This window comes from Apostichopus japonicus, chromosome 17, assembly GCF_037975245.1.
Source record: "Apostichopus japonicus isolate 1M-3 chromosome 17, ASM3797524v1, whole genome shotgun sequence".
Taxonomy (NCBI): domain Eukaryota; kingdom Metazoa; phylum Echinodermata; class Holothuroidea; order Aspidochirotida; family Stichopodidae; genus Apostichopus; species Apostichopus japonicus.
The window spans coordinates 12721110-12863998 of NC_092577.1; the positions used below are offsets into that span (position 1 = coordinate 12721110).

At 37.2% G+C, this 142889-nt stretch overlaps 6 protein-coding genes and 1 long non-coding RNA gene across 10 annotated transcripts; 3 read left to right on the plus strand and 4 right to left on the minus strand.

Annotated features, from left to right (window-relative positions):
• Positions 1-4248: 4248 nt before the first annotated feature.
• On the plus strand, positions 4249-8448 carry LOC139954975 (uncharacterized). The gene is made up of 3 exons (XR_011788247.1): positions 4249-4404; positions 6791-7022; positions 7611-8448. It is a non-coding gene; the product is annotated as an uncharacterized lncRNA (long non-coding RNA).
• Positions 8449-11545: 3097 nt separating this feature from the next.
• On the minus strand, positions 11546-16645 carry LOC139954961 (trypsin-like). 3 transcript variants are annotated; one of them, XM_071954993.1, is made up of 8 exons: positions 15755-16645; positions 15643-15709; positions 15307-15426; positions 15058-15174; positions 14564-14744; positions 13609-13877; positions 13119-13267; positions 11546-12524 (listed from the first exon to the last, which is right to left on the minus strand). In XM_071954993.1, the coding sequence occupies exons 1-8, from the start codon at positions 15902-15904 to the stop codon at positions 12366-12368; spliced, it is 1212 nt and encodes a 403-aa protein (XP_071811094.1). In that variant the 5' UTR covers positions 15905-16645; the 3' UTR covers positions 11546-12365. The 3 variants fall into 3 exon arrangements, with proteins under 3 accessions (XP_071811094.1, XP_071811093.1, XP_071811095.1); XM_071954992.1 differs by having other exon boundaries at positions 15643-16643; XM_071954994.1 differs by lacking the exon at positions 15058-15174 and having other exon boundaries at positions 15643-16644.
• A 10855-nt stretch (positions 16646-27500) lies between these two features.
• On the plus strand, positions 27501-64879 carry LOC139954952 (cullin-associated NEDD8-dissociated protein 1-like). 2 transcript variants are annotated; one of them, XM_071954975.1, is made up of 34 exons: positions 27501-27665; positions 31602-31703; positions 32024-32091; positions 33006-33118; positions 33571-33671; positions 34087-34153; positions 34871-34969; positions 36447-36573; positions 37176-37284; positions 38045-38101; positions 39123-39229; positions 39826-39980; positions 40518-40632; positions 41327-41512; positions 43092-43203; positions 43860-43953; positions 44506-44623; positions 45688-45853; positions 46609-46708; positions 47466-47660; positions 48170-48330; positions 48562-48657; positions 49579-49646; positions 53795-53889; positions 55002-55105; positions 55872-55939; positions 56739-56853; positions 57765-57839; positions 59030-59218; positions 59874-59945; positions 60359-60469; positions 61800-61860; positions 62258-62404; positions 63037-64879. In XM_071954975.1, the coding sequence occupies exons 1-34, from the start codon at positions 27624-27626 to the stop codon at positions 63162-63164; spliced, it is 3723 nt and encodes a 1240-aa protein (XP_071811076.1). In that variant the 5' UTR covers positions 27501-27623; the 3' UTR covers positions 63165-64879. The 2 variants fall into 2 exon arrangements, with proteins under 2 accessions (XP_071811076.1, XP_071811077.1); XM_071954976.1 differs by having other exon boundaries at positions 34090-34153.
• Positions 64880-66959: 2080 nt separating this feature from the next.
• Positions 66960-82842, minus strand: LOC139954964 (large ribosomal subunit protein uL10-like). The gene is made up of 10 exons (XM_071955005.1): positions 82810-82842; positions 79420-79527; positions 77724-77823; positions 75990-76065; positions 74194-74281; positions 72870-73016; positions 71583-71691; positions 70590-70666; positions 69704-69844; positions 66960-67457 (listed from the first exon to the last, which is right to left on the minus strand). Exons 2-10 carry the CDS (start codon positions 79471-79473, stop codon positions 67305-67307), a joined length of 945 nt encoding a protein of 314 aa, XP_071811106.1. The 5' UTR covers positions 79474-79527; positions 82810-82842; the 3' UTR covers positions 66960-67304.
• A 7310-nt stretch (positions 82843-90152) lies between these two features.
• Positions 90153-96020, minus strand: LOC139954668 (monocarboxylate transporter 14-like). The gene is made up of 3 exons (XM_071954579.1): positions 95690-96020; positions 91081-91224; positions 90153-90568 (listed from the first exon to the last, which is right to left on the minus strand). Exons 1-3 carry the CDS (start codon positions 95868-95870, stop codon positions 90153-90155), a joined length of 741 nt encoding a protein of 246 aa, XP_071810680.1. The 5' UTR covers positions 95871-96020.
• A 17622-nt stretch (positions 96021-113642) lies between these two features.
• Positions 113643-116049, plus strand: LOC139985030 (uncharacterized). Its single transcript, XM_071999208.1, has 3 exons — positions 113643-113774; positions 114141-114254; positions 115135-116049. Exons 1-3 carry the CDS (start codon positions 113768-113770, stop codon positions 115635-115637), a joined length of 624 nt encoding a protein of 207 aa, XP_071855309.1. The 5' UTR covers positions 113643-113767; the 3' UTR covers positions 115638-116049.
• A 14905-nt stretch (positions 116050-130954) lies between these two features.
• Positions 130955-135855, minus strand: LOC139984690 (uncharacterized). The gene is made up of 4 exons (XM_071998699.1): positions 135458-135855; positions 133480-133585; positions 132835-132948; positions 130955-131946 (listed from the first exon to the last, which is right to left on the minus strand). Exons 1-4 carry the CDS (start codon positions 135659-135661, stop codon positions 131444-131446), a joined length of 927 nt encoding a protein of 308 aa, XP_071854800.1. The 5' UTR covers positions 135662-135855; the 3' UTR covers positions 130955-131443.
• Positions 135856-142889: the final 7034 nt, after the last annotated feature.

Sequence of the window (142889 nt, forward strand, 5' to 3'; positions counted from 1 at the left end):
TATTAATAGATGTGGATAGAGAAGAAAAACTACCGAAATTCAAAATAAGAGTTTACGTATGACGAGCACATTTCTTAGGAAAATACGAAAACGGAGAGAAGAAGAAGCTGTAAGGGGAGAAGGGGTGGAAGGTTGCCTCTGCCCTGGAAATCTTTTGGTCTACAGTGGTGTATCAATACATGTGGATAGAGAAGAAAAACTACCGGAAGGGTAAAAGAGAGTTTAAGTATGACGAGCATTTTTTTTTAGGAAAATACGAAAACGGAGAGAAGAATATGCTGTAAGGGGAGAGGGATGGAAGGTTTCCCCTTCCATGGGGAAGTGGAGAAGGGTGGAAGGTTGCCCCTGCCCCTGGCCGGATAACTTTTAAGGGATACAGGAGCATTCATACCCTCCCGGTGACTGTGCTGTTCAGTTCACAAGCAATCTTGTCACCGGGATCTTAGATTTCTAAGGGGCTTATAGGGACCAACCGCCCCAACCCCCCTCTGCCACAGCCGAGACCCCCTTCCAAGAGTTTTAATCCTATCGATTGGGTATTTAAAGATGATAAATTTACCTTTAACTGGATTAAGTTTGATTCGCCAATGGTAACACAATTCTTCTAAAACAAAAATTGAATTCTGAAGGTATTTTACGGCGTTGTTAATGGTTTTGCAGGTGTTCCACATGGCAATGTCATCGGCAAAATTGGCTAACTTTTGAACTGGAGATACTATTGTTGGGAAAGTCGTTAACATATAAAGAGTATAAAGAGGGTTTAGTAAAAAACATTGGGGGGTTCCAGCTTCCAGTATAAAAGGATTGGAATGCTTAGTACTATATAAAATTTGCATATACCGATCGTTTAAATAGGAAGAGAGGAGACTAATAATGTTAGTTGGGGAGTTGTACTTAAAGGCTTAAATACGTTTCTTTGGGCGACATTATCCCTCTTCAATTTGTGAAATTGTCTTGAAGCTAGGGTATGTGAGAGGTTCAAGCATATTTTGGAGATGGAGTCAAGCTTTCTTTCGAACTCGTTCTTGGGGAGTTTTTTTGTGCAGTTTTCTGGATTTGGAATTAGTTTGTTGGCTAAGTTTGTGAATGGTTTTGCGACAAATACTTATTTGCACAGCCATTAATTCAAGCGAAGCATTCTTAAGGATGCCTTACCAATTGGCGAAGCTGTCGCTATCAGAAAATGGTAAACCAGCATGGACCTTGATTTTAAGTCCCTTTGGTACAGTTTTGTTTTAAGGTATTGTCTGTAGTTGGAAAGGTGATGCCGATACCCGTTTTTCGGAAAGGTGTCGAAGCGTTTACAAAGTGTCAAATGTGCTCTCCACTTTGAAGCATAGTTGGATCAATTAGATACAAACAGTGAAAGATATAGATAGAAATAACGGAAAAACTGTTAAACAACTATAATGCTACATTTAGAGAAAGGCTGGATCTCGAGTGAGATACAATAATTAAATAAGGTAAGTGATTGGAAGTAAAACAGCTAATGTTTGGTTTTTGCAGAGCTTTCGAGCAAAACTAGCTCATCTTCAATGTATGATCACCAAAAGTGACAAGGAGTAGCAGGAATTGAAACTATTTTAAAGAGAAGAGTGTTGGCATGGCAGTGAAGTCAATGCGACTTACTGATTTCAGCTGGATTTAGCCGAAGTTTTTGGTAAGAGAAACAAATACTCTCCAAAAGGTCTAAATTTTTGCCCTAAACCACGGCAAGTTAACGCTCAGAAACTTCTTCTTGACCTACATATGTTCCATCGACGCTTAAGTCTCCGTAAAAACTTTTTGCCGACGAAAATGTCAATAACACCACACAACAAACCAATGACTTGCATACCAATTGTAAGCCAAAAAGCTCGTGGAGTCAGCCCAAGGCCCAATTTGTGCCTCTTGAATCATTTATTTTGGCAATTGAAGAGGGTGTTAAAACACAGACCTTTGCCCAGAGTTCCGCGACAATCTCAGCAAATCTGAGAGACAGGCTATCAATGAACTCCTGAAATGCGCCGATGAGATTGTCATCAAGCCAGCCGACAAGGGTTCTGCAATTGTCGCTATGGGCAAACAATTCTAGAGAGAGGAAGCCAATAGACTACTCGGCAACCCTCAACACTACAAACTTCTGGATTCTGATCCTACTCAAGAAATCACACAAAACATGGAAAGAGTCATCCAAAAGATAGTCTCTAACGGTTCCATTGACCGCAAGTTAGGCCAAAACCTCCTTGAAAACGACACAAAATCTATTCGCTTTTATTTTCTGCCCAAAATTCACAAAGAAGGCAATCCTGGGAGGCCTATAATATTTGGTAATGGAACAGCGACTGAAAAAAATTCCAAATTCGTGGACCTTCTCATCTAACCTCTTGTTTCGGCCCTACCGTCGTATGTGCAGGACACAACGGATTTCATCCGGAAAATTGGAGAAATAAACAATCTTCCCCCATCTACTCTGTTAGTAACCTTGGAAGTGTCTTGAGTCATTATACACAAATATCTCTAACGAAGAGGGCATTTCGGCCTGCCAAAAGCATTCAAACCGAAACGTGGCAAAACCCTCTCGAATGAAGAATTGGCCGAATTGATGCAACTTATTTTGACCAGCAATAATCTGGTATTTGGCTACAAACGCTACCTCCAAATTCACGGCACCGCGATGGGTACCAAAATGGCACCGTCTTTTGCCAACATCTTTATGGGAAACTCCGAGAAAGAATTGTCATCTCTTCTAGTTAGATATTTATTCTTCAGCATAAAACGTCACAGGCTTCCAAGATTGAAACTGGACCAACGTGTTTGTTTTCACTTGCTCACAGTTCAATATTGTCAAAATCTTAGACTTCATTATACCTTTAATCAAAAATCTTCAATTGTTTTTTATTGTTTATCATTAGTGGAAAATATAAATATTAGGGTCTATTATAAATATTACAACATTAGACTTTAATTACATGTCAGTTGATGTTTTTTTGATACTAAGAAAATAATGCTCAACGGTTCGATGAACCACGTAAGTTTCGTTTCAAAGTAACGCAATTAACAATCTGAACTTTAAAGGCGATGAATTTTTTAGTTGCTTTAGGAATTGCTTACAAAAGTACATCATCAACATGTTCCAGAATTGAAAATTGTTTTTCTCTAATACTCAATTATTGCTGGTACTTATTCTAACTGGGGGTGTGTGGGAAGGGGTGGTGCTGTTTATGTTTTTGTTCTTTTCTAATTGTAAAGTTCTGTATTTTTTTCAGGGAGAGTCACTACCCGACAAGCCCTATAGGGTTTTCTAGTCCACTTCCTTTCACACATTTTGTTTCTTATCTCCTTCTATGTTATAAACATCATACTTATGTTGTGATAGAACAAAAATAAATGAAATGAATGAACAGTGGACGTTTTCCAAATATATTTGGCTGTAATGACATGGAAATATTATTAATAGGAAGATTTTCTGGGCGACAAAATAATGATAATGGAAATGTTCATGCAAATGTTAACTAAGGTTAAAATAGAAATGGGGATGGTTTAGCTGTGAATAATTTCAGTGTTGAGTAATGGGTAGGTTATGATGATATTGTTGTTACTATATATTCATTAACAGGCGGTATAACAGTTTCATTATCAGCGAGATTTTGCGGAAATGTTATGGCATGTTGTTGCTGTCCTAAACAAAACATTACCGAACTTACGTATTTACTTGAGTGCCACTCGTGCGAGTGAACTAATTGATATTAATTGATTATGCGTTTAATGATGTCATTACGAAAGTGATTGTTAATTGTTTAAGGTTACTAGCTATATATTCTGATATGAGCGATTGCAGTCAAGGGTGATACAGGCGCGTAGCCAAGTGGGGGGGGGGGGGGGGCGAAGGGGGCGAACGCCCCCTTTTTGTATTGATTTATGATATCGCTAGTGATTTCAAAATAAAAAATGCTTAGGCCTGGGAAGTGCCATTTCCAGCGATCTGGGAGGCATTTTCGGCCAACATTTTCTTGTGCGCTTCCCGCCACCTCATGGTGGCGCTACGCTTAGATAGTTGCCCTTCAAACTTCGCCACTCCCTTGGCAAATTCCTCGCTACGCCCCTGGGGTGATAGCGAAAGTTTAAATATGTATTTGTTTAAAAACAAACGAATGATTAAACTCTAGAGTATTGTACTTAAAATTTAATTAGGCCTATCAACTTAACACTTCTGATTGTACATGGCTCTTTCATGATATGCTGATAATTTGCCACTCATTATGAAACTGTAGCAAACAGCAATTTCCCTATAGCAAAAACACAAAAGGAAATGGGATTACAGAACAATGACATTTAGAAATTATCTCCTAGGCTCCTCGATCATATACACCGAAGTCTTTATTGCTGCATATGTCGCTTCTCTACGCGCAGATTTTCATTTCGGTAATGTATTTGTTTTGTTTATTATATTCAATCTTCAATATATACATATATATATATATATATATATATATATATATATATATATATATATATAGATATAGATATATATATATATATATATATATATATATATAAATATGGTATTAAGCAGACCGACACACACATATATATATATATATAGATATTGATATATATATATATTTATATATATATATATATATATATATATATATATATATATATATAAATAAATATGGTATTAAGCAGACCGACACACATATGTATATGGTCTTCCATTGTTTGTCATGTTTGGCATGTTTGTCCATTATGACACCGATGCTCTTTGCCACATCACTAGGCTCCACCTGATGGTCACCAATAATGATGCTTGGACACTGTATCTTTCTGGCCAGATGCTTTGATGATATTAGAAGCACCCCAGTCTTTGAGTCATTCATTTTCAGGCATTTGTGTGACATCCATTGCCGAACTGAGGTTATGCACTTCTCTAGACGGTGCACAGTGATAGTAATGTCATTGGGGTGGAACATAAGATAGAGACTCGAGTCGTCTGCATAGAAGTGATAGTCCATGTCCTGCGATCGAAGGAGCTGACCCAGTGAAGACGTGTATACCGTGAAGAGCACAGGCCCCAGGACCGAACCCTGGGCACGCCACATTCTAACGTCTGAGGGTCAGAAGAATCCTTTCCCAGGCACACAATCTGTAGGCGATCACTGAGGTATGATGTCATCCACTTTAAGGCGCTACTTTTAATACCAAGGTCACTGAGTATACTAAGAAGCTGGAGGTGGTCGACCGTATCAAAAGCGGCCGAAAGATCTAACAGAACCATCAGGCACGCTTTCTGACCTCCAAGAGCTACCATCACATTATTCTGAATGCGCACGAGGGCAGTCTCCTTGCTGTGGTGTTTCCTGTAGGCAGATTGATGAGTCTCCTGTAGACCATTGTGTTCAAGATAGGATGTGAGACGGGATGACACTTTTTCTAGAATCTTTGATACAAATGGAAAGTTTGACACTGGCCTATAATTTAAGAGAACGGTAGGATCCAGCGAGAGTTTCTTAGTGAGTGGTGTCACATGGGCGAGCTTGAAAGCGGATGGTACATCGCCAGTTATGAGGGAGTTGTTCACAATAGTGCTGATAACTGGCAAGCTAGGTGTCACACACTGCTTAACTCCTTCATTCCCAATTGTGATCATATAATTGTCCCCCTGGGGGAAAATACTTTTCGCTTAGCTTCGATGAACATATCTCTGTGCACAGTAAGCCTGGTCTTTCGCCACAGCCGCTCACATTGCCTCCGCTGCTGCTTGGCCCCTCTTATCAGAGCCGTTTACCAGTCTGGCTGTGAATATATATATATATATATATATATATATATATATATATATATATATATATATATATATATATATATATATAAATATGATTAAAGAAAACCAGAGAAATAAGATATGACTCATAATTGACAAATAAGGAGTAAAGTTTTAGGAAATAAATTTGGACCTTCGTCAGCAACACACACACACTAGCTTTGTTTAAAAGTGCCTTTTCATTATACGAAGTAGTCCTTTGGGCAAACAAGTACATTTTAAACTAGAAATGCCATTGTTAAAAAGTGCCTTTACAGTATTAAAAATTATAATAAGTATTGCCACAAGTGCCTAGTTGTTGGTAAATCCCTCAAATACTCTACTGGATTTGTGGAACAAAAATCTAGCAAAGTCACGTTCCCACTGCTCCTCGAGGTCTGTGGCCCAACTCCAGATTGCAAAATAGCCACCCCCCCCCCCCTCCCCACTCCCTCATTTTAACGGATTCGTCTACTGACGGGTCAAGATCTTTTTCAGGAGCGGTTAACTGTAAGGCAAAAGTTACAAATGTGTTTGTTTTATGATTTCTGAGGAGTAAATAAATACTAATACTTAATCATAAATTATGGTAGTAAAGTTGGATATTGCATAACATGTGGCAGGTGGCATGTTTTCAAACATACAAATTTGTAGAAATCGAAAAAAGGCAGAACAGCATATTTTTGTTTAGAGACGAAAAAAAAAGAAGCAGAATGAATCTTTTTCATGTCAACTGAGTTACCAAAACCTATTTCAGTTAGACTAGTATATTTAGCTCTTAATAATGCCAAATTCCTCTACTCCTTTACTCATGTTCTATGTGATTGGATGATTGATCCGTAGATATATCTATGTTATCTCTGCTAAAAAAGAACTTATTATAACAAATAATCGAATAATAACACGATGTCAAGACTTCTGTTTTCGTATCCATGAACAAATTTACAATAATCCTCAAAAATGATTATCATAAGTATGACGGCTTCACTTTCTGTTTTCTTTCAGAGCTGTTATTGACCTTAAATTAAAGATATATCTTCAAACTGTATCATTAACAAGTCCACAATGGAATCGAAAACGCAACTACTAAGCGACATTCAAAATCAACGCTATGACAATCGACTACATGGCAACCAACGTGATCAACATTTATCTGTGTGTTTGAGTATTGTGATGTGGATCCTGGGCGTGGCTGAATGGAAATCGCCTATAATACCTACGAGAGGACAAAGGCATGGTAAATATCGTCTTATGAGATATTATGTTAGATGATGCTAATTCCTCAATTTATAAAGATATATACATATATATAGATATATAATGAATATATATAATGAATATATATAATGAATATATATATATATATATGAGTAGGTTGGCGTCTATCTTGGCGCAGAGTGCTCTATGCCCATTGGACAGAGCGGAATATATGAGTTTCACGCTTTGTAGCGATCTTCAGACAACTCGGAGTTGTCTGAAGATCGCTACAAAGCGTGAAACTCCGAGTTACAACTACTAGTGTTCCACTAGTCTCATCTAGTATCAACATATATATATATATGTATATATATATATAAATTTATATATATATATGTATATATATATATATATATATATATATATGCCTACTGTGATCCACATCCTAGAGTAAAGATCGTTCAGTCAGTCCGAATTTACCATATCTTAAGTTAGCGACAGAGATTGGGATGCGGGTTTCATCTAACAGAATGTAGTTCTATTTCTCAAAGAGATAACTGGCAATGTCCACCTCAGAAATATCCCATTAATTATCCTTTTCCTTTTTATATTCTCTTTTCGATCATAGGTCTAGCTACCTTCAAACGGAAACTGCAATACATATCCTCGATGGCTTTTCTGCTCCTGGTGATTGTTTCATCTCTGGCTTCCTTTGCGTTTTATCTTTTCTGCTATTTTGGTAAATCCGATCATTTCCTTCGTTTCATATCGAATATGTGCTTTTGGCCATCCTTAATGTCAGTACAGATTATATGCCTAGCAGCCATCATCCACAAACTGATCAGAAATCGCCGAGAATTAACAAGTTTCAATTTATTTGACGAGTCAAGTTGTACCCAAAAATTTTCATGTTTTGAAAGACCACAGATAAATTTGCGACTAGAATGCCAATATGCCCTCGAGAACCTTTCACTGTGTTCTCGAAATCTAAGCGGGTTTTTCTTCGGTGTATTTTGCTACTTTCTGTACCTTCAACGAGTCTTCATGGAACGCCAGGGTGACAGAGCAGCTGAATTTATATCCGAACATACCGACGATTTAGATAAATGCATCGAAAAGACTCGTGCTTTCTTCAAGGAATACTTTGAGCTTCGATCGCTCATCTTACCCTGGTTTAGTTTCATTCTTTTCATGTTCATGTATTCTGCGAAAGAGATAGAGTTTTGGAAAAATCTGATGGCTTTTATCGATCAGTTACACCCAAATTCAAATAGTGATTTAATTGTCACTATCGTCTTCCCATTGGTTGGTTTCGCGACAGGCTTGTAAAGTGGTAAACATTTCTAACCTTGCCCCAAAAATCGCAGAAAAAAATGGCTTGAAAGAAATTATTATTTTTTCCTCAAATCTTTGATATCTATAAGTGTATATATTTGGTGGTTTCTTTCTCTTCTATGCTATAAGTGAAGAGATGTGTATATATATATATATATATATATATATATATATACATATATATATATATATATATATATATATATATATATACATATATATATATATATATATATACATATATATATATATATATATATATATATATATATATATATATATATTTATACATTCAATAATAATAATAATAATAATAATAATAATAAGCAAATATTTATAGAGCGCTTTATGCAAAGGCCTCAAAGCGCTTCAAACAAGTACACAAATATGCAAAACAAATCACTGTAAATTTGGGAATAAATGTGTTTTTAAGAGACGCTTAAAACAGTCAACCGATGGTGCATTGCGAATTGAAGATGGTAGATTGTTCCAGAGATGAGGTGCAGCAGAGATGAAGGCTCTTTCTCCATAAAACTTTGTGTTTGGGGTATGGCTGCATGGTGGTAAGAAGACACTTTGTAGACGAGCGAAGTTGGCGTTGAGGATGATACTGAGGAATTAAATTTGTAATGTAACCAAGGGCAAGGGAGTGTTGTGATTTGTACGTTAAGAGGAGGAGCTTATAAATTGACCGATGTTTTACTGGAAGCCAATGGAGTGATTGAAGCACTGGAGACATGTGATCATGACGCGATGAACATGATATTAACCGGGCAGCAGAATTCTGAACAGTTTGAAGTTTTTTCAGTGTAGAGTCAGGAAGGCCAAATAAAAGGGAGTTACAGTAGACAAGCCTGGGCATTATCAAGGAACATACAAGTTTTGTAGTAATATCTTTGGTTAAAAACTTCCGTATCCGGCTGATCTTCCGTACGGCGTTGTATGATGATTTGCAAACAGCATTGACCTGTTGTTTAATGCTTAGATGGGGATCCAGTACAACTCCTAGACTTTTGACGTGCGTGGACGGAGTGATGGTAGTCTGATCAATTTTGACTGAAATAGATTTGATTGTTGTGGATTTAAATTGCGAGGTAGCATGGAGGATTTCAGTCTTTGAGTCATTGATAAAAAGATTGTTTGATATAGCCCATGATTTTACATCAGCAATACAGTTTTGGATTTTTCGAATAGCATCGGAACAATGATCAGGATGGAAAGATGTGAATAACTGAATGTCATCAGCATAAATAACAGTTTGCATATTAGCTGAAATGATTAAATCATGCAATGGAGCTACATACAAGGTGTAAAGTAACGGCCCCAGAACTGAGCCTTGTGGGACTCCAGTTGCAAGCGTAACATCCTTTGACAGATTTTGATCCACAATAACACATTGGGTACGGTTTGCTAAGTATGATTTCATCCAATACAATGGGACTCCATCAACACCATATCTTTCATGCAAACGTGTTAAAAGTGTTTGGTGATTAATTGTGTCGAAGGCGGATGAGAAATCCAACAGGACTAGTAAAGCATCTTTACGCTCATCAAGGGCACAGAGAAGGCTATTCTGCACATAAAGTTGAGCAGTTTCTGTGCTGTAATTTATTTAATTTATTTAATATATATATATATATATATATAAATATTTATAAAAAAAAAATATATATAAATAAATAAATATATATATATATATACATATACATATTATATATAAATATATTTATATATACACATATATATACATATATATGTATATATTTATATATATTTATACATATATATATACATATTTATATATATATATATTTATAAAAATATATATATAAATAAATAAATATATATAAATAAATAATATATAAATAAATGCATATATATATATATATATATATATGTATAAATAAATAAATATATATATATAGCTCCGAAAACCATTGCGTGAGCTGTAAAAAATATCACGGATTGCGAATACATTGAATCATTGGATTGTGTTGTTATTGCAAAATCTCGACATTTCAGGAAATAAGTTCGCATTTTCCCCTCCTTCAAAAATGTTAATGAAATAGCAGGAAAAAGAGAAGTAAAACTAAGTCGACATACAAAGAATATTGTGTTTTGCACCTACGAAGTATCTTCTACTCTTCGGTCCTCTTGAAGACTTTTCAAACACTTGAACAAAGTTAACTCAAGTGAAAAATTAATATAAGAAATATTTATGTTTTTTCACATGATTTGAATTATGTTTTGTCGTATGATCACATAAGCTACAGTTTATTTCATGCTTTGTTGAAAGATGGCAAGTTACTGGCAGACTGACGATAGGTCAACTAATATTTTGTGTTTTCAGAGCAAGATATCTTCTTCCTATGCCATCCTTACAATTTGTTTTATTTTACATATAAAGTTCTACTTATTTCATTGCAAATTGCATGCCATTGCGCCGTATATTGAATTTAAATTCACCCTTCATGTTGAGTATTGCATCTTTTATGAGACTGATATAGAATACAAAACGGGCGCATCCATTACTTAGATTTGAAAGATGCTTTCTCTGCGTGCGAGAATCTTTCTGATTTCACCTATCATTAACCTAACATGTTGCTTTAAGACACTGTTAATTTTCTCCCTTTATTTGTAAGACAATTTTGCTTGGTATATAGTTATAAGTCATATTTCAATTTATCTTATGTATAAACTTACCTGGATGGTTTGATCAATAAATTAAAAAAAAAATGGTCAACTAATACTCGATTCAGACTGATACTATATGTACCCAAATGTACAAATCAATTGAAAACACAATGGTGTCTCTACTTTGTAGGTATACACTTCACTTGATGCAATGACTGACTTACTAAGTATACTTACTGAAGGTTGAAGTGACGTTCATATTTCCTCCAAATGGTAGTGAATAGTTACACATCTCTCTTTTATGAGATAGTGAACGATATTTTAATCTCTAGAGGTTAATATAGGTAAATGAACGGATCAGCAAACCTAAGAAGAGCATCACAATGCAATAAACCACACCTAGATTTTTCAGTGCAATGCTTATATCAGTTGTTTAGAAATTTCAAGATTTTGACAGCAGCCACATTTGACATTACACATAGTCAGAAATAGACACTGTATTGTTCTAAAGGAATTGTATCTTCTGAAAAAAAAAAATCTTGACTACCACGGAAAACAAATCATTGCCTTCAAATAGAACATTTAACATCGCTGTGCTTTTTCCATCTCATTTATTGGCTCACATACGTATAATTGTCAATACAAATTTTATTTGTGACTTACAGGATTGGCCATTAAAATGAATACTTTATATCAAATATACTTGACTGAAAATGATTGTTCTTGTATTACTTCATTTCGGAACTACGTATGCATTACGTATATTGATAACTGTGGTGGCATTGAAATTATAAATTGAAGTAAAAGTACTACAAAGCTAATGTCGGAGGCATTATCGGTGGCAAAATGACCAGTTGCGAGAGATTACTGTAACAGATAATATTTCACCTGCTGAATTATGCAAACCCTTGTGTAGTAATTAGAAAATGTTTTAAAACACTATAAACGCTAGCATTTCATTAGCAAAACTTTTCTGTTCAGTGTATACAATCTTTAAACGCAAGTGAAGAATTATCAAATAAGGAAGGCCTTTATCGGCCATGGATTTATCAAATATGAAGGAAGGCCTTTATCAGCCATAATATTATCAACTAAGAAGGACGGCCTTTATCAGCGATGATATTATCAAATATGGAGGAAGGCCTTTATCAGCCATGATATTATCAAATATGGAGGAAGGCCTTTATCAGCCATGATATTATCAACTAAGAAGGACGGCCTTTATCAGCCATGGAATTAACAAACATGAAGGAAGGACTTTATCAGCCATGGAATTAACAAACATGAAGGAAGGCCTTTATCAGCCATGGAATTATCAAATATGAAGGAAGACCTTTATCAGCCATGATATTGACAAATATGTCAAATAACTGTTGCTTATTGCAGTCACTCCTTATCTTTTGATACAGAAGCGTTAGTATATGATTTCATTAATCCAACTCAGGTAGGCGAATACCCGCGTGTAGACTCCTGGATGATTTTGTTCCGCACAGCCAATGCCCCAGCTCACTATGCCTATGACTTCAAAGGCACCGAGTTCATTCTCCACCACGACTGGACCACCGCTATCACCCTGACGATAGAAGGAAATGTTAGATTATATGTTGATGGAAGCACTTATATCAAAGTAGGTTCAGACACTTGTCAGGATTTCTCGGGGGCTTGTTTCTTCTCTACTCAACTTGGAAGTATAAGCTATTGCCAACGTTCTGGTCAAGCTGTTTCATATAGGGTCGAAGGAACATAGGAATAGGGGAGTAGAAGAAGCAAACTTATAAGTATGTTGGAAAGGCAAACTGACATACTTAGACTGATTAAATATGCTATTGGTGAATGATGGCATTTGGCTTACAGAAAAGTTTATTGTAATCTTGGACCTCTTCTTTAAACATACCAAACCAAACAAACCTGACCAAGTGCATGGTAACAACGTGAAGTTTTTATTTTATTTAGATCTTGATATGTAGTATATATTGACTCAAGAAAGGTTGTAGCCATAAGATAACACAAATGATAAAATTTGAGTAATCAGCATAGTAGATTGCATGTTGAATTGCTTTGTACAAATCAACGAGTACAACTTCGAGGACAGCTTAGTATCTAAGCTAAGATGCTAGTGTGAGGATAGACTCACCGTATAGTAACGACGATAACATATAAATCTTACCTGACAGGAATCTTTGCCACCTTCTGGTAATCCTGCGCAGAACATACAACATTCTATGACATAGCCTTCATACCATCCAGGTTGATTACAAGTAGCCGTACTGATTATTGGCACACTGATCTCCTGTAATATTTCATCTTTGGTAGATACTGCAAGGAATTGAAAGAAGAAGATCGTCACATCATTTTACAAATATTTTTGTGTTATTGTGCCATCATAATTAAATCCCCAACACGCAAAAAAAAACAAAAACAACAACAAACATGCAGGACGGAAACCTATTAACTAGCATATTGCAGTCTGCGATAAGATATTAAGTTGGTCTATATGACAAGATAGGCCGACAGAGATGGGTCATAAAGCACTATTAAAAGGTTTACCGAAAGCAATTATTATTGTTATTATCCTCTTCTCTCTCACTGTAAATTAGAAGGAGGCTTTTACACAAACAAATCATCATGCCAAAGTTATACGAAAACTATCAAAGTACCTTTTTGTTCTCCCCATCCTGTTATCCAGACAGACGTCCCTGCTGGCCAATCTTGAGAAGGCAGACACGCGGGCCGTATATAATCGTTGAATTCAACATCACTCGATAATCTCAACAAAGCGATATCATTGTTTCTGGTAATTAAGCTGTTATAGTAAGGATGCACTATAACTTCGGAGACGTTGATACTTTGTTGGGTATCATCCAAATCATTTACCCGGTGATTTCCGAGGACTACTTTGTATTCTGCTTCGTTTCGATCATATTTGCTGAGAAACACAGACAAGCAGACATGCTTACATTTTCAAAATATAAACATTGCAAACACAACATGCGTCATTAGAAAATGCAATACCATGAACGTACCACTGCGACAATCAAGTACCAATGGTAAACTAATTAAATAATCCCAAATTGATACTTTCACCAACTACAGCCAAAAGTGAGATATTTCTTTAAGTTTAAGAGTATCATGAAATGTTCAATCTCAGTTATAAGTCTCTATAGGTTTTTTTTCAGTTTGATTATTTCCACGTTTAAATTCTATTTAATGTAAACATACCATGTGATGGCGATTTGGGCCTCTTAAAAAACTAAAACAATTGTTGCATAGGTGTTAGCATTTATCATAGTTTGATATACCTAGTGTCAATTCTATTTAATGTAAACATACCATGTGATGGCGATTTGGGCCTCTTAAAAAACTAAAACAATTGTTGCATAGGTGTTAGCATTTATCATAGTTTGATATACCTAGTGTAAATTCTATTTAATGTAAACATACCATGTGATGGCGATTTGGGCCTCTTCAAAAACTAAAAAAATTGTTGCATAGGTGTTAGCATTTATCATAGTTTCATATACCTAGTTTGATTTTTTCAAGTTACTGCAGTAAGGGGAGGATGCTATCTAAACAATATTCAAAAGTTGCTACTTATTTGAATGATTTACTTACTTAAAGCAATGTGCTGCACTGAGCACCCATCGTTTATTCAGAAGAGTCCCACCGCATAAATGGCCTTCAAAGTTATCGAGAGCACTATTTTGACGAATGCTTACTTGCCAGGGCCATTCACCAGGTTGAGCTGCTACACCACCAACGATACGAGCAAAGGATAGCGGTCTTACACCACATCCTGTGTGCACAAGAAAACAAACGTATTATGAAGATAGGTCCGCGTGATTTTAAGAGTATAAATACAATACATGTTCGGCTGAGAGTCCTGTAATTGTGAACAGGCCGAACTGTTCCTTGGTTTATTATGTCACAATTCCAGTACTACAATAATCCAGTTGCAACCACTTTTGACAATCTTAACCATCCATCATGTGGTACACTGTGAGGTATGGCCACCACCTATAAGTTATGTTTGTGCTGCAAATGCAAATGCAACAGTATTCAGTGTCAGTGTTGGATGTTAGAATATTTATAACAGGAGGAAGTAGTACCCAAACAGCTGTTTTCATCTTCGTTTCCTGGACACTGCTGTAGTCCATCGCAAACTGAACTAGCTGGAATGCAGGTACTGTCTGCGCATTGGAATTGAGAGCTGTAGCAGGAACGTCCTGAATGACAAGACAATAATAGCTCAACTTTACCGGTTATTCATACAAAGCAGAAAACTATACGTGTAGAAAATATTGGATCGTTATGGTTATTCATTATATAGTGCTACTTTTATCTGATAAATCACTTACCTGAACAGGTGAGCGCGTCTTCATCTAAGCCATTTCCGCAGTTCGTTGTCTGATCACAAACAGATGATTCTGGTACACAGGCACCATTTTGACAGTTGAATGATTGGTCGCAATCAAGATCTGTTACAAAATTAAATGTTGCAGGATTACTTGATTGTAAACATTGTTTAATGTAATTTCTTACGTAAAGCGTGTCACAAAAGTTATTTCAGCATAATAAATAAACTATTCATACTTAGTTCGTTACATTGAAGAGTTTGACCACTTCATCCTTGTAATGAGAAGATTTTTCATTTGCAATTTATCTACGATAAATTAAACATGGCAACCACTAACCGGACTGAGAGATGAGGACTGGTGTTACGGAACAATGAAAACCTGCAGAAGCAAACGATTTGTCAGTTTCAAAGAGAAGCCAGACAAAATTCCCCGATGATACCACTTGTACTTCTGCTGTTGGTCCTCCTGACCACGAGAGCAGAACGTGTTCTCCAATTATGTTTCCATCACCTACTTTAATGAAATCAAAACCCTTTTCCGTGTTTATGAATTCAAAGGCAACAAGAAGCTGAAATCCTTGATACGTAACGAAAACCATCTCATCCCGGTGGTCATTTGGGTAATCAAATGGATAAAATAATGACGTCACTGGTGTTTCTGTATCAATAAAGACAATAGTTTCTGCAAAGAAGAAATGAAGACCATTGTGCACTGATTCAAATCAAAATTATGCAAATAAAGTGAACTGAAGAAATATAATGTTCGTTAAACAATATTTTAACATAACTGAAGCCACTAAATAGTTACTTTAGTTTCGGTGTACCGTTCTTTTATATCTTGACCACTTGGCATAATAAAATAGCAAAATAACAAAACAAAATAAATGTCGCAAAGGTTCATCACCATCTCCAACATAGACAAATTCATATTCACGCTCAACTTTTATGAAGTAAAAACTCATCAAGAGTGTTAAGTTTTCAGAAGTTGAGAAAATTATCTTTATTCGATGGTTATTCGGATAGAAGGATGGATAACTGGGGGAGGTAAGATTGTCAGACTTCGTGACAAAGATTTCATCTATGGCACCTGTAAAACAAATAAAAGTTAAATAACGACGAATGGTAGTAAATAATTTGAAATTGAATGTGTCAACCGATCATTATAACTATCTCGAAAAGAACATGCCACAATTGTATCAATATAATGAGGGAAATGTCAATATGAGAAAACATCGAACAATTGATATTGTATAATAATGTAATACAACCATTTAAACAAATTTTATTCTAATTGTTGTTTCAAATAGACATATAAAATGATTTCGACATTATATATATATATATATATATATATATATATATATATATATATATATATATATATATATATATATATATATATATATACATTTCTGAAAGGAAAAGGATTGTAATAAAGAAGAAATATATACGTTAATCATTCTTCAAAGATCAATGGATGATTTACTGTTAAGACCGTGATATATCGATACTGAAAAGATTCAGAATGTTACTCACGACCTCACATTATATACATACATATATGTAAATCTATTATATATATATATATATATATATATATATATATATATATATATATATATATATATATATATGTATATATATATATATATATATATATATATATATATATATATATTATATATATATATATATATTATATATATATATATATATATACATATATATATATATATATATATATAATATATATATATATATATATATATATATATATATATATATATATATATATATATATAAACACACCAAACAAGATCAAAATCAAATATATCTGAAGGTTTTTTCTCTGTATTTTCTGTAAGACAAGACTAACAATTCTTCAAACGTGACTCTTACAACGTACAAGTGCAATAGATACTGGTTTCTCCATATACTCAATACATAAATAAAAGGATATCCTTATGGCGCAAAACTTTTACACCAGAACACTAAGTAATAGTGCTGTAGATCCCAATTCAGTATTCACGTAGACTCAGGCAGGATGATGACCTCGGGTAGTCTGGTCACTGTATGCAGTGTGGATAACACGGGTATCTCCGGTATTCTGGATAACAATGGTTCTGAAGAATGCAGTTTCCAGAAGTCGTCTGGAGATTAAACATGCATAAGGTTAAACAACAACTCAAATGATAGTACAATTCTGTAGCGGTAGTCTGAACGTCACCTTCACAATTTGATATTGCTCGTTACTTTAATCTGTACCCCCTCTTTAATATAAACAATTTAAAACAGTGAAAAGAACCCCCACCGCCCACCCCAGGAAAGAAAAACACAAAAACACGAAAAAAAAAAACGAAAAAAAAATGTGGAACTGAACAGTCATGGCTATAAGACTGGTTACCAAAGCAACCACTTTAATTCTCATTGAGAATATTGACCTTTAACAATACAATGCCACAATACTTTGCTATTGTTTAAGCAGTATAAATACTCTGAATATTCTTTCTGTTTATCAACCGAATCACTAACAACAAACAACATCACTTAAGAATATAACAAGAATCAAATCACAGCTGCTGGCTCACATCCCACCATAGGATATAGTAGCATAATAATGCAGCTATCCTGAGAGCGAGACTGGCTCATTTTAATTCATCACAAATGCACTTAGTATACAGCTTGAACCACATAGGCTTATAACAATATTGGCCAAGCCAGCTAGCTTATAGGCCTACTACATAAGCCTCACTAGGGCAATCTACCAAAATGTACATTCCTAGCCTAGCATGTAAATTAAATGTTTATGTATCATATCGGACCTAACCAACAATGCAACATGAAAACATATCAGGAACTAGTGAACGATCCACATTGTAACACCTAACGCGTACCTCGCACATTGCGGAACCTATTTACACACATTAAATCATACACTAGCTTATGCAGGGAGATACTTCAATGTTCCTGCTGATATTAATTAGTGGCTATAGATTCATTTCATGTCAACATTCAACTCACCTAGAGTCCTTGATTTATCTAGTTTTGAACAATAAAACTGAGAATGCTATGACACGGCCAACAAACTGCATCTTGCCTGCAAATGAACTTAACAAAGGTTTGACTGGTTATCAACACAGTGAATAGCAACCAACATCGTGGCGCACAGTAAAACCAAAGCAATTTCTTAAACAATTATTCTCGATTGGGCGGGTTTCAGAAAAGTCACTGAAGTGGAAAGTGTATGCAAGCAGTTATATTTGAATTTTATAGCTGCTTTGTGCGAAAAATACTGTACCACAGTCCATGATATGCCAGTTTTCGAACTGTACGTTGAAAGAAACGTTGTTCTTTATAGGGCTGCAATATTTGTTCAGTGTGTTGCCTTTGTTGCTTGCTCAGGTACACCCATTGGCGGATCCAAGGGGGGGGGGCCAATGGGGGGCCATGGCCCCCCAAAGGTGAGCCAAAAAGTGTTTCCGAACATTCGCTAAATCATATGATTGGAAATTAAAAAAATCGAGAGGAATAGCAGTGGTAGACTAGTCTAAACCTTTTCGTTTTCTGGTTTAAAATTAAATGCAGAGCTCCCAACTGACCCTCAATTCGCGGGAATTAGACCCGCATTCTAACACCCAAACCCGCTGACCCGCACAAGCGTCCGAAAAAAAACGCATTGTAATTGTCAAGTATACATAAAAAAATTGCATCAAATTTTGACTTACCAACCATCATTTCTTTAGCATTTAGCATAATAGAGTGTAAAACTTCCTTTACAGCATCATTTGAACCTCAAATTAGCCTATATTTCTTTTCATTGCGGCGAGCAGCGAACATTTTCATGCCACGGGAAAAAATGAATTATCACCTACTATTCAATTTATTGATGTTACACACTCAAAAACATGCATATTTCTCAGGAAATTTTGGGTGACAAAAGCCTTTCTAAGTGCCACCATTTTACATGTAGCAATCACCAGGATTCCAAAAAAATCAAAAGGGGATGGGGACACCCCCTCCCCTTATACCCCTCCCCCAGGACGGAGATTCGTGGCATGGACCAGCATTTGCCTTCTCAAGAGTTTGGAGCTATGTAAATGTATGAGCATGAGGATTTACAGTTTAACACCATTTTGCAGTTACAGGCTGGTTGTAAGAAATTTATAACCTATGAGAAATAAAAAATTTTGAGAAAGATGATCCCAACTTTGTTTTATAATTATTTTAGAAAATTACACCTGGGAAACATTTTTTTAGAAGTAAATTAACATCACCATTGTACACTTTTGTCGCACCAAATTGCATCTGAGGGCATTCAGCAATAACAATTTTCCAAAGGGGAGGGGGGCACCCCCTCCCCTTTGACCCCTCCCCATATCACTCTAATGACACTTTGGCCCCTCCCAAACAAAGGCCCTGGATCCGCCAGTGGGTACACCCTCTTTAGTCAAGCACTCTATATTGAATGGTTCATTTATAATTAAAGGAAAGATGAGCTTATAAATGAACCATTCAGGGCATTTTCATTTTACCATGGGTTAATGCGTGTATACCTTTTTGCGCGGTCCTTTATACTTTGCTCTAGTTTGACCAGGGGAGGCGGAACCGGGAGCACGTGCCCCAGGTTTTTATACATGGTCCCTTTTCAAGTAAAAAGTGCCCGGTTGGTCCAAAGAACCGTTTTGCTATTTGTGTAAGTTAACAGTTCTGCCTATCATTTCTAATCTTTTAATACTACAAAAGCAAGAAAATAATGAGCACGTGGAAATATTTTACTTCATTACTCAAATTTGTTGGCAACTTCTGTTGATATCTCGCATGAGATTTACACTTACGGACTTCAATCAATCGTATAGGACCCGGTGTTGCTCTTTTCTCAACCTTGTGCTGACGGCCCGTCATCATTACATCTGTTCATGTACACCAGACATTACGCTATATTTTTATGTCACCAGCATTGGCCTCAAATTTAAGAATGCTAAAATTTACAAAGCAAGTTCCTGATAATTCTACATCCAGATTACTTACACAATACGAGGAGTGTTATGTTAGACAAATATGTTTCAGTGAGGAATAATACTTTGTGGGTGGTAGTAAAATGTTTGTTTAAGTTGTACCTTGGGTGACCATTATTTACCTTTCTAGCATAGTTGCATTTCAGTGAGGAATAATACTTTGTGGGTGGTATTAAAATCTATGTTTAATTGTAGATATGGATGACTTTCTAGCATATTTCGTGCAAAAACTGATGACTTTTAGGTGCTTCTCTGCATAGTCTTCATAAGCATTACTTATACTATATATATCGTCAAAAAACAATACCATATAACATGCCATAGCACCATTCGTCATCTTCTCCATAATTAAAGTATCCGTAGCCATCACAAACAAAGAAGTCAAGACACAATCATGTTAAAAGAGACATTTATTTAAGTCTGGTTCGTTTGGAACTAATCTCAATTAATATTTATTCCAATAATTTAGAATTTAACATTCCTGTTTGTTTCCCTCAGTATGTTTTGTTCGTTTGTGTATATGTTATTTGATTTAGCAAACAGTTTTAGATACAATTACCTATTTTAGCATCTTGCATTTATATAATTCAATCCATTCAACGTTTAAGGCCCGACAAATACCTATAATTCTATTCATGTTCAACAGGCAATACAGAATACCTTTGTTGTTTTCAATGCTTCTCTACAGCCATGTAAGTCATGTGAACGTGTTACATCAGAGTTGCTTCCGTAAACATATGTGACAGATTACTTTGTTTAGGAATTATCTCATACATAGTTGTGTATTTGTTATCTTAATAATGTTTTATTTCCCTCGAAAGTACAACATTTAGTTTAGATTGTTTTTCTTTAGTTAAAATCTCTCGTTTAATTTGTGCTTGTTGTGCATGCGTGAGAGGCCAACTTTAAATTATGCTATCTGGATCACAATATTGCGCAGGAAGTAGGTAGTCACTTATGCGTGAATGCTCCATTTTATGACAAAGCCATTGCCAAATGAAACTAACCAGTTTGTACTGTTTACAGTACAGACTGGATAAAAATCAATGCAAAACGAAAAGAGCTTAACATATTTGGCAGTTCTCTCCATCCTCGTCTTCATTTTCGCTGCAATCTTGAATATCATCACAAAGCCAGGATTCGGGTATACATGAGCCATCATCACACTCAAACTGTGACGAGGAATACGTACCTCAAATATATATATATATATATTTATATTTGCGAACTTATTTCCTGAAAAGTATATATATATATATATATATATATATATATATATATATATATATATATATATATATATATATATATATATATATATATATATATATATATATATATATATATATATATATATACATATATATATATATATATATATATATATATATATATATATATATATATATATATATATATATATATATATATATATATATATATATATATATATATATACTTTTCAGGAAATAAGTTCGCATTTTCCCCTCCTTCAAGCAGTGTTAATGAAATAGCAGGTAAAAGACAAGTAAACCTAAGTCAACATACAAAGAATATTGTGTTTTGCACTTACGAAGTATCTTGTGCTCTTTGGTCCTCTTGAAGACTCTTAAAACATTTGAACAAAGTTAACTCAAGTGAAATGTCAATATATAAAATATTTATATGTTTTGTCACATGATTTGAATTTTGTTTTGTCGTATGAATACATAAGCTATAGTTTATTTCATGCTTTGTTGAAAGATGGCAAGTGGTACCAAGTTACAGGCAGACTGACGATAAGTCAACTAATATTTTGTATTTTCAGAGTAAGATATTTTCTTCCTATGCCATCCTTACAATTTCTTTTTTTTTTACATATCAAGTTCTACTTATTTCATTGCAAATTGCATTACATTGTGCCTAATATTGAATTTAAATTCATCCTTCATGTTGAGATTTGCATCTTTTATGAGACTGATATAGAATACAAAGCGGGCGCATTAATTACTTAGATTTGAAAGAGGCTTTCTCTGCGTACGAGAATATTTTGGATATCACTATTTAATGTAAACATACCATGTGATGGTGATTTGGGCCTCTTAAAAAACTAATGTCACCCGAATAAAGAAGAGAAAATCAAACCTATTCGTTACCTTTTTTCGTTGTTGAAATTCAGCACCGCGATGAAATAATCTTACCAAAGTTTAGTAGTATAAGAGAACGTCGGATGTTTTTGAGGGGATGGGGGGAATTGGGGGAATTAAAATGACATGACGCGTGGATCTTTAGTGTAGCTTGTACGTTTACACAACAACTGAGCACAATACACGCACAATAATCAAACTCCAAGCACACATAGCGCACTAGGGGAGGCGGGGGCAGGGAAGGAAAGGGGGGGGGAACTCATCATCAGGAAAACTTAAAAGTTCAGGCCGGAGATTTCCCCAAATTTCCAAAGTATTTATTATCAAAACCTTGTCCTTTAGAACTAATTATAGATCTAATTTATGGTCTAAATATACCTCAGAATGCACCATTTGACCACTCTAAATTTTTAAAAGAAATTCTGACGGAGAACCTTCAAATAAACATATTTACTACCTATACGTTTGCATTCAACGACCCCACAGAAACACTGTAAAATGTTTGTTCCGTCCACAGGTCGTCCATGAAGGTTCGTGCCCCTCGCCCCTCTATGTATTCTAAATCAGTCGGATGAATTTAGATAATTACCATCCCGACCCCACCCCAACCCAGTGGCGGAGAAACAGGGGGGGTTGGGGGTTTAAACCCCCCCCCACTTTTTGAAGAGGGGGGTTGGCCCACACAATCAACCCCCCCTAGTTTTTGCCAGTAATGTTCTATTATAGCCTATGTTATGTGCTCCAAATGGCATAATAAATCAAATTATTAATTTGAAATTGTTAAAGTCATTTCAACCTTTTACCTGGTAGGCTACATCAACAATTAACGACCGAAAACCGAGTTAGAATTGACCCACACATTATTTCTAACCCCTTTCCCCCACCTTGCGCATTGGAACTTGTAGCTCATAGCGCTAACTTCACCCCACAACAGACATACACAAAATAACGTTTTGTTGCTGTTGAATAGCTTTGGAACTGTATACACTTGCCAACTTCAACGAGGTGAAGGAAGGAAAAGAAAAAGAAGAAAGAGAGAAAAGGAGAAAAGGATGGAGTAGAAAATACGGCAAGAAAACGGGAAGAGAAAGAGGAACAGTGACAAAATTATTCGAATTTTGTAAAGCAAACAGCAGATATCACATCATATCAGTGAGCATGAAAATGGCGTTCCACGATAAACAGCCTCCAAACCATGGGCGCAGATCCTGGTGAGGACAGCGGGACGCGTCCCCACCAACTTTTTCAGTAGTGGGGACATGATATACCGTGGCCCCACCAATTTGTCTTGACCAATAGCTGCATTTCAAGTTCCCCTGTATTGAACTTTGGCGCAGTTTGATCCAGCATTGTGCAAATGACATGCAGCAGTTCTCATTTTATTGTATTTTATCCACAGTTGTTAAATATAGGACGGAAATCGCATTTGCGGCAGTCTACATTTGTTTTCTGGGAGAGGACCCCAGACCCATCGTATATACATAAGTCTACTTGGATTATTTCTCCCTGATTTTCTTTCTGCAGACGCCCATGTATTTCTCCAAACTAAATTTCTAAGCCATGAGATCTAAAACTTAAGGAGGTTTAGGAGCATCATTAGGTCTGGGAAGTGTTATTTCCGGCGATCTGGGAGGTATATTTGCCCAAAAAAATCCCACGCTACGCGCGAACCCATGGTCGCGCTCCGCTTAGATAGTGTCATAGAACAGACACGCGTCCCCACCATTATCCAAGACTGATCTGCGCCCATGCTCAAAACTGTCGATGTGTGTAGTGTTCGGTTTCGGAAATATCTGGTATATTTTTATTTCCTTCAACGAAATTTTTTAGTCTGAAGCCGTCTGAATTTTCGAAACTTCCCTAACCAACATTCTTCATCATACTTCATCATACTCGTGCAATTTTCACCCATCTGTTAGGGTTTGAAGGAGGTTTTTCTATATCGGTTGTCCATAGATGATATTTTTGTGCAACATTATGGGTATGTTTTGAAGTGAATTTATTCACGAGAATTGTGAATTTTCAAATTCTGAACAGTGGGGCTGACGGATATTGTGGGCCGCGATGAAGAATCACCTACAAAAGCAATGATCCACAGGATATGTGATGAAGTCGAACGTGATGTGTGACTGGTGACAATCTTCAAAAAGGTTAGATGAGAAAAAAGTATTTGGAAAAAACTTGGTTCTCAGGCAAAAGTGTACATATGGTTGGTCAGTTTCAAGCCCGAGAAGTGCCATTTCCGGTGATCTGGGGGTACCAAAACCAGAAATTTGCTTGTACGCTGCGCGTCAACCAATGGTGGCGCTCCGCTTAGATAGTAATCAGAGCCGTATATACGGCTCTGATAGTAATACGCGCCCCCCGGGTAAGAAATTCCTGCATACGCCCCTGGTTAAATGCAGCTTTTCAAGGCCTGGGCAGTGCCATTTACTGCAATCTGGGAGGCAATATTTGCCAAAAAATTCTTGTGCACTTCGCGCCAACTTATGGTGGCGCTCCACTTAGATAGTAAGCCAGCAGTTATGACTTTTTATTTCATCAATGGCCTGCAACCCCCCCCCCCCCTTCTGACAAGAAATCTCCGCCACTGCCCCAACCTCACCTCTGAAATGCACGTCACACTCCCAGCATCAGACATGCTGTTCCTTTGTTTAAATAATACCCGTACGGTAATCGCTTATACTTTGATAAGGGTATTGTGCTCTAACATGTGATGTCATTCACGGACAACACCAAACACTGTTTTTTCTTCCATAATATTAAATATTGAAATGATTATATATACAGCATTGAGAATAATTCAGTTTTGTGACAGGATAATATAATTATATGATGGAATGGAGCGATCACATTATCACAACTGATTAATAATTTCAGCTATAAAGAGGTCCTTCTTGCATCAATGAAGACAATAATAACTTGGTGGTTTGATGTCCATGTATGATATCTGAGAATATTCTGCTAAACTTCTCGGCAACGGAGCGCGCACCGAGTAGAACAGAGCAGCACAGAGTATCACCGAGTAGAACAGCACAGAGTAGAACAGAGCAGCACAGAGTAGCACCGAGTAGAACAGAGCAGCACAGAGTAGCACCGAGTAGAACAGAGCAGCACAGAGTAGAACAGAGCAGCACAGAGTAGCACCGAGTAGAACAGAGCAGCACAGAGTAGCACCGAGTAGAACAGAGCAGCACAGAGTAGCACCGAGTAGAACAGAGCAGCACAGAGTAGCACCGAGTAGAACAGAGCAGCACAGAGTAGCACCGAGTAGAACAGAGCAGCACAGAGTAGAACAGAGCAGCACAGAGTAGCACCGAGTAGAACAGAGCAGCACAGAGTAGCACCGAGTAGAACAGAGCAGCACAGATTAGAAAAGGTTAGCGGCACAGAGCAGAACAGAGCAGAACTGCAGTGCTGCAACTAGATCTATCCTATACTGATAGGGACGGTTTCTATGTTATAGCGCAATCTGTTTTTGAAGTGAAGCCTTCGATGCAAGTATAAAAAAGAGCCAACGCGTTTTCTTTGTTTAATTTTTACTTGCCTCACGTACACTTTTTTCGTTGAAAAGAATGTTGACCTTCCAATGACTCTCGGGTAAACGGTAGCCTGCATGAACTGGATATACTGAGATTACGTTCCTCTAATGTTGCTGGTGATAAGTGAATTAGGCCTATCTCTATACCGAGACCATTCTCAGTTAACAACAACATGACCAGCAACAGAATAAATATTTACATTATGGAGAATAACTTTACTATACATGGAATGATATAGACACACTTATACGTATATATATCAGTATATAGTGATTCGATTAGTATACTGAACATAGTTTTACTTTCATTATTGCTTATATTAGATATTTATTAAATGATATTAATATTTATAATATAATTTAATAATATTAAATAATATATTAATATTTTAAAAAAATATTAAATAATTATTAAATAATAATTTATTCTTATGTAGCGCCTAAAATGAAAATATGATCTCACAGCAATCCACTATAAAGCATAAACTTCATACAGCGAAAAGAATAAAAAATATTAAAACAGCAAAGAAACAAAGAAGGTAGACAACATCAAACTTAAGCGACACAGAAACGAGGGATAAATGAAATGACTATATACAGTAATAAAAAAACAACACGAACATAGCCATATGAAGCACGAAGCCTTATATACCAAAGGAAGACACACACATATTCGAGGTGGGCTATACGCAACACCTTAGCTACTATATTCCATAATATAATAACAAGCCGGATGTTGCTATGAGGTCGTCAAAAGATAGTTAGTACTCATGTACCAGAGGCCTCAGTTTTTCGTCGATCAGAAGCGGCTGTCTCATAAGTATGGAATATATTACAAGAGACGTTCGTTACTCACGGCAGTTTCCGGCGGTATCCGGGCGCATAATGTGAGTATCACATTCACAGCAGGATACTTTAGTGGGCAATATCACTTTGATGTTACTAATAATGCTACGACAAGACTGATATGTTTTACTACAGTTTCTTCAACTATAAACACCAATAGACATAACAAAAATATGATTCTCAATAACCGCCACTGGAGGAGGGGCGGGGGGGGGGGCGGCCGGGGATGGTAGGGATAAACATGATAAAGGTAAATTACGGTCACCAAGGAAAAGGTGTGAGCTGATATATTATGAAATTTGGCTCTGTGTATGGTTAGGAGGAATTGTGTGGGTCCGCAATTCGATGCAATTGGGTCCTGAGTCGGATCGACTGAACATCGAATGGTTGAAATCAACATTCTCTGAGGATTTTTTGTTCAATTTTCAGCTACTACTTAGTCTTAAAATGTTTGGCCATTAAATACGCCAAATAATAATAAACACAGCACCGGATTGCTGTTTAGCCGAACGTTTGGTTTCCCTCCGGCCAATGAATTTCAAAGAAACGCCAATGTTTCATATTTGCAGTTTAAAATGCCAAACTGGCAACGCTGTTGTAGGAGTTGATACAGAAAGTGAACAGCGCATGCGTGTTGCCCTTCGTCAAAGGTCACGCTAGATAGACGGCCTAGCCTATGGGCATGTCAGTGTTGAACGTTCGCTCTCTTATGAAACTTACCCCAGTTGATGACTTTTGAGAAGTCCATCTCTTTCGTTTTCTAGCAGAGGAAGCAATCACGAGCTGCAATATGACTAGTGTATCTTACCACATCTCCAATTTACTGGAGAAGGTATTTTGCATAGATTCGAAATCCTACCACTGTAGCCTAATGTTATATTATTGTGTAACCGAGTATTAGTCATGCACGTATAGGATACAATGACAGGATATGATATAGGATATTATGAATTCAAATAGGCCTAATCGAGTTAAGTAACGAAAATGGATAGGGCTAATGTTACTTATGTTAGCACAAGGGGTAACATAAGCTAAGGTTAAGCTAGTATAACATAAACTAATATTAATAACAAAGTGGCTATTGTTACGACTAGTCGTAACAATAATTCCCGACTACGCATGCGCAGTTGCTATTTTCATGACCAGGAGTATTATTTTTACGACGAGGAGAAACAATAATTTCCGGTTAGGGTAAGGGTTAGGATTGAGGTTTAGGGTTATGTTTAGGGTTAGGGTTACCCCTACTACATGCGCAGTTGCTTTATTTACTTTACTGCGCTTGAATTTGCCTTTGTCGTAAGAATAGTTTATAAATAATTGTTACGACTCGTCGTAAGAATAGCCACGGCCTATTAATAACAGTATGGATATGCATGGATATATTATAGGCCAAGGCTAGCCTAATTTAGTCCTAACAAAAAGTTGTGCATTGTGTTCTTGAAGTCTGATATGAACAAATCTTGCTGTTAAATATGCAACATTTGCAACATCTTCTTGGTAAAAAAAATGATAGTGTAGTTTGGCACAATTGCATGAGGGGAAATTCGTCACTCTAGCCTAGGCCTATCCCCAGTCTGCAGTTTTCAACATTTAAAAAATAATTTATCAAATATATTTTATGGTTACCATATTTATGAAGAAAATGTCATTATGCTAGGGAATCGGATCAAAACATAAAATCTGTTTTGACAACTTGTCGGTGGTCTGTCATCGTATAATGATGTATACAAATTCAGGGTTGTGGAATGGATATGATAATTTTGGAAATGTTTCAACCATTTTGAGATACTGGCCAATGGAAATGGTGAAGTATTGCTTCAAATGTTGTGCACAAATTATTGACTCCATTGTTTTTGATCTCCTGGTCATCAGTAACAAACTTTTTATAAAGTTTGTTGAAAGTACTTGTAGGAGTTTTGAGCAAGGTTTTCCAGAGATAAGGGATCCCCTATAGTTTGAAAAAAGTATTCTTAACCCCTCATATAAGCACTGGACCTAATTTGAGTCAAATGCTACAAATGTTGTTGATGGTCTGAAGGAGAATGTTTCGTCTTTATGATGGTAAGGCTACAGAAATTACTTCAGCAGTGAATGGAGTAGGTATCCGTTTATAAAATAGGCTAGTATACTGTATATAGATTTAAATTTTCATGCTACAAAATGTCAGGTAGCAGTTATTCTTAAAACTTACGTGCTGGAAATCCCAGCAGTGCAGAGCACCCCTTCATTAACCCTAGGCCTACTTCCTAATTTTGCATATAATTTTTTTTTTTTTATCTCAATACATTACATGTATAGAGATATTGTAACAGTAAGTGGGACTCTCTGTTCTCTTAAAAAATTTTCAGCGTCTTCAAACAAAGTTCTTTTTCTCTGGAATTTCCAGAGCAAGAATATATCATATAGACCAACAAAAGTTACTATTTTTTATTCCAGAATTGTATCTCATTCTGTGACTTTTTCACCGATTTATGTCCAAATCGGGCCAATTTGGACTGAAAACACACTTTGGCAGACCTGTTTTGCACACGCTCCAAAACTTATGTTTTATGAAAGAGAATAGAATAGAACTGTCTTTCAACAGTGGTATCGTCTAAGATAGGGTCCTATGTATTATATATTTTATTAACATTTTAAACTTTCATTTGTTGTTTACAGGTAGGTATTAATAAGAATTTTACTACTTGTATATGACATTTTATGGCTTTTATTTGCTTTATTTGATGGTTAAATGATTTTTCTTTCTTAAAACAACACTGAGCTGCCGCCCCTACTATTAGTAAAAAGGTCCGTTTTTGATGATTAAGCCCCGCCCCCAAGTCTGTTTTGTAGCAGATTGGCTATGACTCATAACAGCTACACGAAAATGGCTACGCTCGCGACCAATTTCTGTAGTGTAGTTAGGTACGCGAGGTGTTAGTGTATTGCATGCTAATTACATTCTGTACTGCTGAATTCCATTTAAGGATAGTACTGGTGTTCAGGTAGCTTTTCAGAGCAAGGGCCATGATAAGTTTGTTTGATTGCCCTTCATGTATTTTGTATAATTACGTATACACATTCTTGTATTTCTGAAGGCTACTTACTGTAGGCCTAGTGCATTTAAAAAATATATATATATATATATAAGCCTAGGCCTATTAGGCTTTCAGTGATAGCCACATTAGCATTGTACTGGTGTTCAAACAGCTTTTCCTAGGAAGGACCAGGGTAAGTTTGTTTGATGGGTACGTATAAAAGATGAGCCGGCCATAGCATCACAACTTTTATAAGATTATAAAAATTGTATAAGGTTATGTTTTATTTATAAGGATATAAGATGTATAAGGTTATATGAAGTATGTTTAGCTTTCTTTTGAACCTGTAATGTTTGACATCAAATGTACAAAGAATTAAAATAAAATAACAAAATGGAGAGGAACTGAGGTGGCTATTAGGGGAAGAGGAGGCCACCCATCACTTGCATATAAAAACTTTTAATCTTCTTTTACATTATTTTTTTCCAAGTCATAAATCCATGAAATCTTCATGTCCAAAAATTGAGATGGAAAAACGTGGGTTGTTTTGATATCTAGAAATGGACACAGTTTTGATGGTAGTCACCACTACAGTAACATACATAGGTCAATAGGCCTAGCTCTCAAGGCAGGCATCAAGAATATGGTCGAGTTGTTCGCCTCTTCTAATTTGGCTGTTGTCATTGACGTCAAACTATATGACCAAAAAGTCCAACAGAGACTGACCTAAGATGAAGGATACCACATAAAAAACAAGTTCTTAGGTATTCTATGACATTACTAAACCTTGCAATGTCGTTCTTTCGACTAACAGGCAATGAGCGCTAAAGGCAAGACTAGCAGGATAAAGTGTAACCTGCAGAGACTATTCGTGGCAAAGTAGCAAAAATGCAAGTTATGTATTTGTTGTACCATGATTGATATTGATAATTGTAGAGACAGAGCAAAGATTTGAAATTAGGAATCAAAATTAAAACTTCCAGTATTGAGATACTGCATCATTGATGCTCTTGTTTAAATTTGTCTAGGCTTTAATATAATCAAATTGGTTAACTTTTTCTAAGCTTGGGTAACTTCCTCAGATATTGGAGTCCACCCATTAGGCTATAAAAAAGACAAATTAAAAGTTGTTACTGCTTTTTGCTGAACATTGCTTTTACCTTCACAAGGGAACATTGCGTTGTGTCTATGCTACAGTATTGTTATAAATACCACTTCCTTCATTTTAAAGTGCTTTACAGACTTCGGGTCTTTTTCAATAGGCATGGGACCAGGTTCCCTCCCTCACTCCTTTTGAGGACACCACTAGTCGGTGAAGACATTTAGTGATGCAAGCGTCCAACACACAGCTTCTTGCTTGTGGAACTCACTCCTGATTCATTTAATGTCATCGGTCTTGCTCGAACGATTTAAACATGGCATTAAAACATTTCTCTGATAATCAAAGAATAGTACCTAACTGCCATACCCACTGTACAACAAGCCAGCCATTGAGTCAGTAATGGCAGATTTTATACTGACTTGCACAAAAGAGTCAGATTTTATGATCATATTCCCAATTTTGCCCTTGGTTCATCTATCGTTATTAAAGACTACCTACCATAATCAATCGACAAAGATGTATATGACTCAGAATTAAAAAGGTTAGTTGTAAAGACAATAACAAGATAAGAACAATTTGTTTTCTGCTTTCATGAAGTAAATATTTGTTCTTGCTAATTATAGAAATTAAATTCTGTTTCATCTTTCAGATGACGTCCAGTGACAAAGATTTCCGTTTCATGGCCACAAATGATCTCATGACGGAACTTCAGAAGGACTCCATTAAATTGGACGATGACAGCGAGAGAAAGGTTCGTTCGGTTTTTTGACGTTTGATTAACAAATTTTCTCAAAAACAGCTGGTTTTACACCGTGGACTCGCTGGGTAGTGTTGGTCACTTTACTTTATGTACGTGTTCACGAGATTGCCACACGAACCATCATAGCGATAATTAAAACAGGGCTGTTTTCGTTACCGTCTGATAACATCATGGCCATTTTGTACTATATATATGACTGTTCGTAGAAATTATTTGAACCCCTTTCCGTCTAAAGCTGTATAATATATTGCTTTTATAGCCCTCGATTTGTTTGTGCAGTCACAAGCGACGATTCCTTATTGTTCTTACAGGTGGTCAAAATGTTATTGAAGCTCTTAGAAGATAAAAATGGCGAGGTACAAAACTTGGCTGTTAAATGGTGAGTATTTGGTGTGGTTACCAACAGCCTTTACATGACACAGGTAGCAAGTTAAGACTGGAGACTAACAGGATGACAACTTTAAGAGTGTCTTTGACTATGTCAGTCAATCAGTTTTTACTTGTGTGTGTGTGTTAGGTGGTGGTGATGGAGGGGTGGGTGGGAGGGGGGCTGAGTAGAGGAAGGACATGTACAGCTACAACTTGAAATAGCTCTGTCAATGTGCTTTCTATTACAACAATAATCAGCAGGTTCCCAGAGTGATTCTTGTCTAAAAGTCTTTTATTTGTTTTTAAACATGAATACCTTGGAAGATCCAATGATAAGAAGGTTATTCAATAAGAATTCTTATGCATGAAGCTGTTTAATAGCTGAGATGTATTCATCCAACCAGAAACAATGGTGTAGGCTTTATACTGTCATGGCTGTCTAGTGTGGAACCTGATTGTTAGGCTGTTATGTCAAAGGGATAGTTTTGTGCATCTTTTAGGCATACAGTTGCTTTACTCCAAGAACAAAGAGATACCTACTATTTACATATGTTGACTGGGTTTACAAAACTGAAACTGGGTAGATATCACAAGCAGCCAGGTCTTAAGCTTAAGCTATATACACTTACACATTGAAGACACAAAAAGTCAAAGGAAACTTTTAAATTTTTACTCAGTATTTCCTTAAGTACAAAGAGATACCTACTGTGTGCAAGTGTAGACTGGGTTCACTTCACTCTTGTGTTAATATGTATACCGACTTTGATAATAATTTCTCGGTATTTGGATGTCCGTATACAAAATATGTGGTCTTTGTAAGCAACAAAGGAGGACCAATATAGGCCTACCTTAGTCTGTATTGTGCCATCATAGCATGCACTCTCCATACAATGATGCTCTTTAATATCAATGTTTGTTCCCTAGTCTTGGCCCGCTGGTCTCCAAAGTGAAGGACTATCAGGTTGAGACCATCGTCGAAACACTCTGCAACAATATGTTATCAGACAAGGAACAGTTGAGAGACATCTCCAGCATCGGTGAGTTACAAATGTTATGTACTGTGGTGAAAGGCTCTCTGATGGACAAGCTTCATTATCTAGCATCAGTTTTGCCTCCAAATATGCTAGAAAGTTAAATAATGGTCACAAGTATTCAAACTTAGACACGCATTTTTACTGCCACCAACATTTGTCGCCCTCTTGGACGTTTAATTATCTAAGTGAACTCTCCTATGTACAGCTCTGTCTGGGAATAATCTGGAGAATCAGCCTCAGACCATTCTTGAATATTTCTAGCAAATTTTAGCATGTTAAATTTTGTGAGTTTTTCCCAGATACTCCAGCAACAAGATGTTTTAATGTTTTAATTCATTTACAAAAGTTTGTTCTCTGCCCTTCTTAGTCTTGTTTGTGTGCAAGAGTAAGGGCTCTGTCAGTTTCTTGAACAGCTCTATTGTTTTTTCCCCCCATTTTTCTTGGATTCCGTTCAGGTTTGAAGACAGTGATCAATGAATTACCAACGTCTTCAAACACTCTAGCAACGAGTATTTGTAAAGGAATCACAGGAAGACTAACCAATGCTATTACCAAGGTAGGATATCAACTGAAAAATTAATCCTTAACTTTATGTCAACCGATATGTTTCGATAATACAGAATGAAGTCAATAGTCAATCAGTTTCATTTGAGTTTTACATCAAGTCTAAGTGTTGGCCCCAGACACCCACCTCCCCCTCCCCTCCCATCCCCACCGTACCCCTTCTCTCCCTCTCCTCTCCACTCCCCACCCCTCTCCTCCCTTCCCTTCCCCTCCCCTCCCCCCTATCCCCTCATCCATTAATGAATGAATTAGTTTCTCTAACTGTTTCATTTCTGCAATGCTGATTGACATAAGACAATTAACCTGCCATTTCTTGCCATCCTGTTCAGGTTTTCTACCTTAAAAGAAATGATTTAGGATGTTTCTAAAATGGTTTGATTTTCTTGAATTCTGATTGATGTTGACAGCAGGAGGATGTTTCCGTGAAGTTGGAAGCTCTTGATATTCTCGGTGATCTGCTTAGCAGGTTTGGACGTAAGTTAACTTGTTTTATTCTCTTCATTGTTTGTATTCTTGGTGATCTGCTTAGCAGGTTTGGACGTAAGTTTTATGGCTATGAACTTTATAATACGAAGAAGTTACATATATTAAGAAAACAAGTTTGAAGGATTGAGGATAAGTACTGTATGTTTCAAATGTAGAATAAGAATGGGGGACATTGCTAGTTAAATCCATACACAATTCAGGCTAATTAAAACATTTTAAAAAGTAGGACTTTCAAAATGTTGATTTGGAAAGTAAGCATAAGGGGGGGGGGGGGTGGGGGTGGATACCCCAAAGTGGGTCAGTCTTGGTGTACAGGAATAATGTCAATTTGCAACAGTACGTCATTAGGGACAGACTCTTATGTAAAGTTTGTGCGTTTTATAAATGATCAAACTAGTAAGTTTGAGAGATTATCCAAATTTATCATGTAAGAAGGATTTCATTCTGGTAAACAATTGTATTTACAAAAGGGTAATAAACAAGGCAAATGAAAGAACTAAGACCCCTCTTCCTTCTGTCTGAAGTGCCAAGGTATTAATTCTGACAACACTTGGAGATAATGAGCAAAATAGATAGTTAAGTCCCAAATTTGAGTTAAAACTTATGATTAATTTCCTGAACATTTTGATAATTCTAATGATTTTGATTTTAATTTGATGATTTTGATTAATCTCAAACGGTTGTGTTTTTTTCCGTTCTTTACAGCATTACTTATAAGTTTTCACCCTACCATCCAGTCAGCTTTACTCCCTCAGCTAAGTAGCTCTCGAATGGCAGTCAGGAAGAGGGCCATCATAGCTTTGGGTGAGTTTGATGATAATTTGACCAGTTTTGCCCTTTCCTAAATAAAAACTGCTACTAGGGGAGGATCGGGTTGGGGGGGGGGGACATTCCCTTGGACAATTTAGTTTCAAGATACATTTGGGTGTTTTAGAGCTTTGGGAAATATTGTGTTGTTTGTCTATTCAGTATGTGAAATGATGCCACTGGTACGTTAGCAGTATTTTGAAAATGTCCAGAAAAATAGTGCCGTACATTATTTCTTTCAGATATGAGAATGTATAATGTAGTTAAAGGTTAAAGGATCTGGCACTTAAATGCTAATCATGGCAGGATTTTCTTTAAAGGCCTCTGGAGAAGATCCTGCTAGGATTCAAAGAGTGAGGCCCTCTAACTTTGATGATATTTACCTACACAGGCCTTTTGAAGCAGATAAGCACTTTGTGACTGTTTTGTTCCTTCTATTTTGTCTTGAAAAGAAGTACCTCGAAGATGGTGTAATTTGCAATGTATCATTGAGTTATCCAGGTTTACTATTTGCATGTCGCATCTGGGTTTAAGTACTTTGGGAGAGAGTGTAACATATGCTGTAAGTGTGTGATACGATGAATTCGAGGGATGAATCCGAGCAGCTTTCTTCAATCGTTGACAATGAAGTTTCAAACTTCTTTGCAAATTATCTCTCAACGAAAGGGACTCCTAAAGGTACACTTTTCGATGACACACTCTCAGCTTGGATTTCGTTCTGAACCTTTGAGATCAGAAGTTTACCTTACCACATAAATCACCAAAGAAGGATTATACATGGAGAAAACATTGATTTGCGATAGTAATTGAATGCAAAACTCTTTTCTTGTCTATATTGATATCAAACAGAAAACCAAATTCTACAACGGCATGTACAATGTTTTTAATTGAATCTGAGCAGCTTTCTTTAACCGTTGATAATGCAGTTTTGAACTTCTTTGCAAATAATGTCTCGACAAATGGGACTCCTAAAGGTACACTTTTCGATGACAAACTCTCAGCTTGGATTTCGTTCTGAACCTTTGAGATCAAAAGTATCTCTTACCTCATACATCACCAAAGAAGGATTATACATGGAGAAAACATTGATTTGCGATAGTAATTGACTGAAAAACTCTTTATCTTGTCTATATTGATATCAAACAGAAAACCAAATTCTACTACGGCATGTACATTTTTTTTATTGAATCTGAGCAGCTTTCTTTAATCGTTGATAATGCAGTTTCAAACTTCTTTGCAAATTATCTCTCAAGGAATGGGACTCCTAAAGGTACACTTTTCGATGTCACACTCTCAGCTTGGATTACATACTAATCCTTATAGATCAAAAGTATCTCTTACCCCATAAATCTTGAAGGAGGGCCAGAAGACCAAATTCTACAACGGCACGCTCGTGTTTTTTTTTTTTTTTTGTTTCTCATGGAGATTTAATGCATTGAGGACAACAACAGTTTCATTTTTTTTTCTCTTCCAGGTCATTTAGTGCTCAGTTCGAACAAGAATTTATTCAACGACCTAATTGAATTTCTTCTTAACGAACTGAGTGCCAACACTAATCCCTCAACTACTAGGACATTCATACAGTGCATAGCTTCCATTAGGTTAGTACAATTAATCCACAAAGGAGCAGGGGTAGGAGGGGGTGGGGGAGGGATGGGAGAGTGGGGGCTGTCCAGGAGGTGAGGGGGATGATGTGGGAGGTCCCTTTGTAGATAATATTGATGTCAAGTAATTTGTTTTCTGGTGGTGGTACTGTTGTGATAGCTTGTCTAAGACATGTGTGATGTGAAGCATGTTGAAGCTGTAGAGTCAGGATGGTGGTGGTACAGTACATTACCGGTATGAGGTGGATTGAAGGGTCGGCTGGGGGTTGTCAGGGTATGGTGGAACTCTGTAGGGTGTAAGAGTGAAGGAGATAACGGCTGGGAGATGGGATTCGAGGGTCATGGAACCCTGAGGGTTGTTTCTGAAGATGAAATGAAAACAAATCAATATATTCTAGAATTTTATGTAATGTGGTGTAACAAATACGCATACTGCAACTGCTGTATTATTCCCTAGACCAGGGTCCTCAATTTTCTATGAAAGCCAAAGAAAAAACATTTGTTGGAGCAAGGGGTCACCCAGAATAAAAAATGTAATTATAACTAGATTAAGCAATGTTATCTTTACAACACTCTGGTTTTGGCATTTTGTTTGTCAGTCGTCAAGCGGGACATCGAGTAGGAGAACACATGGAGAAGATCATCCCACTCATTGTGAAATTTTGTCAGGTAGAGGGCGACGATGAACTCCAAGAGTACTGTCTCCAGGTAAGTCTGACTGCATATATCTTTAAAAAAATATCACCCCCTCCCCTCCCCTTCTCAACTCCCTTCTGGTCCCTATAGTGGTATCTTGCAAATATGATCACTTACAGTAAAGTGTGTGTTCTCATAAAAAAGTCAATGTATATATGTTAATTGTCAACACTGATAGGTTACTGTGCCTCAGAAACACTTATGTCATAAGGGTGTTTGTTGCTATGGCACCAGTTCTCAAATTTGTGTCTTATGACTTTTATTGGAAAGGAGATTATTTTGTGTCAATGAGCAGGGGCGTAGCATTGCATGTGAGGGATCAAATGGCTTGTTGCTTACAAGGTTGGACTAAGAGAAAGGCAACCAAACAAAACATTGTTTGAATGTTTTGGTTCTTGGGAATAACCAGTCTAACCAGAGCATTTCCAGCTGAGAGAAGTGAATATTGGTCCTTATGCCTGACCAAGGGTGCATTCCACATGGTGAGCATGGTCTTATTCAGATGCTACCAGTTAACTCTTTGATCTGGAACAAAACATTTCTTAGGAAGCCAGATGGGACAACAACATAATTGTGGTAGAGGTTCCAGTTGTACGGGAAGAATTTTAGTATTCCATTGCCCACTTTTTCATCTCATATGCTGTCTTTTATTGTTTGACCTTTCATTGATAGGCATTTGAATCTTTTGTGAGAAGATGCCCGAAAGAAATATCTCTCTTTTTACACTTTCATCTCATATGCTGTCTTTTATTGTTTTACCCTTCGTTGATAGGCATTTGAATCTTTCGTGAGAAGGTGCCCGAAAGAAATATCTCCATATTTGCACAAGGTAGGACGCACAGTTTTCTCATACACCGGTATAAGTAAACATATTTAATCTCCATATTTTCTCCATATGAGAACTTTTTAAGCTGCTATGTTTGATTCAATTTATCACTTAACTATGGCTGAAAATTCTCAAGCTACCTGAATCATGTAGCAAATTAAATCACATATATTTAATAGTTGTCATTCAAAACTGTCTAAAGTATGTTTCAATACTATTCTTAAAGATTCTATATTTGATTCCATGGATCATTCACCTCAGTAGTGTCTCCATTATTCCTGATCATGTATTGCACATGTATGATCATCTAGTACTCATTCATTAATCTTGTATATTTGATCCCATGGATCCTTCATCATTCATATTCACTGTGTGAAGTACAGTATGTCATAGTACTTACTATTCTATGACATGCTATATCTGATCCCATGGATCAGTGACCTGTACCTGATGTATCTCACATTATCATGGTTGTAGCTATAGAGTATTTGATCCCATGGATCCATCCATCATTCATGTTCTCTGTCTGAAGTACATTACGTCATAGTACTAACTATTCTATGACATGCTATATCTGATCCCATGGATCAGTGACCTCTACCTGAGGTATCTCACGCTATCATGGTTATAGAGTATTTGATCCTATGGATCATTCATCATTCATGTTCACTGTCCGAAGTACAGTATGTCATAGTACTTACTATTCTATGACATGCTATATCTGATCCCATGGATCAGTGACCTCTACCTGAGGTATCTCACGCTATCATGGTTATAGAGTATTTGATCCCATGGATCATTCGTCATTCATGTTCACTGTCCGAAGTACAGTATGTCATAGTACTTACTATTCTGTGACATGCTATATCTGATCCCATGGATCAGTGACCTCTACCTGAGGTATCTCACACAATCATGGTTATAGCTATAGAGTATTTGATCCCATAGATCATCTATCATTCATATTCACTGTCTGAAGAATGTCACAGTACCGTTCTATAAGATGCTCTACTTGATCCCGTAGATTATTGAGCTCTGTCTGAAGTATCTCTGCTATGATCCTAACTACAACTATGACGATGATGAGGAGGAAGAGGAAGATGCCATGGACACAGATGGAGAAGAAGAGGGGTAAGTCACAGGGGTATGGTTTGACCCTGCAAACCTCAGTTCTTTTGTCTTCATCTGTCCTAATTGTCTAAGTGTATATAGGAGAAGCTTATTCACCTTGCTGCTTGTAACTCTCGTCTCCAGTGCATGTCCTCATTTTGATAACTTGACTTGTTGGCACACATATAGATATTTATAAATATATATGAATATGAACAAGTGGTAGGAAACCTTATCTTTTCGCCACAGTGCATGCTGATAGCTATAAGCTGACAATTAGCATAATCAATTGATTACAATACAACTTTGACCTCTGTTGTTATGTATGCAGGTTGATTGTAGGTCAAGCTAAAACTGCTGTGAATGTGCTGTTGTATTCTTAGAACTGTGAATATTAACGAACAGTATTTATGCTATCAGGCAGCCTAGACCACCTCTCGTGGGCAGAAGCGCTGATACAGTCACAAAACTCTATCAGTTCTCCATGTGTGTTTAGGTGTTCAGGTCGGTGTGTATTAGTAACATTTGCAACCATCAGGTGTAGAACTAATATCTCAATGTTCTGTGTTTTACAACAACTTAATGCTTAACTTGATCTTTTGTTGATTTTTGCACAGTGAGAGCGACGACGAATACAGCGATGACGACGACATGAGCTGGAAGGTCCGTCGGGCGTCAGCCAAATGTCTGCAGGCGGTGATTGGATCCAGGCATGACATGCTCCCAGACTTCTATAAGACCGTATCACCTGCTCTCATTGGACGATTCAAAGGTTTGTTAATATTCAAAAGGGATTAGAAAGTGAAACAGAAACGAGCAATGTTTATTGGGTTGTCAGCTTCTGTGCCTCGCTTAGTCTATGTACTCATGCAAACAGGAGTACAATAATAACCACAACTTTAATGTTTTTTTGTAAGATATGTCTTCAGGCCCCTGTAATCACTTTGGCAGATCCAGCAAGTTTTGTGTTAAATCCCTCTTATAGGTAAGAGATTTCCTGAATGTGTAGGAATACGAGTTGCATCGACAGATTACATCTGTGACTACATTACATCTGTGACTTGCATTGTCTTTAGTACACGTCCATCTCACTTGTCTCCACACATTCACTGCACTCTTGCTATCCATGTTTCTAGCCGTCCAGTTCACTTTTTGTCCTCCCTTAAGGCATCTCCCGTTTGAAGGAGAGATCATCAATGATAGGATCTGATCATGGTTGTTGGAAATTAATTTTGTCATTTGAAAGAGATGTTTTGATATTAACCTTTGGTTTCATGCTCACCCTCCCAAGTTTTCTTAATCCTTACAGAAAGAGAAGAAAATGTAAAAGCAGACATCTTTCAAGCGTACATAGCCCTGCTGAGACAGACCAAGCCAATCAATGTTAATATTTATGACCCTGATGCGATGGAACAGGAAGAAGGGTAAGTAACGCTTTACTGCAGGGGAACCCCCAAAAAACAGAACTGCAAAATGTTCACATGTGTTGTCGCCCTTGTTGTTTATTCAAGTGCTAGATTGGCTTTCTCAAGGTGTTCACATCTGTTCTGACATAAATACTTTTGCAGCAGTCCTTAGTTTAAAGTGCCAATGTGTAGTTTACAGACTTATCCTTAGTGTTCACGTCTGTTAACATCAAAGTTAACAATTATTGCATAGGTCCTTGTTTTAAGAGTGGTGAGATCTATTGAAGAGATTGATTTCCAAGAGGTGTTCACATGTGTCGACACAACAATAACACTGTTGCAGCAGCTTTTGTTCAGTGGATGAATAGCTAAATGAATGATAGATATTCATTAGTTTGATTTGATGTGTATTAGTGGGTATATGAGGAGATGTTATGTTGTTAATTCTCCCATTGTTCACATCGGTTGTAACATTGATACATTAGTTTGATTTCACATGTATCAGTGGGTATATGAAGAGATGTTATGTTGTAAATTCCCCCAGTGTTCATATCGGTTGTAACATTGATACATTAGTTTGATTTCAGAGTGTATCAGTGGTACATGAGGGAGATGCTATCATGTTTTAAATCAGCCTGCTTCAAGTTGATGATAGAAAGGTATCTATAAATGATATAATCGAAATTATTGTTCGCCTTGTCTGCTCCCACAGACCGGTAGCGTTGCTAAGACAACAGACGCCAAACATCGTTAAAGCCGTACATAAACAGATGAAGGAAAAGAGTACCAAGACCAGACAGGGCTGTCTGTGTCTCCTGACGGAGCTCATCCACGTATCCCCTGGAGCCCTGGCCAACCACATCCCTGCTCTGGTACCAGGCATCATATATTCCCTGGGGTAAGTTCACATGCTAATCAACCACATACCTGCTCTGGTACCAGGCATAATATATTCCCTGGGGTAAGTTCACATGCTAACCAACCACATACCTGCTCTCCCCAGGCATAATATATTCCCTGGGGTAAATTCACATGCTAACCAACCACAGCCCTGCTCTGGTACCAAGCATAATATATTCCCTGGGGTAAGTTCACATGCTAATCAACCACATACCTGCTCTGGTACCAGGCATAATATATTCCCTGGGGTAAGTTTAAATGCTAATCAACCACATACCTGCTCTGGTACCAGGCATAATATATTCCCTGGGGTAAGTTCACATGCTAATCAACCACATACCTGCTCTGGTACCAGGCATAATATATTCCCTGGGGTAAGTTCACATGCTAACCAACCACATCCCTGCTCTGGTACCAGGCATAATATATTCCCTGGGGTAAGTTCACTTGCTAACCAACCACAGCCCTGCTCTGGTACCAGGCATAATATATCCTCTGGGGTAAGTTCACTTGCTTATCAACCACATCCCTGCTCTGGTACCAGGCATAATATATTCCCTGGGGTAAGTTCACATGCTAATCAACCACATACCTGCTCTGGTACCAGGCATAATATATTCCCTGGGGTAAGTTCACATGCTAACCAACCACATCCCTGCTCTGGTACCAGGCATAATATATTCCCTGGGGTAAGTTCACTTGCTAACCAACCACAGCCCTGCTCTGGTACCAGGCATAATATATCCTCTGCGGTAAGTTCACTTGCTTATCAACCACATCCCTGCTCTGGTACCAGGCATAATATATTCCCTGGGGTAAGTTTAAATGCTAATCAACCACATCCCTGCTCTGGTACCAGGCATAATATATTCCCTGGGGTAAGTTTAAATGCTAATCAACCACATACCTGCTCTGGTACCAGGCATAATATATTCCCTGGGGTAAATTCACATGCTAACCAACCACATACCTGCTCTGGTACCAGGCATAATATATTCCCTGGGGTAAGTTCACTTGCTAACCAACCACATCCTTGCTCCAATACCAGGCAATATGCCTTTAGGAAAGTTTAGGCAATATTGTTGTAAGTTAGCCATAGAATGGAGGCTAGACTTATTAGCGTACAAGGATTTGGGGCGAATGTATTTTGTCAACAGTTGGTAATAGGCACATGACATCCGTTTGGCCAAGTAGTAGTAGTATTAGCCACCAATATTCTTTCTCTGATAACCAGACAAGTTTTTTTGGTTAAATTAAAGTATAAATTTCATAATCACCTGCTTTAGAGTACATCTACAGTGTCCAGAGAACCTCTTAAACATTGGAAACTGGCAGGAAAGCTCCCTCACTCAGAGTGAGGTAGACGAAAAATTGAATTAAATGTTCAAAAAGTCATTTTTTTCCTCTCTTTGCCGGTTTTATGTAGTTCAACTGACATCACAATGATTGCGATTGTGTAAGTCGATTGTGTTGTTAAGTCGTGTGAGAAGGCCTTGGCCCTGAACAAGATTGTAAACCTGAAAATTAAATTAAACTTAAATTAATAACTTTTGAATTTTTCACGTTTGTCTCCGTAGCGATAAAAATGGTAGCTCCAACATGAAGATCGACACCTTGACGTTTTTGAATTGCCTTCTGCTGAATCACAACCCGCAGGTCTTCCACCCGCACCTCACCATTCTTGTTCCGGTAGGTCCACCAGGAAATTCTTAAATAGTTTTAAGTTATAAAGGACAGGTCTGTTTGACAGTGTTTGATTAAGTATTTGATTTATATTATCTGCAGAAATAAAGATATTGTTGATGGTAACTTGAGAAAAGGAGGGTATTAAAAGTACCCCAAAAATGTTGGTTGAAAATGTTTAGCAACATTAAAATGTTTTAATTTGCAAATTTTTTAATGATAAGAAGGGTAGACCTAGTAATCAGGTTTTTAAAAAAAAAGACATATCAAATATTTTCAAAATTTTTAAAATTTATTTTTAATTTGGTTTTTATGTAACACAGACACTAAAACTTTAATAGTTCAGAGGTTGGTTGATTTTTCTCAAGACTCTTTTGTTATGCTTTTCCCTGGAGTGGTAACAATTTTTCTGGATCAAGTTCTGAGAACAAGTTTGGACAATTTTCAAATGACTAATAATGTTTTATCTATGACTAATAAATTAAGAAATAGATTGTTAAAACAAAAGAAAGAATAATACCAGAAGATAAATGTACTTTGCCCAATATTTGATACCAATATAGCTTATTAAAAAGAAATTTTATCATACACGTCAACTTTTGTAAAACAGTAACCATCTTTCTCGACTCATCTGTTTCTTGCGTTTTGTTTCTTCTAAAAAGCCTGTCATCGCTGCAGTCGGAGACTCATTCTACAAGACGACATCTGAAGCATTGTGCGTCACACAGACCCTGGTGAAAGTCATCAGACCGATAGGTAAGACTGTTTGGTGGATTCAAAAAATTACTGCCATTTAATTTATAACTTTATGAAGAAGAAGAAAACAAAGAGAACTGAAAAAAAAATATTCCTTTCATTTTTATTTGTCACTGGCAAAGAGAGGTGTGTCTTCCATCATTGCAGATGGAATGTCAGTTTACTTCTGTTGCTCCCTCCCTCCATCCCACACCCACCTCCAACCCTAATCCACCCCACTGTATAGCTGTAATCAAAATCCAAATTCAGGATGATTGTGTCCGCTGAATTTTTGCTTTATCAGGTAGAATGAACTTGGGGATACGATCAGTTTGTGATAGTTACTGATAATGGAGAGTGCTAGAAGTGTTTCAAGGAACTTGGGTTTACGATCAATTTGTGATAGTTATTGAAATGGAGGTCGCTACAAGTGTTTCAATGAACTCAAGTTAAAACTTCAAAGTATATCCCGAGTAAGCATTCAATTTCAAATATGAATATATAAACATGATCACAAATCATAATCCAAAATATTTATTTTAACCTTCATCTCTCTCATTTTTGATGAAACAGACATTGAGACGTCTTTTGACTTTACTCCCTTTGTCCTGGATTTATTCGAGTGTACCCTGACTAGACTTAAAGCTGCAGACATTGATCAAGAAGTCAAGGAAAGGGCCATCTCATGCATGTAAGTAACCTATTCTTCTGGTAGAGGGTCATGTGAGTGACTCCTCTTCTGGTAGAGGGTTCATGAGTGACTCCTCTTCTGGTAGAGGGTCACATAAGTGACTACTCTTCTGGTAGAGGGTCACTTGAGTGACTCCTCTTCTGGTAGGGGATCACGTGAGTGACTGCTCTTCTGGTAGAGGGTCACGCGAGTGACTCCTCTTCTGGTAGAGGGTCACGTGAGAGACTCCTCTTCTGGTAGAGGGTCATGGGAGTGACTCCTCTTCTGGTAGAGGGTCACGTGAGTGACTCCTCTTCTGGTAGAGGGTTTGTGAGTGACTCCTCTTCTGGTAGTGGGTCACGTGAGTGACTCCTCTTCTGGTAAAGGGTCATGTGAGTGACTCCTCTTCTGGTAGAGGGTTCGTGAGTGACTCCTCTTCTGGTAGAGGGTCATGTGAGAGACTCCTCTTCTGATAGAGGGTTCGTGAGTGACTCCTCTTCTGGTAGAGGGTCACGTGAGTGACTCCTCTTCTGGTAGAGGGTTTGTGAGTGACTCCTCTTCTGGTAGAGGGTCACGTGAGTGACTCCTCTTCTGGTAGAGGGTTTGTGAGTGACTCCTCTTCTGGTAGTGGGTCACGTGAGTGACTCCTCTTCTGGTAGAGGGTCATGTGAGTGACTCCTCTTCTGGTAGAGGGTTCGTGAGTGACTCCTCTTCTGGTAGAGGGTCACGTGAGTGACTCCTCTTCTGGTAGAGGGTCATGTGAGTGACTCCTATTCTGGTAGAGGGTCATGTGAGTGACTCCTCTTCTGGTAGAGGGTCACGTGAAATAGTATTCAAAGAAATAAAAGAGAAAAAACTCAAATTAGCTCAACTCAAATCAGTAAGTTGCTCATGGATCCAGGACAAAAGGTTTGCTTTTTTTCTGTAGTGATTACCATAACTTTAACAATATGCCATAAATCTTATTTTATGTCTGAAACTAAAGACACCTCTCTGGTCCTTGAATGCCATTTTCTCACCCGAAATATTTTGGGAGTTTACCAACAATGCACCCATCATTCTTGTTGCTCTGTTTTTGATTCCAGGGGTCAGATTATTTGTAACCTAGGCGATCACCTGACGTCAGAGCTGGGGACCTGTCTACCGATCTTCCTGGACCGGTTGCGTAACGAGATCACACGACTTAAGACGGTCAAGGCTCTCATGATGATAGCTGGCTCTCCTCTTAAGATTGATATTTCCCCCATTTTGGTGAGTTATGAAAAGTTGCCCTCTTTTTTCTCCCTCATTCCAATCAATTCTTTTGAGAAGAAAAGATGAAAGAAACAAATAATAAAAATAATTATTGTTGGTGTCGATGTCAGGCATGAGCTTTTTCTGCAAATTTGCGGAATATCCGTGATTTCTTTTCTACCTCGGGGACAAAAACTATTATCCTAACAAACGCAAACTGGAGCCTATACCGCAATTTTTGCAAAGTTCTGTGATTTTTTTTTTTACAGCAGGCTCATCCCTGTGATGTGAAGAGAAAAAGTTGTAGTATTTTCTTGGTAAACTCTCTTGTACAACATTGTCCTTGTTTTACCCTCGTTTGGAGAAAATCTGAAAGACGAAAAAATATATGAAAAATAATAATAATTGATCTTAATGTTCAGAGAATAAGTTGTAGAAAATGATGGTTGGGTTAAGAAATGTGTAAGGGTTTAGTAATCAGCCAGGATGGTGGACTGGAATGTTAAAGAATAGACCAAATAATACAAGTTAATTTGCTTTGGTGAGCAAATTGTGCAATGCATAAGTCATGCACCTTCTCATGTAGCTACCACATGGAATCCTGATTCTGACGAGTTGATTTGTCTTGCTAGGTGGCGCAAGAACTCTCTTGCTAGTGTATTTGTACATCTTACTTAATTGATCAGATGTTGTCTCATGTCTCATGTTGTCTCACTGTTGTCTCATGTTGTCTCACTGTTGTCTCATGCATGCTCCAATCTTCTTTTCTCTAGCCCCAAGGCGTACCCATCTTAGCTAGCTTCCTGAGGAAGAATCACAGAGCGCTGAAGTTGTCAACCTTAGGTACCCTAGATATCGTCATCAAAAATTATGGTGAGTATGCCAGAATGCCGGGAGCATGTATTGCAATTACCTATTTACCAGTACTTCATTCTTTGGAATTTTAACATGATTATTTTTACATGATTGATGTCACATGATTATTTATACATATTAGTAACAACAGGTCTTGCGATTCATTTCATTTCACAATGCATGTGTAAAAACTTGCTTGCCTGTAACAACATGTACATTGCAATTAGCTTTATGTGTTTAACAAGAAAATGTTACACAAAAGTGGCTAGATCCATATATGATTCTAATCATTTCTATTGGAGTACTTAAAGTTTGTGTTGAATGCTATGTATGTTAACAAACTCTAGTTTTTTCAAAACAAAACTAGTTTGTATTGTTAATATAGAAGAAGTGAAATCTTGCATTAATATGTATCTAAATATAGACAGAACTATGTTAGCTATGAGATTAACACCATTAGAAAGACACTATGACATTTGGTTCTATATCCTATTCAAATGCTGTCTGTTCTGTCTTCATTTCGAACTATGTTAGCTATGAGATTAACAATCCAATAGAAAGACACTATGACATTTGGTTCTATATCCTATTCAAATGTTGTTTGTTTTGTCCTCATTTCCAACTATGTTAGCTATGAGACTAACAATCCATTAGAGAGACACTATGACATTGAGTTCTATCCTATTCAACTGCCATCTGTAATGTCCTCATCTCGATAGACAGCTATTCGGTTTTTTGATCAAATTAATTTCTCCTTTTTACTTACCTTTCGTAGAAATTTCTGAACCGATGATTGACGGCATCTTGGCGGAGGTCCCACCGTTAATTAACGAGAGCGACCTCCACATCTCCCAGCTGACCCTTAACCTTTTGACCTCGCTGTCGGTCAAACACCCCAAGAGCATGTGGAAGGTCTGTGACAATATCGTGAAAGAAATCTTTGTCCTGGTCCGGTCACCGCTCTTACAAGGTGAGTTTTGTGCTTTTGCTTTTGCTTTCGCTTTCGATGTGTTGTGAGCAGGTAAGCAAACTTAGAAGAAGTATAGCTTAGGTGAAAAAGAATAAAAAAAAGGGGGGGGGGGGGGGAAAAGGGAATTTTGCAACCTGGAGAAGGTTGAGAATACCAAAATTGGAATGAATAACCCCAAAGTGAAGCAATAGGATGAGTTGAAAAGCTACTGGTAAAGTTTGTTTGATCAATAGAACTTGAGTAACAGGGGCGGTTGGCACATTAAGTGCATTTGGTGGATTGATAGTAGTGTAACCTACGTTCGGAGAAAGAGCCCACCAAACAAACCAATCTTATTAGATTTGGGTACATAGTTATATAACTTCTTAATCACATATTTGTAACTGACTAGAACATTGTCTTAAAAAAATCCCATAATAGTTTGATCCATTTTCATGCATTTTTGTATCTGTTCAATTAGTGAATAAAAAGAAGAAAATAAAAGCTAAAAATTGTTGGTTTCTTTGCAGGTGCTGCGTTGACCTCCCTGCTGGCATTCTTTGAGGCTATCGTTGCTACAAAGACACCCAAGATGGAATTCAGAGACCTGTTGGGTCTTTTGACGGCCCCCATCTACAACCCTTCAGAGACCACACAACCAAGTGGAAGTCATTATGCAGTTCACAAACAGGTAACTCATTGCTTTTGAAACTCTGGAAAAGGATGCAAGTTTGACACTTTTCATGTTATTTCTAGGATTGAATTTCATTTTTTATAAAATAGTACTTTTCTTCGGTTTTGTTTGGGCGTACCAAAATATGATATACAGGTATGATACTCTGCCAGCAACTTCTAACAGATGGAAGGGTGACAGAATATGAATTCTGTAATTATTGTGCCTTCATTTCTACCCTTCTTTTAGGCTTTTCATTCGGTTGGTAAATGCGTGGCTGTCTTAACCATTGCATGCCCTGGAGAAGGAGCGTCTGTGATCACGCAGTGTGTGAATGACATCAAGGTAAGTCACCTTGATATCATCTCCATCTGTGATCATGAAGGAATGATGCAGTGTTAGCTGATAATATCTAACGGTATCCAAGATGGTGGGGTTACATAATGTTATGTGGTGAATGGTACCTTAATACACAGAGTGCTTGCTACTGGATAGGCTATGGAACAGCTATCCATGTATGACTGAGAGCAAGATGTTTCTGTTTTTTAACAAAGTATTGCTTAAATGGAAAGACTTCGGTTGGTGCGTCTTGAGAGACAGAGAGAGAGTGTGTGAGAGATGAAAAAAATACAATACCGTGGATAACTGGGTTTATCAAATGGACAAATGTTACCGCTAATGTTGCATAAGAATAGGATCCCCAAATAGTCACCTTGGATGGATATTTTCATTCAACTCACCATGTACTTAGTCTGTTAGTACTAAAACTTCAAAAAGGACAGCTGTTAAACTTCTGGGAGGCAAGCTGTTAAATTCAAGAAGGCAAAGCTGTTAATTTCAAGAAGGACAGCGATTATTGTTTACTATGCAACTGTCAATGAAGTAATGAAGAGGTTTATTGCGTGTCTGAGTTATAATGTTTACTAGCTAGTCAGTATACAGTAGGTAGGGATAGGACTCAAAATGGACTTATTGGACGAAAATTGACTTCCTTTTCATCAAGGCTCGTCATGTATTGTCTGTAGTACAATCTTCTAAGAGTGACAGTTGTTATTGTTTAGTTCTGTACGTTTGAAATTATATTTGTGTGGAGCAGTACAAATTTTGTTATCTCTTGTTGTAAAACCTTAAGGTTGCTAAATAAATTTAAAAAGAATATTTATTTGTAAAATATAGGAAAGAAAGGGGTGTTTGTTTTAGTTGATCACAAGTTCTGTGGTAATGGTTGTAACTTCTTTTAGCATGTGTACTGTTTTTTTGTTTCAGAATCCGAAATCGTCAGACTCTATAACATTGTTTGCCTTGCTGTCACTTGGAGAAATTGGAAAACATGTGTAAGTGCGATAGTAGTGTAGGTAGAACATGTGTAAATGCAATAGTAGTGTAGGTAGAACATGTGTAAGTACAATAGTAGTGTAGGTAGAACATGTGTAAGTACAATAGTAGTGTAGGTAGAACATGTGTAAGTACAACAGTAGTGTAGGTAGAACATGTTAAGTGTGATAGTAGTGTAGGTAGAACATGTGTAAGTACAATAGTAGTGTAGGTAGAACATGTTAAGTGTGATAGTAGTGTAGGTAGAACATGTGTAAGTGCGATAGTAGTGTAGGTAGAACATGTTAAGTGTGATAGTAGTGTAGGTAGAACATGTTAAGTGTGATAGTAGTGTAGGTAGAACATGTGTAAGTACAATAGTAGTGTAGGTAGAACATGTTAAGTGTGATAGTAGTGTAGGTAGAACATGTGTAAGTACAATAGTAGTGTAGGTAGAACATGTGTAAGTACAATAGAAGTGTAGGTAGAACATGTTAAGTGTGATAGTAGTGTAGGTAGAACATGTGTAAGTGCGATAGTAGTGTAGGTAGAACATGTGTAAGTACAATAGTAGTGTAGGTAGAACATGTTAAGTGTGATAGTAGTGTAGGTAGAACATGTTAAGTGTGATAGTAGTGTAGGTAGAACATGTGTAAGTACAATAGTAGTGTAGGTAGAACATGTTAAGTGTGATAGTAGTGTAGGTAGAACATGTGTAAGTACAATAGTAGTGTAGGTAGAACATGTGTAAGTACAATAGTAGTGTAGGTAGAACATGTTAAGTGTGATAGTAGTGTAGGTAGAACATGTGTAAGTGCGATAGTAGTGTAGGTAGAACATGTTAAGTGTGATAGTAGTGTAGGTAGAACATGTTAAGTGTGATAGTAGTGTAGGTAGAACATGTGTAAGTACAATAGTAGTGTAGGTAGAACATGTTAAGTGTGATAGTAGTGTAGGTAGAACATGTGTAAGTACAATAGTAGTGTAGGTAGAACATGTGTAAGTACAATAGTAGTGTAGGTAGAACATGTTAAGTGTGATAGTAGTGTAGGTAGAACATGTGTAAGTACAATAGTAGTGTAGGTAGAACATGTTAAGTGTGATAGTAGTGTAGGTAGAACATGTGTAAGTGCGATAGTAGTGTAGGTAGAACATGTTAAGTGTGATAGTAGTGTAGGTAGAACATGTTAAGTGTGCTAGTAGTGTAGGTAGAACATGTGTAAGTACAATAGTAGTGTAGGTAGAACATGTTAAGTGTGATAGTAGTGTAGGTAGAACATGTGTAAGTACAATAGTAGTGTAGGTAGAACATGTGTAAGTACAATAGAAGTGTAGGTAGAACATGTTAAGTGTGATAGTAGTGTAGGTAGAACATGTGTAAGTGCGATAGTAGTGTAGGTAGAACATGTGTAAGTACAATAGTAGTGTAGGTAGAACATGTTAAGTGTGATAGTAGTGTAGGTAGAACATGTTAAGTGTGATAGTAGTGTAGGTAGAACATGTGTAAGTACAATAGTAGTGTAGGTAGAACATGTTAAGTGTGATAGTAGTGTAGGTAGAACATGTGTAAGTACAATAGTAGTGTAGGTAGAACATGTGTAAGTACAATAGTAGTGTAGGTAGAACATGTTAAGTGTGATAGTAGTGTAGGTAGAACATGTGTAAGTGCGATAGTAGTGTAGGTAGAACATGTGTAAATGCAATAGTAGTGTAGGTAGAACATGTGTAAGCACAATAGTAGTGTAGGTAGAACATGTGTAAGTCCGATAGTATACAAATAATGAATGGTTTCCATTCGTGCAATAGTGCAAATATTTCAAGAGTTGAAAGATGGAATGTTCCATTCAACGAGGCGCAGCCAAGTTGAATGGAACAAATTTCATCTTTCAACGAATGAAATATTTGCACTACTGCACGAATGGAAACCATTCATTATTTGTTTTATACAACATATTATATTAAGATGGGTAAAATGCACTCATGCAACAGATTGCTTTGAACCATTGAAAAAAGTGCTACCAAAAAAGTATAACGCATGGTTCTATCATCATAGCGTGCAATAGAGCCGATTTTGCATGCAATCGACGAGCAATTGACCAATCAAATGGCTGGAATATAATTAGGTGTTGTATAATAGTGTAGGTAGAACATGTGTAAGTACAATAGTAGTGTAGTGCAATAGTAGTGTAGGTAGAACATGTGTAAGTACAACAGTAGTGTAGGTAGAACATGTGTAAGTACAACATTAGTGTAGGTAGAACATGTGTAAGTACAATAGTAGTGTAGGTAGAACATGTGTAAGTGCGATAGTAGTGTAGGTAGAACATGTGTAAGCACAATAGTAGTGTAGGTAGAACATGTGTAAGCACAATAGTAGTGTAGGTAAAGTGCTATATCAAATGAACAGGAAAAAAGAAAAAAATTGGTACTGCAAAGTCTAGTAATGCTCAAAAAGAAGAAAAAAAGAATTGCTCTGAATAACCTGGCATGGGATGGGAGTGAATTGTATAGTGTTCTACACTATCCCAGGCTGTATAACTACACTGGACTGGACTGTATATATGTCTGTAATGCTCTGTCCTTTAATGTTCTTCACTTGACCACTGTATATTGGCAAGAACTCTTACATTACAGTACATCACTATATTGTACTGTACTCTCCTTTACACTACTGCACACCTTATACTGGATTAAACTGCACATGATTATACTATACAATACTCTCCTGTACAGTACAGTACTGTGCGTCCTTGTACTAGACTGTACTGTACACTCCTTTACTGTACTGCATACTACTATGTTTTACTGTACTGTGCAGTATGGCACATTATTATACTGAATTGTACCACATATGAATATACTATACAACACTCTCCTGTACAGTGCAGTACTGTGCGTCATTGTACTAGACTGTACTGTTCACTCCTTTACTGTACTGCATACTACTATGTTTTACTGTACTGTGCAGTACGGCACATCATTATACTGAATTGTACCACATATGACTATACTATACAACACTCTCCTGTACAGTACAGTACTGTCCGTCCTTGTACTAGACTGTACTGCACACTCCTTTACTGTACTGCATACTACTATGTTTTACTGTACTGTGTAGTAAGGCACATCATTATGCTGGATTGTACCACACATGACTGTACTATACAACACTCTCCTTTACATTACTGTGCGTCATTGTACTAGACTGTACTGTACACTCCTTTACTGTACTGCATACTACTATGTTTTACTGTACTGTGCAGTACGGCACATCATTATACTGAATTGTACCACATATGACTATACTATACAACACTCTCCTGTACAGTACAGTACTGTCCGTCCTTGTACTAGACTGTACTGCACACTCCTTTACTGTACTGCATACTACTATGTTTTACTGTACTGTGTAGTACGGCACATCATTATGCTGGATTGTACCACACATGACTGTACTATACAACACTCTCCTTTACATTACTGTGCGTCATTGTACTAGACTGTACTGTACACTCCTTTACTGTACTGCAGACTACTATGTTTTACTGTTCTGTGCATCACTTTACTATATAGCACTGTACTCTTCTTACTGTACTGCTTACTACCATTCTGAACATGACTATACTATACAACACTCTAATGTACATTACTGCAAATTGCTATGTACCAGACTGTAATTCACACTCCTGTACTACATTGCATTGACTGTACTGGACTGTAATATGCCACTCTGTGCATAGTGTAACATATTGGTACTGATATGTTCCCATACTGTTACCATTGGTTATATGATCTTAATATATACATTTGACTATGATATGTTTATACTCCAGCAGTGCCATATTTAGCTCATGTAGTGATATACCAATTGGTATAGTTCTTATAGTAAGGGCCCATGCACTACTATGTACAGCATTTCAAAAATGCACCAATAATAGACCAGTAAGGATAGCTGATGGGATGTAAGGGTTACTGTCTGCCTTGTATCTATGCAGTTGAGTGGCTTGTAACCTGTGGCTTTATCAGGAGGAGGGACAAAAGGTTACAGGAATATGAGAATAACCATTACTTGATATCCCATTTTACTTCACATTCTGTCAAACCAACTTTGTTATGGAGACTAATTCTCATGTTTTATTTATTTGATGACCTCTCTCTTCCTTTTCAGTGATTTAAGCGGAAATAAAGAATTGAGGAATGTCATAATTGATTCGTTTTCATCTTCAAGTGAGGAAGTGAAGTCTGCAGCTTCTTTTGCCCTTGGTAAGTTAATGTCTTTCATGTTTCATATTGATATCTTCATATTCAGTTTTTTGTGATCTGTAATTCTGTATATTTTACGTATGCTAGAATTTCTGTTGGTCTTTATTTTACGTTTTATTTTGTAGATATGCCTCATGACCTTATAGTGGATTTATTAATTTTGTATTACTTTACACCCACTTACAGGTTGAATGTGGTTAATTGCACATTTTGTTTAGTCTAAAGAATAAAAATAAAAGTATAAAAAAAAATACAGAATAAAAGAATAAAACTATAGAGTGGACACCAATTACTCATTCCCCCCTCCCTTAACCTGACCTTGACCTTTACAGGAGAAGGAGAAAAGATTTTTAACTTGCCTTCTCATGGGTGGAGTAAGACTGTAAGAAGAAGTGTATCTCCTAGTATGAACTGTTGCCTTCAATAAATGGTTTCTTGGAAATGACATGGATGTGTTGAAGATGTCATGACACAAAAACAAAACATTATAATGACCATTAACATGGTTAAGCTAGAAGTTGAAAGTGTGATGGGTAAATATGTTATTCAGTGACATATGCAATGGTGGGGGGGGGGGGGGTTCAGGGTTAATGTGGGGAGAAGGGTTGGCGGGAAGCATTGTCAGTCTGTGGAAAGAACTCCAGGGATGTTTCCCATTCAACCAGGAGAGAGTTGGACCACTTCTCTGTGCATTGGATGCCCTCACAAAAAGGACCATGCCCATATGTCAATTTGGGTAAATTTGGAATATGCCCCCCCCCCCTCTCCCTACCCCATCCTCAACCACCTTTGAAATCCTTTGTGTATACATATTACTGGTCATCCATGCCTCAGAAATTGTTACATTGTTACCCCAACAACTACAATGTGGTGAGGGTGTACTATTTAAATGTAGAATACTCATTACATCATCATTACACAACCAAACAAACTCAGGACTGTTATGTTGAATTATCTATCTCTCTTATATCTGTTCTCATGTACCTCTTCTACAGGCAATGTCAGTGTAGGGAACTTGACACAGTATCTACACAACCAAACAAGCTCCTGTAACTGTTTAATTATCTATCTCTCTTATATCTATCTGTTCTCATGTATCTCTACTACTACAGGCAATGTCAGTGTAGGTAACTTGACACAGTATCTGCCGTTCGTGCTGAAAGAGATAGAGACGCAACCCAAGAGACAGTATCTCTTACTCCACTCTCTGAAAGAGGTAACCAGGGCTCTCTCCTCAGTTTGGTCATTTTACCCTGTATTAAGCTGCCAAAATGGCTGTCCAAGATTAGAAGCAATCCCTAGGGTTTCTTATAAAAGATAACTTGAATCACTCAAAACCTAATCGAAAACTTGATTGAAAACCTGATCCAAAACCTGATCCAAAACCTGATCCAAACCTGTCTGTGGTTAAAGTGTTAAAAAAAGCATAGCTTTGGACTTTGAATGTCCATTGAAGTACAGTTTGATTACTATGTCAACTTTTGATGTTGAGGAATTTAATATCAAAACTTTGTTCAGTAAATGCAGAGTTAGGTTGCAAGATCGATTCAAGAATCTTCTTTTTGCAAACTCAAAGGCTCAGTACTTTTAATGTATGTATGTGTGTGTGTATGTATGTATGTATTTTAGATCCTCCTGCAAGCAGGAACTCGCGAAGAAGCCATCATTGGCTTATCAAAGCCGCAAGCTGACCGATGTCAGTCTCTTAGATTCATATTTCAACGTACATGATTATGAATTGTCAATTGTTGACAACTCTGTAACTGGACGACATACATTAATCTGTAGAAAATTGTATGAAAATTGTATACATTAATCTGTAGAAAATTGAATGAAAAAATTGAAAGTAATAAAAAAATTGAATGAAAAAATGTGAGCAACAATTTACTCATATGGATAAAAACAAAGTAAGAAATGTCTGTTGCTCTTACTCCTTGACTATTTGTTATATTGCATTTCTGGTCATCCTGTTTCTCTTTCAGATTATCACTTGTCAGAGCTCCAGTGATGCAACAGTGGAACAGCTAACCCCGTTTGTTTCAAATATTTGGTGAGTTTTTAAGGAGAAACACTTTGTGGATTTGTTGACAAGTCTGGGGCAGGGTTTGCTCGGTTCAAACCATTGTGCTTTTAGAAAGATTAGGCACAATATCTTTTGCTAGATACCAAGGATAATCTTGTATCTGTCCTGTTCCAAACTTGAGGATTTATTGTCCAATCTACTCTGCTCTCCTCCAAAAGATGGTATCCGATGAGTACCTAGTCTGTATTCAAATCGTATAAAAATCACTAAAGAAAGAAAAAAATTAATCAAGCTGCTGGTATATTTGTTACCTTTTAGTATTTTCAAGTTCTATTGTAAAATTTCTGTCTGGCCATCAAAAGAATACAAAACAAAAGAAATAATCCCTTTATTTTTGAAAACAAAATGGGGAAAAAATAGGTGTGAATATAATGTTAGACCCCACTCAGCATTATTTTCTCTTTGAGATGTTCGCAAGAATGTCAACAGAGGTTTGCATCATTTGAAAACTTAAAAACCTATATTCTGTTGTAGAGAGAATGAAGAAAACTTGAGAAGTCTATCATTGTCATCTTTTTAAGTTTTTAGTTATGGGCGGTCCTTCTGTCTGTATAGAGAGACAAAAAAGTGCAGTTTGATTTTACACATCCAATTTCGTTTGTTATCCTAAAGTGGAATCACATCTTTCATTAGTTGTTTGATTTTCTGATTGAAATTGGCTACATTTTTGCAACCTTGAGTAAAAGAAATAGAATCAGGGGACACAGTATTTAAGGATATGATAGTGCGGAGTGGATTAATTCGTGACTGACCTGTTGTCTTTTAGGTCGATGCTCTTCAACCATTGTGAGTGCCCGGAGGAAGGAACCAGGAACGTGGTGGCAGAGTGCCTGGGGAAACTTACTCTGATAGACTCAGCTAACCTGTTGCCCAAGTTGAAGGTATTTAAGGAACGAAATATGATTATGAGATGAGATTATGTTGCTGCTGATGATATTTGCTCCCCCATCTGCCCCCCCCACACCTCCCACCAGAATGGGTTCCCTCTTAGGTCCTCCTGGTGGCCTAGTTGAAGCTATCCAAGAATTGAATGAAGAAAATAGACTGGAATTACTGCTGCTCTTCATGCCTGTAACTCCACTTAGTGTCCCCATGGATTTTACCCTGAGGTCCTCCTGGTGGCCTAGTTGAAGCAATTGAAATGAAGAAAATTTATGGAAACTATTGTTGCCGAACATCCCAGTGAATCCATTACTTGTCACCAATGGTTGACCCATATAGGCCAAACTGATGTATTAGTGAAAAGTATGAATGAACTGAATTAAAACCTGACAAAAGTAGTTTAGTTGTTTGCTGTTCATTGACTCCATTTCTCATCCCCATATGGTCCCCTCCCTCCCCTGCCATATACCCAGAGTTGATCATATCCAAGAATTGAATTATGAAGAGCACAACACAAAGATTTGTAGATTTTATTGTTATTTACACCCTGAACTAAGAATGACTAGTCCCCATAGGGTCTCCCCCTCCCCCTTTAGTCTAATCTTGTAGCCTTAGTAGAGGGTATGCAATGCAATTATGAACATTTTATAGCATTATGACAGCTTTCTCACTTACCAGGTCACTCCTCAACGATTTGTTACCTGTGCCCCTTAATATAGTAGCATTAAAACAACACTTGAGAGCAGTGACTAAAAATTGCAAAACGTTTCGACCTTTGCTTCATTTATTGGAGAAAACGATATCTCACTAGTCGAGCTAACGACCTGTATAGTTACAGGATTTTAGAAATTTTGATCAAATATCGACAAGTCGCTTACATTTTCATATTTCCTGTTTATCTTTCCCCCAGGATTCGTTGAAGACTGAGTCATCTTACGTTAAAAGTACAGTAGTGACGGCTGTAAAATTCACCATCTCAGACCAGGTAGGACAACTTTAATTTTGAGTTGAGAGGAAGAGGTATTACATAGGCGTAGGTGGCTTTAACGAAATTGAATTAGATCTTTGTTACTAATTAAACTAATTAAAAACTTGACTTAAAAATTGGGTTGCTTTATAAATTTGCAATGCTTTGACTGTTACAATACTTGATCTGGAAGGCAGTGATGTTGTAACGTTATAGAGCAAAATGTTCATGCGGTAGAAGTCAAATGTTTTTTAAACACACTAGCTATCCAATTTATAGTTGTTAGCCCATTTTGAACATTTAAAATTTGAAAGACCATTTCTGATGGGAAAACGGTAGATTTCTCCCAGATGAAAAACCCAGGTTACTTTGACCAGGCCAGGGATGCTGGATTTCATTGCCTCTATAAGTGCCACTGCCTTTTAGCACTGTTGGTATACTGGTTGTATCACTGTGTGACCTTGTAAAATTACACCATTACATCAAGGGTATGTGGTCTTAATGCTGAGCAGGCATGTGTTGTTTGTTAATCACTGATTGAAACGGTTACTGAAATATGATTCCTGTATTACAAAAAGGAAGTACCCTCCCCCCTCTCCCCTCACAAAAAAATAGCAAGAAAGAAAAAAAAGAAGAACCTAAAACAGCAAAAATGGACAATTGTTTATATTTTTCTGTAAGACTGTACTCAGTAGATATAACTTTGCAAATTGAACCAACTACAGCAAGGTTTTATTTGTTTTATATCGATATATATATATATATGAAAGAAGGGTATGGTCTCGTCACTCAGTGCACTAATAATACTTTGTTTGCACGCCCCAGTTACAGGAGAAATAAATCTCAGATTCACAAGCTGATATGGTGATGGGATGCCGAACACTAAAACATTAAAACATTTGTAATGTCAGTTTGTACCTCTACCAGGATATTTCTTTGTGTCATTCTTAAGGTGTTTATATTCCATGAATCACAACGTTACAAGCTGCTTCTAATAAATATTTTTTTTTAAAGTTTTGAATTTAGAATACCTTCCTATATTTGTTAGTATTGTCTTACAAGGAATTTTTTTTTTCGTGTCAGCCGTAGCCAATCGAGAAGTCGTTCAGTTAGTAAACCTCGTTAATGAGATTGTTTAATTCCAGCCTTAGCAAACTGCTAAATCAATTGTTAGACCCATTAAACGAGAATTGTTTTGTGTGTTTCAGCCCCAGCCAATCGACAGCTTACTGAAGACTTGCATTGGAGACTTCTTAGACACGATGCAGGACCCGGATATTAATGTGAGGAGGGTGGCGCTCATCACCTTTAACTCTGTGGCCCACAATAAGCCCAGCCTGATCAGGGACCTCCTGGAGAACATCCTGCCTCATCTTTACAACGAAACCAAAGTCAAGGTCAGCCATGTTGAATATTCATGAATATTTCAGGCGTACAGGGTGTTTAATTAAACATGTCGAGCAATTGTGTCCCCCTTATGGGGTAATGTGTGGTGGGTGCTTCTTTAGCACCACAATAACCCCCTTCGTTTTCCTGCAATGCCACAGCACAGATATTATTTTTCATAATTTAGGGGCTTTGTGTCCTCATTAGGATGTGCCTAGGTAAGGTAAATACAGAGTAATGTTGTAGCTATGTCAAAGATAATACTATGTAATACTATGTAAAAATTACAAATATACTTTGTAAAACATAATACATATGTAAAAGCATAACGTCTTTATAAATATAAGTCTCTGTATTTTCATAGCATTTAGCCCTTTTTGCATAGCATACTTGTGAAGCCATACTGGATAAATTTTTTTAAGTTTTTATGTGGAAGGGTGTCTATTTGTGATTGGCATGTTGGGTGGGAGGGGGGGGGGGTGGGGAGGTGTTACACTTGTTTATGAATAAAGTGAAGGGTGTCTGCCTATGTTTTGTAATGGGGGAAGGGGATCCATTTAAAGTATTGCAAAATAAAGCAGGTTTTTTTATTGTGTGATGTGGGTAAGGATAAAATGTATGTAGGTCATGTCAATCATTCCACATGGTTTTGGTTTTCTTTTGCAGAAAGAGCTGATCAGAGAAGTTGAGATGGGTCCGTTCAAGCACACAGTAGATGATGGTTTGGATATCAGGAAGGTAGGACTTGGTTGATTATTGTTTCATTAACCCCCCACCCCACCCCCCTTTCCCCAATTAGTTTAGTAATATGCTGCGGGGATCCACATTTCTCTCTGCTAACTAATTCATCCATTTTCTCATGAATATTATGCTAAGCCTGACGGAACCTCCTCCTGTGATAGTGACAAGCGACCAACGCTTGATTGTTGTAAAGTCATGTGAGAGGTTTTGGCCTTGATACAAGACTATAAACTGAAACAAGCTTATAACCAGTATAAGGTTTTCTGACTGTAAATATAACAGTTATATTTAATTATTTATCTTACAGGCTGCTTTTGAGTGTATGTTCACCCTAAACTGAAACAACCATATAACTAGTTTAATTTGTTTTCTATAAGTATAACCGTTATATTCATTTATTTATCTTACAGGCTGCTTTTGAGTGCATGTACACCCTGCTGGATTCCTGTCTGGATCGTCTAGACATCTTTGAGTTTCTAAATCACGTCGAGGATGGCCTAAAAGACCACTACGATGTTAAGGTAAAATTCAGGTCTCTTCAAAACTCCACTGGGTCTTGAAATTCCAGATGTGAATGGTTTGCCACTAAAGCCATTCAGCTTTAGTCTGTAGTTAAGTTCATCAAAAGATGTAAATTAGCAGTCACTCTCGACGATATTTTGTTTCGGAGACATCTGTCAATACTCCTTTCAAGCTGTAATCCTTGCTGTCATTTTACCATCTGAACCACAAAATACCAGATAATAAAAAAATAATAAAAAAAATAATGTGTCATAACTCACAGTGCATAGGACCTCTTTGTTAACCAGAGAACAATCAACCCTTCATCCAGCTTAGGGATCAATAAACAAAGCCGAGTAGTAGCAAGTATTCACAATCTAATACAACCTACTAATCAGTTGTGTCTTAGGATAAACCCTGTTGGCTGTATAGTACTGCAGAGCCAGACTCGCCCTAGAATCCAACTGAACGTAGATAACAGTCCAGGCTATAATGCTACTAGGGAATGTAGTCCAGAGGCAAACCAAAATATTTAACTAGTGGGGGGAAGAAAAGACAGAGCTTGTTACTAGCTTAGTTGCCATGACAATGATGGTTATGATGATGATGATTTCACTCATGCCACAGCACTGCTGGATACCCTCAGTTATTTTCAGCAAATGTTAGCTAATTCATATTTGTGTGATCAAAGATGCTTTTCAGAGATTTATGAAAATTGTGAGCAGACACTTATGATGAAGTACAGACATTCGTGATGGAGTGCAAACACTTTTGATGAAGTGAGAATCTTGTGATGGAGTGCAGGCACATGTGATGGAGTGCAAACACTTTTGATGAAGTTAGAATCTTGTGATGGAGTGCAGGCACATGTGATGAAGTGCAGGCATGTGTGATGAAGTGAGAATCTTGTGATGGAGTGCAGGCACATGTGATGGAGTGCAAACACTTTTGATGAAGTTAGAATCTTGTGATGGAGTGCAGGCACATGTGATGAAGTGCAGGCATGTGTGATGAAGTGAGAATCTTGTGATGGAGTGCAGGCACATGTGATGAAGTGCAGACACATGTGATGAAGTGCAGGCACATGTGATGAAGTGCAGGTACTTGTGATGGAGTGCAGACACTTGTGATGAAGCACAGCATTCTCATGGAACACTGTCTAGTGGTGTGATTGCAAATTAGGCCAATCTCATTTCTGTTTGTCTTTTGTGGAAGCATATAATACTGCTTAATGGAGTCAGAGATTGTCAAGGGGTGCTTCTCCCTAATTTAATTACATGTGAAATAAAACTTACTGTCAAACCCTATGTCTAGGAACTATGTTAATGTGTTTGTTATTGTTTGCTTTAGATGCTGACTTACCTTATGTTGGTGAGATTGTCTACACTGAGTCCCAATGCCCTACTTCAGAGTAAGTCTATCTATCTGTCTGTCTGTCTAAATGACTGTTTGTCTGTATACGACAATAGTCCAAGTAGCACAATATATATATTCAAAGTCAGATTTGGGATTCATTCTCCCGTACCAATCATATCACACCTTTCTTTCCCTGCTTTCTCCGTAACAAACGACACCGGTCTCTGTCATTTTATGTTGAAGGTTCTCTTTGCAAGAAAACACAATGCAGATCTGACTCACTCTTTGAATCTATGTTAGCATAGTAAAAATTAACATTTTACGGTCACATTCTGTAAAATCTCAACTAATATTCTCCCTTGATTTCACTTCTTTGCAAACAGAAGTTTGAAACTGTCATTATTGTGGGTCGCTCCTTAGCATGATTCTTTAAAACCAAAATTCATTCACAGGGTTTGAAAGACTCATCGAGCCCCTCCGAGCTACCCTAACTACAAAAGTTCGAGCCAATTCTGTCAAACAGGAGTTTGAAAAGCAAGATGAGTTGAAGAGGTCTGCAATGAGGGCCATCAGCGCCCTGAAGACGGTCCCAGATAGCGGTAGGATTTTAGTTTTTCTTTCATACTTTTGTCTCAAATTTTTTGGGACGTTCTTACAAGGTCGTTCAGGAGAGAGTAAAAGCTGTGAGCATCTTCTGCAAAAAGCTTGACTTTAGATGTTAAAATGTGTCTGAACATAACAAAATTAATACAACAGATGGTATGGTATGTTTGCAAATGATAGAAAACAATTCATTGAATTTGTGGGACACAAAAGTTTCTTCTTTGAATTAGACTATTAATATTTTATAAAAAAAAAATATCTTCCGGAGCAATTAAGTGATTTTAACCGTATAGATCGCATAGCAGAATGAAGGTTACCCAAACTATGCATGACTTTTACATTGCTCGGTTAGTGAAACATCTCATAGTTACAAAAGAACAACTAACATACTGCAGTGATCATTGAAATAAAGGCAAATTTTTTTTCCTGTGCCGGAAAGGATTCTGAATTTTTGGAAATGTTTCTTTCTTTGGGAGTTTGGTTTGTTCGTCGTGGATCCCAGGTTGGAATTTTCTCACTTTCTACAGCTACTTAACTTTCTCTCTCTCTTTTCTTTGTTTACAAACACCAAATTGTCTCATCCTTAATCTTTTGGTCTGGATTTTATTTCTGTTTTTTTTTTTTACAGACAAGAGTCCTCAACTAAATGAGTTCATCAACCAGATTCGATCCAGCCCGGAACTGGCCCTGATTTACGAGAGCATACAGAAGGACTCCTCGTCACACGGCGGGGACTCGATAATGGACACCAGCTGAGAGCAGGGGTCAGTGGCTCCGACCATTCAGAGGGCTGAGATCGTGCCACGATGATAGCAGGCGTTAATGTTGTTTATTTCTATCCCACAATGCACTAGGATAATGAAGTCTTAAGGGGAAAAAAACATTCAACAAGTGTTCATTTAAAGAATCATTTGTGAATGAGAAAAAACAACTAAGGGTTTGGTATTATTTCTGATATATGTGACGACTTATAAAGTGGTTTTTCAGAAAGAATTGTTACTAATTTGTCTGTACCCCAACCACCACAAAGTAACCCCCCCTACCCACCCACCCACACACACACTCCATCTTCCCTCTCTCCATAGCGCATGCATAAAATCATCTACAGTCTGTCTAGCCGTTGGAAGTTCAAAATGTTTAAGATCACAAAATAGTTGCAGGTCCATTAGTTTGATGAAGTATCATTTTGAAGGATTACAAGCTGTGCACAGATCTGAGTATACAATCTGTACAGCTTACAGCAAATACCACAGAATTTTGTCAACAGATCGGTAGAGCAAAGAACAGTAGCTGCTTACTAAATACCATGCCCTATTAAACCTACCCCACTCCTCCCCTCACCCCCTCAAATTGTTCCTCTAGTCAAGGTTTAGCCTTTGTTAAGGTTTAGTTTAAAATTACCAATTCCTTTCAAATTTTCAATTTTCAAAAAGATTTCATGGATATATTGATTACATCATGAAATCGGTCATTGTTAGAATTTTCTCTTTGTTTATTAGCATCATTTATGGCTTCCTACAATTTGATGATGTTAATTTGATTTTAATAACTTACTACTATGAGGCAAGCTACCCTAGTCATCTGCTGAAAAGAACATTTCAAATTCCAAAACATCAGCTAAGTAAAATATCAAATCAATTCAGCTTGCTTGCTTATAATTCCTATATCTGACAAGCTGCTTATTTGCTGTAAAATGTAGACAAGTCTTCAGGTTCTGTAAGGTGTTATCTTTTCAGTCCAATGAGTCCATTATCCCTTCAGAAAGTCAATCTTTCTCTTTCAGATTCAAACGCTCCATGTTTTCTTACGTGGATGTCTTCTATGCTAACTATCCTTGGAGTTATCAAAGAATGATGTTAATTATACGTACTGTTGCTTAACTTTGTAGCCCTCTACTTTGTTGGGTCAGTTTATTCATACCATTGATAGATCGGACAGATATCCTATACGGTCGGAAAAAAGTATCCGGTCAGAAAAAAAAATCACCTCTCCTAGCACTGAGAGATCGTTTTTAATGGCATGAAGATTTCTTGTAACACCCAAATTTTTGGAAGAACTGCAGCAAGGTTTGGTCATGACTTTGAATATTAATTTACTGCAGAACCAGAGATGATGTTAGCCACACAAGGTCGGGTATTACAGTGGTATGCATATTAGAATTGATACATGCAGTAACTTGTATGGGTGCCACACCACACATATATGTAAAATGTTATGTACAGGGGGTGCTAAGAGCCCTGCCTGGCTCCCAGAGACAATTATAACACCAGAACTCCCTGTTAAGAGTCATTTGTCTGAAAGTATATCATGATAACGGGGAATATAAATTTAGCCATTTCCAGGCTCTCAATCTGTCTCTTATCAAATAATAAATAAGATTATCTGTAATAAGATTTAGTTGGTTTTCTCTTCCTTTCGATTTTGTGGGGATCTTCAGAAGTTTCTCTGCAATTCTTCACAACAGTGGCTGTTTTAGTTCTAGGTAAAAAATTAAGTAGAAGAATCTTTCTGTATCTTTGAGACTGTTTGTCTGTAAATCAACTGGAGCATTAGACTGTAAAACAAGGTTTTCCTCCAGTATAAAATGTACAGCTAATCAGATACAATTATATGGAAAGTCAACAGAATGCACTGGCGGATGGATGGAGTGAGGGGCAGATAAAAAGGAGGCAGAGGAGGGTAGGGTAGCTAGGAGGGGTTTGAGTATCAGGGAGAGGTGTAAAATGGGGAGAGGGAAAGGTGCAGGATAAATGGGATAAATGGGTGGAATTGCCAGGTAGATGTGAAATTGGCAGAGGTGCTCAACAGAGGCTAAGCATGGGGGGGGGGGGGGTGGAGGTGGGAACTATTGACAAAATAGATTACAAATCAAATGAATATCAATAGAGGATATTTACTATGACAGTTTTAAATTGTACCACTCCACTGGAATTCAATGCTGAAATGACACACGAAAGTATGTTTAAGACATTGGAGAGAAGTCAAACCAACGGAGCAGGCAAAATGGCATAATTTTAGCATAGTAGCAATGAGCTAATGGTCATCACAATCGTCCCTAAATATGCTAGAATATCAAATTGTAATTATGCTTGATTGAATTCCACCAGGTCAGTAGTTTTACTACTTCTGATCATGTGGAAAGTTGCAACTTGCAAAGGCAAGTTTATTTACTCTTATATGGGATGGAGATTATATACCAAGATCTGTTAAATGACTATTGTTCCAGACTTCTTTTGTCAGGAGGGAGTGGGGTGTGAGAGTGGGGCGGGAGAGTCGGGTGGGGGCTGTCCAGATGTTCCATATCTCTGTGAAAGCAGACTTTTATGGAGTGCAAATATAAGCATTATTTTCTACTGTCCATATAAATACAATGAAAAATACTAGCTTACACAGTTTGCTACCAGACGAAAGCAGCTTATCACAAAACAAGGGAAACCATGGAAAATAAAAATTTAAAAATTGTTGACGAAATACTTAGAATTTGAGAGGTTTTCAGATATTGTGTGGTTGTTTTAGCATATCCAGCAAGTATTCTCATTTTGAGCATGCCACAAATAATAACATTACAGCTATGATACACTTTTCTAAAAGCTACTGTTCCATTTTTAAACTTCAGTTTTGCCAAGATTTACAAAGAACAGGTCATATCTTGGTGCATTTTCTTAATTTTAATCTTTTCAGGAAGTCACCTTTTGTATTTTTTTTCTTTTTTTGACCAATCTGATTGATCATTTAAGTGGAAGCCTAAGAGATTTAAGAAGAAGTAGAGGTGACTACCACAATAACCTGAAAAGGTTGTGTCATGTCAAACATATTTTAAAAGCATGTGTGACTTTTTTTCCCTTCAAGTTCTGAATTGTCGTGCAGCTCATTTCTTGCACTTGTAAAGTTGTGAATTAAAATGTCTAGAGATAAAACTGCTCTAGTTAAAAAAAATAATACTTACCCTTTTGTAAATCATTTGTACTAATTTCTTACTAGGGAAGGTGTCTGATCCAACAGATATGTATGAAGGTGGGGAACATTAAATTTCTGTCAATGAAGAATGCCCCTTCCCCAAAGAATGGTTACACCAGAAACCACGGCGTACCTGTAAAATTGCAACTTTGGAATAAGATGGCCAGTTGTCCCGGACGGTGCCCCGTTTTTATGTGCCCTTCCTGGATTAGAGGTTTCCCTTGAAATGCCCATGTATTTTATGAACCATTCCTGTAATATCTCAGAAAATTTGAAGGCCCTGAATAATTTAACATTACATGTGTGGCATTCTATTTGTCGAGAGGCAGCTTGAACGGAGGCTAAAAGCTGTGATTGTTTACGACTAGGCTACAAATAAAAAATATCATTCATGGACCACAGATAAAGGCAATACAGATCACTGAAGAATCTCATAACCTTTGAATTATAGAAAGCATTCATGTTGCACTTCGGGAAGGTTTTTGCACATTCAAATGTCCCCCCCCCATCCCACAAAAGAAAATAAAGGGCACTTATAGCCTTTCATATAAGTTATCTGTTTGACAAAGCCACAAAACACATCCAACTCATCAGTTTTTCTGTTTTTTTCTCTTTTTATTTCTTCACAAGATCATGAAAGCACAGAGATAGACTTAAGGATATTGTCAATTTACAAAATGTAAAATTCTTCTCTTACAGAAATACACACCCTTAACTCTTAGTTCAATTAATTTCAAAAAAATTTAGTTCAAGAACACACAAGGTCTTTTTAAAACCTCTCTTTTTGAGATAATAAATATTGCATAACTATTATCCACAAACAATATCATTAATTAAGGGGTGGTGCATTTTCTTCATATCCTTGTGGTCCCCTGATCTTGTGAAATCATTCAGGATGGTGTAACTGAAGCCATCAATATTCCATGTGAACTGAAGGCATCAGTCAAAGAGTCCGAAGCCCATATCGTCGTCCGACTCGGAATCAGATTCTTCCTTCTTCTCCTCCTTGGCTGCCTCCTTCGGTGCTTCCTCTGCTGCCTGGGCTGGAGCCGCGGCTACAAAGGCCGATGGATCGGCAATGAAGGCCTTGGCCTGCAATCAAGTAAAGTTTCAGACTAATAATAATAATCAGCAGTTATATTTTTACAAATCTTAAGCGACCACAATTGTGGGAAAAACCTGGGACTTATCGATTCAGGGATGAGCCTGAGGTAAATAAACAAGAGCACCAATGGCGCAGAAGCTCATACCATTTCGAGCTTAAAAATGTAGGGCCCACAAAGCTTTATGGCCCACCAAATTTCAGGCCATTTTTCAGATTCCACCAATTTTGGGCCCATGAGGGATAACCCCCACCCCTCCCTCCCTTAGCAGAATCCTGGCCACACCACTGGCTATAATTCCTATTTTCTCCCTTAAATCCTATTTTACCCACTCTCTCAAACAATACCACTGACCTACCCTATTAAACTTTCTCCCCTCTACCTGAGCATACCTGAAGCACTCATTGCCAAAATTTTGGCTGGCTGCCTACAGGCTCAAAGACTTCTAAGAATCGGCAAGTGCTGATTGGCTATAGGGCTCTCACAATTAAAAACAACTCCCAGTCCTGCTTTAATTCCACTAACAGCCTCTGCAGAGCTTAACCACAAATGCAAACAAACACTGCAGAGACTGGGAGACAAGTTAAAGGAGCTTTGGCAAAAGGTGAAGACTCAGATTTTTTTAAACAATGGGGATTAATTGTAATTAATTAACTTTTGACCAAAAATTATTAGGCATCACCTTATTCATACACAATCCAACAATCATCAGTTCAACTTTGAATATGATCCATCAAAATCTTGAGGAGATTGAGATGTTTGAAAATATTACAAAGAATAACCCCCGATGACCCCCTAAATGACATTTGACCTCAATTTTCCGAACACCCGTCGTAACTCTCATCCCGAGGAACGTTGTGACGAAGTTTCATTATAACTGGCTGTACACTGTACGAACAGGAGCAATTTGAAAATATAGGGCCCGGCCCGGGCCACAAAAGACCCCTAGTTGATCTTTGATCTCAAATTCATGAACACCCTGAAGGTAAAACTTCCATAGTACTATCGTGACAAACCCTCAACATTGTACCATGGAATCTGTAGGAGAAGAAGCATTTTGCGTATTTCCACAAAATGGCCCATTATGGCCCACAGGTGACCTTTGACCCCAAATTTCGGACCATCTCTCATGGCCCTATACCCAATGGTCCTTGTGTCCAAGTTTCATGAAATTCCATCAAACATTGTGCGAGTGGGAGCTGTTTTACCACTTGTTGACGGATAGAGTGATAGAATGATAGACACCGCACTGTAACAAAACAATAGCTCACACCAGCATGGTGGTATGAGCTAAAAATCACAGAATTTTGCAAAAATTGCGGTATAGGCTCCAGTTTGGGTATGCTACAGTGTATTAGGATAATAGTCTTTGTCCCCAAGGTAGAAAAGAACTCACAGATATTCCGCGAATTAGCAGAAAAAGCTCATGCCTGAATGTGGGAGAAACCTGGGACTTTGCGATTACAACTTACACGTTGGGTGGCTTCCAATTCAACTCAATTTTCGAATCTCTTAAATTTTAGATGGGAAAACCGTAGATTGCTCTTTGATGAAAAACCCAGCTTACTATGACCCTGCCGGGTATCAAACTCAGAACCTTTCGCTTGCTAAGCCTCATTGCTTCCAATGACACCTCCTTCATTCGGCCACAGCACCGGCTCAGAGCTGATGTCTTGAGAAATGGTCAATATTCTGTGTACATTGTTTGACCTTGGGTTGTCTTTCAGGGTGCAAAAAGTTATAAATATATAATGTACAGCCAATCATACACAATGAGTCTGGTATGAACTTTGTAATTCAACCCAGATCAATGGATGTCGTAGACTGTTCGAAGACCGATGCACAGTTTGTACTTCAAGCCTGGGCAAATATTGCTGTGGGCTTTTGCTTCAAGCACCTTTACATGAACTGACGTCAATGTCGTTTAACTATCTATCTGCAAGAGGTAAACGTGGTTTCATTAGCTCATTTGAGTGCACACCATGTAGCTTATCTGTTTGTCTATTGTTTTGTTGGTAATGCAACAGCAATTGACACAAACTTTGCACATTGTCTGCCAAAGGGAGATAGGACAATTGGAAATTGAAGTTGATCCTGCAAGTTGATCCTGCAGAGACACTGAGGTTGTTGAATTTATTCTTTTGTAAGATATAATAATGCTAGAGAAATCACTCTACCATCACTGAAACGATTTTCACAAGGCATTACAGAATGAAATCTGACAAAACACTTTACCTGTTCAGCTTCTTTGAACTCGATGTCGGTGGCGCAGGCCAGAGCAAGGACGTTCTTAAAACCGTTGACCACAGAATGGGGTACACTGGCCAGGGTAGGATAGCCGATCTGCAAGCTGACTGATGCAACATTACGAACACCCTGAAGGGAAGGAGATAAGCAAAGTACAGAACACACTGATGAACAGGAAAACTAACACAAAAGAGTGAAGGAATCTTGTATACAGCAGTACTGAAAATTTGATTGTGTCACCTCCTAACATAATGGGGTTGGGGGGGGGGGGGGTATAGGAGCAGAAAGCTTTACTGCTTGGTTGCATAAATGTCAGGGGTGTCACTTACTACCTCGCTCAGCACCCTGTTACAGTTTTCAACAACTTCAGATTATCCATAACAAACAACTTGCTCATGTTGTGTCCAAATCAGCAAATCCAAAAAAAGCTGGATGTTCCTGTTTTCTACATTCAAAGTTCAAACTAAACTATTTGCCCTTATCTATTTTTCAACATTTGAAGTCGTCAAACTCGACTATCTGAACCTTATACTCATCCTACAAATTAGCATGTTAAACGTGAGGTAAAGGAATTTGGTCATTTCAAAGGAAAGGAAATCACAACAATATCTTGGCATAAGAGGAATATGATCTTTTATGAAAATGAAAAGTACAGTAGAAACGAATTGTCTCAAATGTGGGAGGGGGGGGGGGGGGTTGGTGCTTGCTATTATGTCATGAATATGCAATGGATTTTGTTTAAAGCTCCCCACCCAAACACAAAATATTAAACTGTGATCTGTGATTCTTTCCTGTAGGCATCCAAAGACAGACTACATGGGGAAAGAGGAGGGGGGAGGGAGGGGGTGGGGTTGCTGGATGCATTACTACTCACCGCGAGGAACCTCTCGTGAAGTTGAGCATCTGTGATGTCCAGAATATTGGGCTGAAACACTGAGCCGTTGTCATACACTGTCCAACAAAGCATACGATTAGTATTAAGGAGAACCCTTCTTAGTTTAAAGAACTTTGTGTATAATTTCACATTTCAAACAAAAGACTTTGACTTGAATGGAGCCCAAAGAGTTTGCTTATCACTTAACTTCTACACTGTAAAGAATAAAACCAACAAAACGAATGAGCTATGTACAACACATATGTTACCCCATCATGAACGCCAATCATGTTTGTTTGTCTGTTTCCATAATAATCTCTGACAATCTAACCCGTTTTTGTGGTAATAAATGGTCTTCCCCAATGAGATACAAATATTTAAAGGTTCAATGGCCACTATTAAAAGCCAACATAAAATGGTATAATTTCTATAACAATCAGGAACGATGGATGACTACTAGTGGACTAGCTCCCCTACTTTCTCCTCTGACAGTTACCACAAAGCTATGAAATCATATTCGCCCACAACCAAGACAACAACTCTGCCAGTCATTAAGGTTGATCATACCTACACAGTCTAACTAACACTTGGGTGTCCAGTCAGTTTCAGACATTATGATGGCCCAGAAGAGTTGATCAACATCTGGCCACCACCCCAGTAGGTTCCGCCATTTCTGGCTCTGGGGTTAAAGGTGACCAGACTAGCAACATGCCATGATGTCATCATTACTGACCTACCACGATTCCTTCAAACTTCAGAGTCGCAGACTCTTTACGATACCAACAACCTAGTGCCTTCCCTAAGAGCAGCCTAACAGTGTTGGTGGGAAGGAAGACAACCTAGGGTACATAGCACACTAGATGTACTGGCAAAACAGATGGAGTACACAAGTTTAGTTCCCCTTTGTAATGACTCAACATGGAATACAAGATTGAGTACCAAGAGGTGAAGGGGGGCAGGTTAAGAGGAATGGAAGAGGGATCATTCGCTTACCATTTTCGATTACCAATCCATAGGAAAATGGAAAGATCTTCAACATGCTCAACAGTGTAGCTTCAGAAGCCCCAACTTTCTCATCCACCTTGATCAGGTGAACAGTGTTCTATGTTACCCAAAAAGAAAACAAAATTTAAAGAAAAAACACAAAATTGTAAATTGAAGTGCTTACTGTGAGAAATGCACAAATTAACACAAGTAAATCCTTCACTTCCATGACAGTGACATGTTCATACTCAAAACTCTCTTTACTCAATTACTTGGAATAGGTCTGAATAATATATGACTCTGCGATGGACTTCTTTTCAACTATTAACTTAATTCGCGGATTAAATTAATCAACGATTTTGTAAGAGAGAGAGAGACTCGTTGTTGTCGAGAGACTTTACGTAATCGTAAAAATCAAAAGTATCAATTTTCTTTTACACATTTTGCTTTTCTTTTTTCCCTACAAGAAGCGTGTGACAGGGAAAGTAAATGAATTACACCGAAAGCGTTATCACATGATCACATGACAGTACAGACAAGTGTGTAATTAGCTCCCTCTATCTACTTCAGAGGCAAATCCTCCTTTGTTTATATCTTCACTAGCTATACTTAACTAGTATGCTAGAGGGTCTGCTGGAACCGTGTAAGGTGGTTATTGCAAGACGGTGAACGATAGTTAGATGCAACCTTAGATGATACGATACGTAACTTTAGATGTTCCGCACACCAAATTATGGCAGAAATGCCTTGTTAATTTGACTTTGAATATTCATGAGGTACACAGTGGGTAATTTTGAAAAAAAAAAGTGAAAAAAAATGGCCAATTGTTCTGGCAGCAGAGGTGAAAAGAAAGAGTTCCCATTATCAGGGGGCTTTACAATATTATTATTTAAACATTTCTAAAGCGCACATATATATGTAAAAACATAAGCTATGGCGCTGTACAAACTTAAAAGAGTAAAGGTAAAAGACTTAAAGAAAATTAAGAAACCAAGTTAATTAAAAGAAAGGTAAAAATCTTAAAAAAATAAAACCCTAAAAGACTAAACAAATCCAATAACGATTGAGAAAATGAAGTCAGTATGAACCATGCCACAAAATCAGAAAATAGGATAAAACAATAGTAAGAGATAAATACAAAAAGAATGAGATAATAAGTAAAACAATATCTCAATAGGCTACTTAGCAGTTAAGACGTATTGAGATAATAATATGCAGAACACTTTGTATTATCACAGGTCTACTTTAATTCATTTGGTATCTAAAAATGACCTGTCAGTAGTTGCCAGAACTTACCAGTATTTCAATACTTCCTCTTGAAATCTTGGTGGCGATGGACAAAGCCTGGAAGAAAGAGGTCTTCTCTGGCCCAAGACCTGTGTTCTGAGCGGGTACCATGACATCCACGGGGGCAATGGCACCGGCTTTAGCAGGAGCTGCGACCTAACAAAGGGAACAAAATTAATTTATCAATTAATTAGTTAATTAGTTATGAGAATCAACTGGTGGTGTTTGCACCGTAGCATCTCATACCCGTGCAAATAAATGTTAAACAAAAAAGAGACATCCTAGTTCGTAAACAGAGGCATCTAAAAACCCTGTTACTATTTAGAAAACAAACAAATTTGTGCTTAGTTGCATTAGACTCAGATTTGAAATATTAACGTGAGAACAAAGCTTTCTTCAGCAAGTCGTCAAAGCGAGCTGGGTGAATCATCACTGTAAAATGCAACATGAAGATTGAACCGGCAGTCGGCAAATGATTCTTAAAATAGTGAAGATCACATTAGTAATTTAAGTATAAAACTGTTAACTTTTCTAAATTCACAGCAGATTTACTTCCATCTTAAGCTTTCTGCAGTAACTGTTAAAGCGAGCTGGCCAGCTGGGTAAATCACCACTTTTGAAGATGCTACATAAAAAATCACCACCAGAAAATATAAAATATCGAGCTGCCCATAACTAGAGTTTGATGCACATGCTTCCTACTGAAGCATTCATGTACATCTTGTCTCGATACTTTCTTTTTCAATTATAACTGTAATAGAATTAAAGGACAACTAACAGCACAAAAACTATGTACACCGAAGACCATTAATAACCACTGATATTACTTTATCCAGATAAAAATCTTGGAAAACACCATTTAAACATATGAGGTTCATCAATTTAAGTGACCATGAGGTCACTTCATGGATAAACAATGTTCAGAAAAACCAATCCAAAAACGAAAAGGCTTTCATGGGCATCAATTCATACCAGGGCACTGTACATGCCCTCACACAGAACTAACTGTACCGTGGATGGATTCAGACTTAAGTGATTTCTCTCGAATTATGTGAAGGCCACAAGGCTACTTATGAAGCACTTCCCCTATCTTGAACTATATAAAGTATTGTTAAAAGTTTCGCATAGCTATTTTTAATTCTCCTAGGCAAACAATTCACAGGGGTTTATTTCTTCTGAATGCACCAGTGTTGCTCCATGTGTCTGATGAAATCAGATGGAAGAGTCTTCTTCTGAACCAACAAAGTCCCTGGATGCAACCATGCTCGGTAAGCCCTTTGGAATATATGTATAATTAACAAACATTTCTCTGACATATTAAAGCTCAACTCACCTTGTTTTGCAACAGAAGAGTTCTGACATCAGCGAGGTCGCCTTTGCAGAATACCAGACCGACATTTCCTTTCAAGTGAGGGAGCAACCTACCAGATAAAAATGACACAAAAATTAAGTGACTCACCTGAAATTCCTGTGTTCAAGTCTTATTGTGCCATCTGCACACCATTGAATCTGATGCCCACGTTTATTATTACGAGTGTGAGATGTTGGTGGAACGGTCCGATTATATTCAACTCAACTAATCTGTCCAGCATGCATGATTTTTAAGAGATGTTCCCCTGATCTCAGACAACAAAAATTCTTGAAAGTATTCCATTTGAGAAACAACATGGTGTAAGACAGATTGTGCCATCTGCACACAATTGAATCTGATGCCCACGTTTATCATTAAGAGTGTGAGATGTTGGTGGAACAGTCCGATTATATTCAACTCAACTAATCTGTCCAGCATGCATGATTTTTAAGAGATGTCCCCTGATCTCAGACAACAAAAGTTCTTGAAAGTATTCCATTTGAGAAACGACATGGTGTTAGACCGGTGAGGCCAGACTTCAGGTAAGTCTAAACATGAAAGCATCATCATCATCATCATCGAGTCTCTTGTGTCTGAACTTTGTTTTCTTCTTTATTTCATTGACCATTACCCTTCAATAGCTACAACCGATACTAAAATATTGGAACTTTTCTAACTCAGCATTGCCCCCCCTTTTTATATTAGTTAGCAACACTGTTCATGTTCATTCACCTTAAAAAATATATATATTAAGAATGACAACGATAGGATGAGAAATTGGTTTCTAATAACTTGCCGACAATACGGCAGAAACCCTTCCACAACTCTGAAACCATGATGATGATGATGATGTTTGCTCTGCTGGAGCAAGTAACTTTTCAGAGTTGTTTATCAAAAGAACCACCATCATTTAAGGTAAGGATGAAGTCTACTAATGGGTTTCATCTACAATTGCACACTTCAATCAGAATTCAGTTGCATTAGACTCAGATTTGAAATATTAACGTGAGAACAAAGCTTTCTTCAGCAAGTCGTCAAAGCGAGCTGGGTGAATCATCACTGTAAAATGCAACATGAAAAATGACAAACTTCGCTTCAACCTAATGATCCCCTACAACCTTTAGCTTCACACCATTCAACAAATTTTTATCTTCAGTAACGTTACAACAAATGAATCGTCAAATATTACCCAATATGAAAATCATTTCACAGAAATTGGCTAGAACATAATCTTGAAGGAGGTATAAAACTCAACGCAAACAACAACTTCAAGCAACTACCAAAACTACGCCCCATGTGGGAGGTTTTCCCATTGAAATGTCATGTGAAGGGGGGGGGGGAAGCTATCATTTTGGAAATTATCATGTCATATTTCTACTAGGACCTGACATGATTCAGTTGTGCTTGTTCTCTTTCATGTTTTCAAGAATGAAATCCTAACAGTGTTGCTACTAAAGCTGACGCCTTCAACAAATCATGATAAGAACTTCAAAATCTTAGATTCAGTATAAAAAAGTCCCAGTTCTATTAACACAAAAGCAATCTAATTGTAATAAATAAATAAAGAAGATGCATTTAATATTGAAGTACAAGTGGGTGGAAGCCTTCAGCATTGTGAGTGAATGAACATAAAATCCACATCTGCCATCAAATGGAAATGAGATCTTTCTTTCACTGTTTTGGGAGAGTCGATTCTTGTCAGTTATAGTTCCCTATCACATACGCAAGTGATGATGGTTGGATATCTATCTCCTTTAAGGAATAGTAGGATAACTTACGATTCCAGGTTTGGATTGTGCTCCAAGTGACCCCTGATGGCCTTTCTCATGATGGTGTTCTTACCCATCAGGACAACTGAGAAGCAGAGAGATAATAGAATATTTATGAAAAAAAAAAAAACTTAACATCATGGTATTAAATTCAAAGAGAGCGGTTGTCAAATGGCTATGTGCATACACAGCTTCAATGTGAATCAAAATAGTGATGTTGTCAAATGAATATGTACATACACAGCATCAATGTCAATTCAAATAGGGAGGTTGTCAAGTGGCTATGTACGTACACAGCACAAACGTCAAGTCCATTTCCAATAAAGGCAATTAGAATTCAGTTGCATTAAACTCAGATTTGAAATATTAACGTGAGAACAAAGCTTTCTTCAGCAAGTCGTCAAAGCGAGCTGGGTGAATCATCACTGTAAAATGCAACATGAAATTGAACCGGCAGTCGGCAAATGATTCCTAAAATAATGAAGGTCACATTTAAAGTAATACCTGCCTGACACAAGGAAGCAGCATACAGTATAAAAGTGTAAAATTTCCTAAATTCGCAGCAGATATACGTCTGTCTACCTCTGGTGAGTTATTTCTGGCATTTTAATTAGCAGAACCTGACCGGGACTGCTCAGACAACGGTTGCAATGAATGAATCAGAGTAAGAAACCCCACTAGTCTCTTTAACAATGCATGTTTTCATCAGCATTCTTTGATCTGATTCCCATCACAGAGGTCTTTGTAGAACCTAGTTCACCAAACAGACACCGACATGCAAAACTAAGTATCTGCACATTCTATGCAGAGACATTTAGCTGGTCCAGCTGCTAAACTCCACTGATATGGTACGGCACCAACTACTTAGATTTCTTCCTGGTTGTCCGCTGGACAACCAGGTCTAATGTTTGGTTGTCTGATAAGAATGTAGCAATGTAAAACAAGAGTGACCAAGATGTAGGAGAAATGCATAGGTTTGGTGAATAGAACAGCAATACATACACTGTAGGAGAGTTGTGTAGGTTTGGTGAATAGAACAGCAATATGTCCAATGTAAGAGAGATGTGTAGGTTGGTTATTAGAACAGCAATACGTACACTGTAGGAGAGTTGTGTAGGTTTGGTGAATAGAATAGCAATATGTCCAATGCAAGAGAGATGTGTAGGTTGGTTATTAGAACAGCAATACGTACACTGTAGGAGAGTTGTGTAGGTTCGGTGAATAGAACAGCAATATGTCCAATGTAAGGGAGATGTGTAGGTTGGTTATTAGAACAGCAATACGTACACTGTAGGAGAGTTGTGTAGGTTTGGTGAATAGAACACCTTTGGGTCAGTAAAACTCCCCTTCTGATGTTTCAAAGGTCTAATATCATTTGTTATTTTATTTCAGCATTTCCAAAAGCTGAATAACCTATAAAAGTTTGCTCTGGTTAATAGAGTCATTGTTTAGGCATCAAATATTTATAAAAAGGTGACTTTAAGACACAAAATTTGATATTTTGCAAACCATTAAAAAAACAGACCATGTTATCCATCCAGGTTGTTTCTTAAACACTGTTATTATTTGTGAAATGACTCTGCCAAACATCCAAGGCTAATCAATCAAAGGGACTGCACTTTTTGGTCTAAAACAAAGACCATCAAAACAGTTCCTCACATGTAACGTTTCCTTCAACCGTGACACATCAAATTACAATTCTGTCCTTAAGTCCCCCTTTCAGTCAAAGATTAAAGTTCTTACTTCCTTGACCCCTGAGAGATATTCTAATCTGCTGCATCTGCTTGGATCCGACATTGTCAGCACGGACGATAAAACACTTGGGATATTCATCCAACAGGTTCTGAAAGAGAAAAAAAGACAATCGTTTGAAGGTTTCACTGGCTCAGGTGACTATTTCTGATCACTAGTACAGTATCTGACCTTTAAAGGGGACTCAAAACCCAATGTCTAATGTGACAAAGATAGATCCGTGAAGAATTAACCACACCACACACGGCTACGAAAGCTCTTCTTCCGTTTGGCCGATCCTAGGATCAAGAGTAGCATCTGGAAGCTGTCATTTTTGTAAGCATGTGATACCATAGTGCGACGAGGATCTGGAATCTTTTATGGTACTTTTCTGTTTTCATATTTTTTTTCAAAGTTCTGTAGAATGTCAATGGTGTAAACACTGAAACCTATGACAGCACTTGGCCATGATGAAAGGTTCAATATTTTTAGATTCAGCATTTGCAAACCCAATCAACATTACTGAAAATAAACATTGTATATGAATATATACAATAGAATATTGATGCACATGGTGCTCTCAATGATGTCATGCTAAGACTTGATCAAGTCTTCAACTTAACTTGTGAGAAGGAAGATTAAATCTGTGATATCCGAGTGATAAACCACTGTAATCCCAGGGCATTTGAACTGGAGTCTCCTGTAGTCAGGCTAGGACTCTAAATATACTAACATATATGTATGTTGTACGTATATATTACTGTACACTAAAGCCAGTACTGTATGCAAAGCAGTACAAGTCTATTCAAGAGGGAGGTTGTCAAATGGCTAAGTAAATACACATATAAATGTCAATTCAAACAGGGAGGTTGTCAAATGGCGATGAACGTACAGGGCATAAAAGTCAATTCAAATAGGGAGGTTGTCCAATGGCTATGTAAGTACACAGTATCAGTGTCAAGTCCATTTCCAATAAAGGCAATCAGAATTCAGTTGCATTAAACTCAGATTTGAAATATTAACGTGAGAACAAAGCTTTCTTCAGCAAGTGGTCAAAGCGAGCTGGGTGAATCATCACTGTAAAATGCAACATTCGTAAAATAATGGAGATCACGTTCAAGTATATTGCCTGCCTGACACAAGGAGCAGCATACAGTATAAAACTGTTAACTTTCCGTTTTCACAGCTGCTTTCTGTTTGTCTACCTCTGGTCAATTAATTCTGGCTTTTTTGATGCACTATGCACATGGTAATGTCTTAGTAAGACTTGATCAAGTCTTCAACTAAAGTTGTGAGAAGGAAGATTAAATCTGTGATATCCCAGTGATAAACCACTGTAATCCCAGGGCATTTGAACTGATGTCTCCTGTAGTCAGGCTAGGACTCTATAACTGTTGTATGTTAGCTAAACATAATGGAGAGAGCCCTTTAGGGAGAGTAACTGCTCATTACAGTTTAACTAGAGAAAATGTAGTTCCAGGACAATTAAACTGGGGTCTACTGTAGTCAGGCTATGACTCTTCTAAATTCACTACCATACTTATGCTGTACATATACACTACTGTTCACTATACTTTACACTACTGTACACTGGAACTGTATAGAGTCAGGCTAAGAACTCTATATCTGCACATTCAAAGATACGGAAGGATCAAGAAAAAAGATAAAAAATATTTAGTGACTCTCTGCCTACATATAATTTACTTACCACCATCCTGATGATATAATCCGCCTTCCATTTTGATCTGTCTTCCTTGGGCATCGTGACTGTGCCTCAGGGATGGAGTTTTAAAGACAGATTTGAGGAAAATTTTACCTGTGAGTTGAAAGGGAATTCAAACATGAAGAGTAACCTTGTTCTGTTCATATCTTAAGAAAACATCCAGGCCTTCCTTCTCAGAGTTTTGTAAGAAGAAGACTAAGAGTAGATGGATTCGGGGGGGGGGGGGGTGGGGGAGTGGGAGGAGTACCTCCTGATCCCCTTACAATATCCCATCCTGGTGTCTGCTAAGTACCTCCAAACTGACAGAATCAGTAGTACTTTAATGTGTCTATCAAGTTCATAACCACAAAGCTTGCCAAGTCACTGGCAGAATATCCCCAATAACTGAACACTGACCATATGAGCAGTAAAACTAAAAAGAGGCCACAAAGAGAGGGCGGTATTACAACATACTTTTTACCACTGCGATAAAGATCATGTTGGTGATTTTATGGGTTCTGTGACCTATCAAATAATTAGGTTCAGAAACGGAGAATTAATCACATACTTTGATGTACCTTGCCTTAATCGTTGCTGAGATCGAGGGGAACAATAACAGCGAACGCTCTGGAAGGATTTTAGTGTAAAAACCACAGTGAGCATTAAAGGGTTATTCTGGTGGCTGGCATCGTTATGTCAAAAACAATATCCAATAACATTTTGTATGGTGAATAAACTATGCCATAGCCTAGTTTGTGAATGCAGGATCAACTGATGTCAACATAAGGAGATCAGGAGCTACTTCCCCCCCCCCCCCATCCATTAACTGAACATGGCAATTAAGCTGTAATTGCACATTTTGTTGTTTTTCTCCATATTTAAGACTAATATTCAAATCATAAATTCAAAGATTGAAAGAAGAAACTTTCCAATCACCTGTCACAGCCCTGTGAATTTTAACACTGCTACTAACAGAATCTGCCATTGTCTACGTTAACTGCACATGCTTCTTGACAATGTGGCAGAATGTCTTTTAAGTATATGGACGAAAAGAAGGCTAATGTGCTGTAATTTCTTCTAAAGTAAGCTTTAGCCTAGCCTGCCTAAGTTAAGATTCTTCAAACTGTCAATGAACTTTCAATTTCATATTTATTTCTCGTATGTTTGTACAAGAATAATACAAAAATAACATTACAGAAGGTTAACATATGAAGGACACCAGAAAAACAGCATGGCTATCGAGCAAGTAGAAATATAAATCAATGAAACACTTGTCACTGTCAACAGTGGTATGTGCCTATGGTGGTAATTGTTCTACTGCGAGGCCTACCCCAGAAAAACAGGCATTTACAACTCATTTACCATTACGTTAAATTTGTACATACAAAAAAATCCGGCCTCTAGTCTTACTCTGTTAACGTTCACCACATGAAAACCAGTGTTGGAAAACCTTGTTCAATTTCCCGCGAACACACTTCCGATTTCCCGCCGGTGTTCGCGCAGCCAACACACCGAGCACGCGTAGCGTGCGAGCATAAAGGCGTGGGGTCCAGGGGGTCAAGGGGTGGAACCCCTTGTGGGGGTCCAGGGGGAAAAGACCCCGGAAACTTTTGGTATTTTTGCGTGTCTGGCGATAAAAAAATCGCAGTTGAGGATGCAAAATACTGACAACATTTTTGAATTTAAATTGTCACGAAGCTGTTGAAAATTGTCAAATGACAAGTTAGAGTAGCTATATTACGTTATAAAATGAAAAGAGATTTAATCTGTCTTACAATCTTTAAAAAGTTTAACTTACACAACTTACGATATTATGAAACAAACAGCGTTCGGCAAAGCCCCGTTTATAGACTGCCTAACAATGAATAGCACACACAATACGTACATCAGTTTACAACTGCAGTACGGTTTACCCCTATATACTACTTAAATACACGGTAGGATACTGTACATGTGCTGCGAATTTTCCCAGGTACAGTACCTTACCAGATAACTGCGCGCTCATTCCCTGTCTAACCTAACACCTGTTTGTTAACATTTTTGGCAAGTTTCCAAGAAACGTTTCATGGAGTATTCCCCATGATACACGAGGTACAGTCAATACCTATACACGCAGCACATCGAGACCCCACTAGCTATGGCCATCTTTATGAAAGTAAACCTTGTAATAAAACATGTTTTAGGCCACTTGGCATTATAAACTAAATGCTTAATATTATTTCCATGTTCTTGTAGAAAACGTCAAGTTCGCAAAATACAATTAGTTGTGTTTTTGTAGTTACGTGAGATCCGTAACCGACGAGGTGGTTAGGCTATTTGCTATGCACTTAACTATGGTAGGATATTATTTTTTTCCGTATTTTTGGAAATTCTAGAAAATACTTTCTTTTCCCCCAGCTTAACACCAGATGTTGTCTTACAGTTTTTTCATAAATGGGTGTACTAGAGCCTTGTTTACATGACATTAGTTGCATTTAGCACGATATGCCAGTTTTGCATTAATTTTTCGAAAGTGTTTTGCTGGATCTTTCAGAGCTTTTTCTCTGTCAAGTGAATACGTTGTGCATTGAGTATAAACTTATCGCGAATTCAAGAAAACGATGCGGGGATTTCTAGCAGACAAATGTTTTCTTTGCGGGATTACTGAGTCAGTTGAAGGGAATCCCGCACCTTAGAGGGAACACTGAATTGAAGTCAAATTCATACGAAAGAAAACGTTTACTAACTAACAAACAATATAAGTATAAACAAATGTGGAATGGCAATATTGTTCAAAACATTTCCCGCGAGGCTGATTTATTACAGCAAGCTTCCCGCGCTGGGCCGTGTGTGTCCGTGTGACATTGCCCTTGTGAGTGGGTTGGGGACACATCATTACTCATTATAGGCTATTGTGACTAAAATTGCGAGCACGCTCTGTGGACATGTTTCTTTTGTTTCTGAAACTTTTCTTCTGAAATTTTCCTTATTGTTTTTACAGATTTACTTTTTTCTCCTTCGTGTTTTTTTTTAAAGTTTCGTCCCGTTTTTTTCCCCCATTTTTTTTTCTCCAGCCATGCTGGATTTCCCGCGAGCATCGCGGATTTCCCGCGAACCTGGTTCGGAAGGTTCGCAAGGTTTTCCAGCCCTGATGAAAACACTACAGTAGGCCTAGAATAGGCCTAACGTGAGTATAGTAGCCTAGCCCTTGAATTAGGAAATCACACATGGGCAAATACAATACGGAAATGGCGAACGACTTGCTTTCAATCCAAATTGAGTTTTGAAGGGCATCCTTTCTCAATTACGAATATTAACAATTACTCTAACCGGAAAATGAATGATGAATGAAAACGATGAGAAATTTTAGGTGAATTTTTACTTAACAGTTTAGGAGGCAACAAACGTGTTACTTACTATGAAAACGTGGGCTTGAGAGGACGATAGAGGGCAGCAAATTGGAGAGTTTGCATTCTGAACATGTGAGAAAGTGCAATGAACGCCGACCATGCAAAAAGAATCAGAAACCAAACGGCTACGCGTGACAATATAATAGCAGTGTCTATTTTTTTTACTAGAACGAACTGTATACTTGTCATTGCAAGCACATGGAAGCCCCTATAATGATCTGAAACATTAAGGACCTTGCTTAGATCATGGAGCTATCTGTATATGCTTGGACACTGTAGCCAATCTGCTAAAAATCGATTTCGCTGTAGTGGATAACACGATAACATATAAGTACAGCCATCTAACTCTTCACTGTGCACTGTAGCTCCTAAGTACAGCACTAGGCCATACTCTGCCAGTCTATATTAAGGTTGAAAGGCTAAATCAGAAATCGTAAAACTGATAGTAATTTCTACGGAAAATTCATTCCACGATAATATTCAAATAAATCGGTCAGTTGAAGGTAATGTTCCTGTAAATAAGTATGACTTACACTTTTTATTAATTGTGTTTTCATATTGCAGACACCCGTTGTGATTATATATTTTTTTTCACATATGAAAATTCCTGTTAATACCTGTTACAATTTCAACTGGTTTTAACCGGAACCAACAGGGACTAACAGGTATCTGTTAACGACAACTGGTTTTATCAGGTATTGTGACCAAAACCAGTTTATACCTGTTAATTACCTGTTGCAACAGGTAAATTACCTGTAAGCTGTAACAGGTACCAATTGGTTTTAACAGGTACCTGTTAAACCAGTTGCTTTCAACAGGTAAAATACCTGTTGAAAACAACTGGTTTAACAGGTACCTGTTGAAAACAACTGGTTTAACAGGTACCTGTTGAAAACAACTGGTTTAACAGGTACCTGTTGAAAACAACTGGTTTAACAGCTACCTGTTGAAAACAACTGGTTAAACAGGTACCTGTTGAAAACAACTGTTTTAACAGGTACCTGTTGAAAACAAATGGTTTAACAGGTACCTGTTGAAAACAACTGGTTTAACAGCTACCTGTTGAAAACAACTAGTTAAACAGGTACCTGTTGAAAACAACTGGTTCCAACAGGTACCTGTTGAAAACAACTGCTTTAACAGGCCCAAAACGTTTTGGGCCTTTTGTCGCATTAAACATTGCACAATACCTACAACACGATTGTACGATACAATCTCACACAATGACATTCCATTCGCGTAAAGGAAGCGGGGGGGGGGGGGGGCGGAGTTATGTTTGCTAATCTCAGTACGATCTTTGCATACCGGTTAGTCAAGCAGGTTTCGGCTATTTTTAATTGTATTCATGACATGGTAAACTTAATTTATATCAAGATTTTGTTCGCACCGATATGTTGACCACTATCCTAGTACTACATTACCGGTACTACTATAAGCCTAACGTTAGGTCTATAGCTACGTATTGTACTAAAATGGGAGGCTACGTAAGTCGTCTAAGATCCTATACGAATCAGATGATACGGAATTCATCGCCTTGAGCAACTGCTACCTTTCTACATATACCTTTTCTAAACAGTATGTCACTTATCGTGTCTCGCAGTGACATCTTTTATATTTTCATTGATTGGAACTATAGTTGAACCCCGTAGCAACCACATTCACCTTCGGCAAACTGGTCTATGCGCAATTAAGTGTACAGTTTGAACGTACTTACGTGCGTGCAAAATATTCACAATGTGTGTCCTGTAGTTCAGTACGGTATTCCCCACAACCGGAGTACCGTCGCCCTTTAACCCTAAAACCATTTTTTCGCAGCATATTGCTTGCCAGTTCATAAGAGATTCATCATTATGACAGATTAGCTTGACTGAAAGCATTTCTAAGACATATTTTAGCATTTCAATACGTAAGTAATTTAACAAGTACGACATTGGTCACGTGATTTTTGTTGACAACTGCTGCATATCAATTACCTAGTACATCGCGTTTTGTCACTTGGTTTTCGTTACAAAAACCAGACGAGTCCGATAAAACTACTGAACCATTCGGTACAGTTATTTTCACGTGGTTGTAAAGTAATCACATTCGTTTTGACCAAGTATAAGAGCCATGTGTTTAACAGAACAACATGAAATTTGTAGGTTTGAGTGTATTCTCCATTGACAAGCGATATTATTTTTCAAACCCTCAATCCATAAAGAAAACTAAAAGAAAGTAGATGTATTTAGTGTTGATATAATGTTTTGAATCGCACCGAAAAATGTCAGTTTTGGCCGGTGACTGCATTACTTTTTCTATTACGTGCAAGCTAGCTGGCTACGTAACTAGTTTATTGTGTTGTATAGTATACTATAGTATGACGTAATAGCCGTGCTAGGCATTCGGTTCAGTATTTAGGGATTCCTGCATGTTTTATGATTAATTTAAGTAGGGCGTTTAGAATGGGTTTGTTAGCGCGTGTTTTATATAGTAAAAGAAGAATAAGCAGAAGCAGATGAAGAAAATTTCATCAAATGTTGCAAGATAATTAATATGCGTTCTGCATGTAACCTCATGGTTAAAAACTGGTTCACTGTATTAATTCAAATTTACAGTTTTTAAATTGGTTTGTGTCTGCATTCGTCTCTAGACCTAGGAACATGTTAACAAATAAGGTCCAAGGTCCATCTGTAAGACTGTAAACGAGACATTTTGTCGGCAATTTAGGCTATATATATCTTTGCAACGCACTGTGTTGCCTTTCCTGGCGGGGGTTTCTATTCAAATGAAACCACAAATCTGAATTCCCCCAATCTCTTGACTATGTGTAAAGTTTTAATCATCGGCGACTTTTATGACTAAATTTGACTTGCCAGTCCCCGACGAACTGACATTTTACGAACATTCTCAATGACTGCATCAATGTCCTCTGCGAAGTCGCGCTCAATGCTAAGAAGTGCCAGTAATGTCAGCCTCTGTTCGGACATAGGCGATCTTAAAGTCGATTTTCACAGCTTCAAGCGACTAAACGACCGCTCACTTGAAGCAGATGAAATCCTATACAAAGTACGTCCTGTCTGTCTCGGTACATCAGACGTTCAAGATTTTTTTGAAAAACAGGAGAATACAGAAATTGGACGATAGTTTAAAAATTCATTTGAATCTCCCTTCTTAAATATCGGTAAAACTTTGGCTTTTTATGATCTGAAAATACTCCATTTAAAAAAAAAAAGTCGAAAATATGAGTGAGAGCCTGGAGGCTTAGTGGGATTACATATCTAACAATCGATGGTTTAATTTCATGGCCGAGTTATATCGAAAGAATTGTGATCTTGTAAGTAAAGATAATCTTTGTTTTGTTCCAATTGCAACTGAGAGTGCGACTGTTCAGATAGAAAAGGTCAAAGGTCGGAGGAGTGCATATTGAATGGGTCGACATATCTGTCCGTTCGTTATAATGTTAATAGAACCAGTAGTTTGTAAGAACTCATCACTGTCAAGTATGTAATGAAACGGTAAAATGTTGAGCAAGCTTAGATTACAATTATGTGATAGGTGCTTGTTACTAGAAATTACATCGCTGTTACAGGTGATACAAAAGGAAAATGTGGAAAGTAGAGTGCAATGAACCCTTCAGAAACAAAAGAGGAGTAATTAGAATTTCAAGGATAAATAATAATTTTCAATTGAGTTGCAGTGAATATGAACAGGATACTTAATGGGTTCATGATGTTTTTCCTGTTTTCTGCGCCATCCTTCTTGATTAAACCTTTAATTCTACCATCAATTGTCCATCCGTTAGTTACGAAAGGATGTCCTGCAGGGGTACCATGTTTCCTTCGGTGATGTCTGCTCGTATTACAATTGGTGTACCTTTAGATCTGCTGTTATGACCAGTGTTCTCATTCTGTGGGATGTAAATTTGAATATTATGGGTCTCGGTTTCTGGGGGTCGGGCCTTCCAATTATGTGACTATGATCTCTGTCGGTGGTATTGAGGTCGACGCCTATCCTTTCCTTTTATTTAATACAATTGTACCTGTGTGTTTTCGTGATCGTTCTCAGTCAGTGGGCATGGCTTGATCAGTTAGTACTGTAAATTAGAGACAACCGTTAATCAGTGTAAAATGAATGTGGTATAACACCGTAACACATGTTAGATCTGTCAGCAGATGCTACTGTGGAAACAAAATTACTAACAGACGAATTCATCACTCAAAGGCTGTTTCAAGTAATGACTGGTTAGGAGTCTAAACAACTGTCCCTATGATTGATTAGCTGATTCATTAGCGATTATACCTTGTAAAGATGGTTCACGTAGCAGAGTTTAAGCTTTTGCAGTAAAGTGCCATCCACTTTCTGTTAAAATGAGGACGAAATTATTGGCGAAACCACTAGAGTAGTCTGGTTAGTCCAGTTAATCAGTATGCATGGGATTGTGTGTTTAGTATTTTCTGTTAGTAAGTCCTTCTCATTAGCAATTGGTCATAAATGTAACACATGTTAAGAGTTATTACACATATCAGTTTTAACTGATAGATAGAGCCATGAGAATCGGGTATCGTTCTTCACATCCGAAGCAATTTCTTATGAATATGGTTTAATGTCTTTTACTTGTTTCCGAAATAATTCACGTTCAGCCTGTAGAGCTACAATTATGCTCAGCACAGATGGAATGTTCTTGCTTAGTTGGTCCAGATTGGTTCAATGTCGTGAATTCTTGCAGAGCTTACCTCAATGCGTCTCAACACACGAATTATTTGAGGTTCTAAAGCTTGCCCAGCACAGCGTTGAATAAAGTCTTGAAAATGAGTCGGATCTTATGTACAATCTCTGAGATGACATTTAACCAGTTTGCGCCCGAGTACCGCTGGTAATTATGTGTAGTTCGTTGAGCTTAATATAATACTACAAATATTGAGGATTTAAAAAGCACACACATGTTTCATCAATTTCAATTTATTTGACCATTTTATCATTTTCTAGAATGCTTGAGATGTGTGAAGACTCATTTTGGCAAAACTGATGTAATTTTACCTATAATGAAATACAAATTTGAAGCATAAATATTAAGAATTTCGCTAATTTAACTTGTATCTTCTAAATTAAGCTCCTTGTGTTTCTAAGAGAAACAATTCTGGAATTCCAAAGAGAGCACTTCGGAGATAATATGGCTTCCAGTTGTAAGTTGTCGCCACTCTCTTTGTAAAGAGATTCAAGTAGCACTTTAAAGTAGCACTTTAATGGATGACTTACAGGTAGTTGAAATGCTTGACGATATTTCTTTTACAATTGAACATGTAATTCCGATATTATGTGAATAGCATGGGATCTTGATTGAGTCGTCGTGGTAAAATAGTACATTCCGTTTCTCTTCTAGCTTCTATTCTCATCGTTTGTTTTCAAACCACAGTCGAGAACCGGTTCTTCATCACATGACCACCAGATAGAAATCGGTACCATAAGAAAGGAGAGCATCGCATTGAAGATATAAACAGAGGCCACAGAACCAGTAATATCCACCAAGAGACCTGAAAAATAAACCCATCGAATATAGAATAAAACATTATTCTAAACCAATTGATAGATGCATGTCTGTGCTTGGCGTTACGCACATACCAAAGTTAATGCTACATTAGGGAGATATATTGCTCAACATCAACTGCAACCAGACCCTTAAGTTTGTTTCTATCGCCTATTTCAACAAAGGAACCATATAAAAAATAGTCTAGAAGCAAAACAGATCTTTTCATTTTGAAATGAGAGAAACTGTCATTCAATCGTGTTGTAACATTTCCTTTCTAATTGTGCGAGAAGTTAACATTGCAAAACATAGACGTCCACTCTCTCCCTCATACAAACAGTTTGATTTATCTCACCATGACCGGTGAAATTAGCATATGATACCGGATGAGTTGGCGTAACGTTCTTAATCACTAAGTTTTCTACCATGGATTTTCTCTGTTTAATTAAAAGATGTATGGGTATTAATACTTGACGAAACGCATTGCGATCATTCACAGACGCATACATATTATTATCAACATCACAATACGGAATAATTGTCGTAGATAATCGGTCATTTAGATAATTGCATAATTTGGTTTGCATCAATTCAGTACTTACTGGTGTTAACGACACCACACTAAGGCAACACTGAAAACAGCTATTCACTAAGTTTCAATTTGGTTACTAATTCAGTTGGTCGGCCAACGGATATTACTTGCTGTACAACGACGGATATTAATGAACTCACAATTTGAGTTAGTAAGCAAGCCCGATTTTCAGTTGTTATCCTAAAATAAGGCTATTTAATATTCACGACTATTATGTCATAAGAAGCAAAGGCCCATCTTTCCATGCTTAGACACACACACCCACCTACCATAATTGGGACTATTTTGAACCTGTAAATTTCATTGATGACATATCCTATGATGTGTTATGCGAATGAAAACAATTAATAGCTGATATGATAGATTGTATGATGATAACGTTCAGTTGAGCATTTTGATATGAGCATGATCAACAAAATGCTGTAAATGTGTTTTCTACATTTGATCTTTAGCTGTTGACTCTTTGATGTAATAATTTACTCACGTAGGTACGGCATCCAATCCCTACACATATAACCACCAAGTTTGAAAAAAAACTTGTTTTACTTATTAATGCCCCTATGAAATGACTGATTAGAAACAGTGGTTCATTGGCAGTGATGACAAAATGGGTGTTGACAGATTATATTAATTGAGTATTGACAGATGAACTGGACAATGGCTGGCTAATGACTGATCAATGACAGATTAAACACATGACTGAGATTGGTAAATTACGGATAAAACGACGAGCTATTGTTCGATGAATGATTGAGTAATTAGTATTAACGGGCTTTTTCAAAAATAACGAGTGATAAATGGGTAATTCAAATGTGTGTTTTTTTTGCTTGTCTCTTGCATTGCAACATCAAAGAATATGGTGTATCGATACAAAACTTACCAGAAATTAATCCTGCAAACTGCATAGCAAAACCATCTAAGGCTAGCTCCGATACTACAACCGTTTCATAATGATCCGTACAGACAGCCGTGGCTATCACACCAAAAATAGCAGAGCTGTTAAACGCCTGGGTGACACCACTCACGAAAGCCAATGCTGCCATGGTAACAAAATCGTGTGCCAGGGAGAATGCGAGAAGAGAAACCCCTGTTACTAAAAAAGGTATAACAGCAGAGGTAATTGCGTTTACTTTCTTGAAACTGAGAACGACAAAGGTTAGTCCTCTACCAGCACACCCTCCTAAGCCCCCACAGGTAGATAGTAGGGCTGCATCATTGGCTGACAGTCCAGAAGATGAACCGAGGGAAACAAAAACTATGCCCAAGATGTGAACATATAGTAGCCGACAATTTCCATCACCAATAAAACTATCAGGTTTTTATGATGAAATAACGTCACTACGTTGGAGTATTTCTCTTTGAAGAATAGCAAGGTCCTCGTGTTACGTGTCGTCTTGTCTTCTTCAACCTTCGGAATATTGTTGTGTTCTCTGGGCTGGTTTTTGATGGCGACTCCAGAGAGAACGACATTCCACACAAACGCACCAAACAAGATCATAGCATTAGCTACACCGTAATGTTCGATGAAATACTGCAAAAGCAGTGGAAGAACTGCTACACCAAGGTAATCAAATAAAAATACAACTGAGATAACTTTTGGTAGAGATTCGTTGTCAAAGTACCTCTTCAGGACAATGTAACATGTCAGTGCAGAAATGCCAAAACCAAATCCTGAATAAAGATAAATAAAATAAAAAGAAAGATTATTTCATAAACTTAAAAACAAGACGATGAAGATCTACTACTTGGAGTGGTAACATATTTCGCTTTCAGAAAATTGTTGATCAGCTTGAGTAAGTAAAAATAATGAAATTAGTTCATGGCAGAAGTTAAGTGTTGATACATCACACGCATATAAAATATTATATGGTTGTCATCTCTGAGTTTACTTGGTAGGGTGATATATTTTGCTACTAAAATCTCTTCATCAGCTTTAATGAGTAATTACCTTCTGTCAACTTTTGGAAACATTTTGCACACCAAATATGTTTGGAGTATTTACACTATCTCGTCATAGTTCCATACCATTTACAGCCTTTTTGTATTTTGTTTACTCTGGTCTATGTAGCATAATGGAAAAAAAGATACCCACTATTAGCTTTGAATCTGCCTTTACTTTTCAAAATCGTGAAATTAAACTAGAATTGTTCCTTTGTCGAAGTTTTTAGTACATGTTTACTTACCAGATATAACAAACGCAAAGAAAACTTGCCAAACGTGGTCCATGAAAAATCCACAGAAGATGTATCCAAAGCCACTCAATACTCCTCCAACTACACAAAGCTCTCTGTGTCCAACTGTGTCCATTATCAAAAGCGTAAGAGGTGCTGCAAAATGATTTTATTCATTATTTAAGTCACAACTTCAAACACAATAGCAGAATCAATACACATTCCTTCATCATTGCCAAATCAATACACAATCTCTAATTATGTCTTTATAGTTGTTTGAAGAAGATATCCTGTAATTCATGCCAAATCAGTTGCAGAAACAGTGGAAGCCAAGTTCACAGATGTAGGACTTTAGGTTGTTGTGTTGAAGATATATTTAAAAATCATATAAAAAACAAACATACAAACATTTGTCTTTACAAGGAAAACATGATAGATGGAACTCCACAATAGCCATAGTTCTTTACTTGCACAGATGGTGTCAGGACCGTTCACAAAAAATAGATAGAGCATCATTGTAAACAGAAGGTAATAGACGTTTTATGTCTCATGGAGTCCGTCCGGAAGCTGTGTTCTCTAGTAGCAGCGCTAATCTCCGTGAAGGTAGGATTGAGAGCGGATAACCCGGGAAACTATACAGCGATGCCAACAATTCTCACAAGGACCATAACTGATGGCATTTCATAAAGTATAAAAAGTGTTTTTGAAAAACCTTCATTTAAATGGCGTCCATCGATTAAACTCATTCATGACACACGTGGTCGAACTTACTTCCTGTTATTGTATAACCCTAGCATGCCAGTGGATTGAAATTCGAATATGTTGACGGTTTTTCGTCTACTCTGGAAACATTTCTAGCATCTTGCTAACCAATATTGAGGTAAATGGTTAAGCTGTATTTGCTAGAGCTACGGAGAGTGAAGGCGTAATTGACGACAGCAACTGATAATGTGGCTATCGGAGATCTATTCATGATCCCAATTTCCCAAATGCTATGATTCAGCAGTATCGTTGGTCATTGACAGTAGTTAGTGCTTTATTGTAGTAGTTATGGCTTGATATATACGACTAATGAAACGTTGGAAATATAATTGGTGTCTTCTACTGCTAAAGATTTGTTTACTTGAGCCCGTTGTCACTTCTTGCTAAATTTTGTACGTGCTACATGAACTTCATTTCGTGGGTTTAATATTCTCTATAATATGAGAGTTTAGCGACTTTGTAACTGCTTGTCGGTGATTGACCCGAAATGTTGTTCTGTGTGTACTTTTAAGAACCGATAAGTATTGGTTATAAGGTGATATGGTCAAATGCAAATCTTATAGTGTTGAGAACATATGATATGGTTTACATGTTAGGACTACAATTATTACAGTATGACCTATACACGATCAGGGATTGATGACGGCGGTGGGGTGGGGGAGGGGGCGTGGGAGGAGGTATCATTTAAGCTCAGTGTACCATTGCTTGACATATAGCTAATAATTTCAGGCTATGTGTTATGATATGCATGCATGGCATCGTGCTTTCGGGCCTCTATAGAACCATGATATAGTACTTAAATTAAAAATAAACTCAGTAGATGGTTGTACGTTAAGCACCGTATTTCATGAGGGCTTTTTCGTAATGCAACTGACAGGGTTCTCCCGTGGTTCTTACTTTAAGTGGTATTGGTGAATAACCATCACAAAGCCAATGGAACCCCATCATTTCCAATTAAACGGTCAATCGTTACTAGCATTTATGATATGATGTAATAGTCGATAGCGGTAATGCTGACCATGATGCTTAGGTATATTATTATTGCTGCTGACGTTAGTTTTATCGCTATAGTCTATCTCTTTACTTTATGGATCGTCAGACCTTCAACTTGTGACTTTAAAACAGAATCGTTGACGAATTATATTTTAATGAACCTATTTCGTACGTACTGTTCTTCTCTTTTCTGGATCAGGGTTTCCCTAACTTTATCCGCCCAGATGTCAGAGTTGTCCACGAACCCCCAACTTTTCGAGACACGAGCGAGCTGAGTCATTACTATACTATAATACGCATACCGGTGCTTCGTAAAAGATCAAGTTCATAGTGTAATATTGCACTGTCATGCGTACACCAAATAGACCAAAGTCTTGCAGCCTGTGTCTTTCATAATTCATTTATTTACAACATGCACGGTACGGTACACCTATAGCAACATATGCGTATGAAACGCGAAAGAATTTGTCTATAGGTACGACTTTTGTACAAATTATATGATATATCAGATTTTAGTTCAACAAAAAGTACTCTAGTTTTGACTTTCAGAAACGTCTCATGAATCCCATGGGATGGACTCACGCACCCCTGGGGGTTCATGTACCCAGTTAGGGAACCCATGGTCTAGATTAACAGTGAATATCGATATAGAGTATTTATAGCATACAAAGGAGAGAAGGACGTACATATGCATATCTGTATATTCTTTATGGAGCTAGGCCTTATTAACACCATAAATACTCGCTGTTACACAAAAAATCAGTGGCGTAGTCTGAAGGGACAAAGGGTGTAAGAAACTATATATGACAACAAACAAAACTGGCAAAAGAAATATAACACAAATATGAAAAACCCCACAACATCTCCATTTGTGTCGATATAGAGATATGATATACCTGTGTATATCTACCCTTATCTACTTTTATGGGAGTAGGGGAAAACGTGCCTCCTCCTTCCCCTAAATTATCTTCCCAAACGTCTGAGTGTGTTACAACACACTCATGCAAATGTGTATACATAGGGACTTACATTGTGTTATGCAAAGTCATATCAATATCAGCGTTAAATTCTCGGACGCTTCAAATAGGGACCCCTTACACGACGAAGGCTGACTAATTTGCGGATACTAGAGATGCCGACAGACTTACTGCAGATGTGCACAACTAAATCAATTTTTTTAACAACCTGAAACATTATACAATAGAAACTGAAATTTTCTGAGAAAACACGGTTGATAATCAACTGTGACGTAGTCCCCAGCTGAAGAAACTCAGAAATAAATATATTTACGCATATCACTATCTATTTCGATCATGTCAACAACGTTTGATGTAACCTCAGTCAATGTATAGCACAATATCAGCTTGACAGTTAGAAACTTGATAAATACTATCGTTAGCACGGTAGACTGATTATAATTTCAAACATTGTATGGAATATTTATATCCACCAGTATGAATTAATGTAGTGAACATGACTAAGTAAACGAAACGGTTCCTGAATTGTCGTTGATCGTATGTTCATGATATGATTTCTCATTAAATTATTCGCTTTGGTTTTTGTTTATCGCTCAATTACAAAGCTTCAGTCGCATGCATAAAACTATATTTCACCAAGCTCGGCATAAAAGCATCAAAGGCACTGTCAACAGTACCAGCAGTTCTACTGTCTCTTGATGACAGGACAATGACGTCTACGATGATGTCACGTATGAAGCTAGAATATGTAGTTGTCGGTGGGAGAGGTACCGTCATGAAAATAATAACACCAACTCACCCAACCGTTAATAATGGAACTAAAATCAGAATTCTGTAGCTACATTGACAAGCTGAAACACATAAAGTACACGTAGTCAGTCATTGCAACGAAAGAATTACAAGATATGTATATAGTTTCTCTACTGCGATATATTCAACTTGTCTGTGAATCGTCAGTGTTTTAGAATTGGCCGAGTTGTCAAGGTCGAGCATTTCTACTGTCTACACAGTTGTAGGACGCTCCGTGCTCTTGAACCAAAATGTTCTCACTTTATGAAAGCCTATAGCTGTGGTTGATGTTATTGCATATAGATCAATGCAAGATATAACACAGGAGTGACCAAGCTACCCACGTTTAAGTCACCCCTCTACCTCCTACATATTTCGTCCTTTTATAAAGACGGGATTAGAAAGAGGATATGAAACATATAATACACGATATATAGGAACCATTATAATGAATACATTGTATAAACTATAACAGCGCTATCATTACACGTAAATCGAACTAAACTTAACTAACAATTATCCGAATCGGTTATGATGAAAGGGCACCCATAAACTGAATTGGCTGTCCTGGTTCAGAAACAAAATCATTAAGTTGTGGAGACAGACGAGGCGGGAGAGGGTTTAGTTTTCAGGGCATGGGAAAGTTGAGTTTGGGCAAACCAAAATCATCCGAAATGTTCAATTGCAATGTCAATTCTTACCTATCCTACAAAGTGCACAAATATCATACACTACATGCACACATATTGACTGCCCGAACAGTTCAGTTTGATTTTGATTTCGTTTTGATTTCTCTTTTACGTTCCTTTTTTGGATACTTTCAGAACTGCATAGTTCTGTTACCAATATTCTTGAATGATGAAGAAAGATCTTCTTTTTGAGAAATTTGAAACATATCGTAATCCTATGTGAGCATTTGCTGTAATACTGCCTTAACTATATATACATGAACTGTGCATAGTAACCTAAGTCCTTGTTCATGACAATATAAGTACAGAATCAGGCTGGGTTTGCAACGTGTTATGATTAAAAGTATCAAGTGGAAAAACACACTACGTTACTATCCAAGTATACATGTTGTATCCATTTTGTATACGTACCTATCATGTAAGCGACGCCATTTTGTAAGGCCATGGCCCATGCAACGACGGATGTAGCAGTGTCCAATTTTCTTGCAATATCCTCAAGTATGACTCCGTTGGCCTTGACGGATCCGTTAAATATAAATACACGAAAAGTAATAGCAAGGAGAAGAATTAGTTTATCAGTAGTGCTAGCCATGGCAGGAATCCTTGCACAGCTACGAGTGGTTTTGAATTTCCTAAGCTTAGATCCACGACAAGTTACTACTAATAGTAGTACAAAACTACTGGCGTTGGCACAGTTTTATTAATGTGCAGTTACGGGTAACTCATTTTATCAGCCATTATTATCCATGTGGTATGTAGTTTCTGAGTTAAGCGGCTTTTGACAATTGCGGTGTGGCCCCAGCGTGACAACCTAACCTCACATGAAGCAAATACTATTTGCCAAATTCTAAAGGTATCACAACAGTAATTTATAAATCTATAGTCAGTTACTGGAATTGTAATCACACTGCCTATTGTGTATTGTCTAATATATATATATATATATATATATATATATATATATATATATATATATATATATATATATATATATATATATATATATATGTTGATACTAGATGAGACTAGTGGAACACTAGTAGTTGTAACTCGGAGTTTCACGCTTTGTAGCGATCTTCAGACAACTGGTAGCTTCAAGTTATGCTCCATGAATATATAGGATCCTCGTCGGGATTACCGGGGATTATGCGGTTGTTGGTGTATTGTTCTGCCTGGGTATTCTCTTTCGCGTCCGTTCTGTTTGTGGGTTTGTAAGACTTTCTTCGGTGTTCGGCTGTTGGTGTATTCTCTTTTGCGTCCGATCTGTTGTTGGGGTTTTTTGCCTTCCTTCGGTGCTCGCTCCTTAGTTGTGTGTGGTTCTCTTGACGGTGTTTGGTGGTTGGACTGGAGTTGTTTATGTAGAACTTGTTTTCGTGGCGACACTTCGATATGAGCTCTGGGCGTTTGTTCAGGAGGGTCCGTTTGTCTGTGTTGATAATGATGAGTTTTTCAGTGAGACAGAGGTTGCACCGCTTCGACTCGTTGCTGTAGGCTTTGGCTCTGCTGGCGATCGACCAATTGATAGTGAATGGCTGGTTGTTCTGTTTCAGCTGCCAGATGTGCTTCGAGAGTTCCGTTGCGTTTTGGTGTTTTCGTGGTTGAGCGACATCTTGTGGTTACCGTATCTGAGCTTGAAGGGGGGTTCTGTTAGGCCGATGTATGTCTTGCAGTTGTCGATGGTTTTCACTTCGGCCTTGTATATGATGTTAGATGCCTGGCAGTTTCCATTTAGTGGGCATGTGTCCTTTTTTCGGCAGTTGCAGGCTTCCTTTTCTTTCGCTGTGTGGGTGGCTGCTATACGTTTGTTGTGTCCTTTGATGATGCTGGCGATGTTGGGCATGCAACTGTAACTGACTTTCACGGTGTTTCTGTTGAAAATCTTGTGTAGTTTCGATGTCTTCGGGAAGTGTTTGTTGATAAGTTTCAGGAATGTGCCTCCTATGTTCGTGGCCACGTTGCTGCTAAAAGGTGGGTTGAACCAGATGATGTTGCGCTTTCTGTGTTTTTTTTTTCATGTGTTTTCTTATCCGGTCTGCTTTACTTCCGTTGGTGTTTTTGAAGGCTGCTAGGCCGTCGTCCCTGTATAGCCCGATGTATTCCTTCCCATATTCTCTTGCTAGTGTGTTTAGGATGTAGAGTCCTACAAGCTCGCATACCTCGGCCCCATCGTAGCTGCCCATTGTGACATCAAAGAGGTCATTGTGTCCTTTCTTCATCCAGGGTGTGCCGTTGTCGAAAAGCACATGATCAGCTTATTCAAAGAACTGGGGCTCAACATCACCATCGATTGCAACCTGAAGATCACCAACTTCCTCGACGTAACATTCAACCTCAACACCGGAAAACACTACCCTTACAGGAAGCCCAACGACCACCCAGTGTACATCCACAGGAATTCCAACCACCCACCAAACATCATCAGGTCCCTGCCAGCCTCAATCAGCAGACGTATCTCCGCCATCTCCCACGACGAGGTGATCTTTAAGAAAGCCGCACCAGCCTACGAGGAAGCACTCAAGTCAAGTAATTACACCGAGGGTCTCTCATACATCGCCCACCAACCTACCAAGAACAACCGAAACAGAAAGCGCAACATCATCTGGTTCAACCCACCTTTTAGCAGCAACGTGGCCACGAACATAGGAGGCACATTCCTGAAACTTATCAACAAACACTTCCCGAAGACATCGAAACTACACAAGATTTTCAACAGAAACACCGTGAAAGTCAGTTACAGTTGCATGCCCAACATCGCCAGCATCATCAAAGGACACAACAAACGTATAGCAGCCACCCACACAGCGAAAGAAAAGGAAGCCTGCAACTGCCGAAAAAAGGACACATGCCCACTAAATGGAAACTGCCAGGCATCTAACATCATATACAAGGCCGAAGTGAAAACCATCGACAACTGCAAGACATACATCGGCCTAACAGAACCCCCCTTCAAGCTCAGATACGGTAACCACAAGATGTCGCTCAACCACGAAAAACACCAAAACGCAACGGAACTCTCGAAGCACATCTGGCAGCTGAAACAGAACAACCAGCCATTCACTATCAATTGGTCGATCGCCAGCAGAGCCAAAGCCTACAGCAACGAGTCGAAGCGGTGCAACCTCTGTCTCACTGAAAAACTCATCATTATCAACACAGACAAACGGACCCTCCTGAACAAACGCCCAGAGCTCATATCGAAGTGTCGCCACGAAAACAAGTTCTACATAAACAACTCCAGTCCAACCACCAAACACCGTCAAGAGAACCACACACAACTAAGGAGCGAGCACAACAACAACAATAAAGGAATTTACCCCTGTTCGACCTCGCAAGAGGTCCTACGGGGGATAATATTTAAGTTTTGTAGAATAGACACTTTTTTTTTTTTTTTTTTTTTTTCTAGGGAAAGTTGTCTATTATTCAAACAGGGAGATGCTGAGAAGTGAAGTATTGTTCGATTAACATTGTTAAGAAGCCATAAGTACACAGGAGGTCGGAGCTGAGGAGCCAATTAGGTATGGATCACTAAAGGGGGAGGAATTTCTATTTAAATGGGATAAAGAAGACAGAGCGGATTCTATTGTTTTGGTCGGAAGTGGTTGCTACTTAGTGGGATTAATGGAGTTGTACTTAGAGTATAAGTACACCTGGAGTTTGTGGTTAGACCCACTTAGGAAATGGACTTTCTAAAGAGGAGAGGCTTTAGGTAAGAAGTTTGAATACAGAGAGGTGGTGGTTTTTACGGAAGTAAGTTAATGCTACATTATGTTTCAATAGAAGTTTATTGATCAATGGATCATTCTCTAGGTTGTTTTTGTATAGTTTGGTATTAAATTCTAAGAGTAGGGTGAATAAGGATTTTGTATTTCCTGCGAGGAGAACGTGAGAGGTAGCTATATAAGAAGGGATTTTTAGGGCAAGTCGGTAAGCTGTAGTGTGGATTCTACTTAGGATTTGTTTATTGGAGTCTGAGATGGTAAGCAGAGAGATGCTTCCGTAACTGAGAATTGGTTTTATTTTGGAGTTGTAGATTTGGATAGTGGTTTTCGCAGGGAAATTATACTTATGTGAGAGGATTTGGATGTATTTAAGGTGGGACCAGCAGCGGCCTGCGGTTCTAGTACAGTGTAGGTTAAAGGATAGTTTATTATCAAAAGTGATACCAAGGAAGGTTGCATTGGGAGAGGCAGTGATTGGGGAGTTGAACAGGTTAATTTTGGAAATATAGTTACGAAGTTTTGAGTTTTTAAAGGAGAAATTGACTAAGTTAGATTTTGAGGGGTTTATTTTTATTCTCCACATTGAGCACCAGTTTTCGAGATGTGTAATTGCTTTTTTGAGATTAAGTTCCGTTATATGAATATTTTTACTGGTGCTCCAGATGGCTATATCGTCAGCGTACTGACTATAGTTGCAGTTTGAGAGAGGGGGGATGTTTAGATCATTTACAAACAGGGTGTAGAGGAGGGGACTGAGAACAGCGCCCTGAGGGGTGCCTGCACGAAGTGGAATGGGGTTAGAATGATGGTTTTTGTAGTAAATTTTTGTGTTGCGATCATTAAGGAAAGAGGAAAGGAGTCTGGTGTAATTGGGGGGAAGATTATAGTTTAGTAGCTTAATTCTTATGCCGTTGTGCCAGGTTTTGTCAAATGCTTTTTCGGCATCAAGGAAGAGGGCAGTGGTATATTGTTTTTTAATGAATCCGATTCGGATTTCTTCGGAAAGACGAAAAGTTTGATTTAAGGTAGATTTGTGTGTACGGAAACCTGATTGAGATGGGGAGAAATAATCATTTAGTTCTAAGTGAGTTCTAGTGCGGTTATCTATTATTCTTTCAAAAATTTTGCCAAGGGCTGGGAGGAGGCTAATTGGGCGATAGTTTTGTATTTTGGTGCGGTCTTTATTTGGTTTAGGTATTAGAATCATTTTTGCGTATTTCCACGGGGTTGGGAAATAGCCCAGTCTAAGTAAATCGTTAAAAAGAGGGATAATATGAGAGTTGATGAAAATTGGTGGGGATTTTTTAAGCATTAAGTAATTAATATTGTCAAGACCAGGGGAGGAGGTATTTTTGCATTTTTTTGTGGCGCTATACCAATCGTTTAAGTCTATTTTTTTTAGTAGAGGGATGTTATCGTTGAGATATCCTGAGGAGTTGGGGGTAAAGCTGATTGCATTTCTGCTAATTGTTTGGTCTATTTCTTGTTTGAAATTGTTATCGTAAGGGGGGCCATCAAAGATATTAAAAATATTTTTAAAGTGTGATTCAATTAGCTTAATTTGATCTTGTGTATTTGTGATCAGGTTACCTGCATCATCTTTAATGCCTTGGTCTGAATTACCAGTGTTTGGGGTTAGAATGGGATTTATGATGTTTTTTAAGTTTTTCCAGAAGTGTTTTGGGTTTTTTTCATTTATGATCGAATCGCATTTGTTTTGGACTCGTTTTTGGTCGTCCGCCAAAATTTGTCTATTTATTTGTTTTTTAAGTTGGTTAATTTGGGTTTTTAGAGTTGGATCTCGAGAGATCATATAGGTTCTGCGAAGACGGCGTCTGAGTTTAATTAGTGTAAGAATATTCCTATTTAGTTTTCGATTTTTGTTTTGTTTTGTTTTTAACGGACAATGTTTTTTGAAGATATTGAAGATATGTTGGGCAATGCTGTCACAGTAGTTGTCAATATAATTTAGATCGTTGTTGTGGTTTTTGTAAATGGGGATAGTGTTATATGTTACAAGTTCCTCATTAAATGTTGTCCAGTTTGTTTTATTGTAGTTATATGTTAAATCGTTATTTTGAATGCGATTTAGGTTTAAGTCTAGCTCAAAGAGGAGTGGAAGATGGTCACTAATTAGGTTATCTTCTAGGATTTGAGTTGAATGAGTTTTAGTTGCGAGGTGGTTTGAGGTTATGGCGTAGTCCAGTAGTTCAGTATTATTGTTTATTGGGTTTATCCTAGTTTTGGTATTTTGGTTTATTATAGTTAAGTTGTGTTTATCACACAATTCTAAGAGGGATATGCCCTTTTCAGTTATTTTGGAGCTGCCAAAAATGATGTGGTGGGCGTTTAGATCTCCTAGTAGAATTGTGTTTTTGTTAGAGCATTTTTTTATTATATCAGTTGATATGGGCTCTCTTGGGGGACTATAGTAGCTAATAATGTGGAGAGGCTTATTATCTCTTTCGAGTACGATTTCAATTATTTGATTATTTGTTTGAGTTGGGTTGGAGAGGAGAGTGGCATTGAGATTAGTTTTTACAGCTATAAGTACTCCTCCTCTAGAGCGGGAGATATCATTTCTAAAAATTTGGTAACCTGGGATGTTCAGGTGGGATTTTGGGTTTAGTTTAGTTTCATTTAGCGAAATGACATCAGGGGAGTGGTTGGTAATTAAACTTAGTAGGAGACTCAGTTTTGGAAGGATACTGTTTATGTTTAGGTGGAGGAACTTAATCGAAGGTGGGAGGTTGTTTGTCATTTTGGTGATTGAGGAGGGCTGAATATTGAAGGTTGATGGAGACGTTCCATAATTAAAGTTTTCGGGATATTTAAGTTGAGGTGTTTTAATGCTAGAACGGTGGAGTAGCTAGCAAGGTCTTCAGGTTTAATGCTGATGTTGGCTTTTTGAAAGGTATATTGAACTAATTCAATTACAAATGTAGTGATATTAAGTTTTTCTTCGGTTGCGATTTTGTTTGTAATTTCGATTTTAGGGGCAGCTTTTGTGACATTTGCGTAAGTTTTCTGTACTTGTTGTTTGTTAATTGCTTCTGTTTTGGCTTCTTTAAATTTGGGGCAGCCTTTGTAAAGGGCGGCATGACTCCCTGAACAGTTTGCGCATTTCGTATTTTCTTTTTGTTCTGGGCATTCTTTGACCCGGTGGTTTTCTCCACATCTTAGGCATCTGGTTTGATTTTTGCAGGTGTGATGAGTGTGCCCAAAGAGCTGGCATTTGAAGCATTGGGTTACTTGGGGGGGTTCGTTATATTCTTCAGTTTTGTGTTTGGAATATCCTAGGTAAAGGCCTTGTTTGATCAGTGTTTGTTGCTGTTCTTTATCTTCGAAAGTTATTTTTACCTTCCAGGTAGGGTTGTTTGTTGCTCGACTGATTAATCTTTTTGTTTGGGTTGGTGAGTATTCTTGTTCTTTTAGTTCCTCTTCGATATCTTTAATTTGGATTTCGGGGTTTATACCGCAGGCAACTACTGAGAAATTTCTTGATCTTGTTTTTTGGGGGATTCTAGGTTTGGGGTTGCCTAATTTAGTATTTTGTGTCCATGGTTGAAGGAGAATATTTGCCGATTTAGGGTCATGGGGGGTAATTAGTATGTCGTTACTGCGGAGACGGTTTATGTTTAGTATCATGGCGTTTGGTTTCTCTTCGTTGATTAGTTTAGCTAGGGTTATAGGGTTATTTGATATTTCTGGGAGGATACCTGAGACGATGATTGATTGGGCGGATTTTTTTGGGGCTGTCTTGGAGTTTGGGGATGGGTTTGCCTCAACGGAATTAGGGCGTTGTCTTTTCCTACTGTTTTGAACTGGGATCCAGTCATTTATATCAAAGTCAAGAAGGTTAAGGTTGTCATCAAGGGGGTCAGTTAAAGTTGGGTTAGGGGTTGCCATAATGGCAAAACAGCCCCTCCCTTTTGGATCTAAATGGCTTCTTGTACAATGAAAAATCGAGCAAAACTTCACTTACCAGAGAAAATTTGTCTCCAGCCTAAGGCGGCGGACGGAAAAAATAAAAAACTCCTTATGATGAGGCACTTATGGATTGAGATTGGCTTCGTAGCACAGTAATGGTAGCAAAGGACGCGTATTGGAGAAAGGAGCGAGCACCGAAGGAAGGCAAAAAACCCCAACAACAGATCGGACGCAAAAGAGAATACACCAACAGCCGAACACCGAAGAAAGTCTTACAAACCCACAAACAGAACGGACGCGAAAGAGAATACCCAGGCAGAACAATACACCAACAACCGCATAATCCCCGGTAATCCCGACGAGGATCCTATATATTCATGGAGCATAACTTGAAGCTACCAGTTGTCTGAAGATCGCTACAAAGCGTGAAACTCCGAGTTACAACTACTAGTGTTCCACTAGTCTCATCTAGTATCAACATATATTCCGCTCTGTCCAATGGACATAGAGCACTCTGCGCCAAGATAGACGCCAACCTACTCTATATATATATATATATATATATATATTTAATATATATATATATATATATATACATATATATATATATATATACATATATATATATATATATTTCACTGCTAAATAAACTTCCAAAACATTTGACAAATCAACTTTAAGCATATTAAACTATAATCCATAGGAAACAACAATTTTTCTGGAGAAAAATACAAATAATATCTTCTTCAGTTTTTGAAAAATTGACAGTGGAAGTTGTCACCTGTCATACCGACATAAATTTGAAACAAACAAGTGTAATGGAATTGTTGGAAACTTTTAAATAATGTTTTGCTTTGTTTTGTTTTTCAAATATGCGTCTCATGTTTTCTACAGAATTGAAGTTCCCAGCCTCCTCTAGATCAACGAATGTCATGTGTACATGCAGGTCACATAACTGACGTCTGGTACCATGTTTGGACAAGAAAGGGAAAATTTCCCAAATGGTACATTGATATGTTTTTATTTCCCTATCTCTAAATTGTTATAGATTTTTGGTTGAGTTGGACAACTCAACGGACAAAACGTAAAAACTTAAGACACTGAAAACATAGCCGGCTACATTAGTCCGCAAATTTTGACGTGAAGCTGATGTATGAACACAATCAATTCAGTTATGCGAAATGTACGTCTTGCATTAGACGTTCGAATCTCGTCACTTTTACACATTGACGAGGTTACATTGCGACAGCACACGCGAAATTAGGATACTCTTTATGACTGTTGGCCAACACAATCGTACCAAATACTGAGTACGATTTAAATTCATATATGTATACGGATATTTTAAACTTTGTTCGTTAACTATATTATGGAAAAAAAAGGTGAAACACAGTGGTTGTGACGTATTATTATTAGTCTGTCTATTCTCACGTTAACTTTGAACAGATAATGAAACTACATATGTCACCGAGACGACGCTCAATGAAGCTGAACAAGGTTGTTGTATGTTTTAGCCCATTTATTCACACGCGTGGTTTGAACAAGACCACGGTGAAAACTAGAAAGTAAAGATATCAATATATCAATGTACAAACATTGGTGAAATAAACACATGAATTGAACAAATCAATAATAACATAATAATAACATAATAGTGCATTATATTTCTTCTTATAAAACAATGCACAAAAAAGGAAGAAGTATAGCAAATAACATTTGGTAACATGAAACAAGACATAGAGAAAGATTGGCGACAATTACATTCTTTATAATTAACTTACAATCGTTACCGGGCAAAACCAACAGCACGACAAACTGCGGTGTACAGGGGTTTACAGGGATTAACGGCGGCTTTCTGGGGTTTACGGCGGCTTTCTGGGGTTAACGGCGGCTTTCTGGAGAATGTACAGAACACCAACAAAGTAATAACCTCTGGCGATATATTCTACTCCAGATACTCTTACAAATAAGCAAACAACAAATACACAGTAAAAAGGCAATAATAAATAACGGGCACGAGCATGCAGCAACATCACATTAAAGGCAAATATCTATAATGCGATATTAAAAGAGATATACAATTACAATATCAAGCCCCTTAATACTTATATAAAACAATTAGAATACTTACATACTAAGGAACAGTTCTACAGGAACACATGCGACGCCTCTCTGAGCCAGGAGAGGAATGAAGCATGTGCACTTCAAAATACGCAAGTATACATCGATTACGTAATTGTACATCGATTACATAAGTATGCGAATCGAGATGGATATGGAAGGCAACTAGTAAATGGGCAGTATTGACCTCTGCCCGACCTCGACCAAGCGGAAATTTCCACTTGTGGCGCTAAGCAAATAGCACACATCGGCAACGATGACAACATACATTTTTAATCAATAATTAATTGTACCATTGTAATAACAATATTATAAATAACATGTGTGGATAATTACCAAAATAATATATACTAACCTTTTATATCACAATTTGTCTTGAAGAGAGAGGAAAACTGAAATAGGAACCACAGGTGCATTTATAATTGAATATAAAGAAACACTACGTTTTTTGTCGCCGTTGTGTTAAGGCAGGAAATACAAGATATTATTCACAATCAACATTGTTGACATAAATGTTGTATAGTTCAAAAAAAAATGTGAGTGTAAGAAAGAATAACCGCGTTGAACTCTTGACTTAAAGCAGTATATTTTAAATTGAATTCTAATGATTTCCTCATGTTGTTATAACATGTTTCGAAACTTCACCGAAATAGGAGCCAATCATATTGCATATTTGGTGATCTAAACGGTTGAAACTTGGTGTTTTTATAAACGGGGGAATCGTTTTGAAAACAATTACCTTGACTAATTTTATTGAACGCAAATATCGCTTTTTTTATTTACGTGAAAATAAGGGACGGCAGAATCAGTGAAGAGAGCAGGCGAGCTGTTACGTAAGGAAAGTTTGTACTCCCCAAACCCCCTTTTTTTAACATGCCTTTAATATTTCTTGCGGTGGTATTGCTTCTGGGGCCGCCCCACCTCCCCTCCCCTCCCCAACCATTTAAAAAAAGAAAAAGAAAAAAAGAGAGATTTGAAAATTAAAATGTCATATTCCATAGTTAAAGTGAACTTGAAGCAAACAGGTGTGATGACATTGTTGCACACTTGCTGATGATGCTTTGTATCTCTGAAATATTTGCTTTCACTTTTCTGCTCCAAAATGTGTTTCATTCACAATTGTAAATGCACCACGGGCATTTGCTTTATATGCACTTGCAACCCCTTTGGGTAAACTAGCCACTCATCTCTTTCAAGGTCGATACAATGGACTGGAATATAAGGGAAAAAATAAGCAATTCGTTGTTTGTGTGCAGCAATAACAATACAACTGTTTGGTAAATCCGTCGGAATTGATTGAAAGTTTCACCAGAATATTGCTTCTCTAGTCATACTCAGCTGTATATAAGATCATATAACAGAAAGGGACAATGCTGATTGTAATGTTGTTAAAAGCGATAGACCATTTTAGATATGTACGAACAATTGGCTTTAGCTCAAACCACCTATATTTAACAGCCAAATAGATAGCTTCTAATCCCATCCTGAACCATTTAAAGGGCACTAAATCCCTTTTGAATAGCATTTTATTCAGCTTTTGTAGCTATCACTTACGCTACGAGTTGGGTACAAAGAATGCCGAACTAAACAGAGAGTTAATTGACAGCTTGTGTTCAATATAAGTTGTCTCTTACGAGAGTATTCGACATAGTTGAAATAAAATGGAAACTATCGGTCTTTTCGAGCGCATTCGACCTATTATTACAAATGACTACTCAATATTGTACTAAACTTCTATTACACGTGTACATTATTTTACTATTTAGCATGAAGAAAACCGGAAAAACAGACAGTCGTGAAAATTGTATAAGTTAGAAGTAACAGGTGCATTTAATTGTTAAACGAATTTCTCCCGCTATTCAAAAACAGAATAAAATATAAAAACGGGTAGTTAAAGCTTCTATAATCAAATCTATCAACTATGCTGACAAGAATGCCATGTGTAGTTAAAAAGAAATTTGTAAGAACTACACGTATGACGTAGAACAAAGATTGTATGTTTTGTTAATTAACTATTAAATTTTACCAGCTATTGCCAACTAAGGAGAACATCAATCATCGATCGACTCAAATCCGCTTCTGATAAAACAATAAAAGTGTCACGCACACGTGTTTTATTTGTAGGGCAAGTTTAACTTGGTTTACTTCGAACTCTTTGATTATACTTGTCGTGGTCAGGCGTGGGATTTGTTTGATTTTGTTCCACTTTCCACCACTCCCATCGATCGAATTTGATAAATTGCCTTCAGTCTCTTGTGGCAACAACATATGCTGGAAAGATGATAAGATAACGAAAGGTAACTTAGTTGACAACATACTGGAAATTCTGTCATAATAGACCATTGCTGAAATTACAAGAACCTTATTATTCTACATTATTAAATACTTCTTCATTCCACCTATACTCTACCGACAGAAATATTTTCTTTTGGGACTTGCATTTTTGCTGGCCTTAAATTGTTCATTTCATCTGTATTAACTCACACAAATAGTCAATTAAATATCAGATGATTCACACTTTTTGCACTTTATTGTACAAGTCATTTTGGCCATTCGGGAGTGTAATGGTAACGTCACGTATCTGAAGTCTGGTTCCACGGTTTGCAGAAAGAGATAATTACCACAATAGAGATGTTTTTAACAAAATTTGAAGAAACAATATATCAGAGGCATGAGTTTTATAGGGTGGAAACAGACGATAGAAAGATTAAAAAAAAAAATAAATGATATCTTCTCTCAGTTGGGTTGGACTGTTGTATTTATAACCGGCAAAGAGAATAAAGAAAAAAATATAGTTCAGGAAGCAACAACTGAGTAGTCTAATATACATAAATTACCATGGATAGATGTATTAACTGATAAAGTTGGTGAAATAACAGCTTTAATTCTAAAAGAATACGCTGGCGGCTTTGGTTTGATCGATTTAAACTCTTGTTATCAAATATTGAGCAGTTGCTAGGAATATTGCATTCACGGTCCATGGTGGGAAGAAATTGTTAAGCCAGGTTGTCTTGCTTAAAGCAATTTCATAAAATATTGACATATGTATGGGTATGGATGGAATTGAAGTTATTCTCATCAGTCGTCCTGTTTGGTAGAACGTCGTATAGTACAAAAGAGAAAAACGGAATATTCTGAACATGATTTCTTCGAACTGGAATACAATGGCGACCGATATATCTCTCAGATTCAGTTCTTAACAGGAAAACGTTGATCTTAGAAAGTGGCAAAGATGACCTAACGACAACGTTTTGAAATGTAATGTAATGAAATGTAAAAAAAAGTTTTTTTTTAGTAAAGATATAACATGGAGCAAGTGTAATTTACTCAATCTGAATAAGAACTTGAAATCTTTAGAATGATATAAACTTTGCAATAGTCTTTAACGATAACCCTACTTCTGCTTTGTGTAGTTATACAACTGTCAAGTTATTAATGGTTGACGACCATCAGGAAGCTAGGTAAGCAATATTCTGGTATAAACAATTTAAAGTAAATATTTATGATAGAGAGTCAGGCGAGAAAGCATGTCTACAAGAAAAGGCTTAACGATTTCAACAGGTGCAGAGCTTTTGGCACGGGTTTGAGGGTATAAATAACCATAAAACACTGCCCTGTGCTGTTACTTATGACGAAATATTTCAGGGAGACATTCGAAACATTTTCATTTCGTTCCATCATGAATCTTTACATTTTGTCTATGTTCTTTGGCACGGTTTTAATTGCATTCCAAATATCGTTTGCATCTACTGACAATGAAGGAAGAGTCCGTCAGAATCCGCCGAAAGAATCTACCCAGAAGGACGACAGATCTATCCAGCCCTAGCATTGGTAAGTGCTGGTATATATTTGTATTTTGAAGAAAACAATTATAGTGGTAAATTAGGGTAGTTGCAAATTATATAATGATATATGTGTTTAAGAAATTACTACTGAGAGAGTGAATTTGCTTTTAAAGTTTTAAGTATTTGCATTTTTAAGTAAGTGCTATATTTAAAGGTTGGACGACCAAATAACTGGAAAAATTTTATCACAATTGCCTTATATTTTGTGAGAATGACAAAAAAAGGAGTCGACACAGCTGAAACATTAAAGCCCTCCAATATTTAATTATACCCAGTTTCACCTGAATGGGTTCAGCACCCACACGTCAACCTTCCCCTGCAGCAATGTCCTGGCTTCCGTATGTCTTTCTTCAGACTTGTTTACATATCAGATTGCTTTTGAGCAATTCTAAACCTTTTTAAGTGCAAAATCCTGCTTTCACCCAACGTCAACTTAGAGGGAGATGTTTGCACTTTGGTTTTGATGTCAGGGCATTTTGCAAATCGCATTCTATGATTAAGCATACATGGTTAGTATGGATTGAACTTAAGGGAGATTCTTTGCACATTTTTGTTTATTGACACAGTTATTAATCACAATTTGGAGGGACCAAATTACTGGGAAATTGACCTAAAAGAGGGTACTGGAATTGCTGAGGGAAAGTCCTCAAATTTGTGTTTAAAATGCCTGGATGTTATGAAGAATTTCAAGTAATATTTTATCACAGAAAACTGGATTAATGAAACCAAAGGTTGCACCTCTTGCACGCAAACACAAATTTGGTATCAATGAAAAGAACTTTTAAATTTGCAAATACATTTTTTTAACTATAGTACGGTGATTAATAAACGAAACAACTTGACAAACCATGGAGTTGCGAAACTCACCCCATTTGTAGCGTATAATGATATTTGTTTGACCTTGTAACCCTTGGCCGATCTAAATTGTCAGGACACAAAGGAGGGATTCTCGATTTCACGAAAGACTTGACATTATAACTTGCACATCTACATTGTTTGTCTTGGGATCTCCTGTTTTAAAGCAGCATTATGCGTTTCGTTGCCGTCTTCCACCGTTTGGACATGTCCATCAAGCAAACTGAGATATTCGCTAAGTTTTTCTCCTGTCAACAGCTTTCATTGGTTGGTAATTAGGAAAATCTATAGATAATAAGAAAAGTGTTTCTTCCGACAAATTCCGAAAGTTCCACCAAACCACAATTTAACCAACCAGTGAGCAGCAGACATGTTTACTTATGAGCCGTTGTTAAAACTAGATTCAAAAAGTTGCGTTGGTACCATGCACTGCCGTAGACAATGTACACAATGGAACCATGGTGTTTATTTACGTATTGGTCAATGACGTTCAGAGTTTAATAACCAACTATGGAGACCAACTTTTTAGGGGGTATTTTCCATTAATTTGGGAGTTAACATACCCATAAGCAACATGTGTAAACAAAAATCGTCGAAAACCTACTATAACCCATCAAAAAAGACCACGAAAATGGACATTTTGAGTAGTCACGTGACATGAACCTCTGGAATGTCTGAAAACAGAGATTGACCCAAAGGAGCCGCTGGTCACCGTGTGACGTCACTGTTTGTATACCGCGAAAATCAAACGCTGATATAGGCACTGATTATACACAGGTAGCGAACAATTGTTCTGTATTTGACTTCCTTTTTCGAGCGTTTGAAAAGCTGTTAGCTTTAAACAAGAATACATGAAGGTAAACAATAGTTTTAAGACAATTTTAAGAAGAATATTTAGTTAAATTGGTTATTTCATTAGCGAAATTTCCACTCAAATGGAAGCATGTTTTACATAGCGGAGCGTCAATAGGTCCGTACGGTACAATATACTGTAGAACAAGCAAGCAGCTTGGCGATTCCGTAATACAATTTGATCGCAATATACCGTAAACTGAACAGAAGAATAGACCTAAAAGATGCCTCATGCGTGATATGTGACGGGAAAATGGCCTACGTTACTGTCAACGAATTACCAAAAAGACATTAAACATAATCGAAGAACTACGAGAAGACGCTGACCCGAATCGACCAGGGTAGCATGCATGACTAAGATTCAGCTGAACATAGTACTTACTCCTTTTAATATCCAAAAGTACAAACACAGAAAAAGTATCCTTTCAATAAACCAAATTTAGCAGTGAATATCCAAATCCACGTTTCTCGTTCAATCCTGGGTGAAATACTACCGTGACTATGTGTAATTCCATAGAGTTAGGTTTAGTGGAAACAGGCCTTGAACCGGAAATATCCCACAATCACAAGACAGTCACTAACGAAATAAAACGTCCGATCGTTTTCATTCCACTCCTTGGACCATGCAGATGCCGGAATAAACATAACGGACAATATAACACAATGTATCACGAACTCACGATACTGGAATACAACATATGAAATAGATAAATGCGATTAAATCCTAACATGACTATTTACACATGCTGTGAGTTGTAACTCACTAAATGTCCGACACAGCTATCAACAGTATTTTTGCAGAATGAGACATTTGCAGCAAACATAGAGGCAGCGTCATGCATGTGGACTCATGGGCATGAGATATTCCGGGTGCTGAAAAATCTTTCCGCGTGGATCTCACAAAATTGATCCAAAGTCTTCGGCGTTTTACGTCGGTTCTTTTACTCGTGTTACGAGGGCCCATTGTAGCCTAACGCTAGTTACTGCTAGTGAGGAACCTCATGTTATATGATAGAAAGTATTTAAAATTGCCTACGTGATAAATCAGTATTTGAGAAATTAGGTCGGGTTACCGTGTCACAATGTTATAATACACGATTGTTCTGGTATATTCCTTATGATGACGCGCTGGTCTCGGGTTAACGTCGGTTTACGTGAAGTCCCGTTGCGGTGTGCACACATTTTCGTGGATTTTCTGGAACGTACGCGAGATATGCAAAGGATTTCCAAGAATAGAGAAACTGGGTCAGGTGTATCGAGAAAGATCTACATGATTCTTGACATGGCGAATCGTATAAAAGCCCGCCCAGACCGGAGAGTTTCTCAGTTTGCTGAACGAATACAAGCGACGACACATATTATACCATTCCACTATACATCGTCAGTGCTCAACTACCAGTAGTTTCTGAGGGATTGAGATATCGATAACAAGATTGATTCTACACTTCCATTCAGAAGTTTGAAGAGGACTTTGCTGTGAAAGTACAGTGTGCCAGTCTTTATTTCGGAGAAGGTGAAGAATTTCTGTCTCCGTTGAGGAAGTTCATTACGCCAGGAGTTAGTGGTTATAAAGCTGATTTTGGACTGACTCTGGTAATATTTAGTCGGCGAGAAGTTCGACTTGTGCTTCACTCTATTGTGGCTGGAAGTCCGTCTTCTATTTTGGAGCATCGCCGGAAAGAAGGTGACTGCTGTTTCTGGGATCGCGAGAAACTTCGTCGAGGACCAGTGAATTTCGCGGTACAACGGACAGAGAATCGTCGTCATCAAGGTCGTGGCCGCTGAGGGATATCGCCGTTGGAAGAGACCAGCGTGTTTTAAAGTGTATCCTATCTTGTTAAGTTTGTGAGTAATTTTCTATATATTTGTAATTACCACTTGTTGTTGTTGGTTCGAAATCCATTGTTCAATATAGTTTACGTTCTTATTCAAATTCTCTAGACTCGTCAATTTGTCTGTGTTCCTTACGGAAACGAACCCAGGCTTGTGTCTCGTTAAAAATTAATTATCGAGACCTCTCGCATTCCAACGTAACACTCGGAAATCTAAAAAAGCTGATGCTTTTGTTGGGTGAGGTATAACTGCAACGTCCAACAACACAGAATTATGGCAATTTAGGGGAAAAGGAGTGATATCGTTGATGTTTTTGGCAGCTCAAGTATACAACTTTACACACTAAAAGTATTGTTGTGAGTGAGGTATACAAACAGTGACGTAACATGGTCACCTGATGTCTTCGGAATGTTTCAGGAATGTCTGAAATAGGTTTCATAAAAAGCTGACTTTTCTTCCCATTTTTCAAGTATTTAACGTCCGAAATTGGTTAAGTTAATTACAGCAATGTAATTGGAGTAAGTTTAGGACTACATACATTCAAAATGGTGGGATTTTATGTTCATCGAAAAGTCTCCGTAGTTGGTCTTTAAACGTTAGGGCATGGGTTTAATGCGGTCCTAACGGAAATTATGTTCGAGGAAAACAACGTTGAAAGTTGTAAATTTTTCGACTTTTATGCCACCATTTGAAGTAAGATTTGAATCGATACGCTAGTTACATGTGTCGATATGGCACCGTGGAGTCAGTGAGGTTGAGAACATCATATGAAAAGGGCGCAAAAAGCTGCTTAAAATTTTACACTTACAAAAGGCAAAGAAGGGGACTGGATTACAACCCCCTAGTTGTTCAAAAATTGTCATGGGGTTGTTTGCCACGGCTCTGTCTTGTCAACGATTTGCCTGTAGGAGTGGTGTCCTGAGGCTGGAAGCTATATCATTAAGTAAGCCCATAGAGGTCTCCAACTGATTATGAAGCATCCATTCGTCTTAAGTTTCATCCTCGAAAAAATACAAATCAAGTAATTTGTAAGTGTGGGGGGGGGGGGTGGTCATCCCAGACCGCTCAATATTGACCTCTAGTTTGGCAGAAGGGTCTAAGTTTTGCAGTTGGTGGGGTCTCAGTGCTGCAGTGTTCCTCAGATCTTAGATGTAGAAGCAAACAAACTTTTGTCTTAATTCACCAAGTTTCATTGCTGCATATGACGTTTCACTCTTCCATTTTATATTTCATAGGGCACTGTAGAACTACCCCTTGATGTGAACAAAAATGGAAACTTAGCAGGTTATGGGAATCATCGTTATCGTAGATTTGATAACAACGACGGGCATGAAATGTCAGGTAAAGATCCTTTATCCTTTCTGTTAGATTTGAATAAAATATAGTTAATAACGTTTATCAGGCCACTGAACTGGAGCCTTAGGCTTATTAAAGTAACAAAAGTGTTAAAAGAATTGGATATAGCACAAAATGTTGTCTTTAGCTGAAGTGGTACTTCGATTTGTAGCTTAGGTATCCAGGTTGCCGAACAGTGTTGAAATATGATATTAATGCCGTAAAGAAGATGCACTCGTAAGTCTGTATTGGTATTGAAGTGCAAACACCTTTTATCCTTCAAATTTATACTCAACTTAACAAGACTTCAAGTGAGTTCAGATCCATGCTTTGTTATATTTCAAATTGGTCTTATTCTGTATACTATCACAGCCGCAGATGAACAGTCTAATCTCCGAAGTCCTCCAGGAGAATCAGCTAGTGGAGCCGTCTACGTTAGATGGGGTCACCATAGTTGTCCATCATCTTCAGAGTTGGTTTATACAGGTATCTCTATTTAAAGCAACAAATGTTTATACAAAATCATCTTTCTTGGAAAAGCACACTATTAATATCGCATCGTTATATGAAATGATTTTGAAAATGATTTTGAAGGAAAATAGAATCCACTAGACTGCTTATTACCGACAAATAGATGAGTTTAATATAAATTTGTAAATGATAAAATGATACCTAAAGTACCATGTATAAATATCCCACAAGACAAGTCGTCATTCAACTATTTCTTAAAACGTTTTTGAGATGAAATGAAGACATTTACAACGTGACATATGAGAAAAGTATTAATAGGAATTTCAATTGATCACACTAAGAATTTAGAAAAGAGAAATTTTCGTGTGTTTGTAAAAAAAAGGACGTCGGAAGCATACCAAATAAGTTATACTACATGTTGACCTTACGTGAATAAACCTATTCCTATAAAAGTAGGAAAAATCTGTTAGAATTTTTACAATAATCCATGATTTATGTTTTAATACTTTGCAAAATTACAAAGAAAATATTCGAAATATATTTATCCCCGTTTACAGTTGCAACAAGAAGCTAGCTCGTGTATCAAAGTCGAAAATTACATTAATTTAAAAGAAACAAAATAAGTGATGTGTTGGAGGTTGAAGGAAGTGATACATCTACGCGGTTAAGCGAAATAACCATTCTGACTGATATAAAGATTGCGTAGTATGTTGCGATTCATAATGTATTAAAGTGTTCTAGGGGCAATACACCTAACACTGCTCTCAGACACGTTTCTACTACAATATGCTCTAAAGAGACACTTTTGATCGCATTTTCAAGAAAATTATGAATAAATAATCGACTGCTAAAGGAAAAGTAGCATTATTGTACATCTTTAACTATTTTATTCAAGGTTCCGCTGCGGGAACAAGCTGGGATGATTCCGGGGGCGGAGTTAATCAGCTTTGCTTATCGCAAAGCCCCGTGTACGACTCTTCTGTAGCTGGCGTTAGTGGACACAGATCTTTCGTCAATGGCATGGATTATCTGATAAATGATTTCCCACATCTTCAATCGAAAAAAGACCACGATGTACCTTGCGCAGTCTGCTTAGCACCGGCCAGAGTCGCTAAACTAATTATTCCTGGCACGAATGTGTGCCCTTCAAATGGATGGACCAGAGAGTACGGTGGATACTTGATGTCCAACAAAGTTCATTCAGTACATAGAAGGACAATGCATATTTGTGTTGATAGAGAGATGCAGGTGATACCTCGCACCGATGGAGTTCCATCTGGCAATAAGCGGGATGCCCTCTATTTGGTGGAGGGCAGATGTTCATCCAATGGGGGCGGTATTCCTTGTGGTCCTTATGTTGATGGCTATGAACTGACGTGTGCTGTATGTACCAAGTAATCCAGTAACAAGTCAAACAAGTATTTGCATATTTAAGCACTTTGATAATTTTATTTAAACCTTGTTAGAACTCGTGAATATATTATAATAATTGTTACAACTATCGCAGTTAAATTGTTAATGTCAGTATAGTTTGGTCAATATTTCTTACGTGAGACCTTTCTAATTCTCTTATAGAGGTTAATAATATAATCAGTGTAGACCAACCTATCGCAGTTGGAATGCAATATAGCGTAATAAATAAACTTTAGGCTAGGCATACTAAATAAAGGGATTAAAGGTCGCCAAACAAAAATAGAAGTCACTGAAACAAAAAATAAATGGCGTAAGAAAAATAAAGCAGTAGGTAAAAAAGAATGATAGTCGCAGATATGAATAACTGGATACTCCTGCAAATAATTAAGATATCTAATTAGTTGTTACAACCACGTGACTGCTTGTTACTAGTGAGTTATTTATCGTCTAATTAAATAAAATAAATATCGAGTCCCACAAATGTATTGTTATGTTTTATTTGTCTGTTTTCAAACCTTTAATATCTCTTCTTACTCTTTTGAAATAAATTAACTAAAGTTTTCATGGTCTTTATCTTTCCTTTCATGGCCCGGGGGTCGGTATGGAGGGGATTTCCAACTACTGCATAGTCGGTGAAAGGTTATGCGTTTACGGTTTGTCATATATATTATATATATATATATGTGATTTATTTGTTCAACACATAGTAATACAAGGTGAACAAGACAATATAACTGCAAATAAGTAAATATGTGAAAGGTAGTAAACTAAGAAACCCTAGTGGGCTTAATCGAATAAAGTACCCCCATCAAAGAAAATCTTAGAAAACCTTAACACCTAAAAAAGAAGACCCCCAAAAAGGCAGATAACCTTAACAAATAAGACAAATAACACTACCCCCCCAACCACCACCACCTACTCCCACCCCTTACAACAGATACATTCAATAAAGGCTTTCATAGTAATTTTTCAGATGTCACCTGAATGAAGCCACGGAAGTATAGGATTTCAAGTTAATCGGAAGATTGTTCCACAAAGAAATAAATCGATAACGGAGGCTTTGCATGCTCTTTGAATTACGACAAAAAGAATCACGTAAATGACCAGCTTGTCTAGTATTATAATTGTGAATAGAGTGTGGTCGTCCTCCTATGGGTCATAGTCGTGACTGACCCTTTGTGACCCTATTGATGATGACGTTCCAACCACTTTTATCCGGCATATCGGTGAGCTGCGGAGATGTTCATGCCGGTGATCTCTTTTATCCCGTCAGCCCATCGAACTTTTGGCCTACCACGTTTTCGTTGACCCTCAACATGACCTTGGGTAATGATCTTCTCCAAGTACTCACCTTCTCTCCTAGAAATGTGTCCAAAATACTGCAGCTTGTTCTTAGCTATCTTCTGACATAAGGTAGCCTTCGCTCTAATTTGGTTCTTGACAAAATCATTTGACTTACGTTCCTTCCATGATATCCTCAGCATCCTCCTCCAACACCACATTTCAAAAGCATGGATTTTCTTTCTGTCTACTGCTCCAAGAGCCCACGTCTCAGACCCATATGTAGCAATTGGAAAGACCAAAGCATTCATTATATGGATCTTGGTGTTCCTTGAGATCCCTCTGTCTTTCCAGATGTCAGTGAGGTTTATAGCAGATGATCTAGCCATGGCGAGACGCCGTCGTATTTCTTGTGAGCATCCACCATCATCCACAATCAGAGAGCCCAGGAAGTTGAAAGTGTTGACTACTTCGAAATCCTCTCCATCAGCTTGAATATGATGGTCATTCTTTCCTCCACATATCATAACCTTTGTCTTCTTAACATTGAGGTACAGTACGTATTCCTCACTGGATTGCTTGACTCTTTCAATAAGGTCTAGAAGCTCTGCTGCTGTTCTTTCAAGTAGGGTAGTGTCGTCAGCATATCTAAGATCATTTATCTGGCGTCCTCCAATGGATACCTGTCCCACAAAGTCATCTAGAGCTAATCGCATGATGTATTCTGCGTAGATGTTAAAGAGATACGGTGACAAGATGCATCCCTGGCGCACTCCTTGACCTATTGTAAACCAGTCGCTGTCACCACATTCTGTTCCAACTGTGGCCTCTTGACCTTCATACAAAGATTTTATCAGGATGATCACATGTGTAGAGAAGCCCATTTCTTTCATGAGTGACCAATTGTATAAACGGTAGCAAAAGAACTTGGAAGCAGATTGTTCATAGCACGATAAGTAAACGTCAGAACATTTAAAGAAATTAGATCAGTGAACTTGAGCACATTTAAGGAGGAGAATAAATGACTGGTATTATCACGTGGAGCTGAAGACGTCATGTGCCTCACAGGCCGTTTTTTGGAGAATGACAAGCTTATTAAGGTTAGTATTGAAGGTACCAGACCAAACTGAAGAGCAGTACGATAGATAAGGAAATATAATACTATAGTAAACAGATCTCAGAATTTTCCTTGGAAAAGTATATTTTAACTTAGATAAAATACCTACACCTCTAGAAACTTGTTTACAAACATGATTGTTATGGACTTTCCGTGAGAGCTGAGAGTCAATATACACACCAAGAAATTTAATATTATCGACTCTTTTAAGGCAAATACCATGCATATATAAATAAGCATTTAATGTTCTAGAGGAGTTTCCAAATACCACATAATTTGTGTTATCAACATTCAAGGACAGTTTGTTAGCAGAAAACGACTCATAAAACGCATTTAATTCATTATTTACGGTTACTTTAAGAGTTTCTACATTGCTGTCAGAGAAAAAAATATTAGTGTCATCAGCAAAAAGGACAATTGAGCAATCTGTAGAGACGTTGCAAATATCATTTACGTAAATTATAAAAAGAAGTGGACCTAATATAGACCCTTGAAAACTCCGCACTTAACTGAACGATTATCAGAATTGATTCCAGAAGAAGAAACGTACTGTTGCCTGTTAAACAAATAACTTGAAATGAGAGAAAGAGCTAGACCTCTAATACCGTAATGTGATAATTTCCTCAGAAGAATTCCATGATCGATGGTATCGAATGCTTTGGAAAGGTCTGAAAACACCAATACAATTATCACCCGAATCAAGAGCACTATGAATTTTATCCACTGTATTGACCAAAGCAAGTTCTGCAGAGTGGCCAGGGCGAAAACCAAATTGTTTTTCATGAGAATATGAAACTTAATCAAAGAAAGCATTGATAATTATGTGATGATATGATTCGGGCCTTCCATCCTCATAAATTTCTTACTGTTATTGTCGCGGATGTTGTGGAGGGCTGGGGGCGCTAAATTATGCAGGGACAAAGACAACCGTATATGTCATCGTTGCCGATGTGTGCTATTTGCTTAGCGTGACCAAATGGAAATTTCCGCTTGGTCGAGGTCGGGCAGAGGTCAATACTGCCCATTTACTAGTTGCCTTTCATGTCCACCTCGATTTGCATGCTTATGTAATCGATGTACAATTACGTAATCGGTGTATACTTGCGTATTTTGAAGTGCACATGCTTCATTCCTCTCCTGGCTCAGAGAGGCGTCGCATGTGTTCCTGTAGCACTGTTCCTTAGTATGTAAGTATTCTAATTGTTTTATATAAGTATTAAGGGGCTTGATATTGTAATTGTATATCTCTTTTAATATCGCATTATAGATATTTGCCTTTAATGTGGTGTTGCTGCATGCTCGTGCCTGTTACTTATTATTGCCTTTTTACTGTGTATTTGTTGTTTGCTTATTTTTAAGAGTATCTGGAATAGAATATATCGCCAGAGGTTATTACTTTGTTGGTGTTCTGTACATTCTCCAGAAAGCCGCCGTTAACCCCAGAAAGCCGCCGTTAATCCCTGTAAACCCTGTACACCGCAGTTTGTCGTGCTGTTGGTTTTGCCCGGTAACGATTGTAAGTTAATTATCAAGAATGTAATTGTCGCCAATCTTTCTATATGTCTTGTTTCATGTTACCAAATGTTATTTGTTATACTTCTTTCTTTTGTGCATTGTTTTATAAGAAGAAATATAATGCATTATTATGTTATTATTATGTTATAAATGTTATTTGTTATAATTCTTCCTTTTTTTGCATTGTTTTATAAGAAGAAATATAATGCATTATTATGTTATTATTATGTTATTATTGATATGTTCAATTCATTTGTTTATTTCACCAATGTTTGTATGTTGATGTATTGATATCTTTACTTTCTAGTTTTCACCGTGGTCTTGTTCAAACCACGCGTCTGAATAAATGGGCAAAAACATACAATCACCTTGTTCAGCTTCATTGAGCGTCGTCTCGGTGACAGTATATACCGTTATTTGGATAAACAAAGTACCCTCTTCTGCGTTGCGGGAGCAGCTAAGGTCGCAATAAAAAAAAAATGGATTTGTTAACTAAAAAATAGGGTGACGATACCAAACTGCAAAATGCATCTGTTCAAGTTTGCCAAGTGATACACAAACTACATAGCGGAAACTACCTCATACATGTCAGTGAGTAAAATAATATTGAAAGAGAATCAGCTGACCAAGTCCGAGTCCAGTCAGTATACAGAGACAAAGTAATGCAAAACTCACATAGTTTGAGATGAACATGTGAGCATGAGTGGTGACCCTCTTCCAACATAAAGTTTAAAAAAAAAACATTTATTCAGCAATTTACCTACTTCCCAAATTTGTGTCAGTTCAAAGCTTCAAGGTAGATTCCTAAAAGGTTTAAGCTGGTTCATATCTCAATAAATTATTATTACTCAAACACAAACTGTTATAGTTAATATATTTTACGGTGGTTTTAAGTCTGTTTTTTTGACGTGTTTCAACTTATTTGACAGATATATTAATTGCTAATTTTTCGCTCAATTATTTTGACTTTAACATGGACATAAATCCAACGTTCCCCATTGGAGTCGCAGAAATAATATTAAAAATATGATGAAAGATGTGTGTATTTATAATATATAATGACTTAGTTCGTTAGCTACCTACACCGTTGCTGTCATGTCTTCTATATAAAGCGACCCGAATTGGAACTTACTTGATGCACCCCTCCTCCATTGAATCCACTCTGTAAGTGATTAAGGGTATGGCGTCATCATTCAGTCACTAAACATCAACTTTTTATTCTGTTTCTAGTTTCCTTATGTTTCATAAAACAACAGTTTGCTCCGAGTTAATAATTTGATGTCACAGTGAATGCTCTCGTGTCACAATGATTCATGACCCCAGCGGATACCCTGACAACCCAGTAAATGATCTTGCTCCTAGACTCACTCATACTCACATTACCAACTGAGCGGACCAGTTTATCTCCTCAATTTTAATCATTAATGTGTTCTTGTTTGACGGGTATGTGATGATGCTTACATGCAAAATTTATTGCATCGTTACCAAATTTCTGCGAGAGGCTTATCTCCTCCTTAGACATCCGCAACCCCTCCCCGACCCTACACTCATAAAAATACCTAGTCATTTTTAACTAGAATCTAGTCAAATTTGACCAGATTACCATGTAAAATATGACTTTATGAGATCCTCGTCTTTTTGACTAGAGACATCTGGTCATTTTAAGTGACTAGAAAACCTTGTTCTAATTGACCAGAAACATCTCATCATTTTGACTACATACTAGTCAAAATTGACTAGATCATTGCCTTCTTAAATAGGCCTTCGAGGCCAGTGATTTTTCATTTGATTCTAAAAATACTCAGGGGCAGACCTATTAAATCGGGTGAATTTATATATAAGGAAAGCAAGACCCATAATTGCAGACATTCTAAATGCCATTGGAATTTAATATGAAATACTATACTGTTTCCAGAATTAATGTTGAATGAAGTTCATAAAACGTACAAGCACATATTGATTCCAGTCACCTATGGTAAGGTATACACAGCGTGCAAAGACACTATCATTACATTTACTGTGATAGTTTGTATATGTTTTTGGTTTTTCTCTCAAGGTTTAATGGCCTGCTGCAAACTTACATATCAAGCGGTCCTGGTAAGGGAGGGGGGAGGGGGCACAAAAATGCTAAGACATGATGGGTTATGTACACATAAAACAAATTTAACATTTCGAGACAGAAATCACATTTTTCTAAACCATTTAAAATTTATTAAGTTTCTGCTGGATCTTGGCTAGACTGAATGACATTTTTAAATTTTGAAATACTGTTCCATTAATATAATATTTCTTAATATTATTTCAAACATATTTAAATAAGTTAAAATTATTGCACAAACCTCCAAAATATTAGGCGACTTCAAGCTCGTCAAAACCAAGTGTAGTTTCTGAAGTATGATGGCCTGTAAAGTATTTGGTCTTGGGTATCATTAAAAGAAAAGAAGAAGCGTTTAACCAGCTCCTCTATTCGAGTCATATTTTGGTTTTGTAAGGTCTTTACAAACAAATATATTAGGAGTAAACTCAGTCATACAAATTTCATGCTGGCCCAAATAATATAAGGTAAGCATTTCAACATTAATGCTTTCAGTCAATACTATAAACATGGATCGTAAGCACACTCTTTTCACATCTCACTTGAAGTTTCTGCACTGCATGGTACAAAATTCTTCAAGGACAAGACACTTGGTGTTGACTTTAGCCTACCCTTCTCCTCGTCCAGCCTGTAAATGTTCTTTTGATTTTAATCCCACACATTATTAGACTCCCAGGGGTAGTTAAGGTATACTACATAAAACCAATTGAAACATAGATCAACTGCCTTGTTAAGAGAACTAGCTGGTATTGCCATCCTTTCTACTATCACAAACTGTTGTTCTGGGTTCCTTCTGTTCTCTCCAATGATTAGAATCAGTGGTTGCGTCTGGCTGACTTTAGCCAGGAACTCTGGCAAGTTGATTCCAATCTGCAGTGATGAAATAGTGAAAACAATAAACAAGATATGCAGTGATAGTTTTGAATTATTCTCACATGCAAAGCAAAGGGTGGAGGCAAGAAAATCTGATCCCATTTTTAAAATTCATATTACTGACTTTTGAAACTGAAATGTAAGTCCATTAAGAGATATCCTATAATGTAGATACTTCAAGTCACACTTTTTTCATCTCAGATATGCTTGAAGTATTTCCAAATCTAAACCAACTGAAACTTGCATTTAAAAAAAAAAAAAATCTGTTGTAATTATAGCAAGAAACAAGTTTTGACAATTTGACTTTCAACCTTTAGACTTTCAGTCACAATTATAATTTTTATTTGATGATCCAAATACCTGTGGACTTTGCAAGTTCATGAAAACCTTTGCTTCTGAAAACATCCATTGGAATCTATCTTAACACAAAGTCCATCTTAGAGCATCTCCCGACCAATTTTCAGTTTGGGAGGAGTTTTGGACACACACATTCACACAAATCACACATCAAACATTTCTTCCCTTAACTTCGAAGTGTACTTCTGATTGGTTACTGTCACCCCTAGCACATTTTTCAACGCACAAGTTCATGTAGTATTTGTTCCAGTTCCAAGAATATGGGATCAGTGATTTAATGTAGTTACAAGCGCACATTGCACAAAAGACTGCATTGCCTCTGCCAAAGTTGCTTTAGGTCCTTCTTCTTTCCGACTCCATCATACTTAGTTCCCGCAGGAAACAGAAGTGGAAGTACTTGCAATGCCACTGAAAGCTTCTCCTTGTCTGGAATGTGCAAAACAAAGTACACACAACTGTACTTAGCTTCGAACATGCAACGTTAAAGGTATACTCTCAGCTAGGATTTTTTTAGAGGGCGGGCCAATTTCATAGGTTTCGCTGGTACACCGTTACTCATGTGAAAAGGTATTTTTAATGTATTGCCACTGTACAGTGTAAATCCTGTATGTAAATATACGTTATGTATAGCACAGTGTCATGCAGTGGTAGCATAACACACGTAACGTGTATATTGCGGTCGCGTCGCCGCGCTGTTTAGGTGGAAGCCACAGGTTGCTTTATTGTGGGTCCCGATGCCAAAGCAGTGAGCGTAAAACGGACATAGAATTGCATGCATGAAAGTGTACTTGAGCTGGTGCTACGTACGTGGACAGGGTCTCCAAAAACGATATACTGGAACGGAGATCGGGGATCTACAAAATGACCAATGCTACCTTCGCGGAGCATTACTGGCATGGCAGATCATACAAGAAGGTAGGCAGCAAATAATACTAACGACTAACGTTATATATTTACCATTAAGGCTACAGTATACTGTTTTCCGGCCGAAGTGTTTGGTCAACTGTAGGCTTCCTTGTTATATTGTTCAATAGATCATGCTAGCTAGGCCTACTAGTACTACTACGACAAACTAAGGCAACTAATAAACCGAGAGGCATAGGCTAGTACAGTAGTAGTATAGTCAGTATTGCGAAGTTTGGAACACTGCGAAGTTCGGACACCTCTAAGAAATACACTATTTCACCATCACAACCTACAGCAAGAGCCAATTGCACGAAAACTACGAAGCTACAGCTTTTTGCTCTAATGACCCAACCATATCAAGTTTATTTTCAGGTGATTTATACCATGAGATATAGTTTTGGGGTGTTTTAAGGCTTAGGTGTCCGAACTTCGCAGTGTCCATGCTACTGCAATGCAGGCTGCTGTACTAACTGTAGCCTAGCCTAGGCCGAACATTTCTTGAAGTGTTGTTTATGCCTTTCTTCTTATATTCGCCTAGTAAGCATTATCAGTATGGAAGTCTGCGGTATCATATGTGTTTGGTTTATGATTCGGTAGCTTTGCAAATATGAATAGACCTTAGCCTACATCAGTGTAATATGGACATGGATTTGGTAGGGAGATCTACCCACAAGAAAATAAAACTCGAAAGAAATGCAACTTCTCATGAGGGAAGCAATTGCAAAAGTAGGACTACTGTAGCCTTGCTCCAGGCCCAGATTTATAAAATTATGCACCATGGAAGGCCTACCTCAATTTGGTGGTTATTCCTGTCAAGAGCATTTTTGATATGGGCATATTTATTTTGTAACTGTAAGTCTAGTATGCAGTGAGGTATACTCAATGAAGTAACTGTTTTCATTCCCTACTCTAGTTTACCAGCACAATTATAGAGTTCCTTGCAACAAATAAATTAGTCTGACAACTTGAAAATTTACTGCATATTTGCTTGCATGGTCATTCTCAGTTATAGACTTCTAATTTGTGTAGCCATTTCATTTTTGTCTTTTTCTTTTTGTCTGAGCATGGGTTCTTAAGTGGTGAAATAACCTTGAATCCGCTGAGCAACTCCAAGATGAATTAAGTTACTAAGGCATTGGGTTCTTTTATTTTTTTTAAGTCTAATATGCATATGCTAGGGTATTTACTTTGCTTCACTTGCTTGTCAATCCGCATAGCCACTTTAGCTGTGGATGATTTTCCACTTGCAAAGAAAAAATGTACGCATAAATTTAAACTCTTTCTATCCCAAATTAGAGTATTGCCTAATACTCTCAACTTGGTAGTAACTAAACTCTTTTCCTGGTAACTGTAGTGTAAAGTAATATACTGTAAGTAAGCTTCCCAAATTAATTCAAGACTCAAAAGCCTTCTCAGAAAGAAGCTACACTAGCTCTACAGGCGTCTTTGTTGAATGAGTGAAGGATACTGTTCACATATTTATGCATTCATAACATGATATATGATTAAACAAAATCACAGATGATTAAACAACATCGTTGTTTAATCAGAAAACCAAGGACAACATAAACAAATCAATGTTACCAATTATTGTGAATCCCACCATTTCATGTTCGACAAAATTTATCACATTTAATTTAAAGGATACACCATGATATTTAGTTACATGGTACAGTATTCTGCAATTACTGTAGTCTTATTATCTACTCAATCTAAGATGTAATGCTAAAATACTAATCTACTATAAAGTGTGCTGGGTCCATTATATTCTTCTCTATTGTTCCAATAATTTATGTGGTTACCATGTGATGGTGTGTATTATTTAAGTCACATAGTGCACAATGCAGTCGAAATATTTTTTAGTGGATAACTCAAATCTCAGTATTGGTTGAACTAACACAATATTGATCGTTCTAATTGGACTTATCTGTTTAACTCAAAATAGGCGTGAATTATTGTTCATTAGTATGTTTTAATCTATTTTGATTATAAAATGACTATTAGAATTGCAGATGCCAATAATGCACATGTCTGGCAATTGTATGACACACCCTCAGACCCCTGGAATAGGTTAATTTTGATTTAATTTTGAACATTGATGCACCCCTGCATCATAGTGAAATTTACACATTGTTGGATATATGTCTTTGACATACAACAAATAAATATTTTGACCGATCGTTTACTGACCATGACGCACACTGACGCACATATTGTGGTTGTTATGACGCACCAAATGTGCGCTTTGACGGACCCCTTAGTCCCACAATTCATCTGACATGACGCACCATTCCGGGGGGTCGTTGAGTCCGTCTTACAATAATTGATAATTTCATCATGATATAGAAATTAAAGACATTTGCCAAAATATAACAACATCATAGGCTTCATAACTCTACACATAATCTGATCATGCAGTTCTAAACATTATACAAAATGAAAGTGATACTACTTATTTGTGATAGAACTAGAATGGTCGCCCATAATAAACCATATCATGTTTTTATGTTATCTTCAAACACTTCATTGTTCAGGGCACACCTGTAGAAAATTCCGTAATTCTGAATCTTGGAAATAAGCAAAGCCTACCTATATTTTCGAAAGCAATTATGCATCCCTGAACATAATGAAATTTGGTGACATATTAGTGTATGAACAAGCCTACAAGGGACATTGCCATTGTAACATCAACAGTTATGAAATTTAGTGTATGTAAGGTATTAGTAAATAAGTTATAATACTGCAGGTGTAAACTACTAACATGTAATTAAAAATATAATAGAAATTGTAGCACATCGCTAGTTTAGGTTTGCACTAGATTAGTTAATGGACCATTCTTGAATCCTTACAGAGTTGACACTATACATACTGTAGATCATAAGGCAGATGTGATGAATTTATGCTGCCAATAGCAAAGTTCTGTAACTAGTAGTGTAATTACTGTTCTGTGTTTGTAAAATTGATGTGAATTGTTGACTATCTAGTGAAGGGCAAAATGTGGTATTCAGTAATTTATGTTGGAAGTTATATAAATTACTATGTCAGGGATGTGCTCACACTGGGCGGCTGCGCCCAGCAGTTCTGAATGCCGCCCCGCACAAACAGTATTTTAATTTTTTTTCGCCCAGCACTTTTTGATGATAATTTAATAAATTTTACCATAACCAAAATCTGGGAGAATACATAGCATAGAATAGGAAAAATAGCACCACCTTAGCATACTTCATGTGCAAAATTTGTCCAGTTGGCAGGGGGGGGGGGACCTACCCATGAGATCCCTCTCCCAGGGTGTGGATCACACTACCGCACAATCTGCCCGGCACTCAAATATTCATGAGCACTTCCCTGCTATGTATACAGTATGCATTCTGATATATTATTAATCTCGGTATTATTTGTCTTTTTTAGCAATGCACTCCAGTAGTTGTTCCCCAGTGGAGACTGGTAATTTGTCGATGCACATACTGTAACCGTTCCATGCTGTAACTAAGTCTACATTTCAACTAGGTCTGCAGTTTTCTACTGTAGGACTGTATATGACTAACCGAATTTAGGACATTGGACATATTTATTCATTTATTGTTTTATGTCATATTAATGACATAGACATAAAGTGCTAAATATGGTGCCAATACATCCACCTGAGGTCTGTAAATGCGACGGACCCAAAAATGTTTAAACCTTAAAAGTTAATGATAACAGTAGTATTTTTCCTTATGTCTGAAAAATAAAGACATTTCCCAATCTTGTAGAATGTGCTACCTACCTACCTGAAGCAGTTTGTGTTAAAAAAAGGCACATTTATTCTTTTCTCATGATTTCTTTTTATGTTTCATGATGATGTGGCATCATTTGTACATACTTGCACTGCTTAAAGATAGTTACTCTTCACTGCCTATAATGTAGTTGTCATCTGATCAGGTTGTCATGTGCATATAGTTTCATATCAGCAAAGACATTAACATTTTTGGCAAATTTTGAGTGTGAGCTATATTTCTAGTTTAACATGTTAGGGGCATCATTAAGGGGTCTACCTTCTCCCAGTTTTGAACAATAAATTTTAGTTATAACAATGAGTGCAAGTTACAATCTCAGTGAATAAACAAACATAACATTTGTGCTGACTCCAACCAGTTACAGTGGCTATGAGCCCTTAATGTCTCTTTTGCAATTAAAACCAAATGAATAATATCTTGGAAAATAATTTGAACAGGTATATCTTTGTGACAATTCTGTCCTCACACAATGCCATAAATATGTCTTTTTCCCTTTTCATTTCACATTAAAGATGTACAGAACATCCTTTAGAGGAACAGTACAGCACAGCATAGCGTTATGGCATGATGGATGCTTTGCAAGCAGATATAAGGATTGGAACTGGAAGTGTTTGTGTTCGATTGTTTCATTAATAAACGTGTGCTTCTCTACTTTATGTAAGATGATTGTCATATTTCTTGTTCTCCAGTGAGGGCTACGGATTTGCACAGTGAACGTTGTTAACATGGATACGGACAATTTTGAAATAGCTTATGTCAAAGCAGATCCTCAGTTTGTTTAAGTACCATACATCAAGGACACAAGAGTGGACAATGGAGTAACAAGTATCCATGAATGTAGATATCACAAGCCTTCAAGACAATTGAACAAACTGTACCATAACGGACAACAAAAAACATGGTGTCTCAGTAAAATGAAGTCACTAAGCTAGTGCAATGTATCATAAGAATTTATCTTCTTCATGGTGTCAAACATTGATGGTTGCATTCAGTGCGTTATGTATCTTACTCCTTTCTGCAGTATTTAGCATTAATTTGCATGTTCATTCATAGTGTAATGTATACTACATAATTGATGTCATCAAAGTTACAACTACACTAAATGATTGAATATTGGTTTCACTACATACTTTATTGTACACTATTTGGCTTTCCATGATAGCAATATCTGATATGTTTACTTACTGTAGATTGTTCAGTAATACAAGTAGTTCTAATGTGACATTGATCTTGGGTTATTTATTGTTGGTACAGAATAACTTGTCTTTATTTTGTATTGTGTGAGACCAATCAGACATAAAATGTATTGTGATGTCATGGAGTGTTGAAGAGGTTCTCTAACTTGCAGCCAGTAGTGATAAAACAGTTCATTCAGTACTCTAATGATAACCCAAGTGGCAAATAGAGATAGTGGCAGATGGAGATGTTTAAAATGCAGAGGACATTATAGGGTCTTTTGAAGTTTTGGCAAAGTTTCTTTTGGATGTAAAGCTGCTATACTTATCATGAAAAAGTTCCACAATGGAGGCATGGCGTCTCCTAGCCTTATTTGGTTATATGTTCCTGCATTCCGTATTTGGAACACCACCCTACTGTTTGTATTGCTTATTCTAAAGTTAGGCAAGTCAGTATTGTAACATGTTTTTATTTTTAACACATTGATTGCATCTGTACAGTTCTATACATTGAGTTCAACTACAATAACCATGAGCAGGAAACTTACCACTATCTCACTTGCATTTTTTATATGTTAAAGTGACCATATTCAAACTTTAACCAAAGCATTTCTTCCATATTTGATAGTGTTTATCCAGAGTACATTACAGGATATTTTAAAGGTAGGCTATGTAGTATTGGCCCCAATTTAGCATGCTATAATTGTTAGAATATTTAAAAAGAATGCTTCTAGAGGTCTTTACTTTCCAAATTGTTCTATAAGGCATTGTAATTGAAAGCATAAGATGCCTGAATGTCCCAGAGAGGTAAATTTACTCGAAGGTGGTAATAAAACCAGTTTCAAAACTTTGACCAAAGGTAACCATATTTGAATATCTGGTATATTTGGGGCCAATACAGCATACACTGGTCGAAAGTTGCCTTGGAAGTCACCATATGTTTGTAGTAATGCAGTAAAATGTATTAAAGGCAGCTGAAGGAGTCCAGCTTACCCCTGTGCCGAAGGTCATTCATTTTTTGAGAACACTTTAGCCTTCCCAACCATACCATTAACGACATGTCTCTATAGGGGATTGAATCCTTAGGTAGCCGTCCTGAGCTAGTAAGGATCAGCAGAGAGAGGTTGTGGGTGCCCCCCCCCCCCTTCGCACCATTCAACCTCATGGGCTCAACATTCAGGAAGGACATGAATAACTTTTCTTCTGCCCCCCCTTCCCCCCCCCCTCATCACTCCTCTTCTCATAGCTTTTTTTCTCCACACCTTTCTGTTTTTGTTCTTCTCCAGTGTATACCCTTACCCCTTCCCTTAATCCTCTCTTTGTCCCTCCACTGTTTATCTCCTACCTCTCCTGTTGTTTTCTGTTTCTGTCTTTCATTCTTCTCTCCATCCCGTGTCTACTTATCCTCTATCATCTATCTCTTTGTGTTCACCATGCTCATCAACCTGTCTGTATTATGTGCGTGTTTGTTGTACCTTGTGTTACTGTTACTTGTCATCTAGCCTTTGAAGAAGATCCTGCTAGGATCGAAACGTCAGGCCAACTTACTTTCACACATGTTCCTACACAGGCTCTCTGGTAGATAAGCAGTTTGCTAACAGTTTTAAATTATTTTGAACTCAAGTATTGAAGAACGTTAGGCCAGAAACAAGTCGTTTCGTCAAATAAAAGTATATAAGCAGCACATATTCAGTCACATGTTTGTAGAGAATTACACGACGTACCCATTCGCTTTTGATTTCTTCAGCAATTTCTCCAACACAAATCGGCAGCACGAGATCATACGGCCCATATGACTCCTACGAGCTGGTATAGCGTTTTCCCAGCAGTACAATGTGCACTGTTTCATATAGCCAATCGAAAAATTGCGTACATGAACAAGTGGAAAGGTGCTCGCATAGCACACTAGAGCAATTACATAGTATGCCTATAGGTTACGCAACACTGTGAGAGGCGGATTAGAATCTCGTAAACCTGATACTTTGCGGTAGCATTACCCAGATCCGAGTGCTGCCTATAAATAAGGATGAGAATGCTACATTAGAGACGAGGGCAGCATTGTTTTCATTTTTAAATCGGGGAATACGTTGAGACAAGATTAGCAATTTCCTAGCCGAGAGAGTGCCTTTAATGTTACTTTGTTTCACAAGAGTAGGGAGATATTTTGAAGGTTTGAAAACAGGCAAATAAAAGACGAATAAAATACATTTGCGGGACACGATATTTATTGAATCAGATTAGACGATAAATAACTCACTAGTAAGAAGCAGTAATGTGGTTGTAACAACATATCTAGATATCTTAATTATTTGCAGGAGTATACAGTTATTCATTTCTGCAACTTTTATTCTTTTTTGTCTATGACTTTTTTCTTATACCTTTTATTTTCTGTTTCAGCCACTTCAATTTTGTATGGAGCATTTTAATCCCTTAGGTCTAGCCTGGAGTTTAGTTAATACGCTACATTGCTATTCCAACTGCGATAGGCTGGTCGCTGCACTCGTCGTATCATTAACCTCTATAAGTGCCTAATGCAGGCTAATCACGTGATAAATATTGACCAAACTAACCGGCATTAACAATTTAACTGCGATAGTTGTATCAATTATTTTAATATATTCACGAGTTCTTATAAGATTTAGAATAAAATTATCAAAGGGCTTAAATATGCAAATACTTGTTTACTTGGTACTAGCTTACTTGGTACACACAGCACACGTCAGTTCATAGCCATGAACATAGGGACCACAAGGAATACCGCCTCCACTTGGTGAACATCTGGCCTCCACCAAATCGAGGACATCCCGCTTACCGTCAGAAGGATATCCATCGGTGCGAGGTATCACCTGCATCTCTCTATCAACACAAATATGCATTGACCTTCTATGTGATGAATGAACTCTCGCGGCCATCAAGTATCCACCGTACTCTCTGGTCCATCCGTTTGAAGGGCACACATTCGTGCCAGGAATGATCAGTTTAGCGACTCTGGCCGGTGCTAAGCAGACTGCGCAAGGAACATCATGCCATTTTCTCGATTGAAGATATGGAAAATCATTTATCTGATATTCAGTGCCATAAACGAAAGATCTTTCTCCCCCAACACCAGCTACGGGAGAGTCGTACACGGGGTTGTGCGATAGGCAAAGCTGATTAACTCCGCCCCCGGAATCACCGTAGCTTGTTCCCGCAGCGGATCCTTGAATAAAGTAGTTAAATATGTTCAATAATGCTACGTTTTCTTTAGCAGTCGATTGTTTATTCATAATTTTCTTGAAATAGTGATCAAAAGATTTCTTAAGAACTTCTTGTGGTAGAAACGTATTTAAGAGCTATTCCCCCTAGAACACAAGTTTAATACATTATGAATCGCAGCAAAATACGCAATCTTTATATCAGCCAAAAAAAGGTTATTTTGCTTAACCGCGTAGGTGTATAAATTCCTTCTACCTCCAACACATCACTTATTTTGGTGTTTTAAAGTAATTTAATTTTCAGGATGGATACACGAGCTAGCTTATTGTTGCATCTGTAAACGGGGATTAATTAATCATAATATTTTCTTAGTAATTTTGCAAAGTATTAACCTAAAATTAATGGATTATTGAAGAAACTCAAACATCGTTCTTCCTACTTTGAAGTAATAGATTAATTCACTTACGAATAACATGCAGTATTACTTATTTGGTATGCTTCCGACGTCCTCTTTTTACAAAGACACGAAAATTCCTCTTTTCTAAAATCTTTACTGTGATCAATTGAAAATTCCTATCAATATTGTTCTCATATCTCACGTTGAAAAGATCTTTATTTCATCTCTAAAACGTTTTAAGAAATAGTTGAATAAGTACTTATCTGGTAGGATATGTATACATGCTACTTCAGGTATAATTTATCATTCACAAAGGTCTTTGAAATTTAAATTAAACTCATTATTTGTCGGTAATAAGCAGTCTGAAGGATTCTTTTATCTTTCGAAATCATTTTCAAACTAATTTTATATAAACAATGCGATATTAATTTTGCAGTGCTTTATCAAGAAAAATGATTTTGTATAAACATTTGTTTCTAATTTAAATAGAGATACCTGTATAAACCAACTCTGAAGAGGTTGGACAACTATGATGACCCCATCTAACGTAGATCGCTCCACTAGCTGATTCTCCTGGAGGTCTTCTGAGATTAGACTGGTCATCTGCGGCTGTGATATTATACACAATAGGACCAATTTGAAATAGAACGAAGCATCGATCTGAACTAACTTGAAGTCATGTTAAGTTGAGTATCAATTTGAAAGATAAACATTGTTTGTAATTCAATAAACCAATACAGACTTACGAGTGCATCTTTTTCACTTCAGCTTAAGAAAACAATATGTAATATATCCCATTCTTTTGAACTACTTGTCAACCTACGAAGGAATATAGATAGATCTGCAGGTCTTTACGAGAGCCACTAAAGGAATCAATTGTGTTTAATTGTACAAGCTGCTTTTTCATACATTGACTTTTTTATGGGACAAGACTAATACAATAAAAACGATTTAATTTTTATCGCAAAACTTAAAAAAAAACGCTTGCCCCCAAAGATGAAATGTTCACAGATAATAGTTAGGTTTTTTTTATCACTTTTGTTACTTTAATAAACCTACAGTTCCAGTTCAGTGGCCTGATAAACGTTATTATCTAAATTTTAGTCAAATCTAACAAAACTTACGGCTGAGGATCTTTACCTGACACTTTATGCTCGTCGTTGTTGTCAAATCTATGATTACGAAGATTCCCATAACCTGCTAAGTTTCCATGTTTGTTTGCATCAAGTGGTAGTTCTACAGTGTTCTATGAAATGTAACAAGGAGGTGAAAAGTCATATGCAGAAACGAAACTTGGTGAATTAAAGACACAAGTTTGTTTGTGTCTACAAAATTAAGATCTGAGAAGCACTGCAGAACTGAGACCCCACCAACTTCAAAACTAAGACCCTTCTGCAAAACCAGAGGGTTAATATTGAGAGGTCTGGGATAACTACCCCTCACCCCCACCCCCTCACACACACACACACAAATGACTTGATTTGTACTTTTCGAGGATGAAACTTAGACGAATGGATTATAATTAATCAGTTGGAGAACTCTATGGGCTTACTTAACGATATAGCTTCCAGCCTCAGGGCACTCCTATAGGCAAATCGTTGACAAGACAGATTCGTGGCAAAACAACCCCCGTGACATATTTTGAACAACTAGGGGGTTGTGATCCAGTCCCTTTATTTGCCTTTTGGAAATGTAAATTTTAAAGCAGCTTTTACGTCCTCTTCCTATAATTTTCTCAGTCTCATTGACTCCACGATGCCATATCGACACATGTAACTAGCTTATCTATTCAAATCTTACTTCAAATGGTGGCATGAAAGTCGACAAAATTTACAACTTTCAACGTTTTCCTCGAAGTTATTTTCCGTGAGGAGCGCAATAAACCCATGCCCCTACGTGTAAACTCTGAACGTCATTGACCAATACGACACCATGGTTTATTTGTAAACATTGTATATGGCAATGCATGGTACCAACGCAACTTTTTTAATCTAATTTTAGCCACGGCTCATAACAAAACATGTTGCTGCTCACTGATTGCTTAAATTCACTTTAGTGGGTTTGGTGGAACTTTCGGAATTTGTCGGAAGACACATTTTTCTCATTATCTGTAGAAGTTCTTAATTAATAGCCAATTAAAGCTGTTGGCATGGGAAAAACTTAGCTAATATCTTAGTTTGCTGTTTTGTGATTGATATATGTAAATACTTGATTGAAATGTCAAAACGGTGGAAGACGGCGACGAAACGCAAAATACTGCTTTAAAGCAGGCGATCCCAAGATAAAGAATGTTGATGTGCGACTTATAATGTCAAGTCTTTTGTAAAATCAAGAATCCTTCTTTGTGTCCTGAAAGTTTAGATCCGCCACTGGTTACAAGGTTAAACAAATATCATTTAAACAACAAATTGGGTGAGTTTCGCAACTCCATATTTAGTCAAATTGTTTCGTTCTTTAATCACCGTACTATAGTTGAACAAATTTATTTGCAAATTTAAAAGTTCTTTTCATTGATACCAAATTTGTGTTTGCCCTGCAAGAGGTGCAATCTTTCGTTTCATTAATCCAGTTTTCTGTGATTAAATATTACTTGAAATTCTTCATAACATCCAGCATTTTAAACACAAATTCGAAGACCTTCCCTCAGCATTTCTATTACCTCTTCTTAAGTACATTTCCCAGTAATTTGGTCCCTCAAAATAGAGATTAATAACTGTGTTAATAAACGCAAATGAAACATTTTGTGCAGAGAATCTTCCTTTAGTTCAATCCCTACTCATCATGTATGCTAAATCATAGATTTTGATTTGCAAAATGCACTGAAATGAAAACCCAAGTGCAAACATCTCCCTCCAAATTAACGTTGGGTGAAGGCAGGATTTTGCTCTCGAACCAGGAGGTTGCTTTTCTTTTGTCATTCTCACGATATATGAGGCAATTTTGAAAATATTTTTAGTTAATTGGTCGTCCAACGTTAAATATTTTGCACTTATTTACAATTCATTATTTCAATCTAAAATCAAATTCACTTTCTAAGTAGTAATTTCTTGAACACATATATCATTAAATAATTTGCAACTACTTTTTCTACAGAATACAAATATATACCGGCACTTACCAATGCCACTGGCTGGATTGATCTCTCGTCCTTCTGGGTAGATTCTTTCGGCGGATTCTGACGGACTCTTCCTTCATTGTCAGTAGATGCAAACGATATTTGGAATGCAGTTAAAACCGTGCCAAGGAACATAGACAAAATGTAGAGATTCATGATGGAACGAAATGAAAATGTTTCGAAAGTCTCCCTGAAATATTTCGTCATAAGTAACAGCACAGGGCAGTGTTTTATCGTTATTTATACCCTCAAAACCGTGCCAAAAGCTCTGCACCTGTTGCAGGTTCAAAGAGTACAAGAACATTATCCACCAATCAAGACACAACTATTTGAAGCAAGTATTATCAATAATTTATATTCATAGGCGGGTGATGAAATCGTTAAGCATTTTCTTGTAGACATACTTTCTCGCCTGACTCTCTATTATAAATATTTACTTTAAATTGTTTATACCAGAATATTACTTACCTAGTTTCCTGATGGTCGTCAAACATTAATAACTTGACAGCTGTGTAACTACACAAAGCAGAAGTAGGGTTATCGTTAAAGACTAGTGCAAAGTTTATATCATTTTAATCATAACAATTTCAAATTCTTATTCAGATTGAGTAAATTTCACCTGCTCCATGTTATATCTCTCTTAAAAAAAACTATTTTTTGGTATTCACGTCATCAGGACAAGTGTAACTTAGTTGAGCTAACATCACTCTGAAATAAAAACCAGCTACGATTTTTATTTCTTCATAACTTTACATACTTTTATCATAAATATAACAAATGGTTGAGCTGGCTATAAATTATAATAACAAGCAGTCCAAGTATTTTTATAACATTTCAAAACGTTAGGTCATCTTTGCCACTTTCTAAGATCAACGTTTTCCTGTTGAGAACTGAATTTGAGAGATATATCAGTCGCCATTGTTTACCAGTACAAAGAAATCATGTTCAGAAGACTTAAATATTCCGTGTTTCTATTTTCGTACTATACGACGTACTACCAAACAAGTCGACTGATGAGAATAACTTTAATTCCATCCATACCCTCATACATATGTAAACATTTATGAAATTGGTTTAAGCAAGACAACATGGCTTAACAATTCCTTGCCACTATGGACCGTTAATGCAATATTCCTGCAATTGCTCAATATTTGATAACAATAGTTTACATCGATCAAATGAAAGCCTCCAGCACATTTTTTTTTAGAATTAAAGCTGTTATTTAACAAATTTCATCAGTTAATACATCTATTCATAGTGATTTTTGTATACTAGACTACTCAATTGCTGCTTCCTGAACTAGATTTTTATCTTTATTCTCTTTGCCTGGTTTATAATACAAAATTCCAACCCAACTAAGAGAAGATATCATTTTTTTTGGCTTTCTATTTTGACTATCCCGTGTTTCCACCGTGTAAAACTCATGCCAATAGTCTATTCTGGCAAAATTCCAGTATATTGTCGAATAAGTTACCTTCCGTTATCGTATTATCTTTCCAGCATATTTTGTTGCCACAAGAGACTGGAGGCAATTTATAAAACTCGTTCGATGGGAGTGGTGGAAAGTGGAACAAAATCAAACAAAACCCACGCCTGACCACGGCAAGTATAATCAAAGAGTTCGAAGTCAACCAAGTTAAATTTGCCCTACAAATAAAGCACGTGTGCGTGACACTTGTATTGTTTTAACAGAAGCGGATTTAAGTCGATGATTGATGTTCTCCTTAGTGTGCAATAGCTGGTAAAGGTCCATAGTTAATTACCAAAAACATACAATCTTTGTTCTACGTCATACGTATAGTTCTTACCAATATCTCTTTAACTATACATGTTATTCCTGTCAGCAAAGTTGATAGATTTGATTATAGAAGTTTTAACTACCCTTTTTATATTTTATTCTGTTTTTGAATAGCGAGGGAAATTTGTTTAACAATTAAATGCACCTGTAACTTCTAACTTATACAATTTGTCATAACTGTCTGTTTTACGGTTTTCTTCACGTCAAAAAGTAAAATAATGTACACGTGTAATATAAGTATCGTACTATATTGAGTAGCGTATGTGATCTTTAAAAAAAGCTGAACAAAATGCTATTCAAAATGGATTTAGTGCTCTACAAATGGTTCAGGATGGGATTAGAAGCCATCTATTTGGCAATCAAATATGGACCCCTGTGTCCGACTTGTCGAGGCTGTAGAAAATTTAGTTGATAGTAATAGCAACACTCGTATATCACGTGGTGATAGTTTAAATGCTTTTCTTTCATCAGTGTTTGCTTGTGTATGCTACTTTTACACACTGGTACCTGAATTACAATAAAAATTTAGGTTTACATAAAATTTGCTATCAACCCTAACCAACATTCTTTTATTTGCATTTCAAAGTTTGGAAATGAGCCCAAAATGGCCGCAGCAGCCTTCTCAATTAATTAAAACCCTCTCCATCCTCTCGGTCAAATTATCAATTTGAGAACGCAAGAAGCACTTTTCCTTCTGGAATTGGTCCAGGCTAGCAATAAAGTCCATTAAATGTTTAACAACTTCATGGTGAAGAGGAGGACCCTCACCCAGAGGATGGCTTCGCGACTGACCTCAATGTTAACTACTACTATGCTAGTACTTTGTATTGCCTTCAGTGTTAATGTTTCTTCAATAATTACGTCACGTACGTAATTGCTGTAACTCGCCAAACACCAGAACAGACTTAAAGCAGCGTATTGACAATTTAACATCTGTTCAGAAGACTACTGCGTTTAAACGAAATCCTAGATTTGCCACTGACATGTGATGAATAATCTGACTGCTTCACTCGCAATTTGGTTTTGATGTCTAGAATGGATTATCCAGGGGAAATTTCGTTTCGATTTACCTAAGAGTAACATATGATAACTAAGAAAAAATCCAAGCAATTATCAAACATTCTATCAAGTTGCACAACAAAGTGTGTTCTTATCATTTATATTACATACATTTCTTGATGTTGGATAACGTGGCTTGTTTGCATCCAGAGGTTGTAAATGACATTGAAAAACCAATGTCCGTAGTGTAAGAAAAAAACACATTATCTGCGAGTGTGCAAAAGGGCATCATTTAGTATTTTCAATAAATATAAACTGCCCCTGTGGTCATTGTTGACCATTTCTAGAGATAATATCGCCCTTCTGGTGTATATGAAACATTAATGTGTAGAAAGGGGCCGAATGGGCAGAGTTGAACTTCCAAAATGGCACTTTAGGACTTTCGGAAGGGCACTTTAGTATGAAAATTTTTAAATGTTGGGCACTTTCTCCTTTACCTACTTCCCATCTCGTGTACTCACAAACTCGAAATAACAACCATAATTACGACATGGGCATTTATGATTGATAGTACCCGGTCCAGATAAGATACGTTGTTCGAGCTGGGGATTAATTCAGATGAAAGGTATTTTATCTCCATTATTATCATGTTTTGCCATAACAGTATTAAGAAGAAATTCGCTCAATGAAATCGGCAGACAGCCAGCCATGGGCTTTGAATGATTTCAAAAAATTTTGAGCATTTTTAGTAACAGAACTTCACCCTCTAGATCAAGGGTAAATATAGTTAAGATTAATTTGAGATGGGTGTCAAGAAAAATATCTTTTAGGTGCTTTTTTGGCCAAGTTTTGGGCCAAAATATGATTTATGTTATAAGTTGTATTTCATATCTTTAAAAACTGTACTACCAGGAAAGTTTAGTTGGTTTGGGCTATAGCCAATTGTTAGTACATATTTAAAATGTTCGATTGATTTTTACAACAGTACAACCAGCATTGTCCCTTTCTTTTATATGATCTTACATACAGCTGAGTATGACTAGAGAAGCAACATTCTGGTGACACTTTCACTCAATTCCGACGGATGTACCAAACAGTTGTAATGTTATTGCTGCACACTAACAACAAACTGCTTTGTTTTTTCCTTATATTCCAGTCTATTTTATCGACCTTGAAAGAGATATGTGGCTATTTAACTTAAATGTGTTGCAAGTGCATATAAAGTCAATGCCTGTGGTGCATTTAAATTTGTGAATGAAACACATTTTGTAGCAGAAAAGTGAAAGCAAATATTTCAGCGAGTGTGCAACAATGTCATCGCACCTGTTTGCTTCAAGTTCACTTTGACTATGAAATGAGACAACTTTAATTTTCAAATCTCTCTTTTTGACTTTCGCCTTCCAAGCTTTTTACCAGACATACTCACATCAAGATGAGTCAATACATATTTTTACCTCGTCTATATATGTTTAAGATGAAGTAAACGTATTAAATGTGCCAACAAAAGATTCGTGTCCACGGCCACATGTGCAGGTCGTATTATCCTTTAACTGTACAAGGAAACTTCCTATAGAGACAACGCCGAACAATTCAAACCAGCATTATTTATTAATTTAAGTGCTCAATTCAAAGTGAACTGAATCAAGTGACATTACACAGACGTTACTACTTATTTTCACTCCCAAGTTTGTTTCTTTATTGAAGGTTTCTCTTCAAGAGATATGTTGATACATTTTGATTGGTTACATCATGTAATATTGCCATTCATTAAAGTAGTCTATTCTATCCAGTCCGGGTACATTCACATGAAAAGTGATATTTGCGTTCAATTAAAATGTAGTCAAGGTAATTTAATGTTTTTAAAACCATTCGCTTGTTTATAAAACACCAAGCTCCAACTGTTTAGATCACAAGAGATGCAATATGATTGGCTCCAAATTCGGTGAAGTTTCGAAACATATTATACAATATAAGGAAATCATACTAATTTACATTTAAAATATACTGCTTTTCGTCTAGCGTTCAAACTTTATTGTTTCTTACACTCACGTTTTCTTTTAACCTTTCCCTTTGCACTATATGACATTTTTGTCAACAATGTTGATTTATGATAATATCTTTAATTTCTTGCCTTACCACAGTGGCGACAAAAAACGGTAGTATTGCTTTATATTCAATTAGAAATGCACCTGTGGTTCAGTTTTCCCTCTCTTCAAGACAATTAGTGATATAAATGTGTATTATATATTAGTTTGGTAATTATCCACACATGTTATTATTATATTGTTATTACAATGATACAATCAGTTATTGATTAACAAATGTCTGTAGTTTCATTATAAAATTGAACGTTGGAAGGGAGTATTCTGTTCAAAGTTAACATGAGAATAACAGAGTAATAATAATAATACGTCATAATCACTGTGCTGCACCCTTTTGCAAAATATAGTTACCGAATAAATGTTAAGATATCCGTGCACATAATTAAATTTAACCGGTATTCAGTATTTGGTACGATTGTGTTGACCAACAGTCTTAAGAAGTATCCTAATTTCCGTGTGTGCTGTCGCAATGTAACCTCGTCAATGTGTACAAATGACGAGATTCAAGCGTCTATTACAAGATGTACAATGAATTGATTGTGTTCATACATCAGCTTCAAGTCGAAATTTGCGGACTGGAGTAGCCGGCTATGTTTTCAGTGTCTTAAGCTGTGTTCCTTTTGTCCGGTGAATTGTCCAACTCAACTGAAAAATATATAAAAATTTAAAGATAGAGAATAAAAAAATATCAATGTACTATTTGGGTCATTTTCCCTTTCTGGTCCAAACATGGTACCAGACGTCAGTTATGTGACCTGTACACATTCACCGTGGCATTCGTTGATCTGGAGGAGGCTGTGAACTTCAATTCTGTAGGAAACATGGGACGCAGATTTGAAAGAAAACAAAGCAATACATTATCCAAAAGTTTCTAACAATTCCATTACACCTGTTTGTTTTAAATGTATGTTGGTATGACATGTAAAAACTTTCACTGCCTATTTTTCAAAAACTTAAGAAGATATTTGTTTGTAATTTTCTCCAGAAAAAATATTGTTCCCTGTCAAAGATAATTGTTTCTGAGCCTGGACTTCCTATTGTTTTTAAACAGATCAGGGAACAAATCAGGGGATTGCTTCACGGGACACACATTCTTGGCTGACCACGTCATGAAATAACGAAATGATACGCCTACGGAAATTCACATAATTATGTGTTAAAAAAAGTAAAATGTGTTTGCAACACAAATCCCTCAACACCGCCAATCCTCTAGCCGACCCTGAAATATTACACATGTAAAAATTTACATAATTATCTGTTTGAAAAAGTAAATGTACTTCCAACACATATCCCTCACCGCTACTAACCCCCGCTAGTCGATCCTGAAATATTACACATGTGGCAAAGAATTTGGTTATTCAACGCTTTGTTCACTAACATTTGTCAGTCTAGGTGGGATGCATGATTATTTTGGTTCATGAATAAGGTGTCAGATAATTTCGATTGACAGGTTCACCTATTCATAGCTAAAAGTATGTTGAAGTCACATTTGGTGAGCTAAAATTATGATGCAAACTATTCCAAAATATGCCAGTCGAATCATGTCAGTTATAACAAGGGCAAACAACGCTACGCAGAAATGTATGGCTTGGGAAGCCCCAGCAATGTACTCAGAATTAAATGATCATCACTGCTATTCTGAGCCATTAATTACCGAGCTGGCATTTGTTTAATTTTCATGCATCATTAGTGTGTTTAATCATGATTGTTGTTAACAGTTTTATTCTCCATGAGGAGTGCAAGTCCCCTGATCTTCGTTGTCCCTGCAGGTAAAATGAAGAACTGTGGCCTGCACTCATAAATAAGAGCAATATGTCAATATTCATCAACATTTCTTCCCCAAGATTTGTTACAACGAACACCTTTAGTCTCGAAGGAGTCCAATAAGGTATAATCGGTAGTAAACAAAAGATTCCGAGATACTGAACTTCATCAAATCAAATTTTGGAATCTGTTTCCCTATAATGTATACAATAAGCTTATCTATAGCTATATGCATGATAAATGAGTGTAGTATGTGTAAACGATCAACACAATTTTGGAGCAAGTAAAAACTCATTTAAGGTCAGCAGATGATGTGTTGTTATTTATATTTAGCTTATGCATGTTGGATTATTCTTGTGACGGGAAAATTTCGTAAAAGCAAACAAAAGGTCATTCACATGAAAACATTGATATTCATGCCGTGATTCAAGCTACTATTCTGACTTCTCAGGTTATGCTCTTGGTGGGATAAATTCTTCCAAGAAAGCGAACATTACTTCAGTAATCCGACTTTTGATGATACTATTATTGCATCCTGGTTAGAATATAAATATGTCTCTCATCAACAATATTAACTCGCATCTTTGTATGTTACTCCACATGCAAGGCTAATATTAGTCCAAAGTTCCAAAAAGAAAAGAAAATCCTAAAGTTACTGACAAAATTGACAAAGTACCCCACCCCCCTCCCCCAAAACCAATCCCAAGCACACTGTCACTTGTCAATTTCCTCTCAAGGAGCAATGTATTGCCAAGGAATACATCCTGCCTAA

What these genes read in the sequence shown, in the direction of transcription:
- LOC139954961 (XM_071954992.1), bottom strand. Translation starts at nt 15,904, where the DNA reads ATGGTTTTCGTTACGTATCAAGGATTTCAGCTTCTTGTTGCCTTTGAA. An exon ending in AGTGCAGCACATTGCTTTAA is followed by an intron (nt 13,878 to 14,563) that starts GTAAGTAAATCA and finishes TGTGTTTCTCAG; the next exon opens with CAAATATGATCGAAACGAAG. An exon ending in AGGATGGGGAGAACAAAAAG is followed by an intron (nt 13,268 to 13,608) that starts GTACTTTGATAG and finishes AATTCCTTGCAG; the next exon opens with TATCTACCAAAGATGAAATA.
- LOC139954952 (XM_071954975.1), top strand. Translation starts at nt 27,624, where the DNA reads ATGACTAGTGTATCTTACCACATCTCCAATTTACTGGAGAAG. An exon ending in GAAAGTCATCAGACCGATAG is followed by an intron (nt 43,954 to 44,505) that starts GTAAGACTGTTT and finishes TTGATGAAACAG; the next exon opens with ACATTGAGACGTCTTTTGAC. An exon ending in GAAGACGGTCCCAGATAGCG is followed by an intron (nt 62,405 to 63,036) that starts GTAGGATTTTAG and finishes TTTTTTTTACAG; the next exon opens with ACAAGAGTCCTCAACTAAAT.
- LOC139954964 (XM_071955005.1), bottom strand. Translation starts at nt 79,473, where the DNA reads ATGCCCAAGGAAGACAGATCAAAATGGAAGGCGGATTATATCATCAGG. An exon ending in ATTATATCATCAGGATGGTG is followed by an intron (nt 77,824 to 79,419) that starts GTAAGTAAATTA and finishes TTTCTCTTTCAG; the next exon opens with AACCTGTTGGATGAATATCC. An exon ending in TGGATTGGTAATCGAAAATG is followed by an intron (nt 70,667 to 71,582) that starts GTAAGCGAATGA and finishes TTTGTTGGACAG; the next exon opens with TGTATGACAACGGCTCAGTG.
- LOC139954668 (XM_071954579.1), bottom strand. Translation starts at nt 95,870, where the DNA reads ATGGCTAGCACTACTGATAAACTAATTCTTCTCCTTGCTATTACTTTT. An exon ending in TGGCGTCGCTTACATGATAG is followed by an intron (nt 91,225 to 95,689) that starts GTACGTATACAA and finishes ATCATTTTGCAG; the next exon opens with CACCTCTTACGCTTTTGATA. An exon ending in CTTTGCGTTTGTTATATCTG is followed by an intron (nt 90,569 to 91,080) that starts GTAAGTAAACAT and finishes ATCTTTATTCAG; the next exon opens with GATTTGGTTTTGGCATTTCT.
- LOC139985030 (XM_071999208.1), top strand. An exon ending in TTCAGAGTTGGTTTATACAG is followed by an intron (nt 114,255 to 115,134) that starts GTATCTCTATTT and finishes ATTTTATTCAAG; the next exon opens with GTTCCGCTGCGGGAACAAGC.
- LOC139984690 (XM_071998699.1), bottom strand. Translation starts at nt 135,661, where the DNA reads ATGACGAAATATTTCAGGGAGACTTTCGAAACATTTTCATTTCGTTCC. An exon ending in CAATCCAGCCAGTGGCATTG is followed by an intron (nt 133,586 to 135,457) that starts GTAAGTGCCGGT and finishes TACATTTCATAG; the next exon opens with AACACTGTAGAACTACCACT. An exon ending in TTCAGAGTTGGTTTATACAG is followed by an intron (nt 131,947 to 132,834) that starts GTATCTCTATTT and finishes ACTTTATTCAAG; the next exon opens with GATCCGCTGCGGGAACAAGC.